Source organism: Crotalus tigris, unplaced genomic scaffold (assembly GCF_016545835.1).
Source record: "Crotalus tigris isolate CLP2741 ecotype Arizona unplaced genomic scaffold, ASM1654583v1 scf7180000019007.31208882:3723066, whole genome shotgun sequence".
Taxonomy (NCBI): Eukaryota; Metazoa; Chordata; class Lepidosauria; order Squamata; family Viperidae; genus Crotalus; species Crotalus tigris.
The window spans coordinates 2,288,338-2,432,516 of record NW_024097321.1 but is presented as its reverse complement, the minus strand read 5'-3'; the positions used below and the strand labels follow the sequence as shown (position 1 = coordinate 2,432,516).

At 37.4% G+C, this 144,179-nt stretch overlaps 3 protein-coding genes across 10 annotated transcripts in view; all 3 read right to left on the bottom strand.

Moving 5' to 3' along the window:
• Nucleotides 1-12,891, bottom strand: part of SYNJ2 (synaptojanin 2) — a 58,469-nt gene extending 45,578 nt beyond the window's left edge. For 3 of the 4 annotated variants that reach the window (XR_005558539.1, XM_039358339.1, XM_039358340.1), the window contains exons 1-4: nt 12,054-12,891; nt 6,029-6,115; nt 3,594-3,864; nt 1,990-2,215 (exon numbers count right to left, since the gene is read on the bottom strand). Coding sequence is in view for 3 of the 4 variants with exons in the window: in XM_039358339.1 (XP_039214273.1) it covers nt 1,990-2,215; nt 3,594-3,864; nt 6,029-6,115; nt 12,054-12,174 (705 nt within the window). In the remaining variant the exon portion in view is untranslated. The remainder of the gene's footprint in view (nt 1-1,989; nt 2,216-3,593; nt 3,865-6,028; nt 6,116-12,053) is intronic. The other variant, XM_039358341.1, reaches the window with a different exon arrangement.
• A 25,568-nt stretch (nt 12,892-38,459) lies between these two features.
• On the bottom strand, nt 38,460-72,133 carry SNX9 (sorting nexin 9). Its single transcript, XM_039358266.1, has 18 exons — nt 71,747-72,133; nt 61,626-61,712; nt 60,715-60,789; nt 59,174-59,287; nt 52,865-53,018; nt 50,838-50,991; nt 49,500-49,584; nt 48,804-48,929; nt 48,536-48,653; nt 47,066-47,196; nt 46,512-46,615; nt 45,200-45,303; nt 44,617-44,694; nt 43,252-43,328; nt 42,402-42,491; nt 41,597-41,711; nt 41,286-41,377; nt 38,460-40,293 (listed from the first exon to the last, which is right to left on the bottom strand). The coding sequence occupies exons 1-18, from the start codon at nt 71,756-71,758 to the stop codon at nt 40,246-40,248; spliced, it is 1,764 nt and encodes a 587-aa protein (XP_039214200.1). The 5' UTR covers nt 71,759-72,133; the 3' UTR covers nt 38,460-40,245.
• Nucleotides 72,134-91,432: 19,299 nt separating this feature from the next.
• On the bottom strand, nt 91,433-143,618 carry ZDHHC14 (zinc finger DHHC-type palmitoyltransferase 14). Of its 5 annotated transcripts, none has more exons than XM_039358239.1 (10): nt 141,652-143,615; nt 125,405-125,577; nt 114,055-114,213; nt 111,135-111,272; nt 109,487-109,535; nt 106,540-106,642; nt 105,130-105,239; nt 103,880-103,982; nt 99,904-99,962; nt 94,811-94,946 (listed from the first exon to the last, which is right to left on the bottom strand). In XM_039358239.1, the coding sequence occupies exons 1-9, from the start codon at nt 141,900-141,902 to the stop codon at nt 99,933-99,935; spliced, it is 1,116 nt and encodes a 371-aa protein (XP_039214173.1). In that variant the 5' UTR covers nt 141,903-143,615; the 3' UTR covers nt 94,811-94,946; nt 99,904-99,932. The 5 variants fall into 5 exon arrangements, with proteins under 5 accessions (XP_039214172.1, XP_039214171.1, XP_039214170.1 ...); XM_039358240.1 differs by lacking the exon at nt 94,811-94,946 and adding an exon at nt 97,826-99,756; XM_039358238.1 differs by lacking the exons at nt 94,811-94,946; nt 99,904-99,962 and adding an exon at nt 91,433-91,623 and having other exon boundaries at nt 141,652-143,618.
• Nucleotides 143,619-144,179: the final 561 nt, after the last annotated feature.

Genomic DNA, 144,179 nt, shown 5'->3' with positions numbered 1-144,179 from the left:
GGGGTAGGCAACCTTGGCTCTTTTATGACTCGTGGCATGGTTGGCTCAGGAATTCTGGGAGTTGAAGTCCACGAGTCATAAAAGAGCCAAGGTTGCCTACCCCTGCCCTAGCCTGTATCAGCTGATCTCTAAAAGCTAAGTAGGATCAGAAATGGTTAGCAGTTGGATGGGAACCATCAAGAATCTCAGGACTGTAGCTTAGCTAGGGAAACTAGGCAAACATCCCAGAAGAAAGCAATATCGTTATTTCCATATGATTGCCAAACAAATTACACCGATTTGAAGAACATTAATTTATTATGGGTATTTTTATACAACTAACTCTGATGATTCCTGTTGGTTCTAATACTGCTGTATCAAGGCCAGTTTGAATGAGGAATTAAGCTGTGTGGGATGCAACTTTTAATTTAATTCCTTCTCTGCACTTTTCAGTCGGCATGCTGCTTTGTTCAGATCCCCAGCACCACCACTTCTTTGGATTGTTTTTGTAGCAAATGAGCTAAAAGATCAACAGCTGACTTCAGTTTAGAAAGCAAAGAGACTTCAAATTGTTTTGTTTTTCTTTGCGTATGCAGTGAGTCATCACGAGAGAGAAAGAGAGAGAGAGAAAGGGAGGGAGAGAGAAATGAGTCACAGAAAAACTGAAGTATCAAAAATGTACCTCAGTGGGAAGAGCTTCCAGGAGATAAAGCTAATTGTTTACTTTCTTCCTTAAGCTAGGGGAAACCATGCAGGTAAAGGGGTCATGACATCTACAATCCTGGGGTATATAGTTAATTTATGAATGAGCAGAACCAATATGATATGATGAACTATTTTTTCCACTGTATTAGAAGCAGTCATTACTTCATTCCTAATTATCTGCTAGTCAGCTAACAAAGCAAAATCATTTTCTGTACCGCCCTAATATTTTATATTCCAAACATAATTGGACTCAAGCCCATTCTTAAGTTGAATCCTATTTTTATATATGTATTATTGTAAAAGAAGGAAAAGGCGCTAATGTTAAATTGGTGATTCTCAATGGCTTGTATCACCTCAAATCTATTACTAAGGATACAAGTAGTCCTCAAGTTATGAGAGCAACTGGGACTGGAATTTTCATTTCTAAGCAATGTGGTTGTAAAATATAATGCCACATGACAACATCACTTAGCAAGAGTAGTTCTGACAGTCATAAGTCAAGGACCACCCAGGTCAGGATCTCACATCCTGACAGCTTCTCCATTGATTTTACTTGTGTGAAGCTGGCAGGGGATATTGGAATTCGCAAAAAATATGACCACAGGGATGCCACAATGGCTAGAACTCCCAGAACAAGTCATAAGTACCGTATATTCCGGCGTATAGGGCGACCCGGCGTATAAGACAACCTCTGAGTTCGACGCCAGGCCGCAAGACGATCAATGCCGAGTCGCAAGACGATCGACGCCAAGTCACATGCCTAGAAAGTCGTCTTATACGCTGAAACTACCGGTATTTCCGGTGTATAAGACGATCAACGCCGAATCGCATGCCTAGAAAGTCGTCTTATACGCCGGAAACTATGTTATTTCCGGCATATAAGACGATCGATGCCGAGTTGCATGCCTAGAAAGTCCTCTTATACACCAGAAACTACCTTATTTCCGGTGTATAAGACGACCCCCCAGTTCGGAGGCTGTTTCAACGCTCTCAAAAGTCGTCTTATACGCCGGAATATACGGTACCATTTTTCCAATGCCCAACATATTTTATGGAAGTCTTAACTATTCCCACCATCTGTGACTACTTAGGTAACCAAGTAAAATATAATTGAAGAAGTTTCACTCAATGCCTACAAATGAGATTCTCAAAGGGAAATGGAGGAATACCCATAGTTTTAGCCAGGCTTTTCTATTAGAAGGGCCAAGAAGTCAGAAAAGCTTCTCTCCTCTCCTTTGCTGCTTTAAAAGATACTTCATTTCACACTTAATTATTTAGTGACATGGATCTTCTCCTGCCACTTACCTGCTCCGTCTCAACAAAGTTAGAAACATGACCATCATCATTGACTCCTCGTATGTGAAACCGGGCACCAGCTCGCTCACAACTAATCCGGGAGATGAGACAGGCTTTTGCCTTCTTGTGAGAGGCATAAAGAGTACGAATGTCCACCACACCACAAATCACTTTTAGAAGCCAGTCTGAACAGTTCACCTGATAGTGTTTAAAAGGGACATGCAATAGCTGGTTCCTGTAAGAGTCAGCAGGACAGAAAGAAAGATCATGTATGTACAACACACGTTTATACATTTTATATCTATAACTGTATCTGTATATCCAAATCTAGACCTCTCTCTTTAGCAAAGATTACTTTTAATATGTTTTTCCCTGTGCAGTTTACAAATTTTAAAGCCTAGTACATAAGGTAACAAATGATATCCTAACCAGACTAAAAAAAAAACCAACACTGCAGATAAACAGAGATAGTTAGAAAGTCACAAAAGGAAGGAAGTTTAACTGCGTGATTTTAAAGTGTTGGTTATGACCTGAACTTTTACAAATGTTTGTTGTTCACTATTTTTCTGCAATAAAAACTGAGAATATTTTATTTACTTTATTAGTTACAGTTTACTTCCCCCACCCCCCAAGGAGCTATTGCTATTCTCTTTAAAATCTTTCCCACAATAACTCTTTCAGGTAAGCTGAGCTATGAAAGAGAGTTTCCAAGGCTGAGAGGACACTGGAATCTGGTTCTTACCAGTGTTAAGTTAGAACCATTAAACTACATCACATTATCTCATGAATGCCACAAAAGTACCTCTAATTACCTATACGGTGCAGTAAATCTGTGAAACATGACCCATAAACTAAATTTAGGACCTACTTAGTGTTTCTGCATCACAAATAATAGAACAGCTAACACAGGTTTTTGGGGCCTTCTGATCAATATTTAACTGCTGCTGGTATGTGTTCAGTTTGGCACAATTACTACATTAATGTATTTATTCTACAACTGTTCACACCACCATTTAAAGCAAAAAGTATTACGAAATAATGCCTTGCATATATACTTAAACTTGTATATTGCTTCATTATGATTATATATTTATAAGTTTTTATTGAAAACTATTAATCATTCAGCAGAATTTATTCATTAGCTTTACATACTGTAGGAAGAAGGGCACAGCATCCACAGAAATGGTGGAGATTCCACCAACATCAGTCCTAATGAGTCCTATTGTTTTCTTCTAATTCAGTCAGTAGAGACAATATAACCACACATTTCAACCTCTCTTGTTTAAATTAATGGGACGTAGCTTGGAGTATAATATACTTGTGGTAAACAAGTCAAGGAAAATTGTCTCTATTAGACATATTCAAAATACATTTAAACCTGCTACTCAATATGTGAAATCATAAGTATATAAGAAAATCCTGGATGGATTGGAGTAAAGATTCATCTTACCTAGAAATTCTGGACAGCTTCACCAGTTACAAAGGAACATTATATACAAACAACAATTATCTGAGGGACAACATAACATCCTACTATATCAACTCAACTCAAAAAGACCCACCCAAACATCTTAAACCAAGGCTTGAGCAAAACTCCTAAGTTTGGTACCAACCAGAAAAATGAATTTCCAGTCTGATAGCTATCATCATCTTTCTCCTGGGCTCGGATAGTGAGATCAAAGTTTGATCCTGAATTTGGCCAGGAAAAATAGAAAACCCCAGAATTCAGAAGTTTCTTCAAGGCAGAGACACGATCTTCTTCTTTAGTTTCTTCTTGTAGAGCACAAAATTCAGTAGCTGTGATCTTGTAAACTTCAGTATCAAGGATTTTTCCCACTGATATACAGCCTGTCACAAGAACCAGGAAATGCAAAGTGGAGTTGCCTGCAAAATGACATTTATAATACAGTTATATTTATACACACACACTTATCTGCTTATGCTGCTCTAGTTTTTAGCTACAAAGGCAGCCTATATTACATGCTTTCATTACATTTATCAGAAGACAACAATGGGTCCTCGTTTGGCTAGTAATCAGAGGCTAAATTTAAAATATTTATCTGTCTGGAAGTTTCTGTAGTTATGAGAGAATTATACATAGGCATAATTAAGTTTATACATCTTTAGAAGTAGAACATTTATCTGTAAGTATAGACATAGTAGATTCTGTCTATTCTAATAGCTAGACATTTCTAGGAACACTGAAAATAAAGCTTAACCAGAATCTTCATGATGTAGTATCATAATAAAATGTAACAAAAAATCTTTTCAAGACAACCACTGAAGCCAAAATAAAATCAGGATTTTGGAGAACTAAAAAAATCTAGAAAACAGTTTTGTGCAAGCCTCTCTAATGGAATCATTTTCCAACCAAGTAACTCTCACTGAAAATGTCATTGTTTAGTAGCCATATTTCTCCTTTTATTTGATACTCTGAAAATAATTCTGAAGCTCCAAGATAGGGATACTATTGTAAATCAAGTCCTCCCTTCACACATTCTTCCTTCTGAGATTCAAAAGCAGATTAAAATAGGCTGCAAAGATCAAAGTGCAATAGGAAATGAAAAGATATAATCAGGTAAACATTCCTCTTTGTCTGAAACGTAACTAGAAATCTCTTTTATCAAATGGGAGGGATGGAAATGACTACCATTTCCAATCAGCAACCAGCAGAGACACTGAAAAAGGGTGCTTTCACACACTTTCCTATACAAGAGTTTATAGGTAGTCCTCAACTTATCACCATAATGGAAGCCAGTTGTTAAGCAGGTCACCATGTAACCACTCCCAATTTTACAACCTTTTTTGCTGCAGTAGTTAAGTCTGTTAGCCAGTAAGAGGACAAAATCTCACAATAAAGAACGTGCTATGCAAGGTTGCCAGATACATGCTTGTGTTGCTTATGCCAGTGACAAATAAAGCAGACATTGTGTCATTATTCTTGAGGCTGCCATTAGCGTATTTGCCCACATTCTGAAATGAGAGTTGAAAGTCTTCATTAACTATGACCTATAATTAATAAAACCTGCCACATAAAAAGAATGCTTCTGGCAGCTGGCTCTTGGCTAAGAAGGGAGGTTCTTGAGCTTTGCCATATTTTATGTGCAGAGGTCTTATGTTTTTAAAAAACATGGTGGACTAACATGGAAAAATACAGATTTCTTCCACGTTGCATTAAAATGCTGAGAAAAAGGGTTGCCAGACATGGAACCTCTGACTATAAAGCTGTGAATTTCATAATTCCTGGTCAAAGAGTGTTCCTTTACCGCCTGCTGAGTTTTCATCTATTTTCTATCACATCACTAACAGAAACAAAAGATGCACATTTGAGAGCTTATAAAAACAAAGTATAAATGAAGAAGTCTAGAAGCTAGGAGCTATATTACAGCAGCGAGACCATCAATGTGTGATCTCCTTTTAATTTATTCCGGCTAAAGCAGTAGGTTACAAAAATAAAAGCTAGAGTAACTTTAGTGAAACACATCTTATTTTCAAATTTATATTAGAATACATGGTAAGATGAATGTTTAAAAAACTGAAATAATCATTCCATACTGTACTCTGGTAGTCCCTGACTAATAACCACAATTGAGCCTAAAATTTCCATTGCTAAGCATAGCAGTCGTTAAGTGAGTTTTGCCCCATTTTACTACCATTTTTGCCACAGTTGTTAAGGGATTCATGCGATCATTTAGCAAATTTGGGTTGTTGGAAGCCTGCTGGGAAGATCACAGAAAGTGATCGCATGACCCCGGAACAGTGCAACTGTTTTAAATACATGCCTGTTGCCAAGTGCCCAAATTTTAATCACATGACTATGGTCGTAAATGTGAAAAATAGTCATACATCACTTTTTTCCCCAGTACTGCTATAAGTGAACGATCACTAAATGAACGGTTATAAGTTGAGGACTACCTATAATCATTTCTCTTTTAACCTACCGAAGGACAACATTGACATTTTCATTAGTAATAATGTATCAATGAGTACTACTGATGGTTCTTTTTGATCTGATTGTTGCACAATATTAAATTAAATGATTACGTACCAGATTTTAACTGGAGCTCGCCTAAGCATCCATAAGCATCCATAAGCTTCTCATATTGCCCTTTAATTGCTTCTTTTTCTTCAAATGCTGGGGAAATCACAAAGTCATCAATGCTTGCTCCACTCTATGGCAATGTAATAAACCAATTAAAATCAGCATATTTTTTTAGGGCTATGCAAATCAATAGAAGAGATGCTTGGACTGTGACAATATGCAAATGAAACACTCTTTGCTTTGCTTGACAGTTCTAGATTTGCACATACCAGTTCAGACCGACTAGGGAAAACCTCAAAGTGGCCCTGCTCAACTTTTAGCACTTCAAGGAATTGCATTTAGCTTGTGATGTTAAAGCAACAAAAATTCTTCCAAATGATTCCCAGAGACCAAATGAAGCCTATGGTTGGTTGATTATTTATTTATTTGCTGGCTGGCTGGCCTGCCTGCACATCTGTGAGTCAATTTTGACTCCTTGGGATTGCCTGGAAAAGTCTCTGCATTTTTCTTGGCAACATTTTCAAAAGTGGTTTGCCATTGTCTTCTTCCTAACACTGAGAGAGAGAATGACTGTCCCAAATTCATCCAACTGGCTCCAGGCCTTAAGGTTGGACTACAAAGTCTCTTGATTTCTAGCCTGGTTGCTTAACTATTACATTAAAATGTCTCTTACTTACCGTATTTATTACAGATACTTATACGCCACCCAATTCCCCAAAGGCTCTAAGCAACTTATAAATTATATAGAAATAAAATATAAAGAACAAGAAAAACATGCAAAACACACAGCAATCAACTTTCTTTAACATGTTATATCAGCCAAAACATATTAACCATGACTAAGCCATTTGCTGACTAAGCTGCATCAAATGTATCCCTAGGACATAATCAAATAAATCATATAAGTCTTAGTACAATGTGTAAGTTCAGTCTTAAAGTGTCCATCACTTGAAGTTATTTTTGTAGTATAGCTAAATTTTAGGAATTCAAAGAATGCAGAGAAACTGTGGACACAGATAAGAGGATGGAATTTAATTGGAGAATGAAAAGAGTGTACAGAAATATTGAGAACGGTAACCTTAACAGAGAAGAGAGCCATAAATAGAATGATTAATTTTGTTGAACATTAACTATTCAAAATTTCCAGGTGTGAAATTTCACTAGTTGAAAAGCTGAAGGTTAATGGTAAATAAAAAAATCAGGGAGTCATGCTAGAGAGGCAATAATTACATTAAAGGATATAAAAAGTTAAACGTTAACTCCCTTGACTTAAACCCAATTCCAGGAGACTACTTGGACAATAAAATGGATTAGTTTTATCAAAGGCTTTTTTGGGGATATTTTTCTAATTGCCTAGAATATTTTTATGGCACTTAGATTTCCTAAGTCTCCCATCCAAGTACCAAGCAGATGAATTCTTTTATTTGTTAAGAGACAATTAAGATTATCCTAACAGTGAGAACAATTAATCAGTGGAATGGCTTGCATTCAGAAGTTGTGGGTGCTGCATCATTGGAGGCCTTTAAGAAGAGACTAAACAGCCTCTTGAGCAGGGGATTGGACTGGAAGACCTCCAAGGTCCCTTCTGCTATTCTATTATAGTATTTTGTTAATTTCTGCCAATTGCTTACTTATTTTAAGTGTTAACCAGGGTCACTAGGAAGATAGATTAGCTATAGACTTAATAAAGAGCTAATGCTAGTGGGCCCCTATTTTGAAGTGGGGGGGAGAAAGAGAGTCTGTTATTCATAAAAGTTCACTATATATAAAAGTAGAAGATTATGACTTATGTCATTTTTGGAATGACACAAATGATATCATTAGCATGATGACCTCATTGTAGATAACATCACACCGTTTCTGCATTACATCTTTACATAAATGATGTTAAATTGTGGGGGGAAATTGTTCTGTTGTATCCAAAGTTCATTACACCATGGTCCAATAAATTGAGCTTTCATTGTGATAAATGTATCCTAGTTTTTAAAAATTCTGCAAAACATAATGAATAGCAAGGAATTTTCTGTAAAATAGGACTTTCTAGATAATACAAAGTTCATAGAATAAATTGTTTAATTCTGTGCAAGGTTTCAATATTTGTGAAAGTGCACTCAACAGACATACATTGATATCACACAATCAAGTTATTTAATTCTTCATTAGACAAAGAAATTATTGTTGCCACAGGCCACAGTGGAACTATACAAATAAGATGACTTAGAGAAATGTAAACAAAGTTTAAGAATGTAAGTAATTTTCGAAGGTTGCCATTTCACAACTAATGAAGAAAAGGGATTAAGAGTCCAAAGTTCATTCTCCTAGTCTGCATTAGCAAACAGAAATATATTTAACACAACGTGACAGTGGTTGCAGAAAGAAAAGTATATGCCAGTGGTGGCGGACCTATGGCACGGGTGCCAGAGGTGGCACTCAGAGCCCTCTCTGTGGGCACGCGCGCCATCGCCCCAATCCTAGGCCTTCAGCTGGGTTTTATAAAACCTTTTCACTTTAGGCCTCTGCCGCCATGTGCAAAAAAAAAAAAAAAAAGGTTCAATCAGTCAATTTCAACTTCTCGTGGAAAAAAAGAGATCTTGCAAAGTTGCAATTGATTGATTGAACTTTTTAGTCCCATCCAGTCTGCCGTTATCACTGCAGCCACGCCCACCCAATTGGCCATGCCCACCCAATTGGCCACACCCAACCAATCGACCACACCCACCCAGCACTTGACGATGCATAAGTGGGTTTTGGGTTGCAGTTTGGGCACTCAGTCTCTAAATGTTCGCCATAACTGGTATATGCTACCAACAAGACAAACACCAAGATTTAAATAATGAAAGAGTAAATGCAAATACATTTTAAACAAAGCAAAATTCATATGATTACAGTTAATAGACAAAAGCTTGATGCTCATTAATGCGCTGGTTATAACAGTTTCAGGGGTAGTAAAGAAATTTCTGACATGAGGCTATCTGGCATTCTCAAGAACAACTCCAGATCTGAACCAGGCTTTCCTGATGAGAGATGTTTCCTTTAGCATGTGGCTAAATGACACATCTTGCACAAGGTGGAAGAATTTTTAATCTTTTGAGAACTTCAGTTAGTTCTCCAGAGAAGGGAGAAGCAATCAGCTAAGTGCTGGATCTAATCAAGCCAGAAGCAGACCTTGGCTTCAGGCATCAGATCATACTAGGAAGTAAATAACAAGTATAGGTAGAAATATGGTATAAGTATTTTTTTTAAAAAAATATGTATTCATCATAATTTTTTCATACCTTGCAGCATAGCACCACTGAAGGTGGATGTTCCTGTTTATCCAGTAAGTCAAAAAGTTATTTTTGTGCTCTAAATTAATTCTATAATAACCTTTTCACATAGGTTTTGCTTGATGGGAAAACACATGCTATAGTTACAAGTCCTGCCCAAGGAGATTTGGAATTTCCTTATCTGACTGTTAGTTGCAGATGACAAATTACACCTCATTATAGGACTGTAATTGTAAAATTACTTCATGTTAGCAAAGGAAGGTTAGGACAGATTAGAATTCAACTTTCCTGATAGGCTCATTTCTAAATAGATATGCATAGAACTATATTATTGAAGTTTAAATCATCTTAAAACTTCCAAGATGTAGCAAAGCAAGAATGTCTAAATATTCAGATACTTTTTAAAGCTTAATGTCTCTAAATAAACATAGTACACTAAACTTCAGTAGATCAGGAAGGCAATAATAATGAAGCAGATCAGTGGTGTCCGCAGGAAGTGGGACAGAGTCAAGATAGCGATCATAGCAACAAGATTGAAGTCCTACCTCATCATATGAGGGAGCGATGCCTGCCCTACCCTTTTGTGTGTACAAAGGGAGCGGTGTTTTGAACTTGCTACCAACATTACTTTTTTGATAACTGCCCCTTCCTCTCCACACCCCTCCCCCCATGATGCTGCAAGTCAAGATTGGAGTCTAATTCTTGAGGGACTCCAGAGTGAAGCATGATAGATTCAAGAAAGGGAAGAGAAGGACAAAGAAAAAAAAAGTATTTTAAGAAGTATCTTGAGCCCCAGTTTGCTGGGGAACACATGCAAGAGACATTAAAGCATGCAGTGAGGGGCATCTAGATGGTTATTGTGGGTGCTGGAGGCTGGAATAAATAGGCTTTCAATCTAACATAACTTTTCTTATGTTCTCAATCTCTTATCAATTTTTAAAATATAAATAATATATGCTTTGTGGATAAAATAAATAGATCATCGATATCTTATTTATTCATTATTAGAGTAAAAGTTATGCATGCCAAGATGTTTATGACATTTTGATTATAGCAATTTTTGCAATTCGTGTATCATGTAATATTCTGATATTTTAATTGCTTACCATACATATGAAAATCTGGAGGTGTTGCTTTGCATTGTTTTGCCTTAGGCCAAAACTGTAGAGTGAGTGAGGAGAGAATTATCTAGCACCTGGCTGTAAGTGGGCTTCATAGAGTTTTAATTGCTTGTTTTATTGACCTCATTTTCAACAATCAGTTGAATCAAAGAGGACCCTGTGAAGGGGAGACAGGCATGAAGGGGTGACACTGAGGTATTATTGAGCAAAAGCATCTACAGTATCTCTCATATTGTTGTAGGGAGGATAGTGCAAATGAATTTCTGAAGACAAGCTGCCGCTTGTTATATTAAATTCACACCTATCTAACCTTATTGTTTTATGGATTGTGAAACAATTTTGGTAATTAATAAAATGTATGATGGCAAGGATGTTATTCATTAAGAAATGTGGATGCCTCAAGCTACTGATACTGTTTGTCCTGAAACACTGGTTATTTAATTTTCTAATGTTGACTACTCCATGAAAGAGTACATATGAGATTTCCTGAACTTGCAAACTTATCTGTGTACCATTGCTGAAACTGGAGGAAGAAATATGTTCTTGTTCGTTCTTGAAAGGTATTGAGCCTTTCCTCCTGTTATAAGATATGATTGTAATCATTGGCTTACATGGTTTGAAAAGGAAATGGCCACCAACTACTGGCCACAACTACTAGCCACCAACTATTACCCAAAAATACAACTGACAGAACCTCCCAAATCAGTGACGATTGAATCAAGAATCAATTAAGTTTCTGATAATAATGGAAATTATACTTTCATATCCTACTGTAATGAAAGCAATGAAAAAATGGGACTATGATTAAATATAAAGAAGATCAAACTAATGACAACAGGGGGGCACTGAAAGGGGTAGATAAATTTTGCCTTTTAGAATTGACTATCAAAAGTTCAGGAACTAGCAGCCAAGAAATATCCGACAATTAATTTATAAAAAGAAAGAAATGAGCAACAGACCAGCACTTGGTAGAGAAACAAAAGCCTTGCATAAATAAGTCAAATGCACATCTATACCTACAAACATTAAATCGCACAGGCAGTGCAACATTGGGTGGATGTGAAAACTGGACTGAAGCAAGACAGAAAGAAAACTGCTATTTTGAAAGTTGGTATTGGAGAGGATTTTTAGCTGACCATGGACAACCAAGAAAGACAAAAATAAAAATAAAAAATAAAAAAATCACAAGAGTAAATCAAACCAGAGTTCTGATACAAGACACAACTGACCAAGCTCAAACTCTTGTTTGCTCACATTGTGCAAAGGCCCATCTCCCTTGAGAAGTCCATAATGTTGGCAAAAATGGAAGGAAAAAGAAGAAGAGGACCAGCAGCAAAGCAAGCGCCACTCAAGAGATGGAAAAGGCCAGGTTGAACGGAGCATGCTGGAAGAAGCCCACCCATATGGTCGCTAAGAGCAGACACTGATTTGATTTATCAATCAATCAACCAAACCCTTCTGTCACGGTTGGCCCTCTTGGAAACCGGAAGGCAGACAGGGTGGACCACTGGTCTGTAAGACCTCGCCTTCTTCCTTCGAAGTTGCCGTGCCAGGCAAAGCAACTGTAGGGGTGGTTGGGTCCAGAAAACCACGCGGGCACACCTACACACACACACATATGGACCCTTGGTGCGAGGTACTTACTGAGGGTGGCTATCGTGCCGGCTTCCAGCAGCAGGCAGTCCTGGCGGCCGCGGGCCTCCAGTAGGGCGCTCGGAGTGGGTTCCTGCTTCCACAGCAGCCTCAGCCCTTTGCTCAGAGCCATGGGAGGCTTTTGCCCATCAGGTGGGGAGGAGGAAACCAAACCAGCGGAGGCGAAGTGCTCCAGAGCAGCTGCCCCACTTCGAGGTTCTGTCTCCCACTCCAAAAATAAATTAAAAATAAATAAATCACGCACCCTTGACAAAAACTAAGTTTGCCCAAAGAGCCGGCTCCTGAGGCGCACCGCGACCTCCCCACCACCGCCGCCTCGGCTGCGAAGGGGGGGGGAGGGCCAGACGCCTTTCAACTTGCTCCAAAACCAAAAAAAAAAAAAGTTAGGAAGAAGAGACGGGGAATAACCCCGAAAGAAAAGGAAGGCTCGCCGACGGTCTCCTCTCCTGCCCCGCTTTTCGTGGGAGGGGACTGGCGCGCCCTTCGTTGCCACCGGCGCCCTTTCCGAGGCCAAATTCCAGCTGCTCGGCCCCTTCGCAGACGCCTGTCTGGCTCCTCGTCCCCAGCTCGCCCGGGAGGGCCGGAGGAGGAAAGGAATGGATGTTCCTCCGGCGGGAGGGGGGGATTGCAAAGGCTCCCCCCTTCTCGCAAGTACTTGCACAATTTCCGGATTTTCTGGTTCCTTCTAGGAAAACTGCTCGTTCTCCGCCGCGACTGGCCAGGGCGGGGACCTCGTTTTGCTTTTGCTTTTTTTGTTTTGTTTTCCTGTACAGTAGAAACTTTCTGGAGGACTTCGAGATGTGGTCGCCGCCTCTTTCGCCTCCTCGGGGGACAGGTGAGCGCCCTCCCTCAGGGGGTGGCGAGGTTAAGTTCCCCGCCTCCTCCGGGGGGGGGGGTCGAGGCAGAAAGGCCGGCCAGAAGAGATGTGGGGAAGAGCTGGATCGGCCTTGGCCGGAGGCGTTGTTCACATTTCCAAAAGCCTTTTGTAAGCAGTTGTTGGATTTGGCCTAGATATGGCTGTTTTTATATGTAGGGTGATCCTGGTGGAAAAGTTCCTTCTATGAAGTCGACCAGAAAGATTGTAGATTTGGATGGAAAAGGCTGCACAGAAACGGCAGTCTTTCCCCGGAAACACGTGGCATGTTTCAAATGCTGACACGATTGAACGGGAGGAAAAATTTTTAACACGCCGTGCAAAAAAGTCCGTTTGGAATATTATTAGAAAGGAGGATAATTAGTTACTAGAAATAACTATAGTTATTAGAAACGAGGAGTCTTCTCCTGTACATACTTGTGCATGGAAGAGACATCATTTCCAAATCATACTAGGTGTAGTGTTATTTTGTTCAAATTTACAATCAAATTGGATTTTTTACTTCTTTGCACAGTTCTGATGTTTGTATCTTACTCAAAAGAACACAACGGAGTGCACGAGCTAATGTTGCCTCTGATGCAGAATAAAAAGTGCCATCAGTTAAGGTCATTTCACATGCTTTTGCAGTTGTTAGACAGTAGTCAGGTTTGGGTCCTAATGGTTGAAATGGATTGGTTGATGTTCCTTAGGCGAGAAATAATGTTGAGATTTTTATTCCTTAGGTCCCCAACCTTTTGGGCACCAGGGACCGGTTCTGTGGAGAGAGGTTTTTCCGCAGACCAGAGGGGGTGTGGTTTTGTGGGCTGCCTGCATCCCATGGATGGGGCTTTGCTTGTTTGTGCAGACCGGTTGCTGGCATGCCACGGCCCACTACTGGTCCATGGACTGGGGGTTGGGGACCCCTGCCTTAGTGGGTGTTTTAATTGAAGGAATGAAGTAGAGATCAGAGAATTCTGTGGCAAGAGAATGGAAGGAGAAAATAAAGAAGTTGGTCATTTAAATTTGGAGACAGTTTGGTATAATGGTTAAGGCACCGGACAAGAAGTCAGAAGATGGTGAGTTCTAGGCACAAAGCCAACTGGGTGATCTTGGGCAGGTCACTCTCTCAGCCTTAGGACTAGGGTAAATTACATCTGAAAAACCTTGCCAGGAAAATTGCTGGGACAAGTTCAGGCAGTTGCCAAGGACCAACATTGACTTCAAAGCACACCCGTGCGCACACATACACATCCAAGATAGCATCCAATTAGAGGGTACCACTTAGCCATCATTCTGTGATCTTGAAAAACAAACAGAATTAGGTCTGGTCAATACTTGGATGAAAAACCACCAGGAAATACTGGGGCAGACAAAAATAGGGTGGAAAATGAAAAAAAAAATCATAGAAGAAGATAATATTGTTACTGAGAAAACTGCATAGATATGCCCATGATGTCACCTGCCATTGAGTTTGACTCCAAGGAGTCTTTTTACCTTCTCAGTCAAGACAGCTGTGAGTTTATTTATTTCACAATTCCCATAACTTAATAAGCCGCCCCCCCTAGCTTCCCTTGTTTAACTGGAACACCAGTATTATATTTTGGAAAGTCTGACTTCAGAAAACTTCAGGTCTGCTGTCTTGACCTCAAGTCCAGCAGGCTCATGGGCATTTCTTAAACAGCCCCAGATTTGAATTTCTGTTGCTTTTCAATAGTATCATTTGGTCTGTATTTTGAGTGGCTTTTAAACACTACTCATAGTCATAAAAAATACAGTACCACTATTTTTTTTGCTGCATATTTACTGAATGTAAAAAACACAAACTAGTCTTGAGTTTAGTTATATAAACCGTTCAGTGTGCATGTATCACTGTCTCACACATGATATGCATTAGTAAGCCTACACAATACACTGAAGTTTCAGCAGGATAAAACAAAGCAGAATTGAAGCTATTGTAATTGAGGTTAAAATAGATGAAATATTTAGTTACAACTACAAGGCAAGATCAGTTGTATGTAGCATTCCTTTTTTTTATGCATGCCTAGGGGCCCACTGACTGTAACAGGATTAACTGTAAATCTTGGAAACTGGCAGCACAGATTTTGAGAGCAATAATCTTGGTGTTATGCTTTAATTGTACCAAGAGTCCCGCTGATAGAGTAACCCACAAGTGTGTACTAACTAACACATCAAAATGAAGAATATCTCACTGTCATTCACATGAATTAGTTATTCCATTCTACTCTGTCCTGCCACTTGGAGCTCTGTGTCTGGTTTGGACATCACTGTTCAAAAAGGAAAGTGACAAATTGAAACAAGATAGTAGGATGACGGACAGAGAGAAATATGTTGGGAGATAAGGGGCAGCTCACACTTGGGGGAGGTAGTTTTGGTGCCATGTTGATGCTGCGTATCTGCTCCCTGGTTGGACATGGGGGTTGGGGTTCTCTCTTAGAAATGTGTTTCAAGTGTGGCACTGTTGTCACCCAGGGGTGGTGCAATGGCTGTAGTCATGTGGGAGATTCTGGTGGTTTTCAGAGATTCTGCTCTGCAGATAACTGGATGTGAGACCTTATTTGTGAAATTGGACTCTAGGGATGAGAAAGGAATGCCAGTGCTGCACCAGCATCCATGCTGCATGGCAGCTTTCTTGCCTGTACTCCTTGATTCTGTCACCAAGCTAGCAGTAGTTTCCAAGAGACTCCCAGTGACTTCTACCTGCCTTCTTTGGGTGCAAAATTACCAGTGGCAAGTTAATTTAGGACTATCATGGCCTGACCCAGATACATCTATTTTTTGTCTTAGGCACTGGTGGTGTGATCTGCATGTGAGGGAAATAAATGTTAATCTCTTGTCATAGTCAGTTCCCTTTTTGATTGTCTTGGAGTTCTCTATAAAGTCTTTGCTCATGGGCTATTTTTGAAACTCCAGCACAATTCAGTTGATCTCTTATTTGCCACTAGGATAAAAAAAACTGTCAACAGGTTTGGCTCTGAATGCCCATATGCACACTCTCACTGCATATGGATCCAAGGGTGTTTTGGGTTCTTTGTTAATGTTTTATTGCTGTTTTTAACTTGTTTACTGTACAGAGTAAATATCATATATTGAGTGAGTGGCTGTACAGAATGAATGAGTGGATGGAAGGATGGATGGATGGATGGATGGATGGATGGATGGATAGATGAATGGAGCATTTCAGAACAAAGCTACCAAGACAGTAAAGCTCTGTAAACTAAGCCTTAGGGTTAAGGTTTAGCCTTCAGAAGAGACCACGGAGCAGAGATATGTGGTTTTCAAATATTGCAAAATACTTGCTGTTTGGAATACCATATTCCCTAATTTGCCTGGTCCTGATCTTGTTGGCATTTAATAAATCCTTGAAGACCTAGATGTTCTCCAGCATGATGACTGAAGAATGCACCAATGGGTTATTTCAGTCCTCCTGCCCAATCAGACCAAGTTGTCAAGTTGTCACGCCCCTCTTTGTCTGGGACCTCCCAGTTTCATCTTGGTCTTTCGCCCATGAGGACGTGATAACTTGACTCTCAGTTCGTTTGGATAGCAGATCAGACTAGATATTATCAATCCATTGGTGGATTCTTCTTGAGGTTGGGAGAATTAGTGGAGATTATTCCCTTCTCTGGGAGATCTGAATCCTTTTTCCCCTTCCCTTCAGTAGCATTCCTCTCCAGGATTGGGGGTGGTGGTTTCCTTCCCCTGGATTCAGCAGTTTGCTGAGCTGTTCCAAAATCTTTACTAGATAGAAGTGGGGGGAGTTTTCCCTTCATTATAGTCAGAGGGGATTGAGTACTCACACTTCACTAGCGAGCGCACGTGTTCTCTGGCTGGTGGCTGCCATTTTGAAGCCACGTGGCTTCTTCTCTGACCGGGCCTGGTCAGGGATTCCTTTAACGGCCACCATTTTGAATCCACGGAACTCAGTTTTCTCTGAAGTTTTTTTCCAGCTGAAGCACAGCTGAAGCACAGCTGAGTGGATTGTTTGAGGTGAGCGACGGGGGGAATTTTGCCTGGCCTTTTTTGTTTGCTCTCCGGCTGCCGCTAAAGAGAAGGAAGCTTCGTTTTGCAGCGGTGAGCTGTTTCACACCTAACAGCTGTTAGGCGCGATTTGCCAAACCGATCTCTACATTGCAAAAAAGCCTCAAATATTGCTTTCTTACCTTCTGGGTACTTTTTGACTGTTTTAAGAGTCTCAATCTCCTTCTCCTCCTTCCTCACCGGGGCTCAGGGTGTCTGCCATTTGAAGCACAGTTACGCAGGGAAACGCCCATGTAACACCCAGGCTAGGACGCCATTTTTGGGAGCTTGTTCAAATAATTTCTGAATCTGTCTTTTGTTCTGCATAAGGTTCAACTGGTATAGTAACATATTTAAAAAAAAGAAAAAGAATTTTTTTTTCTCCATATGCTCTTGAATCACCTATATTCACCTTATCATTGAGTTTAAGTGTTTCAGAACATTATCCCTATTGAAGACATCTAATATCATCAGGAGTGTGGAACCATTGTTGAAGCGACGGTCCTTCAGGCCCTGCTCACCACATTGCCTATATCTGCCACTCTGCATCTAGTGGTTGCTTCAAGATCCTGACCATTGCCACTATTGTGAGACACATGTGATTTCGTCACCAACTTCGCCTCTGGCCACCACATTGACCGGGTGACGAGCGCTTCAGCGCCAGGCGTGAGCCAGGTTAATTAGTGGGCCAGCTCACGCTAATCCATGTGAAGTCAGTCCCTCTTCAGGGGGGCCTCCTGACGTCCCTTGCAGAATGAGTCAGTTCCAGAGTCGCCTCTGGGGTGCATCTTGATTGATATGGCAGAAACCACTGAGCCACAGCCTTTGGACACAGACCACTCCTCTGTCCAAGTTGAGCCGACATCCAAGGCACCTACAGGTAAGGCCAAAGCCAAATCAAAGTACGGCAGGAAGGCTGGCAAGGCAAGCGATAGGCAGGCTGACCGAACACACAGAGCCCTAGAGAAGCAATTCTCCTGGGCCCAATGCTTGTCTGCTGAAAGAGGTCATACGCAGTCAATCTCCACACCACAGGACACGGGGGCACATCTACTGTCCACTTCGAGAGGCTGGTCACCTGAGAATGTGCATCAGCAGGTCTTGACTCAGGCCTTTGGTCAGGGAGGTCCACCTCTGTTCGGGGAGGACCTCGATCTGCCCGGCCCGTCAACGGCACCCACTGCTGCCATCACACCAGCTCCTGGGGGGTTACGGCTTCCGCTAGAGCAGTCCTTCTCTGACCAGCTCGAAGTGTGGATATTGCAGGCTGTGTTCCAAGCCATGGCATCATCGGGTCACCATCAGGCGTCTCCCAGTCCAGGGCCTTCTTCTGCACCGACCACCTCTGCACGACCTCCACTGGATTGTTCAGGTATGGTTTCCCCATCCCATTCTCCTGAAGCCGATTTTTCTAATGTTTCCAATTATGAGGAAGGCATGGACCATTGGTCTGATTGTGAGGAACCTACCCATGAATCTCAGCCCATGGCAGAGCTATTTAACGCTTTGTTATTTCCGGCCTTGCTGCTCAGAGCCTGTGAAGTGGGTAAGCTTTCCTCCCACCCGGATCCAACCCCACAACCTTCCTCTGATCAGGACACCAATCCTCTGTTTGCTGAGCCTGTAGACAAACACCTTCAAATTCCCTGTCCCCCAATATTCCTCAAAAATGTTCAGGGGCAGTGGGAGTCACTGGCAGCTCAGCCGACTCAGGGAGCGACTGAGCGCAAGGTAGTGGACATGGCAAAGAATTTGACAGATTTATTGGAGGTGCCAAAAGTAGATGAAGCACTGGCTCCACTATTCTCGACTGCCAGTCTCCCGGCAGATGTCTCGGACGCCCTTAAGGCGGAAGATAAAAAATCTGAAATGGCCTTACACAAGATCCATTTGGCATCTGCATGGGCAGCAAAGGCAGCAACTTCCACTTCTTTCGTTGCCAGGATTTCAATTACCTGGCTTCGACAGTTGCAGGACAGAATCCCGTTGGAAGAGGTCAGGATCCATCAGGATTTAACCAAACTAATAGCCACATCCGAGTATATGGTGGATGTCTCCTTGTACTCGGCCAAGCACTCAGCCCGAGCAATGGCTTCCAGCGTAGTCGCTAGGAGCTTCTATGGCTCAAACACTGGAGAGCTGAGAGCAAATATAAGTGGCATGCGGCCACTGCCCCCTTCACGGGTGGCAGATTATTTGGGAAGGCCCTAACGCCATATCTCATCGAAAACAAACAAAAACAAAAAATTATTTCTCATTTGGCAAGGAGAACTGCAACGCACTCTACATGGGGCTACCATTGAAAAGTATTCGGAGACTACAGTTGGTCCAGAATGCAGCCGCGCGAGTGATAGTGGGTGCTCCTCGATACACCCACGTTACACCTATCCTCCGTGAGCTGCACTGGTTGCCTATTGGTCTCCGAGTCCAATTCAAGGTGTTGGTCATTACCTTTAAAGCCCTATATGGCTCAGGGCCAGGTTATTTGCGAGACCGCCTACTACCTCATAGTTCCCTACGTCTGGTTAGATCCCACATGCTGGGCCTCCTTCAGGCCCCGTCGGCCAAGCAGTGCCATTTGGCGGGGCCGCGGAAGAGGGCCTTCTCTGTGATGGCACCCACGCTTTGGAATCAGCTCCCTCCGGAGATTAGGACCGCTCCCACCCTGTTGGTCTTCCGTAAGCTACTTAAGACCTGGCTTTTATAAAACCTTACCCCTGGATGATTGTTTTTGTATTGTTGTTTTGTTATGTTTTATGTGTTTTTTATTGTTAGCCACCCAGAGTCCTTCGGGAGTGGGGCGGCTTATAAATTTTAAAAATAAAATAAAATAAATAAATAAACCAACAGACGTTTCCTACCTTACAGTCGCCAACAGTCCTTTCGGACTGGGGCTGCGATGGAGCCTGCACAACAATACCGACCCCCAGCCCCTAAGATTGAGCGCTCCTTTGACAGGGCAAGCTATAGGGACAGAACCCGGTATCAGCCCCAAAATAAACAGTCCTTTCGTGGCAGAGGGGGTCGCCCCTTCCGTCGCGCCAAGTGACTCAGAGGGGACCCCCCCATTGGTGGCAGACTTACTCTCTTTATCCGCCAATGGGAAAACACGACCACGGATTCCTGGGTTCTGCGCACCATAAGAGAAGATCTGTCTCTGGAGTTCAAATCCATGCCATTAGATCACTTCGTGTCTTGCCCAGCCATGAGAAACTCTGTAAAAAGAGGGCTCATGGAAGATGCCATCCAACACCTACTCACCATCAAAGCCATAGAGGAGGTCCCCCTGAACCAGGCGGGACTGGAGTATTACTCCATTCTATTTATAGTTCCAAAAGCTTCAGGGGGATGGAGAGCAATCCTCGATCTCAAGGGGCTGAACCTCCACCTTCAATACCGGAGGTTCAAAATGCAGACGTTACATTCCATCTTAACCAGTATCAGGCGGGGGGATCTATTGACTTCAATAGATCTAAAGGAGGCATACCTGCACATCCCTATCCTCCCGGACCATCGCAGGTATCTGCAATTCTGCTACCTCAACTGCCACTTTCAATACAGGGCTTTACCATTTGGCCTTTCCTCAGCCCCCATGGTCTTTACCATGGTCTTTAAATGAGCTGGCAGCTCATTTAAGGTTGGTCCCTGTAAGGGACCAGTGTTATCTGGATGACATTCTGATCCAGTCCCTGTCAGTCTCAACCGCCCAGTCGGATTTGGCCCTCACAATAAGGACCCTACAGAACCACGAGTTCTTGATAAATTTCAAAAAGAGTCAGATGACTCCCTCCACCCGCCTGCTACATCTGGGCGCGGTGATAGACACGGACTCTTGTCACATGTACTTATCAGAGGAGCGGCGCAGGAGCATCAGAGACCTGGCACTCAGGGTGTGCAGAAGCAGGGCTGTGTCATTGGCCACACTTTCTCAAGTTCTGGGGAAGTTAATACCATGCATAGCAATAGTGCCATGGGCCCGGTTCTATGCGCGGGACCTTCAGTGGTTCCTGCTCCCGTATCAGAAACAGCACACCAGTACATCCAACCGGTTGGTGTGCATTCCTCATCAGGTATGTCTATCTCTCGGCTGGTGGGCTTCATTGGCCATTCACAAGGGGACTCTATTCAAAGAGCCCAGTCGCATCAGCATGACCACGGATGCAAGTCTCTTTGGTTGGGGTGCACACCTCCAAACCCAGATGGCTCAGGGTCAGTGGTCACAGACAGACTGGAGGCACAGCATAAATTGGTTGGAGCTCAGAGCGATCCACCTGGCTCTCAAACATTTTCACTCAGTAGTCAAGGGGCAACATGTGTTGATCTTGATGGACAACGTGGCTGCAAAAGCTCATGTGAATCAGCAAAGGGACACCCAGTCCAAGTCTCTCATGACAGAGGCTTTGACCTCCTGGGCAGAGAAACACTTGCTCTCCATCAGGGCCGAGCATATCTCTGGAGAGGCAAATCAGCAGGCAGACTTCCTCAGCAGGTCGATAGTGAATCATTCAGATGTTACATCCAGATATCTTCAGGGAGATCTCGGACAGATTTGGTCATCTGATCATGGACCTGTTTGCCTCACCAGGGAACGCCCAGCTGCCCAGATTTTTTTCTCGGTTCCCCTCCCGGGGAACAGAGGGGGCAGATGCCCTGTGCAGCTGGTGGCCGCAAGGCCTGTTGTATGCTTTCCCCCCACTACCTCTACTTCCAACAGTTATCAGGAAGATCCTGGAGGAGCAGGCGGAAGAGGAGCATGGCCCAGAAGACCATGGTTCGCAGACCTGGTGAGTCTCTCATCTTCAGCCCTGTGGAGGATTCCAGACAACCGAATACGGTTGACGCAGGGGGATCTTCAGCATCCAGACCCCCAATGGCTTCAATTGACAGCCTGGCACTTGAACGCCGTACCCTGACCAGGGAATCATATTCAGCGGAGGTGATCAATATGATCCAGGCAGTCAGGAGACCGGCGACTAACCGTATTTACGACCATACGTGGAGGAACTTCTGTCGCTGGTGCGACAGGAATCACATGAATCTGTCACAGGTAACCATTCCCAGGGTGCTTGAATATTTAATGGAGGGCGTCAAAAAGGGGTTGGCGTCCAATACTATCCGCAGACAGTTAGCGGCTCTCTCCTCTGTGCTCTCATGGGACTCCTCAGAATCCTTATCACGGCACCCCACCATCAGGTCCTTCCTCAAGGGAGTCACTAATAGTAGACCCCCTGTGTTCATAGGTATCCTTCTTGGAACTTATCTCACATTCTTCAGGCACTAACCTCATCTCCCTTTGAACCACTTAGAACATGTTCCTTACGGCACTTGTCACTCAAGGTCTCCTTCCTGATTGCAATTACTTCAGCAAGACGCATATCGGAATTGGCTGCCTTATCGATCAGAAAGGACCTGTGCACGTTTCATGAGGACAGAGTGATTCTTAGGCTAGATCCTTCCTTTATCCCAAAAATAAATACAGTATTCCATAGGGCATAGGAGGTCATTCTTCCAGACTTCTGTCCTCACCCGTCGCATGATTTGGAACGGCAATGTCACTCACTTGACGTAAGGAGGACTTTACGCTGTTATATCAAGCGCACGGCGCCTTTCCGTAAGTCAGAAGCCCTGTTTGTTTCCTTTCAGCCTTCCTCAATGGGCCAAAAGGTGTCTGCTTCCACCATAGGTAGGTGGATCAGGGCCTGTATTGCAAGTGCGTACGGCTCACTTGCCTTGCCCGTTCCTACTCATGTGACGGCTCATTCAACCCGCAGCGCTGCCACAACAGCGGCGTGGGCAACACAAGCGTCCATTGAAGAAATTTGCAGGGCAGCGACATGGTCTTCGCCTTCACCCTTCATTAGACATTACCATCCGGACAAATTTGCGTCGGCTGAGGCCGCTTTTGGTAGACAAATTTTACAACAAGTAGTCACACCATCAGGGGGACCGGCCTCAACTGAAACCCACCCATAGGGACTCGGGAAGCTTTGGTACGTCCCATTGGTGGATTCTTCAGTCATCATGTTGGAGAAGGAGTGTTGGCTTACCTGAACGCCTTTTCTCAGCATAATGATGAAGAATCCACGCTCTCCCATCTAGTGGTTAGTTAGGTCCGAGTTGGGGGCCTGTTCTTCCTCTTGTTTTTTTCTGGATACCTGCTTGAGAGTCATCACGTCGAACTGTTGTCATTGGCTACACCGTCGATGAAACTGGGAGGTCCCAGACAAAGAGGGGCGTGACAACTTGACAACTTGGTCTGATTGGGCAGGAGGACTGAAATAACCCATTGGTGGATTCTTCATAATCATGCTGAGAAAAGGCGTTCAGATAAGCCAACGCTCCTTCCCTTGGGCCTGGAAGCTATATGAGGTCATTAATGTGATTTTTTTTTGTCCTACTATGATTGCTGCTATATGAGTTGAATTGGATTATCCTCAGGAGCCAATGTGTTGTTATTGTATTACCATTGTTATCTTAGTTTTTTTAAAAAATGTGTTTGCTGCTCAGCCTCATAATTAGTGAGTTATATAAATCAATATAATAAATAGATAAATAACAGAAGGACTGTCGCACAGAAAAGGAAATTGATTTATTATCTATTACCCCTGAGGATTCAAATCACAAAGAAGTTGGTTTAAGCTACCTGCCAGGAGGAACTTGCCAACTGTATGAGTTATAGCCAGTGGAGAAGGCTCTTACATGAAGCAGTGAGTTTTCTTTTGCTAGAAGTTTTCAAACAAAAGCTGTATGGGTCAGAGATGGTCTGATGGGTCCTGCATTGATGATCTCTCTGGTTTCTTCCACTTCTATGATTTTGTATCCTCCAAACCTATCTACTGTAACCTTCAAGTTTTGTGCCACCCACTTCAAGTGTGAAACTGACATGCTAGAAGGAAATCCTGCTAAATACTGTGCTGCAAAAGCCAACATGGTTGCAACTTTTGGCAGTAAAACTATGGAGAAAAGGACTTCCTGAAATTTGAAGGAGTGATCATAAAATGGAGAAAACAGAGCTTGGCTTAATAGATTTGGAAAATCTGAGCCATTAGCTTTCCCGCAATATATTTTTTTAATGAAAAACAGCATTGAAAGCCTATAATTTTAAGCACAGGCACAATAAGTTAAGAATGGTCCAGTTATGTGATTGTTAACTTTAAGTATGTCTTTTTATGTATGTCTTCTACCTAGCCTCTAAAGTACTGTGAAAAGTGCCGCCCATTCCTTCACATACCATACATGAAGAATTCTTTAGCAAAAACAGATTCACCAGGGCAGATGTGAATTTTTGTCTTATAAAATATTATTTTTAGCACCAGCTGTTTTAGAGCTTAGGTGCTTTCACTGCAAAACTATGCATAGATGAATGAGTTATATTATATTTATTTAGGCAGCAAAAATGACCAGTCAACCAAACTTTGTTTTTTTTAATGTTCCTCCAGATTGCAAGTTTTGTAATAAATGGCAAGGCATGTCCTCTCTATATACTGTTCTGATGGAACGTTTTGAAGAATGTTATCAATATCTGTAACTCCTTGTATGAAGTTTTCTATTTAAAAAAAGCACAATTCCATGTTAGAATATACATTTCTATTTGTATTATATCTTTTTCAGGACCGTGTTTGTATATTGCACAGAATTAAATATAATAGGCAATTGTATAAACAGTTGTAGTAAACAATGTAAAAATTGTATAAATAATTAAGAACAGACCTGAATAGGACTTCTCAACAAACATCAGATGTTGATTTATAATGCAAACTTAACTGGCTTTCCTTCCTGACTATTCTGTCCCTGCTAGCAGAGACTACTAAGGCTACTCCCTCTTTTTCAAATGTGTACTTATGTAAAATAATTCAGAGAAGGGTCCATAGATTAATATATTTAGAAACTATTTGTCTGCAGATTTTTGCTGTCTTTTCTTGATGGAATATCTTTCTGTCCTGTCTTTGTCTGAGATAGGATCTCGATGGGCTTTTAGTGAGCTTATCTGTTATCCTTCCATTAAATAAATGTCCAGTAAAGTAAATAGCCTTAAGCTATTCAGGATTTCTTTTTCTTTGTTCCCCTAAATGCTCTTTTCTAATCTGAATGCTCAGAGTTGAGAAGAAAAAGATAGGCAGCCGGTTTGCTTAATAATACAGCATGGTAACAAAAGGAATGTACTATAACATCATGATAAGCAAAAGCTGATGCAAGTGGCACTATTATACCATGGGATTAGGGAGGAGGTGATGAGAGAAGGAAATATTCTTCCACAGAGAATACCTGAGGGCTTTGCATCAACCTTACACTGATTCTCAGCCTTTATGTTTTTGTAAAACCAATAAGAGAAGCAGCTGGACCATTCCAAAGCTAAATCTTTTGCAGTAATAAAGGGTACATATTGGTACAAGTGTGAGAAAAGATTAAATCCAGAATGGCAAAGCTTCAAATTAGAATAAAGTTTTCTTGTTTAGTTAATAGATTGCTCTATTGTTATTATTCAATTTTCATTGAATTGTAACTTAAATATTGCCGCTTAATGGAATCTCCAGGCATGCTTTTTTGGAAACCAGGCGCTGGAACAGCCTCTTCCCTTGAGATCAGAGGAATCTCTACTCTTTTAGGCTTCTGAAGGGCTGTGAGGACCTGGCTCTTACCCTAAACCAGGGGTAGGCAACCCAAAACACTCAAAGAGCCACTTGGACCGGTTTCCCACCAAAAACAAAACACCAGGAGCCGCAAAACCCTTTTGATATCTAAAATGGAGATAACACTGCATATATCCTTTTTTACCTTTATTATAGGTGTGTGTGTGTGTGTGTGTGTGTGTGTGTGTGTGTGTGTGTGTGTGTGTATGTATGTATGTATGTATATGTATATATACACATTAAAAATAAAAGTAAAAATATGACTCTTGGGAATATCCATACTATTAAAACAATGATCACCAAGAGAATGCTTTAAGAGAATAAAATTACATACACACAAAGGTAAAAAAAGGATATATGCAGTGTTATCTTCATTTTAGATGTCAAAAGGGTCTCTCTCTCTCTCTGTCTCTCTCTCTCCCTCCCTCTCTATCTGCCCTTGGTCTGCCACTCCTCTTCCCCCATTCTCTTTCTTTCTCTCTCTCTTTCCTCTCTCTCCCTCCCTCCCTCCCTCCATCTCTCTCTCTCTCTCTCTCTCTCTCTCTCTCTCTCTCTCTCTCTCTCTCTCTCTTTCTCCCCCCCCCTCCTATCTGCTGCTCACCTGGCAAGCTTCAAGCTGTTGTCCAACAAGCTCGGGGTAGGCAACCTCGTCTCTTTTATAACTCATGGACTTCAACTCCCAGAATTCCTGAGTCAGCCTAGCTGGGCTAGCTAGCTCTCTCCTGCCCTTCCTGCTTCCTGCAGAGACGCAGCAAAGGGAGGAGCTCCGCCCAGTAAGCTTTTCAGCTCCTCGGAGAACACTGTGAGTGCACTCTCTTTTACACACACACACACACACACACACACACACACCAGACACACACAGAGAGAGAGAGAGAGAGAGAGAAGCAGGGAAGTGCAATTGCCTCTCTCTGTCTCTGTCTCTCTCTGCAAAGGCAGAGGAGGCTGGGAGCCACAGGGGAAGGCTCAAAGAGCCGCATACGGCTCTGGAGCCGCAGGTTGCCGACCTGTGCCCTAAACATTGGGGTAGAATGAGGGTTGAGCTGTGAGGATGTTTGGTCTGGTGCCTGGAGAGAAGGACTCCTTTGTTTTTAACTATGCTTTATGGATTATTGTGAGCTGTCTAGTCATTGTATAGGTCCTGTGAATAAATAAAGGTCCAAAATATTAATTAAACCAAATAGCATCTAATTAAAATTGTTATCTTGGCCTTAAATTTGCTTGCTGGATTACAAAGTTATTACTGCACAGCTCACAAGACTTACATTTTTTCTACTGTTTTTCATCAGTGTATTTATCCTCTTTATGGAATTGTACACTAGGTGTTTCATGAACCTCAGATTTATGAACATGGGCTGTTATTGTTAGCTTTGGTTGATCAGTACCTTAGTATAGAGATGGAGCACATTCCTCAAGAAGAAATCTTGGCAAGTAGAACATGACATGCCTATCACTAAGTTAGTTCTGATGTCTAGGTGATTGGGAGCTGATATGATACTAAAGTGTTAAATATATGAGAGGATGTCTCGTAGAATGTCAAGACTCTGATAAAGCACAGAACCTGGATTAATGGATTTTGGTTGTATCTGTAAGAGCAGTTCAATAGTAAAACTTTTCATTAAAAAAAAAAAGAGCAGTTCAATAGTGGAACCAAGTATCCAGAGAAGTGATAGGCTTTCTTTAATTAATATATTCCAGGAAAGGCTAAGCAGCCATCTGTCTGGAATGTTTGATTTTTATTTTAATGCTGAGCAGGAGGTTGAGCCCTTTCAATGTTACAGGTCTACTGAAACAGAGTAAAATTCTGTTTGTACACTAGAATGTATGTAACTGTTATTGTGAGAGAAGAATGAATATGTATTCATTGACACTCTGCAGACCACTGCTGTCTCTCTTTCCTCCTGCAATGGTCAAAATGAGCTATTGTATTACATTATTGTGTATCATATAATATCGCTGGTACTCAGAACAAATTATTTTATTGAAACCAAAGTGTGTAGGTTTTCATGCTAGTACTCTACACTTGCATGAAAAATTAGTAAACATTTTTATGTTGTGGATGTTCTTTTGTGGTGTCTGGAGGCTGTGGGAGTCTGGCTGGGGAGAAACAGGCTTCAACTGAACCCAGGTAAGACAGAGTGGCTATGGGTGGAGGCGTCTCTCTATCTGGGGATGTACCATCTTTGGTCTTAGATGGAATTGCACTGCCCCAGATGGACCCAGTGCTCAATCTGGAAGTTCTGCTAGACTCATCACTCCTGCTCAAGGAGTGGGTGGCAGTCATGGCTAGGAAGGCCTTTCCTCAACTTTGTGCTGTGTGCCAGTTACATTCCTTTCTAGATCAGGAGGGCCTTCTCTCAGTCACTCGTGCCCTGGTCATCTCCCCACATGGACAATTGCAATGCACTCTAGATGGAGCTAGCCTAAGAGTAACCAAAAGCTGCAGCTGATGCAGAATGTGGGTACATGAGCAGTTTGGGAAACTTCAAGAATTGCACATGTAACACGTCTGCTCTGTGAGTTGCATTGAGTACTGATATGCTTCTGGGTCCAATTCAAGGTGTTGGCTATCACCTTTAAAACCCTTCATGGCATGAAGCTTGATTACCTGAGGAACTACCTTGTTTCATTACATCAATCTGTCCCACACGGTAACGCATGGCAGGAAGGGTATGTTACAGACCTGTTGGTTAAAGACTTTTAACTGGCAGGATCTAGGAAGAGAGCCTTTTCTGCTGCTGCTTCCATCTGATGGAATATCTTGTCTCCAGAGGTCAGGTTGGTCCCCACATTTTGGTCTTCTGGAAGAGCAGGAAGACCAGGCTCTGCCCGTTGGCATGGGAATTGAAGAGTGGCACACAACCCTGGAAATGGTTGGTGACTGAGGGCACTGCCTCCAACTTTTAACTCACTTTTTAAACTGTTTTTACTCTGTCCCTCTATTTTAATTGTTTTTATGCCTCTTTCATATGGTTTTTATGGAGATATTTGTAAATTGCCCAGAGTAACTTGGATAATAAATTGGGTGGTGTCTAAATTTGATGGTAAATAATAAATAAAATATCCCTGGAAGATTTCATTAGTACCTTATTATTTGTGCTGAGTTATCATATGATGGAGAGGGTTTTTTTTTTTTTTTTTGAAGGACAGAGGGTGCTGTTTCTTTTCAGAAATCAAGCATAGAGTAAGACAAAAAAAAAGTTCATATTATAGTTGATTTATAAAGTTGGTTAATTTTAAATTCAGTATGACTATGTGTCCGTGTATCTCCCTTTTTATGACTGTGTAATCTTTTAATTTGGGGTAGAGTCAGGGCAACTGGACAGAACTACACAAACACACAATGTGACAGTATAAAGAGCACTTTCAGTATTCCATCTGAATTAAAAGAAGAAATATTTCTGTTTTGAATACAGTAAAACTGTTCTAACCTTAAGACACAAGCTTTATCAAACAGGCAGTATCTATCATATAGTAGGAACTACTTTTAACTTTTTCAGAAGAAAGCTTGTAAAATGTGACTCATTCTCGTGGTAGGGAAACACTTCCTTTGCTGGAATTCTTCAACAACATAGATCCTCATGTTTACAAGCTAAAGAGTGAGCATTAGCAAAATGATTCAGACATATTCATACAGCCAGTTTAAATTAATATCTCATTACCAGAACATAAGACAGTGTTTTCTGTCTAGAGGCAAAATACACATACAGCATTTGTTTGTGTTTCTCAACCGCTACTATATATATCATGGTGATATTCAGAACAATCTGGGGAAGGAGAGAACAGACATGAAACAGACTTTTCCACACCTACTGTACAGTGAGGGAAAAAATTATTTGATCCCTTGATTTTGTACGTTTGCCCACTGACAAAGAAACGATCAGTCTATAATTATAATAGTAGGTTTCTTTTAACAGTGAGAGACAGAATAACAACAAAAAAATCCAGAAAAACGCATTTCAAAAAAGTTATAAATTGATTTGCATTTTAATGAGTGAAATAAGTATTTGATCCCCTATCAATCAGCAAGATTTCTGGCTCCCAGGTGTCTTTTATTCAGGTAACGTGCTGAGATTAGGAGTACTCTCTTAAAGGGAGTGCTCCTAATCTCAGCTTCTGTCCATAGAAGAAAGCAATCAATCAGATTCCAAGCTCTCCACCATGGCCAAGATCAAAAAGCTGTCCAAGGATGTCAGGGACAAGATTGTAGACCTACACAAGGCTCAAATGGGCTACAAGACTATTGCCAAGTAGCTTGATGAGAAAGTGACAACTGTTGGTGCAATTATTCGCAAATGGAAGAAACACAAAATAACTGTCAATCTCCCTCGGTCTGGGATTCCATGCAAGATCTCATCTCGTGGAATTTCAATGATCATGAGAACGATGAAGAATCAGCCCAGAACAACACGGGAGGATCTTGTCAATGATCTCAAGGCAGCTGGGATCATAGTCATCACACTACGCCATGAAGGACTGAAATCCTGCAGCGCCCGCAAGGTCCCCCTGCTCAAGAAAGCACATGTACAGGCCCGTCTGGTTTGCCAATGAATATCTGAATGATTCAGAGAACTGGGTGAAAGCGTTGTGGTCAAATGAGACCAAAATCGAGCTCTTTGGCATCAACTCAACTCGCTGTGTTAGGAGGAGGAAGAATGCTGCCTGTGACCCCAAGAACACATCCCTGTCAAACATGGAGATGAAAACATTATGCTTTGGGGGTGTTTTTCTGCTAAGGGGACAGGACAACTTCACCGCATCAAAGGGATGATGGACGGGGCCATGTACCATCAAATCTTGGGTGAGAACCTTCTTCTCTCAGCCAGGACATTGAAAAGGGGTGTTGTCTTACCTGAACACCTTTTCTCAGCACGGAGATGGAGAATCCACCAATGGGTTTAGACTGTATTCCTGCCCAATCAGATCAAGTCAGCCAAAGTTGCCACGCCCGTCCTGGACTATAGAGATCCCAATCTTGATGTGAGCATAGCCATTGACTGACAGCAAGACGTTGTGGCTCACAAAATTAACTAACCCTAGGCCTAAATGACCTACAAGGGCGGGAGTGGATTCTCCATCTCCATGCTGAGAAAAGGCGTTCAGGTAAGACAACGCCCCTTCTCCAGCACTGGAGATGGAGAATCCACCAATGGGACATACCAAAGCCTACTGTCCCTGAGGGTGGGTAGTAGACTGGTCTGGTGTGGCACTTTGATGTAAAACCTGTTGGAGAACTCTCCTACCAAAGGAAGCCTCAGCCGAGGCAAACCTATCAATTTTGTAGTGTTGTATGAAAGGAGATGGTGAAGTCCATGTAGCCACCCTGAAGATGTCCTCAATGGATGCCTGGTTGGCCCATGCCACAGAAGTAGCTGCACTCCTTGTAGAGTGGGCTATAACGCGTCGTGGAACCGGCAATGACTCAGCTTGATATGCCCCGGCAATGCATGCCTTGATCCACCTGCCAATTGTGGAAGAGGAAACCTTCCAGCCCCTGGAGGAAGAATGGAAGGATACAAAGAGGGCTTCAGATTTACGGAATGCCGCTGTCCGTGAAATATAGTGCCGAAGTGCCCTGCGGACATCCAGGCTATGCCAGTGCCGTTCCAAAGCATGCGATGGGTTGGGGCAAAAATCCGGCAGCACTATTTCCTGAGATCTATGGAACAGAGAATTGACCTTAGGGATGAAAGTAGGGTCGAGTCAAAGGACCACTCGATCCTGGTGGAAAATGCACAGGTCATCCCATGTTGAAAGTGCTGCCAATTCTGAAATATGTCGTGCCGACGTGATTGCCACCAGGAATGCCACCTTGTGAGACAGGTAGTGAACATTGCACATCCTCAGGGACTCAAAGGGGAACTTGGTAAGAGCCCGAAGGACCCGTGGTAATTCCCATGAAGGGTACTTGTGTGCTGTAGGGGGCCTGGTGTTAGAAGCCCCCTTAAGGAATGAGCAAATTAAGGGATGATGTCCCAAAGACCCCACGTAGTCACAGGTGAGGACCGTGGAAAGAGCAGCTATCTGTCTGCGCAACATGTTTGTGGCCAAGCCCCTCTCCAGGTCCTGTAACAGATAGTCCAGGATATGGGGAATCGTGAGTTCCGAAAGTGACAAGTGATGACCAGAGCACCATAATTGGAAATTTTTCCACGTGGCCTCGTATATACGGTTTGTGGAAGGATGGGAGGCCTGGATGACAGTAATGACTCCTGGCGAGCAGAGCTCCTGCGTCAAGAGCGAGCGTTCAAGTGCCAGACGGCTAACTGGAGCCTTGGGGATCCAGATGAAGGATGGCCTCTTGGCTGAGGGAGATCTGTTTCAGAGGAATACGCCAAGGGTCTGCTAGGGAGAGATTCATCAGATCGACGAACCAATGCCTCCTTGGCCAATAAGGGGCCACTAGGAGTATCTCCGCTCGCTCCCGAAGAAGCTTGCGGAGTACCGCTGGGATAAGAGGTAGAGGAGGAAGGCATAAAGCAGACCTTGTGGCCATGGGCTCCAAAGAGCTCTGCCCCTGGAGACGGGAACTGGGAGAAGAACTGAGACAGCTGAGCATTGCTCGGGGACGCAAAGAGGTCCACGGGTGGGAGGCCGAAACGGTGACAGATCTCTCTGAAGACCCTCGGGTGAAGGTGCCACTCCGAGTGATCCACCGTGGCTCTGCTCAGAAGGTCGGCTTGAGTGTTCACCTCCCCTGAAATATGATCGGCCCTGATGGAGGCCAGATTGTGTTCTGCCCAAGAACCCAGTAAGAGCGACTCGGTCAGTAAGGCCCGAAATTTGGTGCCCCCTTGGTGGTTGACATGAGCCTTGGCAGCCACATTGTCCGTAAGGACTAGTACGTGACGCCTCTTCACCAGACTGTGGAAGTGGTGCAGGGCTAGATGTATGGCCTGTAGTTCTAGCCAATTTATGTTGTGGCGAAGGTCTGAGCGAGACCAGCGGCCCTGAGCCCACTGCGAATGCAGGTGTGCTCCCCAGCCGAACAGGCTGGCATCGGTAGTTATTACTATCCGATCTGGTTCTCTGAAACATAACCCTCTGAGTATGGCGGATGATCACCACCACCTGAGAGAACGCACCACCTGTGGTGGGAGTCTTATCTGTCGTTGGGAGGCACTGAGGTTCTGTCTCTGAAAGGGGAGCATGAACCAGTGTAGTTCCCTGGAATGAAGCCTGGACCAGGGGACGATTGCTATGCCCGAGATCATCTTGCCTAACAGTTGGGAGAGACTGACCAATGTTACTATCCATCCCCTGTGTAATTTTAAGATTGACTCTCTTATGCTGTTCCGGCGTTCTTGGGATAAGTACACCCGGCACTCCACCGTGTCTATGATGGCCCCGAGGTGCAACAGTCTGGTTGCGGGAACCGTGTGACTTTTGGGGAAATTTATGGAGAACCCATGGTCCTGGAGCAGCTTTACCACCAGTTTGAGATCCGTCATGGTGGATTGGATTGACAATGACTGGATTAATATGTCATCCAGGTAACACTGGACTCTGGCTGGCATCATTTGTAAGTGAGCTGCCAGGACTGCCAGGATCTTGGTAAAAACCCTGGGAGCCGATCAGAGGCCAAATGGGAGCGCCCTGTATTGGAAATGGCGCCCCTTGTATGCAAACCTTAGAAACTGGCGGTGGGCGAGAGAGATGGGAATATGAAGATACGCTTCTGTAAGGTCGATAGATGTCAGGAAGTCCCCTTTTCTCAGGCTTCCCAAGATGGAGTGGAGTGTTTGTATTCTGAATTTGTGGTATGCCAGATGAAAATTCAGACCTTTGAGATCTAGAATGGCTCTCCATCCCCGACGCCTTTGGAACGACAAAGAGGATAGAATAAAATCCCTGACCTCTCTGGTCCGCCGGTACCGGTTTTATGGCCCGTATGTTTAAGAGATGTTGAACGGACTCATTCATTAGTCTCTTTTTTGTTCGGTTTCGCAGGTAGGGACAAGAAAGAAAACGAGCTGGAGGGTTGGAAATGAACTCTAGGAAGAGACCGTGACGTATGGTGTTTAGTACCCACGCTTCTGTGGTGATGGCCTCCCACTGGTGGGCAAAGAGGGAGAGTGTGCCCCCTATGGGAGGAATCACCAGAGAGTCACCTGGATCAGCGGAATGTTCGGCTGTTCCTGCAAAAGGGCCGCTTGCCCTAAAATTGCTGCCTAGGCCTGTCTGTCTGTCTGTCAGGCTGTCTCTCCTGTCTGGCCGGAAAGGAATGCATAGGTTGGGAGTAACTATACCTAGCTCCTGCACGAAATGACTGTCGTCTTTGGTAATAATTTGACCATTTGTCCACTTTCTTAATGAGGTGATTACGGACCTTGCGCTTATCCTTGTTCTCAGTTAAATAAGGATTCAACGCACCCCCAAACAATTTACCTCCCTGATATGGAGCAGACGAAAGACGTCACTTAGACTTAGCATCTGCCTGCCAGTGCTTCAACCACAGCATCCGGCGACCAGTTACGTTAGACGCCATAGCCCTGGAGAAAAACCTGGCAGCCTGGAGGGTGGCATCTGACGCGTACTCTGTGGCTGCCACCATTTTGCTAAGATCCTGATGTGTATGGATATCCTCCGCTGGGATACGGGCCTGGAGTTGCCTGAGCCAGCGGAGAGCGGATCTGTTGAAGAAGGATGCTGAGGTGGCCGCCCTAATAGCCCATGCAGCAGCCTGATGCGTTCTGCGATAGGTGAGTTCGCATTTACGGTCCTCTGATTTGAGGGCCTCAGAGACATCCCCGGGGATGGCAGTGGGAGATACTAGGGGCCCGAATGGCTCGTCCATCGCAGGCACTTCCAGTGCCTCCTCCAAATCCTTAGCCATATTGTATAACTTTTTATCAGTGTTACCTGGAAGAGGAAAGGAGGCGGGAGATGTCCATTGTTTCCTTATCGCATTCAAGAACATGGAGGGACAAGGGATGCGGTGCTGAGCAGCTACCAGTTCGGTGAAATTTGGATCCATCTCCGATTCTGGGGAAACGGTTGTTGATGCGGAAGGATCAGGGCCTAGATGGGCTGTCGATGTGGCCTTGCAGAGCAAGGTGACAAAGAAGGAAGGATTGAAGAGACCACTAAATGAGGGGGCTTCTGGGGGAGGTTCCTCCTCCTCAGACATTGGAATCCCCTGTTCAGTGTTGTGTGCCTGAAGGGATGAACCCTCAGAGCAGGTAGACCCTGACCGGGAAGATGGGGCATAATAGGTCTGAGGGACCCATTGGTGTGTAGCGGAAGGAGGAACAGCCCCTGAACCAGAAGCTTGCGCCTGGCATCAAGATCGCGGTCTACAGCTTATGCTATCAACAAGGCGAGATGGTCCTCTGTAGGGAGGAGAATGGGCTCATTCAGTCGGGGACCAGCCACAGTGGGGGTGAATGTCGCCTCTGGGATCCTGTGATGAGCCCGTGAAACCGTGGATTGGGAAACCGGAAGAATTCCGCCACTCCCACTCTGCGCAGGGGAATGAAATGACTCCCCTGTCGACCAAATGCCCAGGGGGGAGGTTGGAGGTCCTAATGGTAGGTCCAAAGCCAATCCCTCCGCTTGGGAGGTCTCTATCCTGGCCCTCTTTTGTGCCTTGGAAAACTCTTTTTCCAGAGCTTGGTGTCTCCGGCTGGCCTGCTTTTCTGACCTCTTTGAAGCCTTGGTGGTAGTTTTATCCTTGCTTTTGGCCGCAGGCTTATGTGTACTCACCAGACCAGGGGAATTAGGATTCATTGGAGCCAATGAAGATGGTAAGTTGCCCTTTGTGGTAGACATGGACTCCTCCATCCTCTGATACTTCAGGAACATGATAGGGAGCCCCTGAGATGCAGAGGGTATTATACACTGGATAAGGACAGGCGCACTAGTGGGGACGCCTGGAATCCAGGTAATGCTACAGCGTGGATAAGAACAGACGCACGATAGGGTATGCCTGGAACCCAGATAAAATAGTTTGTGGTCAATTAAGCACAAATCACAGTGAGTCTGGTATGAGCAAGGTACGGCTGAAGACATTAATTCTGGAAAAACAATTACATAGAATAACCAAAAAGGGTGACCTGTATTGTTATGTGAAACTAAACAAACGGTCCACTAGTTCTCAATTGAATGGACACAGGGAACTCCAGTAATATCTCAAACCATGTCCTGAAATAGTTAGTGATGCACCTGGAGGTCCCAGGCCTCAAGGTGATAAGGACATATTTGTCAAAATAATATGGCAGCCGCGCGCAAAATGGCGGCCTGCCTGATAAGGTGGAACCGGGAATACACTATTCCCAGACTGCCTGCCTAAGTCCACCAGCCCCAATACAAATTCGCTTTCCCAGCAACGGGGAAAATGTCCTTAAAGAGGAAGGAGGACTCCCTTCCTCCAATTTAAGTTATAGAACGCTGCGGAGCTTTCCAGAGTCTAGTCCACGTGGCCAAAATGGCGGCCGATCGTAAAGAACCGACCCGAAAACTCCGGAAAAAGGACTGGCACGGTGCAAGTGATCTCCCTATCTGGGAGAACTCCGTGCCCCCAACTAATGCCTTTTTTTAGAAAACCGAAATTTTTTCGTCCCTCTGTTCACCGTCGAACAGCTGATCGTCAGTTGCCGTTTGGCGCACAATGCGCCTGCGGCCTAAGAGGGACTGTCGCAACTTCCGAAGTGAGTTATACTTAAAGATATGAGGGGCTTAAATGGCAGCGGAGCTGCAGCTGCAGCTCCGAGATCGATTGGAATGAAAGTCTGAAGAAAACCAGGCTTGGTTAAAATAAGGAGGACCTCCCCCCCCATCTGAGCTTGCCACAAGGCAGCGGAGCTGCAACCGCACACTCTGGCAACAATTGGGCCTATCTAGAAGCAGTTTGGGGACTAACAGCCGTTAGTCCACAGATGATAGAAAAACCAATTTAGGGGCTTTGGGGAGGTCTATGTCTCAGAGGGGAGAAAAGGAAGGTAAAGAGAGGAAGAAAAGGAAGGAACCCTGTCCTTGGACCCTCAGTTATTCCCCCCCCCAAACTGGAATCTTTTGAACGGAAAAATTTAGAATATACCTGAATGGAAATCCAATTATTAAAATAAGGCCAATTTTTGTGCTGAATACAGCACTGCTCAACTACTGGATCTGGAAAATCCACCAATGGAGACTGTACCTGCCTAAGAGCCAAACTTGCATGTCTGTCCTGGGCGAGATCAAGTCAAGACTGGGATCTCTATGATCCAGGATGGGCGTGGCAACTTTGGCTGACTTGATCTGATTGGGCAGGAATACAGTCTAAACCCATTGGTGGATTCTCCATCTCCAGTGCTGGAGAATGGATCTTGGATGGGTATTCCAGCATGACAATGACCCACAACACAGCCAAGGCAACAAAGGAGTGGCTCAAGAAGAAGCACATTAAGGTCCTGGAGTGGCCTAGCCAGTCTCCAGACCTTAATCCCATAGAAAATCTGTGGAGAGAGCTGAAGGTTCAAATTGCCAAACGTCAGCCTCAAAACCTTAATGACTTGGAAAGGATATGCAAAGAGGACTGGGACAAAATCCCTCCTGAAATATGTGCAAACCTGGTGGCCAACTAGAAGAAATGTCTGACCCCTGGAATTGCCAACAAGGGTTTTGCTACCAAGTACTAAGTCTTGTTTTGCGAAGGGGCAAATACTTATTTCACTCATTAAAATGTATCACTTTTTTGAAATGTGTTTTTCTGGACTTTTTGTTGTTATTCTGTCTCTCCCTGTTAAAATAAACCTACCATTACAATTACAGACTGGTTGTTTCTTTGTCAGTGGGCAAACGTACAAAATCAGCAGGGGATCAAAAATTTCCCCCCCCCCCTCTATGTATGGGGAATAGGGGACGGAACAGGTCAAGTAATGTTTCCCAAAGTACATGGAGGCAGACTAGCTTGAGAGTCACGGATACCACTTGGGCTTCCGTTGTGTAGCTTTTGGGGAAGATGCTCTGCCCTACAACCTTGTTTTGGTCCACACTGGAGAGAGCTGAATATTGGATAGTGGTAAAGACATGTAAGTGGCTGGCAGGACGTAAGTAGAGGATCCACTCAGCATTTTGGTAATGGTTAGGTTAGGAGTGCATAGAGATTTTTTTCAAAAAATGTAACTACCAGGCTACTCAGTAATAAATATTAATTATTATTACCATGTACTTTATGACGTTGATTTTTTGTATTTCTATTTATGTATTTGTCAAATTTATATCTCACCTAAAGTGACTCTGCATGGTATACAATAAAACCAAGAATTAAACATTTTGCAAACCCATTAAAACCATAAACAAGGATAAAACAAAAAAGATGTTTATATACAATATAATCAATGGATAGGCTCCTTATTACCAGGAATCCTCAGGCTTAATGAAAAAACATGTTATGAGGGCTTTTTTTCCATACGGATTGGGGCTAACCTCACTTCAGAAAGGATGGTGTTCCAGAGGGCAGGTGCCATGGCAGAAAAAGCCCACCTCTTAGGTCCTGTCAGATGGAAATATTTTATAGGCAGGACCCGCAGCATGCCTTTCCTGCCAGACCTATGGAGGGCAAGTAGATATACTACCAGTGAAAACTATCAATGGCATTATTATAAGTTTAATATATAACAAGATATACACCTAATTTTTTGTTGGGGGAAAAGTATATTTGGTATTTGGTGGACCCGAGGTTCTTTGATGAAGTAATTTAGAGGGAATTCAGAAATGAAAAAAATCTGTTCTAAGTCAAATATAGCATATAACACACTGTTATGCTGTATTTTTCTGGAAAGAACATTCCTTAATATGAAAAATGAATAAATTCTGAATATAGACAAAACACTTTTTGCAGATAATAGATTTTATATTGAGTTGTAAATTACTCCACGGGAAAAAAAGCAAAGCATCTCATCTGTATAAATATTTATTATCAATTTCAAGACTTCATTTGCTAGAAAGTTTACAGACCTGCCAATTCCAAATAGTGTTCACAATGAAACAATGGTTTGTGCTCTTTTGTGCCCAGTTTGCCTATTTAAAAACTGTTAAATCTGCAACTTCTGTCATCAGGATTAACCCAGATTCATGAAAAATAATCACCAGAAAACCAGTTACAAAGATAGATACAAATGCTGAAAAAAATGGTGCAGTGAAGAAAGTGCCCTAAGTTCACTATATGCTTTGCAGTTAACTTATAAATTGTTTCTATGTGCAAGATGAAATCTTTATTACATTTGGTGTAAAACATTTATACATATTCTTTACAATTTGTACATTTATTTCAGTGGCTATATAACATTTTATAGAATTTTAGAAGGCAACTAAATTAAAAATAAAACAAGTTTGTGGAAAAAATATCACTGAAAACAACAAAGAACAGCATTTGTGTCAAGATTACATTCTAATTTGATGTGGTTTGGTTTGGATAGGCCTATTCATTTGACAGATTCAAATAATTTATTGATCTCATAATTACTGGAACAGAATGACAATGCCATATTAAGACAAACTTTCAGAATGCATATAGCACTTGCTTGATAATAAAAAAGCAAAGTTCTTCTCAATCAAAATTAAATAGAAAGCTGCATTTAGCTCAATGGCTTGTTTATGAATATATCTTTTCATTCAGTTTTTCACAGTTCAGGTCTGTGTGACCTATAATCCACATATAAATTGATATTTATGAATTGAACCTAACATTGCAAGCAGAGTCCATTGTTAAGTAACTAATGTTCTGTTAATCCTAACCTATATTTTAAATCTGAATGATTTAATTTTCCTGATGAAACAGTACAAGATACCATGTTATGACAGAAGGACTCAACATACAGCAATGAGCTTAGAAAATTTCCTATCATGTTGGTTATGATTAGGTATGTGCTACTAAATGTAAGGATGTAAAAGGGGGGAAACCCTAATACATAAATTGATAATTTGTTAAGTGTGTATGGCTTGGACCACTGGATGGAACAGTTTTTTCCAGATGTTCAGAGTATCTGTATCTACTGTATATAAACGCAGGAAGAAAATATCACAGCCTTAGAAGGCATCTGAGGTACAAGAACAGCCCTTAAGAAGAAGTAATCCATATAAATATATATTTATATATATTACAGAAAATTAATGTTATGGCTATAGTAGAAATGGGATGAATCTCTCCATAGAACTTACCTGAAAGCTAGAAGGCAGTTTAACAATTATATATCTATAGATCCTAATGTTGGCTTTCTTATCCTTTTAAGATCTGATCATGTTATGCTTTTGAAGAGATTAGGATGCTTAACTCTTACCTAACATGGGCAAAGTAGTTAAACTTAAAAAAAAAATAAAAATCCAAATATCCATATGTTTGTCCACTCCGGTTTAGAACAATATATCTTTTTTTTTTTTTTTTTTTTTAGTATCTGGCAAACCAACTTTGGCAATTTAGTCTCATCAAATACAGTACTTTCCAGCTTCATTTCAATAACAGCTAGGGAAGGAAAACATGTAGGGTAAAAAATAATGATAAATATCCAGGGCTATAAGGCTAACGATGTAAAGATTTTCTTCTTTTCTAAGGTTCATTTTTAGAAATTATCTTTTTAAAAAAGGCTTTTTGGATGGCAAAGTCTTCTACTTCTTTATTTGCACTTCCCCCATCAATAATCAAAAAAGCACTTTGGAGTTGTTGTTCTTCATCTGCCTTCACCTACATCATAGGAAAGCGACTGAGAGCCTGCCTCAGTTTCTGTGCAATCTGAAACACACAGGGAATGTAAAACTTAGGACCCTGGAATGCTCTCAGAATTCCCCCACCATCAATCTGCTTTTAAAGATCATGGAAGAAAGAATGTTACACAATTTGTCCCTGTGGCATGAAATAGACATAAGAAACAAATAAATCCAAACAATAATTCAAAAAAATATAATTATTCAGAAGCATACTTTAGCACACTTAATGACTGCGATACTAAAATCCATGACATGATATATTTTACAACAACAACAAAAATAAAACTTGGGTAAATTTCACTATGTTCTTCAAAACCAGTGTGCAAACAAAGTTGGCTAATTTATTTCAAAGATGAAAAAAGGCATAATAGATCTAGCTAAAATGGCAATTCATTGCAAACAGGTGATTAAAAAGCTGATTGATAATAATAATGCATACGTGAAAATATTAATCTCCAGCTACCAATATTATTCAGGTCTGTTTATATATTATATATTAATATATTCATTTAAATGGGCAGTAGCTTCTGGATAGGAGTTAAATGCAATTTAAACTACATTTCCTCTGCCTCTTTGGTATGGGATTCAGGGGGTAAAATTACAGAGAATTAAGTAGAATAACTGCATGTATCTTAGCCATTCCCCTTTCTCTGAAACGAATGAAAGAATTACTAATGAGTTGCCAAGTTTAATTCAATGTACATCCTAGCCAAAAAGAAAGTGCCAGCTGCAAAAGTCTCATGCAAAATGTGCAATGCAGGAAGGATTAGCAGTGCCAAGCAGCATTTTCTAAGGGAACAAAGGGAAATAATTACACATCTACATTTTTAAAGTGAAGATTTTCACAAGTGATTTATGAAACAATAGATAAAACTATAAATATTCACTAAACTTTCTATTTAAATATTTAAATGTATAAAATAAAATTTGAGCACAAAGAGTTCCACTCTATTTAGAAGAACAAGTAACTATATAACTGACGGACATAAAAAGAGCACTATATTCAGTACAGCTTACCGTTTCATAGAATTGTGCCTGCTGTTCCAGGTACAGACGCATCACAGTATTATAATCATAAATTCGATTACTGTGGAAGTGATTCATCTCCGCTGTTAATGAAAGCCAGGTGACATTATTATATCCCGATTTTAAAAACCTTCAGTTTTATTCATTATTTAGACATTTAAACAAAAGATACTTTAGTGCAAGGCTGAGTATTCCTTTGGGGGGGGGGGCATGGTCTATATTGTGCTTTATTTTTAATTGTTCAGACTCCAAGAATCACAGAAGATTTTGCTGTGATGCTGCCATCTGGTCTAAAACATTACCTTGTAATGCATAAGACATGATGCTTGCACGTGTCAGCATGTTTTGTTTATCTTGGGGGGTAATTTTGCTGGTAGCAATCAGTTTATCACTTTCCTTCACTTTTTCTATTGCTCCCTGTTAAGAAAAATATACCATGAGCCATCATTGGAAAAATTATTTCAAATGCTACAATAATATCATTCAGTCCCTGAGTAGTTTCAAAAATGTTTTAACCTGCAAAACCTGGTATTAAGCGTGACCAGTAATGATACTGAATATTGTCAAATGCCTTTGTCCAGGCAACCATAAATAAAATCAAACATATTAAGTACAATACTTATGCATGTGTGACATGTGTAGCATCTATTATCCATCCAACCCATCTCAACATTTCCAGCTAGGTTTTATATTAACTGCTTTGGTTCTTTCTTAGCAAATAACTAAAATGAGATCAATTTGGTCAACAGACAAAGTTTCTTTCTAAAAAAAACAGGCTTTTCAGATATTGGTAAATGACCAAATAGGTATTTATTTCATTACAAAGTTATACATAATACAAAGCCATAATATGATTTTGTAACTTTTTTATCATTCTGAAATGTATGCATCCATCCTAAGAAAGAAAACTACAATCATCCTAGGGCATTCCAGTGCAGTTAAAAATATAGTGATGACATTAAAAATACCAGTAGAAATAAATTGTAATAAAATACTTCTGATAAACTCATTTTGAACTGAATAGGTTCATACTGACTTTAAAATTTCTACTGATACTAAAATAACTAGCATTTACTCTTAGAAAACCCATACTACATAGTCTCTCACCTTATGAGCACCTATTATATCTGGAAAGCAACCAAGAAATCCTTTGTATTCGTGATTGGTCTCCATCAGAAAATGAAGATCCATCTTTGGCTAATAAAGAAATAGTAAGTAATTCTATAATACCGTGCCATAATAAATCCATAATTAAAGTAAAATGACAGAATATAGAGAAAAATACTTTTAAAATAGTGATAGCTCAAAAGGACAACCCAGATGCAAAATATACATAATTGTGTAATGTATTGGACAGTTCCATATTTTAATATTCCTTTAAAAATCATTTACAATCTTTACCAAATGTATTTTCTTCAGATATTTAAGAAAATCTACCCCTCTTAATTCTAAGAATTTGTCTACTTTATCTGGAAGGTACCACATAAATGACTATTAAAAAAAACCCCATGAAGCTTGTTTTTCTTTTAAAGTTAAAATATTTATATGTTATATTTTAAAACTGTTTTGCTAACCTGATAGTCACTGTGCGTTATATCACTTGAAAAAAAGTAAGGTAATCAACAGAGTAAAGAAAAAACAAACAGAAAATACAGCAATAAACAATTTACATAATGCTAAATTATGCAGGAGCTAGTTTGGTGTACTGGTTATGGCATCAGACTAGAAACTAAAGACTATGAGTTCTAGTCCTGCCTTAGGCACAAAGCCACCTGGGTAACACTCTCTTTCAGCCTAGGATGGAGCAATGGCAAACAGAAAACTGCAGGAACTAGTCCAGGCAGTTGACAAGAGCCCAAAAGGGGGGGGGGGAGAGAATTAAAGACATGCGCGTGCACACAAACCACCCTTTGTGTACACACAGATAGTTTTCTCATTATAATAAGACAGAATATACCTGCTCTGCCACAAGACTGGCTATTTCTTCATACGTTTTTCCTGCTTCAGTTATTGCTTCATTGAGGTCAGACTCTCCTAAAAACAGCAATGACATATTTCAGCAAGGTTTTTTTATATATAGTCTACAACTGTTAGCAATATTTAATTTTAAAAACACAGTTTAAGATATATTTGCTCGTGGATAATTTTCTATTACCATGTTCAATAAGATTTTGAATAAATACTCATTAATTTACGTCAATATTTAATAAAAACTTCTACTTATAAGTTGATTGAAATGTCAAGATGTAGAACATGCAGACAGCGAGGAAAATATTGATTTTGGTAATTGTCAACATAGCAAAATTAATCAGAAATTAGGTGACACTAGAATGTAATTTTCACTTTTTTTCTTATTGGACCCATTAAATATAAGAGATAAAATAGCTACATTTCTTATAGCACATGTAATTTAGGAATAAGCAATAAGTAGCCTCTTAAATGTATTAGATTAAAATACCACAATCCTTTATTATTGGGCAAGTTTATTAGCCCCCAAATCCAAAAATACGGAAATTACTGAATTGCCTATTTTGTTGTGATCTAATTCATTTTTTATACATTGATTATAGCATTTATTGTGATAAGTAGAAATCACAAATGTAAACTGAAATATCTAGATTATTGAAATAGAATTTACTGGTAGCAATTATTGAGTTAAAACAAATTTCTGAACCTGATATCTGATTCCTACAAATAGAATCTAGATGGTAAATCTAGACAGCATACTAAAAAGCAGAGATATCACCCTGCCAACAAAAGTACGTATAGTCAAGGTCATGGTTTTCCCAGTTGTAATCTATGGCTGTGAAAGTTGGACCATAAGAAAGGCTGAGTGCAGAAGAATTGAAGCCTTTGAACTATGGTGCTGGAGAAGACTCCTGCGAGTCCCCTGGAGGAGTTAGTCCTAGAGGAGATCAACCCTGACTGCTCTTTAGAAGGCCAGATCCTGAAGTTGAAACTCAAGTACTTTGGCCACCTAATGAGAAGGAAGGACTCACTGGAGAAGAGCCTAATGCTGGGAAAGATTGAGGGCAATAGAAGAAGGGGACGACAGAGAATGAGGTGGCTGGATGGAGTCACTGAAGCAGTAGGCATGAACTTAAATGGACTCCAGAAGATGGTAGAGGACAGGAAGGACTGGAAGAACGTTTGTCCGTGGGATCGCGATGTGTCGGACACGACTTCGCAACTAACAACAACAACAAATAGAATCATGCTAAAGTAATTACAAAAAGATGACACAAACTTTTTTGTGAAGTTCAAAATGGAAACAGGTCAATGCTGTTTTGAAAATATACATATATATAAAACTGAAAAATACCTTGATAACCGCTAGTACTGAAAACCAGCGCCAAACCCTGTAAAGCTTTTCCTATTTTCTGATATTCCTTGGGTAATGCTGGAAGAAAAACACATCTACAATGTATCTGAATAAAGGCAAACATCTTCAGTAAATAACTAGATACAAGATACTTTCTAGACATCCTCTTGTGGTAAAGACAAAAGTTCTTAAATCTTCCACATTTTCCCCCTATTTCATTTCCCCTATATTGTTTTACTTCCTTAGTATCTCTTGGTACCAGGTTTATAATGCTTAATTTTGGCTAGCAGTATCACCCAAGACAGAAAAATATAATGCAGATCAAAATGTATTCTAACTATATTTTTTGAATTCCTGATAACAAACAAAAGCATCAGCTTTTCCCAAGAGCTTGCTAAAATTAGAATTTTTAAGTGTTACTATGACAAATATTTATGTGAATATGTTTTGCAAAGCCGTTATATTTGATGTATGATTATTGCACTGATAGTTCTAAGGTTTACATGTGAAACATACATGTGAAACATACATTTTCATTTAATGAAAATTAAATCATTAAAGGAAATACATATTAAACACTTACGTCCTGTACAACGTTTCCAATGTTCATGGCCTACTGTTAACAACTCCTTAACTCCATCATCCATGGCTTTAGTGAACCTGCCAACTGCATCACACTTCTGTTCACTATGTAGTAATAAAAAAAAAAATCCTGAATCAGACAGTGGAGAACTTTAATTTGTCTGTTGCCTAGCAAGCTATATATTTACACTCTCTTCCTTCTTTTCCCAAGTAATTGTCCACTGAAAATAGTTTTAAATTTTGGATGAATTTTAATTATATACTATCAAGCTATTATATATATATATATAAATAAATTAGTTTGCTGGCATTAAGAATCCATTTGAAATCATTAAAAATTTCTCCATTCTGCTTGGAGAAAAAGCAAGCTCAGAAAGAACATTTTAAAGTCTTTTTGGCCCAGTGCAGTCACAATGCTGCCATTATCCAGCATGGAGAAAAGTTTAGAAATGGGTGAGAAGAATGCATGCTCTCTTCACTATTCCATTTTTTTTTCATGGAAAATTCTCCTTGCGTGCTTTATAGTTGTGCACAACATCCACATGACAGGCTGGTTCAAGCTGAACATTCTACATAATCCAGTTAGCATTATCCACTTTTAAAATTAATGCTATAAAATATTTAATGATGGATGAAAGCAGAGAGAGTTCACCATAAAGGAGACTAGGAATAGGAGTATGTAAAGCAAAAGCATTATGAATCTCTTAAGTATGACTGGCTCTTACAATCCTTAATTACGTTTAAGGCCAAATATGTTTTCCCACAGACTAGGTATATTAGACATAAGAAAAAAAAGGCTTTCAGGCGGCCAAAGATGAAGAGAGGGAGGTCTCATTGTCTGAGTTGGTCAAGCAGGAAGGGAGTTGATAGTCTGGGTGACTGAGAAAGTTGGAGAACACTCACTCAGGTCTCTTCTCTAATTGCTGTAAGGAAAAAGCAATTGCAATTCTCCCTTTTCCCTTTCTCACCTCTGTGCTTCATTGCTGCCAACTGGGCCTGAGCTCTTTCATTGCTGGGGACTCCAACTGACGGAAGGGCCTTGGGGCCCATAGAAATCTATTGATGCCTTTGGCAATAGTCCAACGTTTGCTCTCAATATGGAAAATAACAAGGGTTAATTTGGTTAACCCTTGAAAGAATTAGCTTGCTAGTATACACACCTGTTTAAATGAGCCTCACAAGGAATAGCAAAAGAGTTTGGCTACAGTGAAAACACTTATTCTAGCAAGATTAAAGATACACTTGCATTACTTTGGTACTTTTTTCATCACTTTTGTTTTATTGTAACAAAGATGGGGAATCCAGTAACTTACATTTCTATCATATCCAAATCAGGAGCTTCCGGTTCCATAGTAGAAAATACCATGACACCAACAATCTCATCTTTTTCTGCCTTCCTTTTACCAGTTTTCCATTCCTAAATATAAGAATGATTGTATGAGGGATGCACATTCTAGTATTGAACACTTCCCCGTGGTCCTGATGAGGCAGGAACTTAGAAAGCTCTTCTGGTTCTTTCACAGCTGATATGCAGACCAAGTATACCTATCACCATGATCATAAGAGCCATACAATCTACCATATATGAAAGAGCTACAGAAAATGATTTAATGAAACTTAAGAGGCAGCTATTTGAAAGAGAAGAGCTCTGAAATCTCTGCAGACACACTTGAGAGTTTGTGAATTATGACTTGCTATCAAGTTTCACTATTTTACTACTTCCCTAAACTACAATCTAAATAAAGCACAGCTTAGAAGTAATCAGTGTTCGCAGCAAACATTTTGTACAAGAAATATTCCCTATTACATTTTTTTCCATTAAGATTTATCCACCAATTCATTCCAAAAAACTTAAGTAAAATGTTACCTTTTCATCACGGAAACTAAGGAATTGCTGAAAAACGTCACTTTCTGAAATAACTGGGTGACGACACATCCTGGTCATCCAAGCTTGTAATCTCTCCATCCGCATTTTGATGAATTCTTCTTCAAAACGTCCTGCAGCCAAAACAGGACTGCTCCTATCATCCATGTTTTGATGCTATTTTTTGAGATCAAACACTAAATATTTTGACTAGCCTGAGAAAATATGCGTATTTCATGAATTCACCTAATGTCTATCTCTTTTTTCCTCAAGCTGAAAATACTCAATTTATATATTTTGTATAATGTTTAATTTTTATGACAAGTATTTTCAGCTTAAGGCAAAAGATTGCTGACATAGAATATTTAGTTTTCCCTTAAGAATGTTGAAGTGGTAAAGATTTATGTGAGCCATAGGCAAATATGGGTCATACAATAAGCCCATCCATCTTCTAAGCTGTCTCACCATCTCAGCTCCCTTTTGATTTCCTTTCAAAAATATGCCTTTCTCTAATACTCTCTAGTCAGCAGATTTTTGAAATTAAATCTCCTCCTTTAGGAATATAACTGTATCCCTTTTAAATGGCAGAGCAGGTAGCCAAGAGTACCTTTAGACAATGCTAAGGGAAACAAATACATTTTCTGTTTTCAGTTTCCTTAGCATTATGGAAATGTATTTGTGTCCATGCTCAGTTTTCTTTTCACAATTTGAACAGTACAAAGAGCTACAGCATTGGTCTGCTATTTATTTAAAATATTATTACATAAAGCAAGGAAAGACAACTGGAGAAAAGTGCCAGTTAATTAGAGCAAAAGTTGTAGCCCTCCTCCAACCATCATAGAAAGGTTTATAATTCCAATAAATGACTGAAATGGTTTTATAAGAGCCGTGGTAGCGCAGTGGTTAGAGTGCAAGTACGTACTGCCCGCTACTTCTGCTAGCAGTCTGGCAGTTTGATTCTCACCGGCTTAAGGTTGAAGTCAGCTTTCCATCCTTCCAAATCAGTAAAATGAGGGGGCAATATGCTGACTCTGTAAACCACTTAGAGAGGGCTGTAAAGCATTGTGAAGCAGAATATAAGTCTAAGTGCTTTTGCTATTGCTATAATTGCTGACTTAATTTCTTTTTCCTGTATTTTTATAACAGCAGACCTGGGAACAAAATTATTTGACTATGGCATTCGTAGTCTAATCTAGCATATTAAAAATTCCATGAAAAGTCATTGTCAGAATGCTGTAAAAAACAAAATAACTACATATTTTCACAAAATATAAAACTAAGCAGAATAATTATAATTAAGAGTTTTATCAGTTATCCACACAATTATATGAATTTTATTTCTCTATTTTTCTGGATTTTTAATGTGATGTAACTTGAAAACTCTCTCAATAAGTGTAGTCACTCTTTCTCTATTTCTGAAAAATAAATTATAAACAATTAGCCAAACATGTGATTTTGATAAAAATTTTTTACCTGTAACCTGTTTATCTGGAAGAGATGGAATTGGAATGGCTGTTCCAAACTTAATTAAGAGGCGCTCATATAACCAGTCAAAATGTTTATATCTGTGGTTGACTGATCGGTTGGTGTTCTGTAAAACAGACAAAAAAAATTAGTATATATATGAATTCCATAAAGTTGTAATGATTACAAGGGTTATATCATTAACATTATTAAATTTAGGATTGAATAAACTGGAACACTGAGATATCCTATGATAAGAGTCCTGGTACGCACTTACTGTACATGTAAGCTGATATTCGATGTAGCTCTTCAAACCATACATTTTAGAACCTTTTTTTGGATCAGCCACAACACAGTCAAATGTAGAAGTAGGATAAACCCACATTGGACCATAATCTCCAATCTACAGAATAACAAAATTATATATTAATTCTAAGAATGCTATACATATCTTTTATATATATCTACCCAGATCTGTTATGATTTACTAGTTTTATCTAAAAGCAATTAGCTCTTGTAAATATAAAACTCCAATAACTTTTCTGTTACTTAGTAGGGTGTAGTATTATATATAAAACAATGGATATTCATTTGGAGTAGGTAGATAATGCAACATGAATAAATATTTCCCAAAGATTCCTTATTCATTACTTAGAAAAAGTAATCAAAGTACTGTATGCAATATGCTTTCAACTGGACAGCATGAAAGTTGATTTCAAAAAAAAAAATCCCCTAAAACTTAAAAAAAAGCTTCAATTATGCTATAGGATGTTAATGAAGAATTTAAGTCCACGTTCAATACTGAATTAATGAATTATAGGCTTCCATATTTTCAGAAAGAAAGAATTGAGGTTTCACTGTCCCATATGCTATCCTAACTATTTACTACTTTGCTTAAACGTGGTTCATATTTTTAAAGTATTTAATGATTCATGCAGTGGTTAAAATTTTAGATAGATTGGTATTAACTTACAATTATAGGAATTTTCTCTTTGGGTTTCACTAGCTGCTTTGCCAGCAGATACTGTTCCACTCCAGGTTTTGCAAATCCTGGAAATCTAATCAGAGAAATAAAATGACTCAAATCTCCTTTCACAGGATTTTTGCTGTATTCAGAAATGCCAGCCATGATTTATAGGTGCTTGACTTTCGAATTTGATTAAATGGCCTTGTTAATAAAATATTTGAGCCAAAAATGATCTAGTCTCAACATAATTAACAACTGCCTCTGAAGTGTCTATCTCTACATACACTTTTAAGCCAGCTGTGATTGGCTGAATTCTTCCAATTAGAACAAACAGTGGATAGCAGCAGTTAGTACCAACTGCCGCCAAAACACCATCTATTGGGCTCTTAAATCCTCTTCTGTCACTTGGGAAACCAGCTCTCACATAAACCAGACTCTGTTCCAATCCCAAACAGATTCCCATGAAAAAAGATTTGTCTATAGCAGGATTTTCATCTTACTTTCTAATCAGACCACATTTACATCTAGCCACACGTCTCCATTGAATATTGATTTCAAGTGATGAAAAAGCAGTTCTTAGCACAGTGTTTGGTAACTACATAGAGAAAGCTATTGACAATCAGGATATAAAGCCTCCTAGGGTTATTTCAGCAATTCAAGCAGAATGTAAATTGATAAATATTAAAACCTTAGAGCAGCTAGATTCAACTAGTGATATAATTTATTATGTGGAGATTAAATTTATCCTGTTAAAACTAATTGCATTGCTATCAACCGAAAATAAGAACAAATGATATGACCAGTGAGCCAGAATTCCATCTGAATATTTGTTCAGTTTCCAATATTCAAATATTTCAACTGAGAGGCACAGTAAGCTTAATATTAAAAAAGGAATCTCTCTACATTTTTATTTCGGAATAAAATATGACTAAAAGTTTAGAAAATACCATTCTCATTTTTCTATCTCCTTCGGCTAAAATAAATAAAATCTCCTTTGAGTTGAATTTGATTCCTGTTGGGCCAGTTAGTTAATAGATTAGAGTCATAGACTGCCAGTACCTTCTAGATTTTTAAAAAACTTTCTAGTCTAGCCTAGAGCCCAGGAATGTCATGATGCTTTCCTATCCAAATACCAATTAAGCCTATTCCTCCTTGGCTTTTTGCAGTCAGCTAGATGCTGTTACAGTACTTAGCTAGGCCTTTCAACTGAAAAATACATATATATTTTTTAATTTATAGGATGCATCAGTTATTGTGACTACAGCATTCAAACTATTAAGAGAGGAATTCATACATATCTCTTTAATTTCTATTCTGATTATAGTGCCATGCTACAAGTCCTACTTGTTCAGTGGCAATTTCATAGCAGTTCCACGGCTGTTCCCACGTTGAAGCCCTGCTGGATCAGAGGGTTCTGCCTCTTTATAACCAGGATAGGGGGTAGCTGCTGATTTTGGCTCATCCCATTCTTCATCCCACTCATCATCATCAGCCGCTGCTAAAGAACAAAGGACACCAACTGTGTGAGCAGCTAATTATTAAAAAGAGTGTACACAACTAATTAGGATTTTCCAGCTTAGCTTCTCCTAACAGTCATAGAGTATAGTGGCATGTTGTGGAAAACTGAAAGGACTGCTCAAATGTCAAACAAATAAGCTACTATCATCTCAGTATTTTGTAATTTAATGAAATGGGAATTAAAAATCTGTAGTTTTAAAAGAGTTTAGATGTATTCCAAATATTATTTTTTATTTATTTGTCAAATTTATTTGCTGCTGCCCATCTTATCGTGGGGCTACTCTGGACAGCTTACAACAATAAAACGGGGAAAAATGATAGAAAATGTAAAAATAACAATAGTAAAGGGATGAAACAATAAACAATAAACAAGTACAATAATATGAAATTTAAAAAAATGAATGGAGGGGGAGCAGGAAGTGCAGGGGAGAGGTGAGGTCAGCAAGTTAGTCTAGCACCTACCTCCACTGATGATATTATTATTATTATTATTATTATTATTATTAAAGTTGGAAGGGATCTTGGAGGTCATCTAGTCCAACCCCCTGCTCAGATAGGAAACCCTATACCATTTTGGACAAATGGCTGTCCAGTCTCTTAAAATGTTGGAGCATTCACCGCTTCTGGAGGCAGATTATTCCACTGGTTAATTGCTCTAACTGTCAGGAAGTTTCTCCTTAGTTCTAGGTTGCTTCTCTCCTTGATTAGTTTCCACCCATTGCTTCTTGTCCTGCCTTCGGGCGCTTTGCAATAGCTTGATTCCCTCTTCTTTGTGACAGCCCCTGAGATATTGGAACACTGCTATCATGTCCCCCTCGTCCTTTTCTTCATTAAACTAGACATACCCAATTCCAGCAGCCGTTCCTTAAATGTTTTAGCCTCCAGTCCCCTAATCATCTTTGTTGCTCTTCTCTGTACTCTTTCTAGAGTCTCAACATCTTTTTTACATCGTGATGACCAAAACTGGATGCAGCATTCCAAGTGTGGCCTTACCAAGGCATTGTAAAGTGGTATTAATACTTCATGTGATCTTGATTCTATCCCTCTGTTAATGCAGCCTAGCATTGTGTTGGCCTTTTTGGCAGCTGCAGCACACTGCTGGCTCATATTTAAGTGATTGTCCACTAGGACTCCGAGATTCCTCTATTGAGCAAGGTACCCCCTATTACTATACCTGTACATTTGGTTTTTCTTGCCTAAATGTAGAACCTTATTTTTTTCACCATTGAATTTCATTTTGTTAAATAGCGCCCAGTGTTCAAGTCTGTCCAGATCCTCCTGTATCTTAAGCCTGTCTTCTGGAGTGTTGCCTATTCCTGCCAGCTTGCTGTCATCTGCAAATTTGATGAATTCCCCATCTATCCCCTTGTCCAAATCGTTGATGAAGATGTTGAAGAGCCCCAGGGGCACCCCACTACACACTTCCCTCCATGAAGATGCGGTTCCCTTTTTGGTCCCCAGGCCAATCGGAAGAGCTAGGTCTTCAGACCCTACTATTTATACTAAATAGTTTTGAAGATGAGGGGAACTAGGTGGCCTATCTCAAATATGATTCTGTATTTAATCAGATGGAACAATACTTTTTAGTAAAATAAATATATTAAAACATAAACTTAATATTGTTTTTGTTTTCCCATATAGTTCAATCTTCCCTGACATGCCCATCTACTAGATCACTGACTTTAAGTAATAGATCTACACAGTATATAATGTGAAGGATTACCATTTATACATTCTGCCTCCAGTTTTCTAGTAGTCTTAGAAAACCCTGAATTATGCATTTCATCAAAAGTCAAACTTAAGAGTCCAATCACCATTCCTACAAATTATTATCAATGACAATCTCTACTGACCTGGACCTTGATAAGCTTGAGGATGACCAAATGCTGCTGCCTCCCAATTGTTTGATGCACTATTTTTCTGCCTAGCTTCAGGTTTTGTTGACCAAGCATCACCTGCCGTTGTATTGTCCCAACTTGACCACGGATCATTTGCATTACTGGTAACCTATGACAAAGGAGATAAAGGAGCCATTAGTCTAAGGAAATAGCATTAATAAAAATAAAGTGAAAGTATTTGGAACTAATTTTAAAACTACACCATTTTTTTAAAGTACATTTTTTTCAAAGAACAATCAAAATTGTATTCTAGAAGAAAACAACACATAAGGATGATTAACAGATTTGGAAATTTTGTCTCCTCTTAGCATTTAAATGAAGTATGTTTGGAAAAAAGCAAATTTTTAGTAATAACAGAAATGTATATAATTGATTATATCATGCAAGTTTTACTTGCTAGTATAAAATTTTTAAAAACTCTGAAAATACGATTGTCCAATTAAGTTTTTTATAATATTTCTCTCAAAATACAGCCAAATTCAAGCAATGCCAGTGTTCAGTTCAATATTTTTTAAAACATCATAAATTCAACATTAGAAATTAGAATTTTCCTGGTTATTAAAAAGAAGATAGCAGGTATGGAAAATTGTATCTTACTTACTGAGCTAAAACATACACAAGTATTTTGATTGTATACAGAATATCTTTATTCTCCTCTACAACACAGATATACTGTAGTTAAATCAGAAAGTGCTTAGTTAAACAGTTTCCTAACCAAACTTCAAATCATGGTGTAAGATCCTGTTTTATTCCAAACTTGAAAATGAGAACTTCTCAGTTCAGAAAAAAATTGATGATTAGATGCTTCCTGATTCAATTACAGCAGAGAAAGGCAAGAAGGTTGCAAAGCATTGGAAAATTATGACACATATTTGACTTAATAAATTCAGATTTGCAATTACAAACAGTTGCCACAATTGCAAGGTAAGATACAGACACCCCCCCCCCGACTCTGCTATTCTTTTTTAGAAGAATTGTGAAAATCTGTCTCTTCACCCAGGCCTTTCGTAAAGGAGAGTTAAAGCCTTGCTTCATTCCATCTGGTTTGTCATAGTTGCCAACTTTTATTGAAATTTTATTGAAATTTCTTTGTTGGATTGTTTTGATCTGCCTCCAAATTCCTTTATTCCTAGTGATTCTTCTAGGTTGTATTTAGACACATTGCCAGTTTTCTCTCATCCAGAATCTAAGAGCCTCCAGGAATTGAGATCTTCTGCCCAATCTGTGGTGGAGATAATTGAGTATCACCCATTGATTGATAATATATCACCTCATGCCAACAGATAACTTCTCCCAGTGGCTTCCTCTAAGTGATAACTGTGGGGGAGGGGAAGAAGAATGGCCCAGCCCTATGACACTCTAGACCAGATGCTCAAGAATGCCAACTCTTCCCCAAATCAACTGAAACTTGCCTGTAAGAAAGGAGGAAAATCATTGCTCCTAGGGCTGGCTTTAGGCTAAGACTGAGTAGGCACTGGCACAGAGTACCAAAAATTAGGGAATGCTAACATCATCCCTTATTCTGAATCATTCTAAAAGTGCTTCACAACACTTAACCTTATTCTTAACATCATTGAAAGATGGTGTCAATGTGACTTAGGGGCAGCATATTCTCTGCCGCTAGCACAGCATAATCCTTGGTTTACCCAGAAAGATACCTTAGTATTAAAGGCAATTGAGATATTCGACAAAAAGAGATGCTCATTCCCCATAACCCCGTCAGAGGAGGAATATAACAAATGTCAGCTGGGAGGCAGCAGAGGATGGCAGGCACAGGCAGTGGTGGTGGAGTGCAGGGCAACCGAAAAGGCAGTGATGGGGGTTAGGGAAGTAAAGCAAGACAGGGGAAGTGTGAGGACCTTGCCTCCAACTGCAATGTCGACCATCTGCAACTAAGACTACTGGAACTGCCATTTGTAAGTCGTGCAGCCGTGTGATGTTTTGCCTAGTAACTACTTCGCTTAGTGATGGAAATTCTCGTCCCAACTAAGACTGTTAAGCAGATATTATCTATATATAAAATAAAAGTTACATAGTTGTACTGGAGCTTTATTACATTTTTGAGTTTCTCCAGTTTGCTAAAAGCTTAAACTAAGACAGTAGAAGCAATCAAAAAAGTACAGAGATTTTGTTAAATATATTCTTGCTTATAGATGTGCAACAGTACCTCTTACCATTAAAACAAGTACAGTAGAATAAAAATTGAATGAACAACTTCTACACGGGGGAAAAATAGTCAGAAAACTATATCTTCATATTAACATAACTAACTAACTAGTAAATTCCTGCATGTCTATAATTTCCAGTTTCCAAAGCTACAGTGAAACATTTCCAGTTCTGCTCCTATATTTTAGAATGCAACAGTGTAATAGACACAAGTTTTAACTAACTAGCAGAATTTATCAAGAAATCAAATAATGGTTTATTTTTCACTGAAAATAACCTTTCCTGTAGAAAAGATTGAAGGTCAAGATTGTACGAGAGGTTCCAAAATGGTTGAATTAGTGAGAAATGCTAGAAAATCCAGTCTGACAAATAACTATTCAGTAAAGGAGGAAAAGAAATGAAGAAAGGAACACTAGGAAAAACTGGTATAGGCAAATTCTGGCAAACAAGGTGGATGGCTAAAAAGTATACATACCATATGACTCATATAATCAGAAGCAACACACATCCAAGCAAAAGTTATTGCCCTTAGCACAAATTCTACTATACTACAATGTTCAGATCCTTAAGGTTAAAATGTATAAAAGCAAAACTTATATAAACTTAACTGAAATAAATCCATGCAGGCAAAGACACAGCTTTCAAAAGCCAAGAGCATTCTTCCGTTATAACAAAGTCACATAGGAAATGCTTCCCAAACTGACTAGAAACATTGATGCTTGCTTCAATATTGTTGGGGCAGATAAACCAAAATCTGGTTGTTAGCATCTATCAGAGGCAACTTTACTACAAACGTAATTTGCACATAGCTTGTTTTCTTCAATTGGGAGAAGCCATACATACATTTTCTCTTTGATCTCAGATTTCCAAGTGGATATAAAATTGTCAAGTATTAAGAGCAGAGGTATTCATAAAGGGACTGGGGATGGGTGTCAAATGACAAAATCAGCACATCCAAACATAGCAGAACTTGTACAGTGATAATACAACACTGCTTTCATCATTTTGATGTCAACGCTGCAAATATTGTATATTCTTGCTTTTGACAATATGCAGAATTGTCTGGTAAATATGGGGTTAATAAAGAGCAGAAGGGGCGTGGGGGGTAAAGCCCAGGAAAGAAAGAGGAAGAAAACATTTGACCTTCACACTAATTGGATAGTGTGAGATATGACAGCTAATTTAGGGAGGGAACATGCTGATAATTTAACTGCTCAGAGGAAGAGAACTTAGATCCTAGCATCCCTCCGTTGTGCCTGTGCTGACATTTTGTAACAATAAAAGACTTTTAGGAAAATAAATGCCTGGAAGTTCTTTGGAATGTTTCATTAGCCGGAACTACAACATTTGACTACATAACTGGATTCTCAGCCATAAATTGAAATTATTAATCCAGTCCTGACCCTGATATTTTAAAATATGCACTTCTATAAGGGCTTGAAGGGCTAACCGGAGGACACTGTAAGCCAACTGAAGAAAAATTGACTGGCACAGTCCAAGTTCTATACTATAATCAATCTGAGCTAGTAAAAGAGAAAGCTTAACTGTAGATGGAATATAATGAAACAAAATTAGCGATATAATATTTATACAAAGATCTCAAATGGAAATACTGCTGAACCATAGTTTTGCATTATGAGAATGAACTACTGCAGTGAGCCGTAAAGAATTTGCAAGTTTTCACTTCTATTTTTAGATTATTATGTAATGATCTGTTAAAACAAATCATCTTTACATCATAATTTTGAAAATAGCTTTATTGTTAACCTGACACATTTGGAAACTCTAATGCAGGAGTGTCAAACTGCCGGCCCGTGGGCCAATTGCATCATGTGGAGGCCATGCCCACCCCAGCTCCGGAAATTCAAAAAAGTCACAATACATCGCAACACATCACGTGACGCGGTGAGTTTGACACCGATGCTCTAATAAATTTCCACTAGGGAAAATTATGAAACATGCACACATAGAAACCCACATGGTCAAGAAATAAATATAAATTTTAAAAGGTGGCTTTGTATATACTTTATGAGGTAATTAGTGACAGATATAAAGGTGATGAGAATTTCTGAATGGGGGACAGACTATATTTTTTGATAATGTCAAGAGTGCCTCTTGGAAAAACCTACTTAATATTACCTATTTAATATTTAATGCAATGGGTCTCAATATTTTGTAATCCCCTTAGGTTTGCAGAAACAATTGACAGGATGCAAAGAAGAAATAGATGCTCTGTAAGTATCTTGATCTAATTCTCTCTTTCAGCGTCGCACAAATTATCTGAGTAATAAGTGAGAGGAAGGAGAGAAATTAGAATTCAGCTGACCCTTACCAAATTTCTGTGCTTGCGGGAACTACTTACAAATGCCATGGACTTCAACAGTTTTCAGCAACAGTTTTAAATTCTCATTTAAAACATTTTAAAAACTATTTATTGAACAGCAAGGAGGCAAATTCTGTATTCCCAAACAAACCAAGAACTTCAACATTTATATATTATTTTATTAGCTAAACTATAGCCTATTTCAGCTTAAGCAACTTGAAGCAAACAATGATATGTGTGTATACAAAAATAAATCAATCAGAAAGAACTAGAACTATATATAATGTAACATTAGACACTGCTATCAAAAACTTACCTAGAATCAGAACTGTAAATCAGGCTTTCTATACGTAAAGCAAGCACCAAGCAAGAATGCTCTCTTTCAGCTTTATTTGTAATCAGCTTAATTTTAAATTAAAATAATATCAAAAAATAATTAAAAACAATGTATTTCTGAAGTTTTTTTTAAACTCCCAAATAATTCATAATTAATAAATCCAGGAGCATCTGTTAAATTAAGCATTCCAATGCATATTAAGTATGACTTTTCCATCTGCCCTGGATTTTCCTGACTATCATGCTTTTTGGGGAGGCAGGGAGGGTGCCTCTGAGTCACTCTTGACTTCTGCTGACCACCTGGACTAGTTCCTGCAGTTTCCCTGGCAGGATTTTCAGATGTGGTTTGCTATTGCTTCCTTTCTAGAACTGAGAGAGAGGGACTGGTCAAAGGCTATCCAGCTATGTTTGCATCTCAGGCATTAGCTTCCTTAGTTGAACTGACAAAAGAATCAGAATATATTGTGAAATGAAAATGCGTTAGACAACGTGGAAGAAAAAATATTCAAGGAACACCTGAGAAATACTATAATTACATATACGTATAATTAAAGAGGATCACACATCTATAATAATAAATTTTACTGCTGAGTTACAGTCAGACTTTCCTGGGATTAGTAACAGGGATATGATTTTTTTAAAAATTCACCCAGCAATGAAAATCACTATGAATTACTTCTACAAACACAAAGAGATTTTTCATTCACTTGTTATTTTTCATAAATTCATAATAGTCCTATGACAATATAAAAAATAATTTGCATAATAACATAAAAATTCATACCATCCATCTCATTAGGTGCATTTTAAGTACCTCTTAATTTTAAATATAAGAGGAAACTTCACTTCATTTATAAAATTTCTAAGAATACAAGGTATAGTATTTCATTCTTTTTTTACTAATCTTCAAATAAACCTAAAATATTTCCTATGTGATAGGAAATTGCTAAGAAAATTTCATGACTGCAGTGATCTGAACAAATCTTATTCTCCACTTTTACTAATAAAATGGTTGCTAATTAAGTTTTTGCTTACTATAAAATTAAAACCCAAAGCAATTTGAGCTATCAAATTATTTTGTATTATTGTACTGTCGTATTTAATCAATAACTTTTTTTACATTTTTTTTACATTTGCTATTTGCAAGAGCAAATAGATTTGTATTTACAAATGCAAAAAAAACAAAAAAGCAAATGGGGCTCTTTACTGATCTATGGACTACAAAGATTTAAATATTGTGAAATAAAACCAGTACAGATACAAATCTACATTACAATATGCAGTAAAGGGAAACGGGAAGCTGATAAAATCATTTTTATAATGACTAGATAATTCCATAGTTGTTTCGATAACCCACTTCAAGAGGCTTCATCGAGTTTCCTTCATTCTATACAATTCACCATGCTTCTAGCACTCAAGAATACTATTAAAATACATACTTGGCTATTGTTTTTCACTGCTTGCGAACTCGTCTGTGAAGCATTTGAGGAGAAGCAGTCAAAAAAGGCTTGATCAGCTACCAAAATTCCATCTCTGGTGCTTTCATGTATAATCTGAAAAACAGAAAGTTGCTGAAAAAACATTTCTAAAATCAAAGATAACTATTTCTATTGAGGATCTAATTTTGAACTTCATGGAGCACATAAATTCAGGACTATTTCTTCCCCATTTAAAGCAAGTGCCTAATATAATAACTTAATCAAACTTTTTTTAAAAGTTACCATTTTATTTTATGCATTCTGAGTACAAACTGAATGCCTACAAGTATTCAGCAAGAAAAAACAGACCAGCACAAAGTCGGAAAACATGCAAAGCATGGCTTCTGGTTTTGTTTTGTTTTGAATCCAGCAGAACCCATATAGAAGGCATCTGTGTTTGCTTCTGTGTAACCAATTAACGTGCTGCATCTGTCTATATGAGTGTCTGTTTCTGCTTTCCTTTTCTATTGCATCTCTGTGTATATATGTTCACTGAAAAAGTCCAGGATGAATTATATATATTCCACTATGGGTCATGTAACTTATAATGGAAGATTCATCTGAATTACCGAACAACTCTTTCTCATAATATAATGAGAATTTTTTTTCCTATAACTTTTGTCTCTACAGCCTCTGACCTGATCTGGCCCATTTTTGACACTCCATCTTTCTTTTGCTAGTTTTTCCCTATGCCAAATTTGGCCTGTTAAATTCCATTTTGGAGAGTTATATGCTCATAAACAGATTTCTGATCCCTTTTAGCTAATCTATTTCCAACATTCTGTTGGTCTGAGAAAAAATAATAAAGCAGGAAAAGCATGCAGAACATAGTTCTGAATTTTTCTATGTCTTTAATAATAGCTTCTATCTGGGTCATGTGACCAGGCCAGAGAAGTTGAAATGGAGGAGCTGGCAACATTCCCAATCACTTCTTCCACATCGTTGCAATGGGGAAAATTTTATGGATTTTCTTTTTCTCTAACTCAGTCCAGCCTAACTTCAAATGTTTCTACTATTCATACCAAATTTGGTTGTTTTTTTCTGCTCAATTTTTGGAGCTTAATCAGGCCAATGGATAGACAGTCTCAACATAGTTTATTTTCGTAATTCCATTTAGCTGGAAAGAATAAAAAATTACATGTCTATATGAAACTCATATAACCAATTTAGCATTTTTAAAATCTTCCTAGTCAATAAATCTAAAGCAGATTTTTTAACCAAAAGTCTAGCTCGAGACTCAAATGCAAAAAACAATTTTACTAAACACATATGACTCACCCAATTTGTGTGTGTTCCATAAATTATACAGTATTACTTTCTGTTTCAGAAATCATGTAATTTTACATTTAAGGATCAACAGTTTGTGATTTGGTTTTGTCTAAATAACTGAATTGTGTACCATATAAAATATTGTATATAACACTGCCAATAAGTCTACTTATACATTATATGACAGCTTCATTTTATATATTGACAAATATTGTTTTATTATAATATCTTACTTCAACATAATCTGTGGGAACCAGTCCTTTTTCTCCTTGGCTGTTTTTGCCTTCCAGCCAGCCTCCACCTACATCCTAAAATAAATTTTAAAATATGGGGTTAGCAATTAAATTATAAAAGTAAGAAATTATATATTTAATTTTCAGAAATAGTTATACTCTGTGTTTTACATATTATTATACCTTCAACAGCCAATTTTAGTTTCTTCCTTCTTAAAAAGCATAATGGTATTTTTCTTATTTTTTTTCTTAGAATCATTCGAGAAGTAAATTCAGATTATATTTATGGGCTAATTTCATAGATAGCAAACAATATGTTCACAGTTAATTCTGACCAAAATATTTGTAATACAGGAAAAAAGTATAATCAATAAAACCTCTAATGGTTCTTGCAGGTTATTTATTATGCAATTGCCTGTAGAAGTTTTTAGGAAATCCACAAAGTATCTTCTTTCAAACTCCTTATTTTCCTACCATTTCCTCTATTTTTTGTAACACAAATAATCAAATGACAGAGAAAACTATAGAATACTTCAGATTTTTATAATAATCTTATTACTTGTTGGTAATAATTCCCACCAATTCCAATGACTCACTCTTAAGCCCAGGTATTCAGGTACAACCCAATTCTTTTTATTTCTTAACTCTATTTATCAATAAATATTTGCAACTTTGAGAAATAGTTGAACAAATTGCTCTGGGGAACTCAAGTCAGTTTGTGTTTATATATGTAAAACTATATCAAGTAAAGCCCATATTGTTATTAATCTGCATGAGAAAATAAGGATGTGCTTTAGGTTTTTTTGCAATAAAATTAATGAACATTTTCATCTTTAAATTTTCAAAATGATTAATACACATTATTTAGGACATACTTATAGTACATATTTTTGCCTACTAAAGTGCCTTACCGGATTAGTAATTGTAATGATTTCTCCTTCATTAACTGTTAGCTCATTATTTCCTGGTTCAGCAGCAAAGTCATACATCACTCGAGCCTATAAGGTATGCAAAAAATTCTACATGAATGACATATGTAACTCAGGTTCAGGGGGGAAAAAACTTAATATGAAATTCATCAATTAGCATTTTGAAAACCTGAATCCTAAAATCCAAATAAAATTCAAATTTCAAAAATATTTTAAATGGAATCAAGTCAGGCAAGCCTGAAGAACCAATTCTCAATATCTCCAACCTTTTGGTTGCACCTAATCAAATCAAATTAAATTTATTTTTTCCTTTGCATAATTAAACATGGCACAAACTAGTAGAATCAAACATAGAAGTCTATCAAGCCTCTACGTTTGAACAATAAATGCTGCATGACATAATGCAGCTATTACTTTCCAAGACTCACAAGCAGGGCATAAAGTCATTCTTTTTCATGGGAACTTGGTGGTCAGAGACATCCTGCTTTTATATATGGATATTTCATTAAATCACTGGGTTCAGTAGTAGGAAATACAGCTCTGCCCTTTTTCTTTTCCAGGAGTTTGACCCACACAATGACTCATGCTAACACCACTCTTGCTTTAGGGCAAGGGTACCCAACCCCCGATCCATGGACCGGAACTGCCGTGGCATGCCAGAAACTGGGCCACACAAACAAGTGAAGCCCCATCTGTGGGATGCAGGTAGCATGCAAAACCACGCCCCCTCCGGTCCATGGAAAAACTTTTCTCGACAGAAACAGTCCTTGGTGCCCAAAAGATTGGGAACCTCTGCTTTAGGGCTTTAATAGCTGCCTAATACACATACATTTTCTGAATGAAGCTTTTCTGCTGCTCTATACATACATTTAGCAGATTTTAGCAAAGGGGAGAGAGAGAAGAAAGTCATCTCAACCTTTCCCTTTGAACTGAGAAGTACTAAAGAGAACCAACAGGCAAAAATATGAGAGATTAGCTTTTCTTTAGTTATCAAAACGGATCTTCATAATACATACCAGATTTGATATGCTTATCCAAATTAAATCCATTAAGAGGATGATTGAACAGGATCTGCCCAAATGACACTTTGATACTTTATGAATGAAAGTCATAATACTCAAGGAACAAATTTATGTTGGAGGAATAATTGAAACATACATTAATGGTCCAATGTATCCCAATTAAATAGCAATTAAGAAACCAAAGGAGCAATGATACAAAGTATTTATCTCCCATTCCAATTTCTTAAAATATATTTCAAAGCTAATATTTTAAGAAACACACTGAATTGTATTCCACATCCATGTACATGCAAGTACAGTGGACTCTACTGTCACATTATTCACCAAAGCACCAGAGGGCAGGACAAGAAACAATGACTGGAAACTGAACAGAGAGAAGCAACCTAGAATTAAGGAGAAACTTCCTGACAGTGAGGACAATTAACCAGTGGAACAGCTTGCCTCCAGAAATCGTGGGCGCTCCATCATTGGAGGCTTTTAAGAAGAGGCTAGACAGTCACTTGTCTGAGATAGTATAGGTTCCCCTGCTTGAGCAGAGGGCTGGATTAGAAGACCTCCAAGGTCCCTTCCAGCTCTATTCTATTCTATTCTATTCTATTCTATTCTATTCCTATTCTTCTATTCTTCCCCTCTCCAAACATGGTCAAGCCCATTTGAACACTGTCATTTTTTTTTTCATTATATTATATTGATTTTCAGATTACTTCTGTGGAGTTTATTGAGCCATCAATAGTCAGACTATTTCTTCTAAAAGATACTATAAGTGCATATTGTTTTCAAATCTTTATAGGCTTAATTAAAAATCCTGGAATCCTGAACAAGAGACAAAGCTTAATGATTGAAAAAAAATGGCCCTGTTTATGTTGATTTTTTATTCTTAGTGTCTTATTATTATTATTATATCCTACTGTTTTATATATAACTCAAGGCAGTGAACAGATGGAATCCCATCAAGTTCTTGACATTCTGCAAAACATAGTTTGAAAAGAATTGTGTTCTGGATCATTGATTTACACGCTATTTACATCCTGCTGTCACTGTACATGGTGCCTTACAACTCACTGCCCCAGAAGCTTTTGATGCAAAATTTAACGCAAAAGGAAAAACTAAAATAAAAACAAATGAAAATAAATATGCCTCTTGGTTGAAGCAAAGGAGTCAAATTCCTTTACCACCATCTAACTCTTATCTAGATTTGTACAGCTCCTGTATATGTTATTCTTTCAATGTGCTTAAGCTTAATTGCTGGTACAATTATAATTGGAAAAATGGGAACCAATATTTGATATTCAATGGCTAATTAAAATATAACATTCAACATTATTTCTGCTGTATCTTTATTAGCTAGGTGCATAAGAATATTTTTATTAAAGCTGAATTTCATTATGATAAGCAACATTTCAATCACTTCATAGATGAACTATTTTCCCCACCGCACAATAAATTTCACCAAACACAGCAATACCCATTTTAGCAGTAATCTAAACTTAATCTGATATAAATTAACTCTGAGTCGACCCATGTATATCCTTCCTCTAGATGTTGTGAGTGACCAAATATTAAGTTAAACATCTGGTCTAATTATAGCTTCTTTCCCCGGACATTAAAATTATGCCACACTCTACAAGTTATGCAGTGGTCATTAGTTATATTTCATGCTTTAAGTGCACATTAAAAGGCGGCAGGATAGAAAATATCTTCTTTTGAAATGCTGATGCTACAAACCAAGCACAGTAAAGTTTGTTTCAGTCATAATAAAAACAAAAGCAAACAGGATCCTCAACCATGGACTAATACCGGGCAGCGGCATGCCAGCAAGCAGTCCGCACAAACAAGGAGAGCCTCATCCACGGGATGCAGGCAGCTCACAAAACCATGCCCCCTCCGGTCCATGGAAAAATCTCTCTCCACAGAACTGGTCCCTGGTGCCCAAAAGGTTGCTATACATAAGACAATACAGAATTAAAGTAAATATCTTTTATTGGAACTTATGAAAGATAATTGAATGCTGATACTAACCAGCCAGGTTTTGACTAAGGAAATGGACATTTGGAAATTATTTTCAAATATACAATGATACCGGTAGAAAGTGCCACTTAAAGCCATTACAATCAACTTTGTGTTATATTTAAGAACACAAATTAAAACATCAGTGACAGATGGTTGCTTATTCTTTACCTGAACACATCCTACTAATTACCACTTCTCTAAATACTGGTTCTACAACCAAACATTGTTAGAAAATGTTTTCTTCAATTCATTCAAAATCTGACTTTCTGTAGCTTAAATGTATTTATTGGGCATCTTGAAATATAGAACAATGCAGAACAAGGAGTGACACTTCTGTGCAGTATATCTTCAGATATTTAAGGATTCCTATCATATCCCTTGGTGATCTTCTCAAGATTAGACATCTCCAGTTATTTCACTCTTTCTATACCAGTGGTTCTCAACCTTTCTAATGCCACGACCCCATAATACAGTTCCCCATGTTGTGGTGACCCCCAACCACTTATACATCACCAGGTGCCAGGGGCGTGGCCAAAGAAAAGGGGAAAAAATGGCGGACAGCCTTGTTTGGCGACCCCCGTGAAATGGTCGTTCGACCCCAAATGGGGTCCCGACCCACAGGTTGAGAACCACTGTTCTATACACTCTTGATCATCCTCATCACCCCTCCCTGAAGCTGTGCATTTGTCTGAATCCTTCTCAGAGTATCCAATCCTCAAAAAATAGCCTAAATAATGCAGTATAAAGCAAAATATTTTCCAAGATTTGGAAACTAAGTTTGTGCTGATGTAGCTTAAATTACATTTGCTTTTTTTCTCAGCCACATCGCAACTCAAAAGGAATAGCAATTAACAACTTACTCTAATAACTTTTTCATAAACATGGTTAGCAAGCCAAGTACATAAATCCTATAACTGTGCATTTTCTTATCCTAAGCTTTTGTCTCTGTTGAATTAATAATTATTTGCAGCCCATTTCTCTAACTTATCAATGCCATATTGAAGTTTCTCTTGTAGTTATCACATACATTTTGCATCATCTACAAATCTGATTTGCAGCACATCATGAAGGAAAATGCTAGAAGGTAATAGAAATGTTTTCTCTTTTACTGAAATATTTGATCCAGCATTAATATAAATTAAGCTTTTTTCTTTTGGTTCTATCTCAGTTTTAAATCTATTATATCTGTATTTAAAGGATTTTAGGTTTTCACTTTTTGAAATTGGCATCTTGCTAAATAAATTAGGATTCTTTATATATTATTTATATTCAGTGCAGGATAGTATCAGACATTGTAATTAGGCCTACATTTTTCATAATTGATACAGTCAACTTTTCTTGCTTGAATGCTACACAAACCTCATTAAAGCCTTAAGTATTCTATGGACAGTACATATTTATTAATATACAAGCATACAGTGATAAGGAATTATTAGCATATAAAACTGGTCTGATTACTGTCTAGAGATTTGCTTGAGAGTTTCAGGGATAAACACAAGAGCCAATCCAGTAAATAATTACTGATACTGCTAAGCAAATATAACTCTTTAATAAATTCTTAACTGCAAAGCATTTTGAAAATGCAATTTTCTCTATATTATTTATAATACATCTCTAAGAATTGCTAATGTTATATTATTATGGATGGCCACACGGTCAGCCAGATGTTTGAACCGATCTAAACATCATTTTTATCGACCTTTTGAGTTCCTCCCAAAGACCTGGAATAGGCAGTTGTTTTATTTTATTAAAGGTATCATTGCAGGATGTAAACTGCCTTTTACAACTGACCAATTGTGATTTTTGTCAATGCTAATAGTGTTCAAGTAGTGTTCCAAACGTTTTGGATTGCATCTAAGATGCTTATTACTATTGGTACTATTTTTTACTTCTTTTGTCACAGTTGTTCTACTTACAGGTCTTTGTTTTTTGTGTTTTTCTCCAGTTCTTTCTCTTCTATTGTCGCCAGATACTTATTACATTGTTTGTAAACTAAGCATTTAGTTTACAAAGGATAGGCGGATTTGGGGTATGTGGCCACTTTTTGGATTTGAAAATATGTCACAAGATCTGTTTAAGTTTTTCATAAGCTGAATTTGAGCATTGACAATATATCTAGTCATAGTGGGTATGGCTAGTCATAAAGAAGCAAACTGATAAACTCTGCCATCTTTGCTTTACTTTACCCTCTTTTGGGGGGGGATGAATGTGGGTACACTTCTAAACAAAACAGTGGGGCCCTTATTTTTATTATTGAAAAATGTTTATGAGACCATAAGATCCCAGAGGCATTCTTGCAAATAAAAATATTAGAGGTTGTGCTTTACTATGGAACGTGTCAGCTTCCGATTTAATTAACATTGATATATCTCTCTAAACATGTGTGTATGGGGAGGGAGTTCCCTGCTGACAAGAAGACTAGCAGATATCAAGGAAGATATCTGTGGGCACCATGTTGACTTTTTGTGCTAGCTATAAACTGTGCAGGAACTGTTGCTGAAAGGATTAATGTAGTAATAAATCATTTGGGAGAAATAGCTTGTTACTATAAAAAACTGGTAAAAATAGGCCTGAATATACAATGAGAATTGTTTTCCTTACATACGTTTCATATGATTATTTTCAAAATTCCATTGCACCATTTCTTCAGTCACCCAGGGCACTTAAAAGGTAGGCAAATGCATACCGAGTGTACCTAATGAAACAAAAAATAGGTGCCCAAACTTTCATTGTTTTCTTCCCTTTTTTTCTCCCATAAAGTGGAAATTATTATTTTAAGTGCTAAATGGAGATACTTTATCTGAAGAACTGAATTAAAAAAAACTCAAATTGCCAAAATGAAAATCAAATTTGGGAAAACTGGATTCAGCCCCTCATATTTCATGGTGTGCTTTAAGTTCAGAAATGAAACACTGAGGATCCGAGCTTAGACAAATCCCTGCACTTAGTGTAAACTGTTTTATTATTCAGTTTTTTTGGGGGGAGGGAAGTGCTGTTGAATCAGTGTTGATTCCCAGTGATTGCCTGGACAAAATCACTGCCATTTTACTGGAAAGGTTTTCAGAAGTGGTTTGTCATTGTCTCTTTCTTAGGGCTGAGAGAGTGACTGGCTGACTTTTTGTCTAGGGCAGATCTAGAATCCGTGGCCTATTTCTACCCTGGAACTTTAACCACTATACTATGTCTTTACTTGCACAATGCATTCACCATCATCCTATCTTTTGCTTTTGAACAGCAGGACAAATAGTGCAGAAAGTCAATCTACAAGCACTGCCAAAGCAATAGCAGAACTGGCTTTTGTCATCTTTACTTATGTTGATCTTCCATTTTGGAAGGTTTAGCAATAAAATAGATATTACAACACCTGTGTACTCAGTGTTGCAGCATATCCTCAGGTGAATATGAATATATAAATATATAGTTTTCATATAAAATCCTAAAATGGTTATTCAGTGGCAACATCTATTCATATTCAAAATTTTATACCACTCATCTACTATATTACCTTCACAACTTAGAACACCCAAGTTCTCAAACCTAGCAGTGGATTTTTATGAATAAGTTTATGAACTTCTGAGCCATCATTTTCTCATTTCACGGATCAACAAGGATTCAAACCTAGTATTTGGAAAATAAAAACAAAACTCCCTAGTTTTTAAAACTCTTCATTCTCAAAATTTCAGAATAATTTTAGTCAATCATTTACAGTTAAATGTTATATGAATAAAGAATAAATCAGCCTATCATTTCCCTCCAGAAAACTAGCTATATAAAAGATGCCACAAGCCTCTGTTTACAGAATGAAATTGCATTTCACTGGCACAGAGACAATGACCCTTCACTTGCTTTGAACACTGTGTAGTTGCCTATTCCAGATACGGAAATCAGCACTAATTGGACTATTGTTTCAGTGGAAAAATCTTCAGTAGCTTTAGCTTCCAACAGCTGGCAAAGGAAATTCACATTGCACCACAGTAGAAATATAGTTCAAAGTGATACCAGAGCTGAATCTTGTAAAGCATCAAAAATTAGCAATATACTTCAAATTTTTATATAAAAAGTCATGTCTTTTGGAAATAAAAATATTTCTTTAAGTATTGCACAATTTAACTATTGCACTTTTATAATCACAATAATTTGTTAAATTTAATATTTTTTAAAAGAAATCAGAGTATTTTTAAAAGCTTGGTTTAAAAAGCTAAGTAAGTCATTGCTTATAAAAAAATCATTTTCAGCTCAATAGGGCTGAGTCCAGAATGTACTGTATAAGGCATACTGTAAAATGCACCTCAAACTTTGGCTTCTGTTCCAAGTCTACCCTAATTGCATTCCCACCAATTGCTAAATGAGTGCACAGAAATCTCTCTGTGTGTATGTGTGTATGTATTCAGGGGCTGAGCCCCAAAGATTTCAGCACTAGTTTCTTCCACCTTCACTCTCATGCCCAGTTTGAACTGCTTATCTAACGAATTGCTGCATGTAGTAATAGCCAGAAAAAGTCTAACTCAATAGAAATGATAAATGCAAAACAGTAAAGTATTACTAGGGATTTTCAGTAAACGCTGGTAAAGACAAAAAAATAATTTCCTCCTTAAAGGCATTTTCCCCTTCCACATTAGGATATTTCATATTAAGCCACACACAACCACTGAACAATAAAATATTACAATAAATACTTTTAATTTTTGTAATTGGTTTCTTTTCTCTTTAATATTACATATTTGGATATTTGGCTGAAGGTAGAAAAAAACACCTCCAATCAATAGGGCAATCAAAAAAAGTTTAGCTGCAACACAGAAGTCAAATTATTCACAACTGAAATAGAATAACTGAGTATTCCAAACTGTTCCTTCTGTAAATAATCATAACTACGGTAGTCTCAAAATGAAAGGGAAAGAAAACAAAAGGAAATTCAATCTCACCACAACTCTGAAAATTCTCACTGAATTTCAAATTTTCTAATTTATATATAAAACTACTTCAGAAAGGGGGAAGAGCTATACAGCGACAGATGAAGTTACAGCACTAGTCAACATCAATGCCTTGTGATTATTTTTTTTGAAGAAACTTAGACTTAAGTCATTTTTTCCTTTCCTGCTAGAATGCTGAGCACTGAAAAATGACATACTTTCAAAGAACTTGATCCAGTTCTAAAGAAACTGGTTAAATTAACCAATTATCGGAAAAGATCACATGAACTCAGAGCCTCCATTTTTTGGGGGGGGGGGATTAACTGTTTTCAAATGTAGTAGAAAGAATAGGAATTTTGTCCACATTCAACAGAAAATATGCCACCAAATCTTGTGCTCTTGTCTTTCCTTCAGCATAGCTGAGAGACCTTAGAAACATTTGTTTCCATTTTACATAGATTTTAGTTTGTTCATGTATAATAAACAGTGAATATTAACAGTAGTCAGTGGCAATACTTTTAAAATCTAGTATGCTTTCACTAGACCAAATTGAGGCTGATGTATGTATAAGTGTATGTGTATATTTGCTGTAATACTTCAGTTTTGCTAATATCAGTATGATATGATCATTGCTGAAGTTTCACTTTAACCACTTTCTCAATCTCAGTGGAGAATAGTAACCAACATGGAAAGTATAAAGTCTGTAAAAGCATTACTAACTACAATTCTAAACAATAGATCCATGTGATTACACATATTTTATTTCAAACATTGTTTGGAAATCTTAATTATTGTAAATAATTGCACTGATAATTCTATCAGTTTTAAGCCTATAGATCAGTGGTTCCCAACCTTTTCTATACCCCGCACCCCTAGAACGCTTCTGATATATTCTCACACCCCTTACAAAAGTTCGAAATAACTGCAACGAATTTTGCAGATACACTATAATTTTGAAAACCCAAGTTTTCGCATCCCCTGGAATATCATCTTGACCCCTGGTTGGGAACCCCTGCTATAGATCAAGAGAACAAGGATCTCTTCCACTAATATTTACCAGTTTTTACACTTGTATTCAAGAATTAAATATAGCAAACAATAATTTTAACTGCCAAATTTAAATATATCTTGCTTTTATTTCCCAGTCCCCACATATCAAAATTGGAGTTGTTGAGATCTGTTAATGCTTTTTATCTCCAGCAATATTATTAAAATGTTTTCCTGCAATTAATATTCACAGCCCTAAAAACATTAGCCAAGCAAGGCCCAATGATACTCTCACATAAACATCTACAATTTTAGATTTTTTTTTTTTAAAAAAAGCACCCTGTAATATTTGTACTGCATCCTGGACACAATTGCAGGATGGAACAGACACTTTTATTTTTACATCTGGAAAGAAGTACAGTATGGAGGGTGTGTGCTGAATGTGAACACGCCTACAAAGGGCAAGAGCCAACCTAAACTCTTCTAATATTGTCATAGGTCTGCATTAAAACACTGAACTTGGAGGGGGGGGGGGAAATGCCCAGGTAAGAAAATAACTAAGTTTATAAAGACAAGGGCATAGAAGCCTTTGAACTGGAAAACGAAATCTCTCCCCGTCCAAAAGAACTCACATCGCTATTTACCAGCTTGATGAACTTATTATTAGTTGGAGAGAACTCTTTTTCTAGAGAGCTATTTCAAAGTTTGCGTTCTGCCTTCGGTTGGCTGGCCCCAACCGGAAAACAGGTCTAAGGCCCACGCGGAGGAGGTCTGCGTGTGCAATAGCCAAAGGGGCAAAGTACACGAAAGGCGCCAAGATAAAATGCACAGCTCGGGCTAGGCACCCTTCCGCCCCCGCCCCCCCCTCACAGTTCAGCCGAGGGAAGCGGAGGGTCTATTCCTCAAACACGCCCTTGTGACAAGTATCCCTCATGCTACCGTCCTGGACGGCGCCCACCCCAAGAGCGGGAGATGCAACCCCGCCAAACCGCCGCTTTCCCAGCGCGAGAGGCACGAACCCCATCCCTACCAGCCGTCCCCCTTTGCCCGTGTAACGCCCGAGTTGTTTCAAAGCGCAAACAAAACACGAGTGGGCGGGGGCGGCCAAGCCAGCGTTCCCCAAACCTGAGGCGGCGAGGCAAGGGGCGAGCGGGGCCAGCCGGGGTCTCCTCACCTTGGTGGCCATGGTGGGCTTTGGCGGCTTGTCTCCCCGCCTCCGGAGGGAGCCTGACTGGCGAGTCTGCTTTTAGGCTCCCTCCTACTGGGCCGCGGCGGCGCTGGGGGAGGAGGGAGGAGGAAGGCGGCGGCGGCGCGGCTCCTGCTCCGTTTTTCAGGCCAGCCGCCGCTTCCCCTTCCCTTCCTGCTGGACTTCCAGCCACGAGAAGGCAAGGAGCTCCTAAACTGGCGGCCGGGCAGAATCCGGGCTGCGAGCACCGCCTGCGTTTCCTCTCGCCTCCCGCCTCTTCCTGATCGGTTCGCCCATAGCCAGGGGCGGGGTTTCCACGAAGGCGTCCCGAAACCTAAGCAGGAAAAAGGAGAAAAGGAGCCCGAGCCATCTCGCCGAGAGCCCACCGCTTGGGCGCACGTGTGCTGGTTCGGCGGAGGGGAGCGAGAGCCGTGGGGAAGTTGCCTCCCAATTCCTCGCCCCCTCGGCATCCCAGGAGCGCCGACTCCGCCGTTCATCCGCTAAAACTCCAGCCTGCCTTAGAAATAATAGTATTCTGTCAGTGTGGAAAACATTAGGCCAGTGCAAAGGCTGATTTCCGTCCTTGCCCACGGGCGCAGCGGACAGGCGCGAGGAAAGTGGTTGTCCCAAGCTCTTTTGGATGGCGCCAGGACTGCCAGAAGGAAGTAGCCCTGTTCATTTTGAATTAATAGTTTGCTCCTAATACTATTAAGACAGTGACTAACCGCAGTAGGAATCAGGTAGGTGGCCCTCGTTCCATTCCAGCCTAACAACTGCAGTTAAAATGCAGAAAACAAGGCATTGAGGAGAAGTGGTAACTGGCCAAGAAAAGCTCCATCTTGCGTGCCTATTTCTTTTCTAAATCAGGAGAAACTCCAGAACTGCGTTCCTCTCATTACAGGTGTGGACTATTGTAGTGTGCTCTAGGTGAGGCTGCCCTAGAACAGGGCTTTTCAACTTTTTCGCCCATTGTACCACTTTTAGGATATGGCAATATCTGAGTACCACCAGTCACCTAGCAAGGTGTCAAAAACTTGATGACCCCCCCCCAAAAGGAAAAAAGTGATAAGAGTACAGGTAGTCCTCGACTTACAACAATTTGCTTAGTAACTGTTTGAAGTTACAAAGCAATGAAAAAAGTGACTTATGACCATTTTTCACACTTACTACTGTTGCAGCATCCCCAGGGTCATGTGATTTACACTCGGATGCTTGGCAACTGATTCATACTTATGACAGTCAGTGTCCCAGGGTCACGTGATCACCTTTTGCAACTTTTTGACAAGCGAAGTCAATGGCCTGGGGGGCATGACCAACTCAACATCACTCAGGTTGCGGGCCACCTGTGGGGGCTGCGGGGAGGGCTGTGGGGGGATCTGTGGGTCTCTGGTGAGGGGGGTTGGACTGGGGTGGGCGCTTTCTCTCCCTCCCATTGCTCCTTCCCTCCCTCTTTGTCCCTTCCCTCCCTCCCTCCTCATTGTCCCCTCCCTCCCATTGTCCCTTCCTTCCCTCCCACTCTTCCTTCCCTCCCTCTCTCTTTTTCCCTTCCTTCCTTCCCTCCCTCCCATTGTCCCTTCCTCCCTCCCTCCCTGTGCCCAGGAAGGGACAAGGGGAGGGGGACAGGTTGCCAGATGGGGCTGTGCTGGTGGTGGCCATGGCTTGAAAGGCCACTGTAAATTGCTGGACAAGAGCCACACAGCATTAAGAGCAGAGTGGTGGGAAGATACTTGTAATGAGGGAGGGAGAAAAACAGGCATCCACTGAAGGAAATCAGCAAATGGCCCTCATCCATTTCACACACCCGTGGACTCCGGGGGAAGGGACACCCTGAGCAGCATGAGAGTCCACATTACCTGCACTACACTGCCCAGCCCCCAGCCTGGTTTTGGCAGGCAGCGGCGCACTCTCCTCACCGCATGGAGTGGCTGGGCTGGGCAAGGCGAACCGGTGACATGCCAAACCTGCAAGGGCGGTGAGCTCATGTGCCTGGTGCCTGGTGTCCAGGGCGACTGTTTTGCCACGCAGGCTGACCGCGTTCTGAGTGCTTCCCTTTTACCCAGGCAGGTTCAGCTTGTTGCTGGTTGACTTTGCCTGGCCAGCCCAGTCTCTCTACACAGTGAGGAGAACGCACTGCTGCCTGCCAAAATTGGGCAGGCTGGGGGGGGGGTCTGGGTGGCGTAGTGCAGGTAAAATGGACTCTCATGCCACAATCCTTCCCCAGCCGTGTTTCTTACCTGTTTGTCGCTGCCACCTATGTGTGGGTGCCCAGCCTGTTTTTTGTCCTCTCTCGCCCCTCCTCTTTTTACCTTTGGTGCAGCTCCAGCTGACTCTTCCTCCTCCTCCCAAGGCTGTGTCTTTTTTTTTCTCTCCCTGTCCTGCCCAACCTGCCTCCTTTTATATCCCTTCCTGTCTCCACCTCCTCTTCTTCCTTTCTCTTCTGGGTGGTGCCGGAAGTGCTGATCCTGGGGTCTTTGCCTCGCCCCAAGCAGCCCTGCAGCTCCTGAAGACTCTCTCAGAGCAAGTCCTACACTGCGCCGCTTTGGCTCATTCTTTCCCCCGCTACCCTGGGCTGGGCTGGGCAGGGCCGCGTAAAACCGGGTGTGGTTTTGCATACTGCCTGCATCCTGCAGATGGGGTTTTGTTTGTGCGGACCAATTGTTAGCATGCTGCAAGTCTTATTTTCAGGGGATGTCTTTTATACTCACCTCCAGCACCAACACCCAGCTGGTCTCTGCAGCTGCATTCCAGCCTGCATTTCACAGTCAGGCCTTTCCAGAAGGCCTATGCAGCTGAGCACCATGCTATGGATTTAATCCATAGCTCAGTTCCTGGCTGCAGAGATCTTGCAGAATGAGGTATGAGGTGCATATTATTTTTTTAGATTTAAACCAATAAGATTTATTGATATATATTGATTAAAACTAGAATTTATTGCTTTAGAATTGCACTGCAAATCCTGTTTCACTGTAGGAATGTGTGAACATGCTAATTTTTGAAAATATTTTCCTAATTGTTCTGGAGTGCAAAGTTCATTAAACTTCAGTAAGGGCCTTATAATAGTGTCTAGCAAAAATTGTCTTTGCTTTTCTTGTTTTTTGGTAGTACCAGTCTGACTTTGAGCAATGTCTCAAACAATTTTTGCTATATTATCCCAAAGACTCTAATGTAAACTGAATACCTGAAATAGTACTGGGGAAGGAAAAAGCAGCATACTATTGCTTCATAGATGTGAAATTGAGACAAGGCAACATTATAATATTACTTCTCTAGCGAGTAAGTAAAGTGAATGTTAAAACTTAAAAGATTTAAAACTATCAAATGATCTGAAACCTGGGTAACTTTATACTGATATGTACCTTTTTGTTCCCAGCTATCTCAGAAATGGAAATAATAATCTGGTTTTGTCAGCCCTTCGAGGCAGGCCAGGTCAGGAAATAGACAATATCAAAAAATGTTAGAAATCAACTTTATTGACATAAGGCTATAACAATTTAAGAAGGCTGACAGCATTTCCCTTTTTTTAAGTCTCAGACTAAAAAAATCAAGAAACAGTAACACTGAGTTTCTTTCTCATGCTTTCCTATTTTCCTGGGCTTAGTCATCATGCTTTATTAATGACTGTTGCATATTTTCTCCAAGATCATCTCTGCATTCCTCCATAGATTTAAGGAAGTATTGTAAGAATGACATTTCACATAAGGACATAAAGCATTTTAGAATGATGACTATTTTCCATTCCAAGCAGGTCCCATTCAGTACTAAAAAGGGGTGGAAGAGGTTTTGCTCCTTGGTCACTGAAGCATTTGTCAAGAAGAAGCAAAGGCAACTGTTTTGTGATCTTTAATACTCAAATTTTGTTTGAAATTGGCTGATGAATTGTGTCTTTCTATTCAATACACTGTACTCTTTGGGATTTTCCTGGCGGCATAAAAGAATTAAGGATGCAAAGTTTCATTGTGCTCAGGTAATATGGAGTAATGGTATCTCCCCTTTGCGGGGCCATATTCAAAACAAGTGGAAGTTCTTATCAGATATATTTTTCAAATTGTGAATACTCAGAAAAGATTTTACAATTATATTTACAAATACATTTAGAAAGGTTCTACAACAAAACCTCTGGGTTTTATCTGATAAAAAAGGTTTTTCTCCAACTTCCTTTTCCTATTTAGCCTCATGTGAAAGGAAGCCCAAAAGGTATTCTTGGTCTTTGTAGGAAAACAGGGAAATAGCTAATTATAGACAAGTTTCAGTTTTAAAAAAACTGAAGCTAGACCTAATGATGATTAAGTATGAAGTTGTAGATTTTTTAATTTATTTTGCAACTAAGAATATTGTTTGACAGCAAGAAGAACTTAAGAAAATTATTGGGTTACAAATCTGTAAAAACAACAACAAAGAATATTGTGGGATTTTATTGCAAAATTTATAGTTGATAATTATATTAAATATCATCTATTTCTCTAGAAATGGCATCTCTACAGAGAATCAATTTCTGCTTCCGGTGTACTTATAGAATTACTATTTTTATAGTATTTTTAATGAATATTATCAATGCATTAATTACTTTGGTGATAAGACCAAGAAATTTGTACTAACATTTTTATTTATTAAATACAAGTTTTGTTTGGTTTTGTTTTTTAGTGTCAATAATCCTTTATATCAATTGCTATATTTTAGCCACATGGGTTTTAATCAGTTTCAAATACATACCATGTTCAATTTCACCTTTTTAAAGATGGTAGTAGTTGTTTTATCCTAGTGAAGAAATTATTTCTTTTTTTCCATCCATTCAGGGTAAATTTTAGTCATGGATTTTTTTTTAAGCAACTACTGTTCTTTTCAATTACAAGATTATAAACTTAGGCAAGTTTATAAGTTTCTTTAAGTGTATAAGTTGACAAAAGCAGGCATTTGTTCATTCTATATCAGTGCAATGTATAGAATTTAATTACATGATGAAGCTACAAACAGAAATTATTTCCTCTATGAAACAATTATTCTGTTCTTTGCAGCATATCCTTTTAAATAGTTTATGACTGCTGTAGCTCTGGTAAGCCACACTAATGAGAATGACACGAATCTCTGTTTCAAAAGTAAATTAAATCTTCCTTTGGAAGATATAAATAAAGAAGTGACTATATATTATGGTGACTCATGGCATGGAATTATCTATTTTGTGTTGACTGATAAAACAGAAAATTAAATGGTTTAGAAGTGTTAAACAGTAATGTTCTATATTAGATATGTAGTTACAAGTTTCAACACTTTTAAGCAAAGTTGTTTCGAGATTCTAAAACATTTTATATAAATTAAATACTTTTCAATGTAACTTCATGCTAAAACATTTCTATTTAAATAGAATAGAATAGAATAACACAGTTGGAAGGGACCTTGTAGGTCATCTAGTCCAACCCCCTGCCCAAGCAGGAGTCCCTTCATCAATTCTGACAGATGGCAGTTCAGTCTCTTCTTGAAAGCCTCCAGTGATGAAGCACCAACAACACTGGAAGGCAGTATGTTCCATTGGTTGATTGTTCTCACTGTCAGAAAATTTATCCTTATTTCCAGGTTGAATCTCTCCTTGATCCATTTCCATCTGTTATTCCTTGTCTGGCCTTCAGGTGCTTTGGAAAATAGGTTGACCCCCTCCTCTCTGTGACAGCCCCTCAAATATTGGAACACTGCTATCATGTCTCCCCTGGTCCTTCTGTTCACTAGACTAGCCATGCCCAGTTCCTGTAAACATTCTTCATATATTTTAGCCTAATCATCTTTGTTGCTCTTCTCTGCACTTTTTCTAGAGTCTCAACACCTTTTTTTATAGTATGGAGACCAAATAGTTGCAGTATTCTAGGTGTGATCTTATTAAGGCTTTATAGTATAGTATGAGTACTTCATATGATCTTGACTGAATCCCTCTGTTAATGCAATTTAGGATTGCATTGGCTTTTTTGGCTACCGCAGCACATTGTTAACTCATATTTAATTGATTGTCTCCAAGATCTCTCTCACAGTTACTGCTATTAAGCCTGGTTTCACCCAATCTATATGTGTACTTTTGGTTTTTCTTGCCTAAGTGTAAGACTTTACTTTTCTCTACACTGAATTTCATTTTATTAGATAGGGCCCAGTGTTCAAGTCTGTCAAGATACCTCTGGAGCCTATCATCTAGGGCACAGGTCGGCAACCTGCGGCTCTGGAGCCGCATGCGGCTCTTTGAGCCTTCCCCTGTGGCTCCCAGCCTCCTCTGCCTTTGCAGAGAGAGACAGAGACAGAGAGAGGCAATTGCACTTCCCTGCTTCTCTCTCTCTCTCTCTCTCTCTCTCTCTCTCTCTCTCTCTCTCTCTCTCTGTATGTGTGTGTGTATAAAAGAGAATGCACTCACAGTATTCTCCGAGGAGCTGAAAAGCTTACTGGGCGGAGCTCCTCCCTTTGCTGTGTCTCTGCAGGAAGCAGGAAGCAGGAAGGGCAGGAGAGACCTAGCTAGCGCAGCTAGGCTGACTCAGGAATTCTGGGAGTTGAAGTCCATGAGTCATAAAAGAGACGAGATTGCCTACCCCTGAGCTTGTTGGACAACAGCTTGAAGCTTGCCAGGTGAGCAGCAGATAGGAGAGGGGGGGAGAGAAAGAGAGAGAGAGGGAGGGAGGGAGGGAGGGAGAGAGAGAGCGAAGAAAGGAGGGGAGGGAGGGAGGGAGAGAGAGAGAGAGGGAGGGAGGGAGAGAAAGAGAGAGAGAGAAAGAAAGAGTGGGGGGAGAGGAGTGGCAGACCAAGGGCAGATAGAGAGGAAGGGAGAGAGAGAGACAGAGAGAGAGAGACCCTTTTGACATCTAAAATTAAGATAACACTGCATATATCCTTTTTTTACCTGTGTGTGTCTGTGTGTGTGTGTGTATATAATGTATACACACACACACACACACACATATATATATATACACATATATACGTATACACACACACACACACACACACACACACCTATACTAAAGGTAAAAAAGGATATATGCAGTGTTATCTTCATTTTAGATATCAAAAGGGTTTTGTGGCTCCCGGTGTTTTGTTTTTGGTGGGAAATGGGTCCAAGTGGCTCTTTGAGTGTTTTGGGTTGCCTACCCCTGATCTAGGGTGTTGGCTATTCCTGCCAGGTTAGTATCATCTGCAAATTTGATAAACTCCCCTTCTATTCCTTCATCTAAGTCATTTATGAAGATGTTGAAGAGTACTGGGCCTAGGACAGAACCTTGTGGTACCCCACTGCTTACTTCCCTCCATGTAGATGTAGTACCATTAAGGACTACTCATTGAGTACAGTATGTCAGCCACTTAAAAATCCATCTGATGGCAATGCTGTCTATCCCACATTTTTTAAGCTTTCCAAGAAGTAGGTTGTGATCTACTTTGTCAAATGCCTTGCTGAACTCGAAGTTTACTATGTCCACAGCATTTTGCTAGTCTACTAATTTAGTTACTTGATCAAAGAATGATTGGTTTGGCATGATCTGTTTTTAACAAACCCATGCTGGCTTCTAGTTATAACTTTGTTTGTTTCTAGATGTTCACAAATCTATTTTTTGATTATCTTTTCCACTATCTCCCCAGGTATTGATGTTAAGCTGATTGGTCTGTAGTTTCCTGGCTCTGTTTTTTCCCCCTTTTTTGAAGATGGGAACTACATCAGCTCTTTTCCAATCCTCTGGTAGTTTCCTGGTGCTCCAGGATTTTTGAAAGATATAGCACAGTGGTTCTGAGATGATATGAGGACCCAGATTGTTGGGGGCAGTATGCTGACTTTGTAAACTGCTTAGTGAGGGCTGTAAAAACACTGTGAAGTGATATATAAGTCTAAGTGCTATTGCTATTGCTATATCTGCCAGCTCCTTCAGAATTCTGGGATGTAATCAATCAGCTCCCAGTGATTTATGTTCATCAAGATCAGATAGGTGTTCTCTTACCATTTTTTTTATTTTAACTTTTATTTCTAGTCTATCTTTTTCAGTTATGTTTTTGGTAGGTTCAGCTATAATTTGTTTTTGCATGAAGACCGATGCAAAGAATGAGTTAAGTAGCTCCGCTTTCTTTCTGCTGCCTGTTACTTCCTTGCCATCCTCTTTTTAGTGGATTGACTGTTTCCTAGATTTTTTTCTTCCTAGTTTTTATATGTTGAAAAAAACGTTATTTTTGATTTTTTTTGTTGCAAGTCTTTCTTTATTGAGCCTTTGCTTTCCTGACTTCTTTGCAGATTCTGGTTATCTGCTGATATTCTGCCTTAGTTATGTGTCCTCTTTCCATTTTTTGTACTTTTTGTCTTTATCAGAGAGATCTTTGTGCATGTTGGTTTCTTGTTAGATTTCTTGTTTTTCTTTTTCAGTGGTATTGTGCTGAATTGGGCTTTTATGATCATATTTTTCAGAGTTTCCCAAGCTTCTTGAGTTATTTTCCCCTTTAGGATTTTCATCCAAGGAATCTTTCCCAAGTTCTCTCGGAGTTTGTTAAAATCAGCTCTTTTAAAATCTAAAACTCTGATATCATTATGTTCTATTGCTTGTGTTTGCATTATATTGAATTCCACTATGACATGGTAACTCTCACCCAAGGTTCCTGCAGTTTCAAATCCCTCTATCACTTCTTCTCTGTGAGAATTAAGTGCAGTATGGCTGTAGTTCCCTCCTCTACTTTTGGGACAATAAAGTTGTCAGCTAGGTTGGTCAGGAATCGATTTGATTTTTCACTTGGTGCAGAATTAGTCTTCCAGTTGATATCGGGGTAATTGAAGTCTCCTATTACTATTGTAGTGTGTTTTCTACATATATTTGTTAATTGGTTAGCAAAAAGTACATCTATTTTTTTCTGCTTAGTTGGGTAGCCTGTAGTGTACTCCTATGGCAATGTCATTTTTTTTCTTTTATATTGATCCATATACATTCTAGGAGGTTTTCTTCTTTGGTCTCGTGCATTTCTGTAACAGTATAGTGGTTTTTTACATATAGTGCAACTCCTCCTCTTTTATGGGGTCTGGGTTTTTTGAACAGTTTATATCCTTCTATCAGCGTGTTCCATTCATGGACCTCATCCCACCAAGTTTCAGTAATTCCAATTATATCTACCTTCATGTATTAATAATTCTAGTTCACCCTGTTTGTTCTCCAAACTTTGTGCATTTGTATATAGGCATTTGAGATCTTTATGTCTGACTCTGGGTATGGTTCCCATGTCTCCTATTTGGTATTTGAGTTTGTCTTCCTTCCCATTCCTCCTTACCTCATTATTTTATTTGTTTTCTATGGGGTTTTGCTTGTAATTAGGTCCTAGAGATCCTAAAGATTGGTCACCCTCCCTCCTTAGTTTTAGTTTAAAGCCCTCCTGATGAGTTGAATCAGGCATTTTCCGAAAACATTCTTCCCAGTTCTTGTGAAGTGCAGCCCATCCCTTGCCAAAACTCCAGATTGAAATTAACCTTGGAAAATACATAATCTTGTAAAAGTTATATGGAAATAGCAAATTACAAAAACTAGTGTATTTTAGCAGAAAGTTTTCTTAATATTCTAAATTTTGGTCTGCCATAGAAGATGACAGTACCAAGCACACCATATGGGAAGTTTGCAAATGATAAACACATGACCACAAGATGCTCAACCAATGTATGTATATACTGGTTGATCACATGATTGTGGGATTGTTGCAATGGCCAAACCATAGTATCACTAATTTAGCAACATTGTAATTAAATGCTGAACAAATAGTCCTAACCTCAGTACTGTCATCTTGTATCTTTTTATTTTGAATGTGTTTAAATCTTTGGAATCAGATAATGAAGGAGCTGAGAATCTGGCTGAACCTTTACAATGTGATTTCTCTTTTTCTGAGAAATTTAGAGAATTGGTAAAATGCCAAATGAGTGGAACAAATGTCTGCATCTTGAAAAAGATAGAAAGATTCTAATCAGTTCATAATTATATTGCTCTATAAGCAACCTGAGAATAAATAGTAAATTACAAGGTTAGGATGGATTTGTCATCAGCAAATCTTTTTATTTTATTTTATTAATTTTATTCACGTATAACATAAAATGTGAAAATACAAAAGCAAATAGTAGGGGACAACAGTAGAAAAAGGGAAAACAAAAAAGGTGTGGAGAAAGGGAGGGAAAGAAACAAAAGGCATTGACTTCCAACTCTCTCTGTTGCAGTAAAATCAGACATTAAAATCAAATCTCAACTTTTTACATTTCTATAGTACTATGCACTATCCATTTCTGTATCGGCAAATCAGTCTAATTGGTAAAACCCAAAATCATAATATCATTTTTTCCCCACAAAGTCCAGAAGCGGTTTCCAAGTAGAAACAAAAGTACTTACGTTCTTTTCTTTTATCAGCACAGTCAATTTGGCTATCTCTGCTGATTCCATCAGTTTTTGTAACCATTTGTCCATGTAAGAATCGAGGCATTCTTCCACTTTTGTGCATTTTTGCTGCCGTCACCATACATAAAATCAGAGTTCCATTTTTTTTCCCAGTTCTCTTTCCGTTAGACACAGAAGGGAAGTTTCTGGTTTAATCTTTATGTTCACTAAGAATTTTCTGCATTAATATATATACTCCAATACTTCTTTGCCTTATCACATGTCCACCAAAATGATAAAAAGTCCCTTCTTTATATTTACATTTCCAACATTCATTTGAAATACCATTGTACATTCTAGATAACTTATCTGGTGTTAAATACCAGCGATACATCATTTTGTAAAAATTTTCTTTTAGGTTATAATGTGAATTTTAAGCCTTTTATCCGTATATTCTCCCATTATTCAAACATCACATTATACCCAAAATTCCTTGCCCACTGGATCATACAGTGTTTTTTTACATGTTCATTTTCCAAATTCAATTTTAATGTTTTATAGACCTTGGCAATTATATGGTCATCACTACCACATAGTAGGATTTCCAATTCATTTTTACCAAACTCAAAACCATGGCCTTTTTTGTCTAGTTTAAATCTTACCTTCATTTGTTGATATGTAAACTAGTGACAAGTCTGACCTTCTAATTCTAATTTTTCCCTAGACTTGAGGATGGAGGTCTCCAGAATTGAAAGATACTATTTTACCAATCCGGCTTCACCACCGATTCTTTTCTTGGGGGGACACCCATAGGGGCAGTTTCATAAAAAACATGTTTTATATTTATTCCAAACTCTTAATATGGCGCATCTAATAAAATGAATATTAAAATCAAGATTTACTTTAACTTTATTGTACCATAAATACCCATGCCATCCAAATCTTAATTCATGGCCTTCCAAATCGAGCAGCCTCTTATTCTGGAGGTTCACCCACTCTTTTAACCAAACCAAACAGCATGCATCAAAATACAATTTAAAATCTGGTAAACCCAGACCCGCTCTTTCCTTGGCATCTTGCAATAACTTGTATTTGATTCTTGGTTTCTTTCCTTGCCATAGAGATATTCCTCTGCCACTGTTTAAATGGAATATCCGTTGCAAATATTGGTATTGTCTGGAACAGGAAGAGCATCCTTGGTAAAACATTCATTTTAATTACTGAAATTCTGTCCAGTAATGACAAATGTAGTTTGTCCCATCTTTGTAGATCCATTTTTATAGGTACATAATTATTTTTAAACAGTTTTGTGTTTCTGTTTGTAAACATAACCCTCAAATATTTCACCTTTTTCTCAACCTTGAAACCAGACCTTTTACTCAATATATCACCATCCTGGGTGGACATATTCTTGACTAACATCGTTGTTTTCTGTTTATTTAAAAACCTCTAGAACCCCAAATTCATTTAATTTCCTCAATATATATTCTATCTTATTTTTTGGGTCCTGCAGGAATATAACCAAGTTGTCAGCAAATGCCTTCAATTTGTAAACTTTCTTGATATTTATGCCCATTATTCTCTCATCTTGCCTAATGTCTCTATTTAAAACTCCCAACACCAAAATAAACAACAAAGGAGACAAGAGGCGCCCTTGTCTTGTACCCTTTTGAATGTCACATGGGTCAGTTAAATCGCCATTAATAACAATTTTTGCTTGCTGTGACGTGTAAATAGCTTTAACTCCTTGAATAAAGCTTTCTCCAAAGTCCATTTCTTAAATTGTCAAAGGTCTTCTCTGCATTTAGGAATATTAAAGCTGCCTGTTTCTCATTGTGGTATTGTAAGTATTCAATGATATTCAGAACAATCCTCACATTATCCCTTAACTGCCTTTTTGGCAGAAAGCCAGTTTGGTCTGTAAAATCTTCTTTAGTCTTTCTGCCAGAATTGCGGCAAAGAGTTTATAGTCATTGTTCAGAAGTGAAATTGGTCTATAATTCTTTCTTTGTATGATCTTGACCTTCCTTCGGTAAAAACACAATATTTCTTCCATGTTTGGGGTACTCTTCCCTCCTGAAATATATCATTCATTATGTCCTTTAGTGGCTGTAGAAGTTCCTCCTTGCAGCACTTATAGTATTGACTTGTAAGGCCATCTGGTCCTGGAGCTTTACCTGGTTTCATTTTTTTAAATACAGTAGTGGCCAAAATTATGGAAACCTTTTGGGAAAAGTGTACAGTAGAAATGCCACCTTTGGTTACGTTTCCACCAATTTTTCTTCTAATTTCTTTATAACTGTAGCCTTGTTCACTTAATAATACTATTTTACATCTCTTTCTGGGCAACCAGTCAAGTCTTTGCACCATTACTTTAATTTTATTGTTTTACAAGCTCACTAAATGGAAGGAAAAAAGCTCCAACCAACTTGATAGCGATCACATAACACACTGATAAATGTCCTCCTCTCAGCTTCAATACATGACATCAATAACTGAATTCTACTGTGATCTGATTGGCTCATTGCCAAAACATGATGACACCTGATTGGCTCTCTAAACACTCATGCTCATTGGCTACAATCAGATGAAGGAAAGCTACCTGATATCAACCTAAGTAAGTTGTGCTTCCTTTTTCTGGTTATTTGGCTATAACTTTTCATAGAATACAGTACAGATAATTGAACAAACTTTGTTGCATTACATTCTTGATTAAATTATCTTTTCATTGATATATAGGTTTATGGTACTACTCCCCCCAAAAAGTGTTGTTATTAGCCATCAAACCTCAAAAATACACTTTTCCCAAAAGGTTTCCACAATTTTGGCCACTACTGTAGCTTCTGATATTTCTAAGACTGTTATTGGGTCATTCATAAATTGCCTCTGGGATTGTGATAACTTAGGTATACTAAGTGGACTGGTGGCGGTCCACGACCAGGGGTTAGGGACCCCTGCTCTAGCAGAACCATTTTTATATCTCCATGAGTCTATTAATACTAAGTTATCCATCACATCCGAGAAAATCTTCGGTAATTTACCCTGGGAAAGTTTAATCCCCTTAGATGATGATCTATCTAAAGCTGGTAAAGTAACTCCATTCCAATCTCCCAACATGAACCAATTTGCATATGAAAATGCTATTAACTAGTTCATAAGATATTTGAAAAATTTACATTTATCATCATTTGGCTTATATAGGCCTACTACTATTGATTTTATTCCATTGAGCTCAGTTTCCACTACTACAAATCTACCATAGTCATCTACTAAAAGTAGCTTAGGTTTAAATTGGGGTTTTATATATAGAACTCTATTAGTCTTCTTTAAGCCAGCAGATATAAATTCCTCCTAGTCGTTTATTTATTAAATATTTCTTATCCTGTTTCTTAATATGTATTTCTTGAAGGCAAATTATATCAACATTAAGTTTCCTCAAATAATGAAATATTTTTTTATGTTTGGATGGGGCATTCGCCCCTTAATATTCCAGGTGATAGCCTTAATCTCCATCTTTGCACAAAGTAGCCGATTCCTGTACCACTATCTCAATACTACCCCCTTGACATTGTTCTGCCGCAGATTTCTTGTCTCCATCCAGTTCCTCAGCTGACTCTAAAATTAGTTTATGTCTAATCAGAAAATCCTTGGTTTTTTCTATAGAGTTCAATCTAAATCTTTGCTCCTGATAAGTAAATATCACTTCAAGTTTATCCCAACAAAAGGGGATCTTTCCAGTGGTGGGATTCAAATATATGAACAACCGGTTCTCTGTGTGGATGCCACTTCCAGAAGTCCATTCTGATGGAATGTCAAAAACACCACCAACAACAAAAAACAACCCAAAACCCAGACCCTAATAGTAAGAACAGTTGAACAGTGGAATGAGGCTAGGCAACCATTGCTCTGAGATGCTTTAATCTGGATTCCTGCACTAAGTTATGGGTTAGATTCAAAGTCATAGATGACTTCTTCCAACTCTGATTCATCTCTGTTGAATATAATTAATATAGGTAAGAGTTACATTCTTTATTTGGTAGCTTATACTGTATATCCCGAGCAAATCTTGCCAAACTTAAGTAGTGACTTGTGGCAGTACCTGAATTTTGTTCACCTTCTCTAATAATTCATTATCAATTATACTGTCCATTGACTAATGCAAATTAATTGAGAGCAGATGTTTAGACCAGAGACTATTTCAAATTTAAACATAATTAGAATCTGGCTTGAAGGCTGGACAGCAGCCTTCATACAACTCAGAGAAGGCTTGTCTATGCTCTACACTTCCCTGTGAAAATATGAGGAAACAACTCACTTTCTGTTCCATTTCATAGCAAGCATTTTCATATGCTATTTCATGTCAGCCCAGACTTCTGCAATTAGGTTCACAATTATAAAACAAGCTTTTGCAACTCTAATCACCCAGCTGTAGCTTTCTATATCTTGTACCTTACAGTATTGATTTAGAATTAATATTTCTCAAACTTCCTTTTACTTGTCTGATTTTCTTAGTTTTGCAGCTGTCATAATAACAATGTATCTCTATTTTGACTTGGCATTTGTATCATTATACAGGTTCAATTCTTTGGTTTCAATAATACTGTACACTTGGGCTTTTTGTGCCTAGCAAACAAAAATTAAGCTCAAATATCTCCTTGACTTTTGTTTGCTGGAAGGCATCATGCCATTTTTAAAACAGAAACATCAAATTTCATTTCTTTAAGTAGATGAAAGGTTCTTCATGTTTCATTAAATGCAGTGTTTCTCAACCTTGGCCATTTTAAGATATGTGGACTTCAACTCCCAGAATTCCCTAGCCAGCCATGCTGGCTGGGGAATTTTGGGAGTTGAAGTCCACACATCTTAAAATGGCCAAGGTTGAGAAACACTGTTTAGAGCAGTGTTTCTCAACCTTGACAATTTTAAGGCATGTGGACTTCAACTCCCAGAATTCCACAGCCAGCAATGCTGGCTGTGGAATTCTGGGAGTTGAAGTCCACATGCCTTAAAATTGTCAAGGTTGAGAAACACTGGCTTAGAGGCTACTAGTTCAATGCTTTCTTTAGTCAGGGGTAATGTATATAGGATACTAGACAAATAATCATGTCTCTGAAAATAGCACTCAGCTACAGTGTCATACCATTATATAACTACTATATTAGATATGTAGTAGCCTTTTGAAGACTTTAGTGTTTGTCTTTGGCTAGCTGTGTGGACATGTGTAGCACAGATAATCTTTTCAACACAACCACTAGCAAAGCAAAAGTGGCTATGAAAATTAACACATGAACTGAAAATTCATAACATCTGTCACAGAGTTATGTGAATCTTCTAGAGGACATGTGCTCTAAAATCTTGTTGAATATATATATTTTGTGTGAATGCTCTTTGCAAAGTCCTTCCTTCAAATATGTTATCATTATTAAAATATACAAAATGAATACTGCTTTTTAAAATAATAAATTTGACTCTAAATATGTGACTAGGTGTGGACCAACTGGTTTTTTCACAGAGCAATTTTGGGAGTCCTGTAAGATGGATATCTAGAACTTGACATGGTAGAGACAAAATTACGAGAATGTACAGTAGATGTATCATTTCTATGTTGCAAAAATCTGGATAACCACTGGATGACAGAGAAAGATTTTTCTTAATCTGTTGCCATCTAGTGTTCATCTAGTGATCCAAATACGCTAACTCTATTATATACGTAGCTGATAAGTCATGTTGGGAAAAGCAACAGAAAATTACTGTTTCTGCTGGGTTCTTGGTGCACTTGAGTTTGATTGCTTCTTGTAGGATTTCATTATTGGGTTAGGTTACAGTGTGTGTGTGGGGGGATTTTTTTGAGTGTTTATATATAGTGGCTTACCATGATATTGCTTTTTTATTTTTGTCTAATGGTTTTGGTTTGAGTGGCCTTCTTTTATAGTCAATCAATTTTAAGGACAAAGAATCCTTTAAGAAAAATCAGCCACTGGCTTGAAACATTAAAATACATAATGAACACACTCATTAGTTGTTTTTTTAACAGATAGACACTATATGGATAATTTTCTCAATCAATACATGGGTATTTTTCAAATTTACAGTCTAAATTATAGCTCTAATTTCTTTATGATTTCTCAACCGAGCACAAAGTCAGCAGGTGCCTAAAGAGTGCTAATTTGAGTACAATAATTGACACACTGAAGGTTAGCAATCTCTGCCTTCATTGGTGTTATCCTTTGTGTACTGTTTTGAAATTTTACTTTATAAAAGCCCCAGCAATAAATTAAGTTTGAAATTCTTTGCCTATCTATCTGAATGTATATGGCTGACTATCTTAATAAATTAATTCTGGGTGACTTACAAAGCATTAACAATCCAGAAACAGATATTAAAACAACAGAAACGACAATAAAAATGTGAGATAATTATAAATTATTTTGTACAATATTCATATGTGAGATCTGAAACTGACTATTGCTTCCTGTTCTTTATAGAAACAAGTAGTAATTATGTTTAAGCTGTGATACTGATAAATTCAGTTTAGATAAATTCAAATAAAATGGCAAGATTTATTTCCGCTAACATCAGGCAGGCCAATATCATCTAAATAGAAGCCATAATAGAACCAGAATCAAGCCCCGATTGCTTCAAAATATCTGAACAAGAGACATTAGATATTTCAGAAGGGATCTTATTACATCTCTTCAGGCAAGTATGAATGAATGTCATTCTTCAACCAGCATGCCACTCTCTATGGTTCCAATAGATATTTTTTTATCAGACATTTTCTCTATTCTGTGGAAGAAAGCAGAAGCCTTGCCAATTGTTCCTACTGCCTTGTTCCTACTGCCTCCTTCATAACTCTCTTTGGCAGGTTACCAGCTGTAGTAATAATTATTATTTATTAAACTTGCAACTCAATGACTCTGGGAGGGACACAATAGACAAATTACAATAACAGCAATAAAACATTAAAAATAAAGATAAAAGACAGCAAGTGCAATAGACCAGATGGAATAAAACAAGCGGTTTCATTCTCCCTCACTAAAGGTCTAGGTAAAGAATCAAGTCTTCACGGCTTCTCTAATAATAACAGAATGGAGGCCATCCGGATCTTGGGGGAACCTCATATGAATTGAGCAAAGCTCTTGTCAAAATAAGACTGTCAAAAGACTCTACAGATGCTTTAAGTAAAGCTTTAATCTGGTCACATTAATTTAAATCTACCTTGACTCAATCTGAAAGGATCTGCTTCCTTTGGAAGGAAACAGTAGAGCTGGAAAAGGTGCAGGAAAAGACAATTTACAGCTAATTGAGGTAAGTTAGAAGAGTTCCTATTCAAGGGAAATTGTAACAAGGATCAGCAATCTTATCAAGTGGCACATATTGTTATTTGATTTCATGGATGCTAAACAAATAATACATAAATATACAAACACCATACTGTTCTCTTTCGGGATAAACAATATTATACAAGGCACATACATGGACTAAGATGTGATAACCAAAAGAAACTTGACACAAAAATAAAACTAGTTTATAGCACTGTAACTTGCTGTACCCTCTCCTTACCTTTTGTTCCTTGCAAACTATATTATTTCCAGTAAATTAATCAGTGCTTCATTGTGCCTTTGTTAATTTAAATTTTTCACCTCTCATTAGTGCTGTCCAACTTCATTTTTTCCCATCTTCCTCTCAACCTATTCATGTGTATACAGATTATTCACTTTTGTATCCAATCTACATTTAGCAGCTAAATTACACATGCATTTATGTCCCATCACACCTCTAACAGCACAATATAATTAATTATTCATTTATCCATATGTACACTCAAATAACAAGCATGCTTGTTTTATATTTGCTCAACTGACCTTTTAGCTAAGCATTCAATTCTTATGCATGCTGAACTTCCATCATACTCTTACTGCATTCTGCAACCTTCAACTCCTTATTGTGTAAAATATCCCATAATTCAAGTCTATTAACGTTATTACTTTCTTTAAAATATAATACTTTATTTCATTTTATTAAACATTTTAAAAGGAAAAACTCTCAACATCCAAAAAGAAGAAAAAGCACAACATACCTAGACAGATCCCCAAATATCATAACATTGAGTAAATTGAACACTAGATGATTTTGGACCACTTCCATGTTGGTCATTTACACTAAGTGAGGTGCTTCAGCACCCCATTTTGATGTTCAGATTTGCTAGGATTTGAATGTTTTACTCTTTGTTTTGATGGTGATTAAGAGAAAAAGTTTTTCAGAGATTAATGCAGGCATGTCAAACTCGTGATGTCACATGATGTTGCGTGATGTATCGGGACTTTTTCCACGTTGCTGGCAATGGGGTGGGCACGGTTTCGGCATGATGCATCTAGCCCGCTCGCCAGCAGTTTGACATGCCTGGCTTAATGCATCCATTTCATTCCTTTAAATTATCACAAAAGCCATAATGTTGTTAAGTCTATTGCAGAACAGAAGAAAGAAATGACGCTCCACCATCTTAGCCCAATCTACTTAATCAGGTTTATTTATATTTCACTTTTCTAAACCTTCTCCCTCCAAGAATGGACTTCAGGTGGTGTTGCTTTTTGAGGGGTGAAACCTTGAGTTCCTGTAGGAAAGATGGGGTAAAAATCTAACAAATAAATAATGAAGAACTTGCTTTTGAGAATTTTTACAAGAATCATTTGTTTTGCTAATTAGTAAACAGTAATTGTAAAACATTACCTTGAAGAGAAATTCAATTTTTGTCTAAAATCTAGACTTTTCCAATAGACACAGGGCCTACCATAAGTATCACCATCAGCCAGGGTTTTAGCTTCAACATTTTAAAGAACTGGTGAAGAGCTCCGTGATCAATTATCTTTCAAAGATAGAATTAACAGATGGAATTAGCTAAATTATTGGCAGATTAATTGAATTCTATTTACAACTGATGAAATGAGAAAGTCGTGCTTGTGGAAAAGTTGACTATTGGTCTCCTATAATCTTGAAAAAAATAGTATTAGGATTAAATCTTAGAGAATGATCATATACATCAGGGGTCTTCAAACTTGGCCCTTTTATGACTTGTGGACTTCAACTCCCAGAATTCCTCAGCCAGGCACATTGGCTGAGGAATTCTGGGAGTTGAAGTCCACAAGTCATAAAAAGGCCAAGTTTGAAGACCCCTGATATACATCAACAGAACAGCTTTAATTAAAAGACAGACTCCTTCTAGCATTCTCCAGCAGATGTCATCATGAGGCAGCAGTAAAATGTCATGGTAAAATAAAACAGGTACTGCAGGTTTTTTTAGGCACCTCAAAACAAATCATAAAACAGAAGGCAATGCTTAAAAAGGCTGTATTTTTATTCTTCAACATAAAGTCATAAACAGTATAAACAGCAAAAAATACTAAACATCAATGCAAACAAAAGTAATTTGTTCTAAAATAGGTATTCACAGTACTTTTCCATACATAAGCTTCCCTCAAACATCAGGTAAGCCAAGGAAGATATCCCAGTGTTGCAGTGCAGCACCTGAAAGCATTAAATGAGAGGTGCACTTAGAACAATGACAGGATAACCTTCTACTCCTGCCAGAAACAAATAAACCCAAATGGGTCTGTACCAAGTGTGACACCGCAATTTCCTAATGGCAAGGATATTCAAAAAATGCTAGTAAAATAAAATGAGCATTTCTATGGAAATGTGAGCCAATGAATTTTTAAATACTTCTATTCATTTGTGTGAGCTTCACAGCTGGGAAGCAATAATGGCAGGGTAAAATATTTAACGTTGATTTTTTACACTGCAGGGAATGGATGCTCCATCTTCTGTGTATCAGTTGAATTAGTAAAATACTAAGCTTGTTAAACTGATACACTGCTCTAACCAACGTCTATGTTTCTTAAAAATAAATTACATCAAGTTGTTACCTAGGCAATAACTAGGTAATTTTATTTTTTAAAAAATGGATTTTAAAGAATGGCTAAATTCTGTTTTAATATAATGAGGCAAAAGTCATGCCTTTTTTTTCCTTCTATCTTGATTATCCTTACTAAAGATATAGCCAAATCATATTGCTTGGGATAAAAATAACAATAACCCAAGCTGTATTTAGAAATTCTCATGATGTATCATCCCATACTTTTTATCATGAACTCACCAAGCCAATTTGGGGATTGTGAACTTTGAGGTGTTTGTTGTATGAAAATGTAATCAATTACATGGGCTTTCTAAGAAAGTTGGCTTCCTTTGTGTTAACTCACTAAATCTTCCCAAATCAGCCACTCCCTGTTATTATATGGAATTAACAGCTATTTGCTGCTGGTAATGCCTGTCTGTGCAATAATCAACTTTACTATGCGAAGAGAATACAACTCACCTAGTTTTTTGTTTTTTCTTTGGAACGTGCATGCACTAAAGTAACACATGCAGGATTTTAAATAAATCCTGTGAGGTCAGGCAGAAAAACAGACAGTATCTCTTTACATGAAAGCTGTAAACATTTATGGTTCAGTCAGATAACTGCACACCATGAATAGCTTTCTGTAAAATGGGAAAAAGACATCTCTGGTTATTAAGATTATTTTCTATACATGCAAACAAAAGGGAAAACTTATCGCTACTCAGAAAAAAATTACAAAATTGTACACAGTGTAAAAGCTTTTTCTTCCCCATTAAGTCATCTGGCATTTCTGTAATAATAAAGATGGCCTTATTCCAATTAAAACATTGTGCTTTTTTTCTTCTTCTAAAGGTATATTCTCAGTGTCTTTGAGATGCAATGTATTCGTTCCTTCACAATCTGTTTTTTTCAGTGTACTTGCCTGCAGTTATGCTTAAGGATGTATGTGTATACACAAACACACACACAGCCACAAAAACAACTGCATTAAACTTTTTTCCTGAGAAAAGGGTATTGCAGGTCCTAGCATCTTAAAACTAAGACAAAATGCAATGGCTTGCAACATTTAAGTTCTTATTATGTTTCTTATCCCTGAGGGAATGTCTTTTCTTTAAGCCATAAGAAATTTCTTAGAATTAGCATCAATCACAAATTTAAAATGAAACATACCGTCGTTAATAATGATGGCTGAATGAAAGTTAATGATAGCAAACTGTTGAGGGAATTCCCAGTGACCCTTGTTGTCTATCAACAAAGTTAAGAACATGAATATCTTTACCTTTCAAGCTTCCTAGTGAAAGACTTCTCCAATAATCTTAACTATGAGTCCCAAACAAACTTAAAGAAATCCCTCAAGGAGCAGTGATGGGTCCCCAAATCATTAAGAAGGAAAAAGTCCCCCCCTTCACCAGTTATTTTTCTTGCCCTGTACCTTCTCCTCACCTCCATGCTGCTCTAGATGGTCCCTTTGTGAACATGTTTTAAATAATTTAAGAAGCAATCTTTGTATGAAAGTCTCTGCTGAATCAAAATCCTTTTGAAAATGGAAGATTTTGCAATCCAACATCAAGTAATTTTTAACAAGCAGATCAATTATAGGCATATAGCATCATTAAGTAGGTTATATATAAAACTGTATACAAAACAAAACTCAAAACTATCCATAATTAGGTCTTGGAATTTCCTTTGGCTGGTTAATGATATAATCTTAGAAAAAAAGTAATTTGTTGTATTGTAATATGCTGGTTTGCATTAGCTTTTTATGAAGAGATATGTAAATACATATTCAAAGATATAGAGAATGCCATCTTACTGAATATCTGAATCTTGTGTGATCACAGGTGGGGATGGGTGGAGAGAAATCTATATTATGGCACAACACAATATATTATTTCACACTAAAAAATAAATGATATACAAAAATAAGGTAATCCTCCATAACTGAGCACCGTCAGTTCATTTATTTATTGATTGAAAAAAGTTAATATTGTTTGTTGTATTGTCTTTTACAATGAACAGCACTTTGGTACTCACAAATAGTAAAGCAGCAGCACTGTCTTTCAAATACCAACACTACTGTTAACACCCACTGTAATGTGTGGCATGCAAATCCACAATTGTAACCCTTATTGATTTTGCATTCATCCAATGTTAATCTTGTTTCAATTATGAGTAGCACTGTAATGTCTGGCTACAAAGAAGATATTACAACAAGGAACTTCATAAAACATGGAATATGACACTTATATCATTCGTATTTTAAGAACTATAATAACCAACTTTGTAGTACCAGGATTCCAAAATGCTGGACATTATAAATCACCAAACAAATTTCAACTAAATTGGTTATTTGACAATGTAACCATCAAACCTAAGCCACCAATAAATTTGCTGTAAAACAAATGAAATTGTTACTTCACGGCACAAAAATAATTTGTCCTTTCAATAGGCTTCTTTACATAATAATTTTCAGTGACATGTATATGTCAGAGTCCAAAGGCTAATTGCTCTTGGAGTTAAATAAGATCTCTTTAATTGCAGTCATGTTCTATATCGTTTAGACTGAACTGAGTTTAACAAGGCCACGCACTGAGTCTTCATGCAGTGAATCCTGGCTAACCAGGCTGAGGCTGTGCATGGTACGGCTGTGTGTTAGGGCATATCCAAGAGGCAACATCCCAGGTGGAGCTTCTTCAGGAGTAAGAAATGGATGACTTTCAGGGTCCTCTTTTAATGGTATCATTTCTGACAAGCTTGTTTCTGATGTGAGATTTGGGATGGAAGAAGGTGGCGTTGCTTGTCCTAATGTCATCATAGCACAGGGAGCACCAAGAGTATTTTTTCCCGGTAAAGGCAGCTCTTCACTACTTAGGCTGGGCTCACTCTGGAGGAGTGGGGTGGCAGCAGCCTGCAAAACGAATTTAGTGCTCTGAATGCACTGATCTTGATCACACTGAAGAATGGAAGGGTACCAAAATAATATATAAGGTATGAGAGATACAGAGATGGAAGGGTATGGACAAAAGAGGAATGGGACATAAAGAGAAAGAAAAGAGTGATTAATTACACTTCCTTGTTAAATTGACCAAGACAGCATGCACAAGATATTGATGAATTCCAGCGAAGTGAAAGTATATAGTATGAAAAGCATTTGCTAGATAAAATAATTTGTAAAACATGCTAACTTTCCCCCTATGGTACATTGTTTACATATCTCTGTGTAGATCTTGTAGTTTGGCTCTGCATCCTTGTTTAAGGCTACAGACTCTGCAACTCTATAACTTCATTGGGATAAAAAGCACATTATAGAATCAGAGGTGAAAAAAATCATTTAAGCCACAAAGATATGTACAATCTCCTGCACAGGGCAGGAACTCAAATGAATAAATCCCATATAGATGCCTGTCTAGAATTTGTTTAACTGACGGGGAGACCACCACCTTCCTGGATAACTGGTTCTTTCGCTGAACTGCTCTTATGTTTTTTTCTAATGTTCACTTGGTATCTGCCTTCCTGTCACTTAATCCACTTTTTCATGTCCTGTCCTATGGAAGAAGAAAAAACAGATCTTGATCGTTTTCTATGTAACAACATCTCAGGTGTTTTAAAAATGCTATCATACACCCCAGACTCATCTTTTTTTTCCAGCTAAATATATCTAGTCCTTTCAATCTCTTTTTCATAAGGCTGTTCTTATTCTCCTGATCATTGTCTTTCTTCAAACTTTGAATATTGAATCCTCCTTAAAGTATATTGTCCAGTATTAGACATAGACCTTAAGATAGGAACTGACCAAAATATAATAAAATGGAACAATTATTTTCCATAACTTGTCAATCAGACTTGTATTGATACAATCTAAACACTTCATTTATCTGTTTACAGTTAACATCATTATTGCAGACACTATTTAGATAAAATTTATTAAAATTATATGCCACCTAACTTAATGACTCTTGAGTGATGCACAACAATCAAACAAAGAAATTACTATAAAATCAATAAATATAAAAGGTTAAGATTAAAGATGGCGAGTATGACAAAGAGCCAGATCTTCACAGCTCTTCTAACCAACTACTGTTCCAAAATCATTTTCACAAGTATTGTTAATAAACATTAATTAGAATTAATCTTCTAGCACCTTTTCAGAACTAATAATTTTATTAAAAGGCATACATTTTCATGAGCTGCAGATAATTTTATCAAATGTAGCTTACAAAAGCTTTTTTTTGTTTTAATAAAATCTGTTTAAAAATGCTATTCCTTCTGATTTTTGGCTACCCTTCTATAGTACAATGTCTAGGTATCCCTCATTGTATACCCAGATTGTTGGGGGCAATATGCTGATTCTGTAAAGCACTATGAAGTAGGTGGTATATAAGTCTAAGTGCTATTGCTATAACTGCATTTGATTTTTGTTTTGTAAGTGAAGAAAACTGAACTTGTCTCTCTTGAATGTAAGATTGATTTCAGCTGAACAGGCATACATTTTAAATACACATAGTATGAACAACAGCCATAACATAATTTATATGATTTCTGCGTAACACAATATGAGAATGCAGACTATTATGCTTATTGAATAAGCCATGGTTAAGCAATCTTAACATATTTCATGAGCCAGGGCACTGGGCTGTATCTAACATTTATACAAGAAGTCAGAAATTGTAAAAGCTTTCTTCTCCTCCCTATAAAACATTTCAGAGAACTGCAATTTCCTGAAATATACAGCACATTCTATTTAGGTGCAGAACATTCTTGCATAAGTGAAACCATTCTTCTGTTTGAATTTATAAATTTACAATAACCATACTGAATGCCCCCTTCTAATGTAGATAGAAATTACATTGATATTCAGTGTATGCATGAGTTGGTTACTCAGAACATAACCTATGAATGCTGTATTATATTGTTCAAATACCGTATATGCCGCCGTATTAGGCGACCCGGCGTATAAGACGACCCCCGTCTTTATAGCCGGGCCACATTCCTAGAACGTCGTCTTATACGCCGGAAACTACCAGTATTTCCGGCGTATAAGACGACTCGGCGTATAAGACGACCCCCGTCTTTGGCGCCGATTTCAGCGCTCGCGGAAGTCGTCTTATACGCCAGCATTTACGGTATATGCGATTATTGGAAGCATTTTATAATGCATGTCAATATGAAACAAATTCATCACAATATGATATAATAACAGCCATATAGACTGATGTCAGTTCCACTGTTTAATGTCTTTAAAATTATTTTAAAAAGTATACGTTGTATATTATTGATACAGGATCTATGTTATAAAAATCATTCTATTATTGTCATTTCGCTAAGTTTTTGGCATTAAAAATATTTACTTTCATACGGTGTTTAATTTTGCATGCAGTTTACTGGACTTAAGCCTCAAACCAGGAAAGCACTTCAACTTTATGTAATTCATAAATCATTCTGAAAATATTTAGGCTCCTATAGCTACTTTAATAAAATGCTAGAAATAAAATCCAATTAGACTGAGAATCATCCTGTCCCTTAGTGATGGTTCATATACTTTTTAAAATACATTTAAATTCTGTCAAAATCTTTCCAAAGTGTTCAATATTAGAACTAATGCTCTATTAGTAGATTAATAGACAAATAGTCCATACAATGCAAATGAAATGCCAACTACTTTCGAACAAATTTATCCTATATGAATTTTTTTTATTTAAAACATGGATAATTTATTAGCTACTTCATTTGTAATTTAACCATTTTAAAATTAAAGTTAAGTATTAAATATATGTTAGCTGCTTCAGATCCATTGCTTTTTTATAATACTGATACAAATCAGAAACATAGAAATATTTTTAAAGTTATGGTTTTATTTCTTTTTAACATAACAGCAATAAAATAGACTTTTTGAATTCTTACAACACAAAAACATATCTACTAATTGGAATAAAAATCCAAGGAACATCTCTGCAACATCAAAGATAATTCCTTCCATTATACTTTCTGGCTAGGCCTGAGATAAAAAGATAATTTTATTCTACCATATCTAATAGTTTTAAAAAATAAATTTCAACTAAGCATTAAAAATCAATACATTTATTTTTCCATGTTGTCTATCTTGCTCAATGATTTATACCATTGGGATTGTACATCAATGAATATAATTTAATTGAAAGGGACTTGGAAGAAATATGAAAAGTATTATGAAAGAGATTACTTTGAAAAAGGGAAATAAGTAAAATGGAACAAGTATACAAAAAAGAACAGCATTTTGGAGCAAATATTTCACGGATTCCTATAATGTTGCATGAAAGCTACCCCCGTCTCATGCTGTTACAGAAGCCCTTTTTGTAATACAGAAAAAATGCATAGAAAAATATGCAAAGGATTATAAAAAACTGAGGCAAATGGGCCTCATAAAAATATGTATTCTCTATGATAATTAGGTTCACTGAGATAGTAGCAGTTAAGATGGCATTGTGGACTATTCTTGTTGATGCAAATATAATACATGTTTTCTATTAAACAGGTTTAAAAGATTAGGAGTCTGTCAAATTCAATAAACCTGTTTTGATAGCTATTACTTTAAACCTGTAAATTCTGCCCGTACAGTAACAAGAGATGTAATCGATGGACAACTGCAATAGATACTTTCTGGTGTATAACAGCATTTAGGTACGTGCATGTGTAATGTTTTGTCAGTTGAAAGGGAAGCTTCTTGCAGTAGCAGGTCCCCCCCCACTAGCATTTTACATTTTTTTTAGTCTTCAAGTATTTTGCCATTTACTGTGTTTCCTGAAAATAAGACCCAATCTTTTTTTTTTTTTTTTTGCCTCCAAAAGAGGTACTAGATCTTATTTTTGGAGAATGTCTTTTCCACTGTCTCACCTTGTGGCGGTGGCACCGACTGCCTTGCCCAGCCAGCCCACTTCTTCTGCAGCTGCTTGCCGCTGCTCGTGTGTGTCGCCCCCGGTCTCTGTTTTGCTGTCAGAGGCCTTCAGGAAAGGAGGAGCCATGCGTGTCAATCCAGAGCTCCATTCTGGGCTGCAGAGGCATTTCCTGAAGGCCTCTGATGGCAAAATGAAGGCTGTGGGTGACATGTGCGAGCGGTGGTGAGCGGCCACAGAAGTGGACTGGCAAGGTGAGGCACTTGTCGGGGCATGGGAGGCCTGGCTGCAATGGTAAGTGGGTGCCGGGCACGTGGGGCAGCTCCACTTAGCTTGATTTTTAGGTGTGTGCCGCGCTTCAAAACTAGGGCTTATTTTGGGGGTAGAGTTTATATTAAGCCCACCTCCCAAAATCAAGCTAGGGCTTATTTTTGGGGTAGCTCTTATTTTTGGGAAAACAGAGTATATTTTAATGTTTTTAAATATTTTCTTTTTTTGGAGTATCTACAGAATGATGTCACAGAAATCATAGTATAAGGATTTGGACTGAATCTGTATTCAGCTTTAATTGAAGAACTATCCCAAATTTGAAACAGAAAACGATGAAAGAGCTCTGTAAGATTAAAGTACTTAAGAAGATTATAAGCATCACAGTACAGATAAATGAGATACTGACATTTCTAGGACTACATAGTGTTAAAATAATCCCAGTTCCAGGAATTTTTAAAGAAAATACATATAAATGCAGCAGTAACAAATATTTCTAAAATATTTGAAATGTTTTCTTGAACATAATAAAAAAGAGGTGAAGAGATGGCACAATTCACAATGCTGAATGAAGAATAATCTTCATATTACTGTAGAACAACCGACTCTGGATTGCAGCCTCAAATACTAATGAAAAAATGTTTAGGAAACATGAGTTTTGGTGAGGGAGTGGATTCTCATGGCATATTTTATGGCACAAAAGAACTAGTTAAAGAAATGATGGAGTACTAGCAGTGTACTAGGATGGGGATAAAAGCAAAATATACTACCAACCTTCAAAAAGGAAAAGGTGATCCTGTCAATTACCACCTGGTTAATCTAACTTCAGTCCCCTATTAAAATAATGGAAATATTGAGAGAAAAAAACCATAAAAACCCAAATATTTTTAAACATTTAGGCAGTGAAGCAATGGGTATTTAAAGTAATATTAATGCAGGTTTGATATTCTAATTTTTCAAATTATACTATAAAGATTTTACATAAAAATTATATAAATGTTTCAAATTATAATAAAAAGATTTCATATTTCTAGTTTACAAATATATATGTGGTACAAAAATGATTACAGATAGTCTTTGCTTACTGACCTTAATTGGGACCTCCAAATCTGTTGCTAAGTGAAAAACCACATGATTGCAATGGACTCACAACTTCACTTCCATTTTAAGTAAATCTCTGCAGTCACTGAGTGAGACATCACACAACAGTGACTTACGATTTCACATCTGCGTTTTCTATTCTGCCAGTTATGAAGCATACAAATGGCAATCATGTGATTGTGGGATGGCTGTGACAGTCATAAATGAAAGGATGGATTATAAAACTGTTTTTTTTTCAACCATTGTAATTTCAAATGGCTGCTAAATGAGGCAGTCGGTAAGCAAAGTCTACCTTCATACTGAATTAAAAACTATGCTATATCAATTAGTTGCCTAGTTAATTGCAACAAAGTTAGTATTTCAGGTGGAAAGGGACGCTTTAAAGGGCTATTATGGAGATCATTTATTTTTATCATTCATCCATTAGAAAAATAAAGCAATAAGGGCTTATTAAATTTGCAGTGTTTCAACAGATTTAGATACTGAGAACTACGAGAATGAAGTAGCATTAATAACTAATTTAGAGGAACTAAATTGGAGAGCAGACTAGTTTTAAAGGAGCAAAACTCTGAAGTAATAATCTAAACATATATACACTTTGAAATGATCATCATCACCAAACCTTCACATACCACTAGAACATGTTAGACTATTGAATTTTTCTGGAATTTTGTTCCCAGATTTACAAATTTTAAGATTAAAAATTAACAGTACAATGTTACAATACATATTGACGAACATCATGATGTTAAGGACAGATATAAAATAACTGTTATTTTAAACCCATTTCCCTATTTTGACTGTTTAACTGAACAAACATACATAGCATTTCTGACACACTGGCTTACAATTACAGACTCATTTTTAATATCTCCTGATCTTTACTGGCGCTTAGAAATTGTCCCCAAAGAGCCAGTTAGGTTATAATCCATGCCTTAAACTAAATGGGGAAACTATCAGTAAGCAGAACTTTGCTGAAAGGCATAAAAGAAAGGAAGCAATTACTTACAAAGAATTCTTCCAGAATGGGCTTTTATTGTATAATTTCCTAGCTATTTCGTATTTTAATAGGACTATGTATATTATTTTCCTATATCTACGGAAGAAGGAAAAATGTCCTGTTATCTGATGATACCAGAAACCCTCTGCTGTGATCAGACAGTAAGGCATCCCTTGAATATTAGTTCTCATTGGGAAGCCTTACAATGACAAATCATCATTTTAGTATCATACAAACCACATCTTATTCAAACTTAATTAAATATCCACGTGTGACCATTTAAAGATAAGTTTTAATAAGTTTGTGTTTTTGGGTTAATTTTCAGTTAATATAGATTTGAATTTATTTTTTAAAAAAATCTTTGGAAGTCTTTAAAATGTTTAGTTAGTATTGACTTTATGAGAAATATCTAGAAAGCTCAGAAACTACTGCCCAAATGTAATCAAAAGACTATTAATCTTAGCTTCGTCATATGCAGTGTTATCAGAACACATGCTGATTTCACTGTAAGCCTTTATCTGAATTTACAACTATCAACACAAAAATATACAATTCTATTATTTATCCCAGCAATAAATATATTTTACTGGCTAAAACCAGTAATTGATCAATATTATGAGACTTCATTCAAAAGAAAGATTTAATGCTGATTTCATCTCTATTTTGGGGAGAGGAAAAAGAAAAACAATTACATCACAGATTATCTATTTCTTTTAGAAAATTTTAGTTTAACACAGATTAAGTTGCAAGTTAAGGAAATTATTCAGTGATAATATAGCCATATTAAATTGATCTGGTACTGTATTCTTGAGATAGTTGGTACTGAAAGGAGATTTGAGAAGCATACAAAGGAAGAATAGCAAAGAAGAATAGTTTATTGATTAGTCAACTAAAACCAGGTTAGAGTACAGAAAACGTAGATCAGAAAAAATAGTGGTAACAATTGAGGGAAGAGAGCCCCAAATGACCACATCAAAAGACTAAACTAAGAAGTTGATTTCTGAGTGACTTCAAATTCTTTCTTCAGTTTTCATGTGGGAACCAGTTATAAATGTGAAATTTCTTTACAACATCCAATAAAGGCAAAAAAGTAAAATTATAGCAAGAAAAAAATGTCCAACAGAAATTAAAATAAGATGACACCTGAACTCAATTTTAAATAACAAATTTATTAACATTTTCTTAGTTGTGTTTGACCTACACACTTCTGCCTAAAAATGCTAATATGCACTACTATGACAGAAAAATAGAGAAAAAATATTGTTATCAGCATAAGGTGCTTAAAATAAATCCATTCATTTATAGCAAGCAAATATTTTATTTCTCTTATATACCCTTACTTATAATCAATGACTTTTTGTGTTAAATAAAACTATATATATTAAACTATATATATATTAAACCTCAGAAAACATATATATATATAACTATATATAAAACACACACACACACACACACTATATACATATATATATTTGTTTTCTGAGGTTTTCGTGGGTGTTTGTGTGTAGGTCTTTGGTTATTCGGGTTTTCTCCCGCGTCAAATTGGATATATATAGAAAGAGCCTGTGGCCTAGAGGTTAATACAGCTGCCTAATATGCACACAGTCCAGGCTCGAATCTCAGAAGGATAAGTTTGGCTGAAGAGAGTTAAGAAACTCGAAATAGCTATCCCATTCTCCCTTAATTCTTTGTTAGCATTCCAAATTTTATAGTATGTATGTATGTATGTATGTATGTATGTATGTATGTATGTATGTATGTATGTATATAAACTATGTTATGTACTTAGTAATACTATAAAAGATATTATTGGTACTGGAATTAATAAAATGTTTGATATTTAAAATATAACAAATTAATATTGTTGGCAGATATGAAAAATGATCAATGAACTCACCTGAGGAATCATTGATCAAGGGAAAATCCTTATATTAATGTTATAAAACATAAAAAGAATTCACATAGCTATAAAAAGCTGTACTATTACTGTACTTCACTTAAATGAAACAAATGTAAAGGTTTGGGATTCACATTTTTCCTTCTTTTGAAATCTAGAAATAGGAGGAGTAAAAATATACAAGGAGTTTGACAAAATTTTAATATACCAGAAGAATACAACTCTAATCAGGATTCTTTTTTTTATAAAAACATGAGTTAAAAATTTGCAGTAATTAAATATAGTGGCTTTCAGAATGTTCATAAGAAATTTAAACTATTCTCTTGAAATATTCATAGTGGCATGCTGAGCTGTACAGTATAGGAAATCTCAGGTAGCAAGAATTTATGCAGTACAGCCAGTGGCATTTAAGGAAAACAATTAAAAAAGCAATAAATGCCTTATTGAACATTCAGCCATCGAAAAGTAGCATTAAGGTACAGAGGTTCCAATATGACAATTCTCTATTCATCTTGTCAATCTCAATTTAGATTACTAATTTTTACTTAGTGTTCTTATAGTATTTTTTAAATTTTGCATTAATGCTTATTAAAATGTTGATGTCACAGAAACCCTATTGCAATATATTCATGGAAGATTTTTATTGTAAAGTACTAGAAGGACTCAGCTTAGTGACCTGACTTATTCTCAGAAAAGCAGAAAAGAGAAACATTCAGAGTTCTTGATCAACATTATGGGATGGTTCCTACCATATTACTCTGAGACTGTGTGGCCCCATACATTGTAATGCCATTTGACGGAGCTGCTGGCTGAGGGGTATCTGGTTGGATAAATCCTCTTCGGTCAATTAAACTATAGAATAAATACAAAGTTGCATTACAAATAATTCTTATCAGATAATAATGAAGCTAACTTTAGGACAAATAATTCCATACAACAACATGAAGAATTTATGGAAGTAACTTGAGTTCAAAAAAATAAATTAGCTTCTTAGAATGCAGTTGCATGCACAAGTTTAGGCACTTCTGGCAGAATTGTATATTTCAATGAATTTTTAAGTTGGCAAAACCTATACATGGTACAAAATTAATCACATATTCTTTTTGCAGATTTGCTCTTTATTATTGCCTTATAGCACCTTATGAGAGGTAGATAAAAACAATGTAAGGAAAAAACTATTTTAATTTCCAAAATGTTTGCCCTCATAATTTATATAAAGTGATCATTCTAAGTCAATAGGAAACATATTTTATTCATCTGCTGCATGTCCCTGCAAGGTTATTAATACTAATACTAACTAGTTTGCTGTTGCTGTACAGTATGTACTGAATATAAATACATTTGAAAATAAATGTCCAAATCAAATTAACACTTCTGCTTAGAATATTATGTTTTCAAAAATATTGCTAGACACTTTTAAATTGTAATCATTCACAGCTGGACAGTGAACCAAAAAATTATTGAAGACAACAAAACCCTAGCTGATTAATTTTTCCATAAAGCTTTAGTTAGTTTTTGCTGTAGCAAATTCATTAGTTGTGCTTAGATTGGTATACTATAATTTTCCCAGTGTCTTATTAGTTGCACACCATAAAATTACATACCAAAGAATTCAAAGGTCATATGACACCTATACAGTGGTGGGATTCAGCCGGTTCGCATAGTTCGGCAGAACCAATACCTAATTTTTTGTTGAGTTCGGCGGACCAGTTATGACAAATCTGCAAGGTGTGTTGTGCTGGTGATGCTGCCGTGAGGCATGTCACATTAGTGACACTGATGTCACACTGGTGATGACGACGATGTGAGGCGTGTCGTGCCGGTCATGACGACGAACAGATTTTACATTAGGGTAAAGAACTGGTTGTTAAATTATTTGAATCCCACCATTATACCTATAGCAATGTATGTGCTCTTGTAAGTTACATATTATTTGACTCAACAAACAGACAAAGGTACAATAAAATAGAATACTGAACAATTATATTAAATCTCTTACCTAGGAGAAAGGGGCCCGCAAAGTGCTGAGCAACAATTAACACAAATGTTGCCATAACTATAAGGATTGAAGTTTTCTTTGCTTCTTTTATTTGACCAAGATCCCTTGATCTATAAAGAAATAAATACTGGTGCATTATTCTTCGTTTTTAATAGCACTCTTCAGTTTATAAGTGTTATTTATTCTAAGAAAAAAATACCTACAGCAAAAATAAACTACATATCAAATTATGATGCTCTATGAGTTCTGACTTGAACCTGAATTTATTTTGCCCATTTTAATATATCATTTGATCCATAAAATCTCAATACATGTTTTCTGTTTCATGCTGTGAATCAGAAATGTCAAAGGAAAAAAAAAAGTATCATCTCTTCTCCAAAGAGACATTCCAGAAACATCTGGTGCTCATCTACAATAGAATAGATGGTAATGGATTCACTTCAATTTTTCTTCCTTATAAATGTGCTCTATTTCATATATCCAGTGCAGTGTAGGGTATGAGTCAAGACCTATGAATGGGCTCTCCTCTTTCCCCATTTTTTAATCTTCACAATTAAATATAGTTGAGAGACAGCGACTGACCCAAAATAATCTGCTGAAATCCATCCAAACCCAGTCCAAACTATGGAAAATGGGTATCTTTTGCAAATTTTCTTACATAAATATGGGGATCATAATTATCATTTACCAGGCATACAGATCCTAACCTATATTTTAAATATTAGAGTTTTCTGACAACTGTGTTTTTTTTAGTTATTAGTATACTGCCAAGTTTTCTGACATCTTCTTAATCTTGGGGAAAGCAAACATTATCTAGCCAAGCCAGCATCTTACTCACATTCTCTAAATTAGACAGCTTTTTTCAATTAGAATTCTGTGAGAGATTATGCCTGGGGGGAAAAAATGCAGCTTGCAGTGAGAATTTTTATATGCTACAATTCAGCTACCAGCCTACCATTTTGTTTTGCTGTTGTAAATGTTCTAAAATGTGGATTGTGTAGGTTAGAAGTTAACTGTATAATGAAGTTTTCAGTTTTTATAATTTTTTTTTTGCAGGAATTCCATGAGATCTGAAAATTATTTTGAGGGTACTTCCATGTGGAAAAAAAAGATTGAGAAAGGCTGCTCTAAATATTAGTGCTGACATTGTGGTCTTCTAGCCTAAATTCCATTTAATTAAAACAAAGTCATATTCAGTGATTTTGCTATAGAACTGTGTCTCAGCTATGTTTTGTTTCTTGCCAAGAAGCTATCAAAAAAGTACAGTCATATGCATTATACAGACAAAAATAGACAGCACACTTGAGTAAACCTTGCAACCTTTTGAAAAATAGATAAAAGCATACAGTGAAAGTGAAATACATGAAATCATTAGATGAAGAAAATTAGAGCAAGAGAGGAGAAACTTACATCCTCATTGGTTGTTTGATTGGAGCTGATCAAATAAGTATGAAAACCTGAGAGCCCGACAATGGACCAAACGGAAAAGAAACACACCACAGCTTCTAGGACAGTGATTAAATGTCAAGGCAGTATTAACTGAAAAGTCAGTGAAGATAAAGGCTATTGGCAACTAAATGAACATTCCTTCTTACAAATCAAGATTATCACTCAGGATCACTATTGTACTTGGAAACAACAGACATGCTATGTTTGCTAGCATACTGTGTTTGAGAAGTTCCTCAACATTTTCCAGAAATATTTGATTAAATTAGTAACTACACATGTAACACATACAAAAAAAACCTATAAAATGTCCAACTTCCCATCCTGTAAACTTTAAGAGTTGTGGATTTTAATTAAAACTAGTTCCGGAGACATACTGCACAACTTGCCAAAATGACAGGATTAGGATAAAATTTAGTATTCTTTAAAATTAATTGGTTGTAAAATAAGATAATCCCTTACATACGATCATATATACATACATACATACAGTTTCAAATACAGAGATCCACAAGAGGAGGCATATGAAAAAAACAGTGTCAGGCCATCGGGATTCCAGCTCTATGCCTTTGATTGGTGTATCATATACCGTATATGCCGGCGTATAAGGTGACTTCCGCAAGCGCTAAAATCGGCGCCAAAGACGGGGGTCGTCTTATATGCCGAGTCGTCTTATATGCCGGAAATACTGGTAGTTTCCGGTGTATAAGACGACGTTCTAGGAATGCGGCTCGGCGACAAAGATGGGGGTCGTCTTATACGCCGGGTCGCCTTGTACGCCGGCATATACGGTAATATGCATGCACCAAAGAGGGTAAACTACCACACAATGATACAATGCTGCATTTGTCATTATATGATGAAAGCATTAGATCCTGAGGGTACCTCTGTCTCTTGCCTTTTAATAGGAAGGAAGGAAGGAAGGAAGGAAGGAAGGAAGGAAGGAAGGAAGGAAGGAAGTGAAAGCCAAAGCTCAGTAGAGATCAAGCAAAGAGAAGAGTTAACTAAAAGAGAGAAGAGGGAAAAATCCTGTTTAGGCCTTACCAAAGGGTTAAACTCATCAGGCAAAGGGTAGTTTCAGGATAGCTTCAAAGACATCTACACTTTCTGGCAGTGATGTTTGCAGCCATTTACATCTGTACTCATTCAGTGACATCTGCTCTTCTTGGCATTCAAGCCAGGAAGACCCTCCAGTTCATACATAATTATTTGTGGGGGTGGGGGATTAATGTAGTACTTTATTGGATTAATGCAGTACTTTACCATTCAGTCAGTTTTGGTCTTCTATGAAAGGTAAACAGATGGTATGTGGGAGAAAATAAATATAGTTTATTTTAATATGACTTGACTTCCAATATATCTTCTCGGCCACACAAAACTATCATGATATATCGATCAAAGGGAACAAATAAATGAGAAGCAGAAATAATATCATAAAGGCTTTAATTTCAATGTGTTTTTCCCTTGGCTCAGCTTTTGATATGCTTCTTTATTACTGAATTGTTTTCCTTTCTAGTATTTCATTTTCTAAATAATAATAGTACAACTACAAATCTAATCTCTGAAATGTGGAATCAAAAAGATGGCAAAACAGAGGCTAAGTCTTTTTCTTGCAAATCACTGAAGGCAGTCATTCATGGAAAAATAGTACATCTTCTTGTACTGAAACTACAACTTTAAAATGCCTTTCTACAGCAGACGAGATGTTATTTGGTATTATTTCTACCTTATTTTAGATGTAATTTTTGAAATCTTGTTTGCCCAGAATTTTAAATAAATTTTGCTGAAGGAATGCACAATTAAACATTTCTCAGAGATAAGCAAAAGGAATGGAAAAGCGTAATTAGAAAGAACTGTGATTCTTTTAATTGGAGGCCACTACATTATTTACAAACAGTCTTTGAACAGAAGCTATTAGGTGTTTATACTTCAGTATTTGTGCTTAATTTAGTAATGTTTAGCCATTTTTTGACTGAAAACCTTTTATTTGCTACTTCATAATTTTCATTAATATCAGTAGCACTCAACGCTTGCTATTTTGTGGAGATGTTATCTTAGCATTTCTAAATGTATACATTGCTTAAAAATGTATTGTGCACATTATAAGAAAGCAGTGTGTATGCCTATGGGCCTTCTTCTGAATTTACAGGGTTCAAGGGATCAAATTGAAAACTCATGAATGCTAAGCATTTTTTATTCTTTACTCCAACACAGTAGCAGAATCAACTGTATCAGAACTAACTGGGGTGGATGGAAAATAGCAAGTGTCATGCAAACCTGTAATAAAGTATTACATGATCATGTTCCTAGTTTTCTGCGCATTCTAAGGGAATGCCTATTAAGTATTATAGCAGGTTTTCTTTTGAATACTTTAGCACCTAATGCAAATTATGGGGGAATTTTTATTTTACAAAGAACCGTTCTTTTGTGTGATCTATCATATTCCTATATAAATAAGCCAAGGGATAAGTCTGAAATTACAAACTGAAAACCCATTTCACTATCTCATCAAACATGTTTAAAACTGTGCTACAATAATATTTTGGCCATTAAAATTCATAGGCCAGCTTTTCCCAACCTGGGGCCTTCCTGATATGCTTGGACTTCTGCTCCCATAATTCTGAACTAACAGAGATTGGTCATGATGTTTGGGGATGTGGGGAATTAAGATGCCATTGTTTTAAAGAGCAGCTTGATGGGAAAAACAGTTATATATTACATGTGAAGCTGTTATATATTTTTACATATAAACTCACAGAAGTGAGGTACTTAAGTTTTAATTTAAAGATTTCATATCCATTAATTTAAAAAATCCATTAACTGCCAGCAGAAACCAAACCAAAGTATATCTAAATATTAATTCTTTAAAAATTATTCCAATAGAGGTAAAAGTATTTCAGTGAAAGGATATCTTGCAGGACTGTCTTTAAGTGCAGTTAAAAATCCTGTTTTCTGAGTTCCTGTAAAGATAATACATGTCAAATAGAGTGAAACTACAAGTATAAGTGAAAGTATCTGAAAATCCAACATGCAATTGTATTTTCAAAAAATCACAACACATAATTTGTTTAATCCCGCCTTAAAATGTTAATGAAACTATTCAATAAATAATAGAGAAAATAAAATCAGAATTGCATGTGCAGGATAGTTTCTCAGTAACACCAGATTAATGTCTGCAGGCATTAGTTACATATAAATAAGATACATGATTTCACTCTTTTTACTATCCTAATATGGAAACAAAATATTTCAAGCCCAGTTTTCTCCATAAAAAATGTGCTTATTTATTTTCTCTCTCACGCACACAAAAATGTTTTGGCTGGATCAGGAGAGCTTTAACTATAGTTTGACCCAAATTCCAAGCTTTTTACAAATTCCTTTGGAGATATTACTAGGAGATATGAGCAGCCAGCAGTAAATTTCAGTTTAATGCATTCAAAGCCCCAAGTCCATTACTTATTTAGTAGATTCATATTTAGCTGAAATAAAAAAGACTCTTAGCCATTCTATGAAATTCTTGAGTGGAGGGCTCTTTGAAGAACTGACCACAACAGCATTTTGGAAAACGAGAGGCTGGATTCCGCCTTTCATCTCTTTTTCCATCCATGGTAGCATCTCCCAAAATAGAATATCAAATCAGTTCATGCTACTAAATAAACAAACCACATCTACTAACATGAAACAAAACTCTAGTTCAGTGATTCTCAACCTTTCTAATGCCGTGACCCCATAATACAGGTCCCCATGTTGTGGTGACCCCCAAGTGGTGTGGCCACCAATAAGGGGAAGTAGGACAGCTAGGGAAAAGGGAAAAAAATGGTGGACAGCATGGTTTGGCGACCCCCGTGAAATGGTCATTCGACCCCAAATGGGGTCCCGACCCACAGGTTTAGTAAGCAACCACTTGCTTACTAAAGGCGGAAGCTAGTTGCTTCCGCCTTTAGTAAGCAAGTATATCATATGATTTTTGTATAGGTATGTTATTTAACTTTATAACCACCATTTGGTCTTCACAACAGGTTTGTGACATAGACTGGGCTGAATGAATTTGGTAAAAGATTACCCAATAGTTTCCATCCTCAAGTGGTAACTTGAAGATGGTCTTTTTTCTTTCAGTCCAGGTACTCAAAGCACTACACCATACTGACTGTTTATTTGATTAACTATGAACCTGAACTAGAATTTGTTAAGATCTTTAAGACAGCTCCTCTAAAGTGTCAGGGACCTTAATTTCTACTGAAAGTTTACCACTCATGAAAAGAGCCTGAAGAAAACTGACAATAGCCAATTATTATTTTATATAACCTAATTTAAAAAGAAACTGTTCTATATAAAGGCTACACATGATTAAGAAATAACAAAAAAAAAAAAACAGTTGGCAAGGATCTGAATTAACAAGACTCTTTGAGAGCTGGAATTATGTTGAATGTCAAACAAGGAATACGATGGGGGGGGCGTTCTATAAGGATACAGATATCCTAATAGATCAAGATTAAAGTTAAAATTTAATTCTCAAGAAAATGGCTACATACATAATCTGATTTTACTAGCATACTTACGATGGATGATGTGGGTAATAACGAATGCAAATATAAAAACTGTCAGAAATGACAGAGATAAAATAAACATATAAAAAAATCTGTAGTTTCTTTTCCCCACACAGTTGCCTACCCAGGGACAATGATGATCAAACCGTTCTGAAAGAGAATGTAGAAGAAAAAAGGGAATTCAATTAGGAAGAAATTAGCTTAACTTATTCTTTATTACAAAGTTCTCATTAACATGTGATTTGTTACATATATTATATGTCACAATTGTAGTTTTATAAAGTAGTCTTAAACAATATTTCACTCCTGTGCAAGCCTTCTCAAACCAACCTATATATTTCATTTTTTGTTTTATTTGCTTTATGTAATATTAAGCAGGTCTTTCGCTTACCTAGTCCCTGGGTATATATACCAACACTGTTCATTTTTTTGAATTTACAAATTCCCTTTTGCTTAGATGAATTAAATGTGCTCGCTGTATAAGTTCTGAAACAATCTTCTGATGATCTTTGATGGGTAGCAGAATTTTTACTTCACTTTCAGATTTTGGCAAGCATTTGTTTGGTTAACTAAATCATCTCTTTTCAATAACTATTTTTGTTATTTATTTTATTATTTTCCTCCTAAAAAATACACTGAATATTTAGGGTAACTGTCTATAAATATTTTAAGCAAGCAAATTAAACTTTATTGAAATGATCAATTTTTATTAAGATGTTAGCTAACTACTTAAATTCAACAGCTTTGCTCCAGATTTCCTATAGTATTGCTAAGAAACTTGGGAACATGTATCTTAGGTCTTGCGATGTAGACATTATTAATAATGAAACATCTTGAGCTGATTCTGCAGCTGTCATATTAGTTAAAGCAGAATACTCTTAGGTAGGTAGATAAAGATTGGGAAAGGTGAAGGTATTCTTTTGGCGAGGCCCAGGTGGACAGTTTTTGCTGTGGCATTTACTCTTTGGAAGATCATTACCATCCCATCCTCCCAAGATGAGATTAGCCCCCAACCCAAGGTGGAAAGGCCCTTTATTAGGCCTGGGGATTCCATGGCTATATAAATTAAATAAACAGACAGCCCTTTTCTGAAAATTCTGTTTTCAGAAGGTAGAGTTAGGCTATCTCCTAACTGACTGATTAGATGAACAGATCTGGCTTTTGTTTACAAATATTCTAACAGCATTCTTTAAAACCATTGTTAGAAAATATTCTGCCACAGAAAACACAAGGACTTTTGTGTGAAATACCAAAAACCTGGCTAATTCAATGAGCTTCATTCACATTTGTGCCCATTGGCAGTATGCCTTCTTGTTGTTTTCTCTGAAGCCCTATGATTTTAATGTATGACTGCATCCATTGGTCATTCTTCATTTACATGTTTCTCTACATAGCTAATCTGTATAATGTCAGTTGTGTTTACATTTTTTCATTATATTACTAAAACTCAGAAAATCTAGAAGTATAAATTAAACTCCTACTTCAGTAACTTGATCAGAACCAGACAATTTGGTGCCTTCCAAGTTGCAATAATTCCTCATCACTAACCTTTGTGGCTAGCACTAGGGACAAGCATGTGGATGCCCACCTTGCGTTACTTCTCACCTTGATTATTCTGGATTTAGATTTTTGCCACCCAAATAAACTTCTACATACATACAAATTAAAGTTCATTCAGGGTCTGAATGAGGTAGGATCACCTGGCCAAATTTGATTAGGTTTGGAAGTTAATCAGAATCAGGACTGCTTAATACATGAATGGACAAGGACTCAGGGTTGTCAGCTAGACTGGGGAATTTAAACGAACAGTCCCAGAAGAAGGCACTGATAAACTACTTCAGTATAGTTACTGAAGAAAATGACATGGGTATGTCCATGAAGGGATCTTTTTTTGCATTTTTTTTTACCCAAAAGTGTGTATACCCTTTTTAATCATAGGCGCCCCAAACCATTATAATGTAAAAAAAAATTCATGTTTTGGGTTATAAAATTAAGTATTATGCCTTTTCGGTTACCTTTTGTACTAAAGCAAATATTGCTTTATTGGAATGTATATTATCTTTAGCTCCTGGGGAGGAAAGCTATGGCAAATCTAGACAGCATACTAAAAAGCAGAGATATCACCCTGCTCACAAAAGTACGTATAGTCAAGGCCATGGTTTCCCCAGTTGCAATGTATGGCTGTGAAAGTTGAACCATAAGAAAGGCTGAGTGCAAAAGAATTGAAGCCTTTGAACTATGGTGCTGGAGAAGACTCCTGCGAGTCCCCTGGACTGCAAGGCGATCAAACCGGTCAGTCCTAGAGGAGATCAACCCTGACTGTTCCTTAGAAGGCCAGATCCTGAAGTTGAAACTCAAGTACTTTGGTCACCTAATGAGAAGGAAGGACTCACTGGAGAAGAGCCTAATGCTGGGAAAGATTGAGGGCAATAGAAGGAGGGGACGACAGAGAATGAGATGGCTGGATGGAGTCACTGAAGCAATAGGCGTGAGCTTAAATGGACTCCAGAAGATGGTAGAGGACAGGAAGGCCTAGAGGAACGTTGTCCATGGGGTCGCAATGGGTTGGACATGACTTCGCAACTAACAACAACAATGCCTCAGCTTGTTAACACATTTCTTAAAACGTTAAGTTTGGACATTTCACTTTGAACCAACGTTAAGAGCAGCAATTGCATTTCAAGCTGAAAGGAAGCTTGAGGTGATCAAATAGCAAACCTGAAATTACATATTCGAATCTGGGATGTATAAACAGAGAAGTGTAAACACTGACAGTTTACCTTCGGTTGTACCAGTTTGACAAGACAGCAAAGCTGTACTTTAATAATGAGAAATACCAAATGAATATAATGACCAGCAATATATCAATTCTCTGCCACAGCTATCTAGACTAGTATGGATTTGTTTTTTTTTTGTTGTTTTTTTTACTCACCTACACAGTTATCACAAAGGCTGCAATGTGAGGCACGGGGTGGACGGAAAATCTTGCAGGTGAAACAGTATTTTAATTTCACTGCCTGACCATTAATGATTATTTCTTTTGTTCTGGGAGGGGGACGATATCCTCCTGCATTAGAGCCATTTGCAATGTCTAAACAAGGAAATAACATAAACATAAAAACACTGAATGCTTTTTACTGTGGGTAAAATATTATTGTAATATAAATTAGAAACACCTAAATAAAATTAGTTGTGTCTTGTAAATCATTTATTATTAAGAAGTCAATAAGTAACAAACCAAATGCTACTATCTTATATCACATTGAATATGCAACTTTCTCTTCCAATTATATGCTCATATTTTCAAAGCTACAAATAATAACTCTTCCATCTGCACAGTAACAAGGAAGATGACAAACACAAAAATATGGTTTTAAAAAAAATAAGGAGAGAAAGGGGAAAACAAATCAACCAGGCTTTTAGTGAGAATATTAATGTATATAACTATTGTTAATAATATACTTTAGTATAATAAGACTGCTTGGATGTGATTTTCCATATGGCTTTTCCCATATGAAAAAGTATATTAATTGTCAATGATTCTGGAGAATCTGCAATGAGATTGAACTTTAAGTGTTATGTATTTTGTTTCATACATACTACTTCCCTTCAGATTTGCTGCTTTTTCTCTGTTCTTTGCCTTTACCGATTCATAGCTTCTTCCCTCTAACTGCGCCTCTCTGTTTAGCATCCCTTATTCTCCCATTCAACAGCCTGTTAAATGTCTGACTTCTTTCCAAATTCTGCCAGTTCCCAATTTTGCCTATTTCCCACCCTTTTTATTTTGCTTGCTTGATGTTTTCATAGGTAAACAAAGTAGCTTTATGATTCATTCATTCATCTTCTACTCCCTTTTATGGCTAATATTTTTCCTACTTTATTTCCCTGATGTCTTATGTGAATCTGGCTTAACTAACTCTTTTTCAAGTTGTTTTTTAAATTACTATGCCTCTTTGCTGTCCTATATTAATCACTTGTCCTTTCCTTTCTCTCTCTCTTTCTCATTTAAATATATTCAAAGTTCAATTTCTTATCTTTCATTCTTTTTTTAAAATTATATTTTTTATTGATTTTTTACACAAGCATAAGTCATTCAGTAGTTGGTAAACAGTGTGATGTCTGGGTTACATTTGTAAAAACAGTCCTTAACAATTGATTTCTATAGTCTGTATTCCATATATTAATTTTGTTTACTTTCCTCTTTCCCTGAAATATCCTTTTTTTTGCAAACATTATGTTAATATAATTCTTGTTGTTTTAATAAATGACAATTTAGTATATATTTTTCCAATATTCCTAAAAAATAATCATCATATTAATACATTTCTCTTCTTTCCATTTATTTGGTTTGCCTTATCATCAATCCTGTTACAGCCCTTATTTTAGTTTATTTCTCCCACCAAATTCTAAATATTTTTAGTGGGTAAAGGTTTTCTCAGCGATTAGTTACATTTACATTGACAGACTTGATTCTATTTTTTCCGTATAAGCCATCTCACATTTTTACGTTTCTTAAGTATTAAATATAAGAGTAAAAAGAAAGGGGAAAAGAAAAGGAATGAAAAAGAAATAAAAAATAAAAAGAATAGATGAAAGCAGTACCGTAATAATGGAACATAGAAAATAACATAATACTTAAAATATATACCCCTCCTAGATTAATAGTATTTATTTTCTCGAATTTCTTATTCTTTTTAATCATAGTTAAGAATATGTTTAATCTTTAAACATCCTATTCAATAAATCTAGTCATCTAATCCCTTAACTCTAATTCAAAACATTTTATATGTATATATATATATATATATATATATATATATATATATATATATATATATACTTTTCTTGAGTTCAGTCACCTATAAATATCTAAAGCATTTCATCCTTCTTAAAGTGTTCCAATATTCCTAAACAATAATCATCATATTAATACATTTCTTTTCTTTTCAGTCATTTGTGCCTTATCATCGATCCTGTTACAATCCTTATTTTAGTTTATTTCTCCTGCCAACTTCTGAATATTCTTACTGGTAAAGGTTTTCGCAACGATTAGTTACATTTATATTGACAGACTTAATTCTATTTTTCCATATAAGCCATCTCATATTTTTATGTATCTTAAATAATGGATATAAGAATAAAAAAAGAATAAAAAAAAAGAATGAAAAAGAAACAATAAAAAATAAGAGAAAAAAGCGGAACATAGGAAATAATGTAGTACTTAGAATATATATCACTCCTAGATTAATAGTATTTATTTTCTCAAATTCTGATCTTTTATTCTAATGTATCATCTCTTTGCTCACTATCCCAATGTATTAATATATAGGTTGCAAATTCCCACCCCGAAGAAGAAAAACTGCAGATCAAATCCAGGCAGAACTCTTAGGGTCTAATTTACAAAAAGAGCCATGGAGAGAATTGCCTGCAACGTTAAATTTGGTATAATCTGAGGATATGCAACCAGACCAACAGCCTGTTTCAAATTACCAAATTTTGCTCTGTTTTTTTTAAAATATTTCAAATATTTGCATTAGCCTGTTATTTCAAGCAACTGAGTTTTTCCACTATTTTTCTAAAAATTTAAAATTATTCCAGTCTTCAGTGTTTTTTTCCAGATTTGTAAGTTTCACTAGCAGATGAAAAAACATTGCTTGATTTTTAGGTGCTCTGGTGTAAGATGTCATTGAACTGCTTTTTAAGTATGACATTTAGGAGATTTAAGTATGACATTTAGGAGACTTATATCTTATTTGGTATGCTCTAAATCAGGGGTGTCAAACTGCCGGCTCGCAGGCCGGATGTATCATGGTGAAACCACGCCCACCCCATTGCCGACAATGGCAAAAAAGTCATGATACGTCGTGACACGTCACATGATGTTGTGAGTTTGACACCCCTGCTCTAAACAGATAAAGGCAAGGGTCTCTTTAAAAGCAAAAAGCTGTCAAGGTGGCTGTAGCAGAGTGAACTGTGCACTAATCTCAACAAAGTTGCATCTGCTTTAAGAAGTTTACTCACACTATAGTGTGCTGTGTCTTCTTAATGTAACTACAGGTAGTCCTTGACTTACAACCAAAAATTGAGCCCAAACTTTCCACTGCTAAGTAAAACAGTAGATAAATGAATTTTGCCCCATTTTACTATCTTTCTTACCATAAATGTTCAGTGAATCACTTCAGTTACATTAGTAACACGGTTGTTAAATATATCTGGCTTCTTGATTGACTTTGCATGTCAGAAAGACACACAAGGTGATCACATGACCCTGGGACATTACAACCAGGATAATTACAGGCCAGTTGGCAAACATCCAAAGTTGATCAGTTGACCATAGGGATGCTGCAATGGTTATAAGCATAAAACGTACTTTTCCAGTGCCACTGTAACTTTAACAGTCACTAAATGAATGACTGTAAGTCAAGACTGCCTGTATATCTTTTTTTCAGGCTGGCAAAAAAAAAGCAGCTATTTAACAAACAGCAGAGACATATTACGTTCCTAGAAAATTTGAAGTGCTTTTTTATAATTTTGAAATGAAATGTCCATATAGAAAAGATGCAATTACTTTTATATTCATTATGTAATAATATAAATATGTCAATCCACAGATGTAATGTGCTTTGCTAATATGGTCTATTTTGTAATGCCAAACAATTATTAAAGAAAAAAATAGTAACCTTTCTAATAAAGATTTTTAAAACAAAAGTTGCATTCTGCATCATTAGCTAATTTACAAAGACGTTTAAAAATATTTATGTTATTCTGGGATGAGAAGGAAATCTTCATCAATTGTGTAATAATTCACTTAAAATCAACTGTAACACAGTCGAATCACTACCCTGCACAATTAAGTTACTACATCCCAGTCATGAACCAATGCAAGTATTAAATGAAGACTAAAGATCAAGATAATATATGGGTGGAACAATTATTTCATCATTGAGCAAAGAATCATGGAAAAAAGCCTACAGGAACTATTTTCTCTGTCAATGCTGTCCACTGGAAATTCTGACTAATTTTTGTTTTTTCCCCCTTAAAACTTTGGCAATCTTCTCGTGGAATATCTCAGGAAAGAATACCAGGCCAAAGACTCTGCTTTTATGAATTATGTTACCAGGTTTGATATAGTTTTATTCCAGAAAAACAGGTGAATTGCTCTTAGATGGAGACAAGTCCTTTTCAATGGAACAGGACAGAGCAAACTGTGGGGTGGGCGGGGGAGGGGGATCTAAGTTTATATATTTCAACTAAATTGTAGAACTAGATCCATTGGAGCATTATGCAAAACCTGTATTATTAAAATTTAGCACTGTAGACAAGAATTCATTTTGGCTCCTTTCCTCTTCAATTTAAACATCAACCCTGTTGTAGCCAAAATAATTTAAAGCATTATTTTCCAAAACTAGCCAACAAATATATTGCAATCTTATTTTGGCAATTGTATTTTATGATGTAGTGGTTATATTTGCACATGTCATTTGGATGAAAATGAGCTCTAAGTGCCTTAGCCATTTATTGATCTGTACTTCACATTAACTATAATAAAATAAGTAGCTTAACTTTTGCAAAGCAACAATGAAGGCTAATTCACCAAAGCAAGCCAAAATATTTAAATATTTGGAATTGGTTTTTCATAGTTTTATTAAATGCAATGCATATCAAAATTATGTAACCCAAAATGCACAAAAACCAATGATATCTGTTTAATTATAATCAAAACAGGTATGTGGATTTTTATTATTCCTTGCTAGTTATTTTTTCTCTGCTGATTATGTTTTTTTAAATAGACAGGCTACTCACTGCAGATAATTCTAAATCAATATGGGAAAACACCCCTGTAAAAATTGCAAGAATGGATTCTTATCCATCTAAAAAAGGGCTATGATCAAACACTTCTGCATTCAAGCAACATGCTAGAGATTTTGAAGCACTACCCAGGAACAAATCTTGAGTAGTCTCTTTTTTTAGGCTGCCAAGATATTTAAAATTAAACCAAATAACTGTCTTTAAACGTCTGAAAAACACTAGCATTATGACATTTCAACTTCTTCTCAGCACTATTTTTGAAAGCAGATACAAACTATCCTTGTGGAGAAGAATCCAAGCAATCTCGTTATTATTATACTGCACTGTATATCAGAATGCAAGGGCCCAATTTCTAATTCCTTATCTGGTGAATAATTCAGTTCTGTTTTATGCTTAGTTATTTTTTATCAGACCAGTGAAAATCTATTTCCTTCAATATGACTAAATTATATTATAAAATCTGTAAAACTAGGCACACATAACTTCCTCAATGACCCAGATATAATTTGTTATTGTCTTGATTTTATTTATAAAGGAAACTGCCTAATTTTTAAAAATTATTTGTTAAGTCACAGAATTTTGATTAGTTACCATATCAATGATTAAATCCTTATGTGTCAAAACCTGTCAATTAAACTTGAAATCCTTAAATAAACTTAAATGGTCAATTCCAAATTGCAGCACATAACATCAAAGAAGATGCCACCATTTATTACCATGAATTTATTCAGACAATATCAGTCTCCCAAGTAGACCAGACGGGGAAACACTATACAAAGAGCTAATTCTACTTTATTACAAGGCTACATTAACCTAATATTGCAAGTCTGAAAGTATCCATGGAGATTCTCAGTCATCCAGGTCATGGTTATCCCAAAAGTGCTTTTTCAGGAGGCAACTGGACTTTCTTGTTTTTTCTTTGAAGACATTTCACTTCTCATCCAAGAAGCTTCTTCAGCTCTGACTAGATGGTGGGGAATGGAAGGATTTATATTCCTTGGAGACAGCTGGTAATTTGCATTCTTTTAGAGAGTCGTTGAAGACATTTGGAGGACACAGGTGAACTTCCAAATGGCTTCAATGACCCTCCAAAAGAATCTAAATCAGTGGTTCTCAACCTTTTTAATGCCGCGACCCCAACCGGTCGTAAGTCAAGGACTACTCAATCGGTCGTAAGTCAAGGACTACTCAACTGGTTCAGCACCGTTTGCAGAATGGGACTTTTGGCGGGCTCAGCAGGGTAGAGACAGCCTGGACAATTCCTATTGGCTTTTGAAAGCCAATAGAATTAGACTCTATTCAAGAGAGTCTATTCTATTGGCTTTCAAAAGCCAATAGAATAAAAGGGAGTAGCACAGCTAAGGAAAAGGGGGAAAAAATGGTGGACTGCATTGTTTGGCGACCCCTGTGAAATGGTCGTTCGACCCCAAATGGGGTCCCGACCCACAGGTTGAGAACCACTGATCTAAATGATCAGTGTCTGCAAGGAATATAAATCCTTCCATTCCCTGCCATCTAGTCAGAGCTGAAGAAGCTTCTTGCATGAGAAGTGAAACGTCTTTAAAGAAACAACAACAAAGTTCAGATGCCTCCTGAAAAAGTACCTTTGGGATAAGTCTGAAAGTACAAATTTCCTGCTGTTTGTTTTTACCAATAGATCCTTTCTAAGTTTCTTTTTCTTAATCAGTTGTGGGCTCCCTCCCCCTTCATCTTCCAAAATCATTCTCTCATTCCATTGCAGACCATTGGTAAAATATCAGATTGTTATTATTTGCACAGTAAGACAGCTACTTTATTTTGGTTAGGTATATAATGAGATTTTTTTTAAAAAGGAAAAAAAATTCAATCAATAGATACGTAAACAAGCAACTTCAGCTATTTACCATTAGAATAAGCTTGAAATATTCCTGAATATTCCTAACGATATCAAATGTTTGATAATCAATGAAATCGATTTATAGTTCAGTGCAAATATTCCTAATACATATAATTAAAAATAAACGAATAAAAAAGACCCCTCAACCAATCACGACAATCAATAACATTTCCTATATGGTCAAAAAGGGGGGCTAGTCTGATTTCTGAGAGAAGGCTATTCTGAAGAACAGGCACTTCCCGTAAAAACTACTAATACTTTCTAGCTCCACCTCTTCTCCCCCCAATTAACTTCACAGAAATGGGGAACAAATACTTGTTTTTCCTGAGATCAATTTATCAGTAAGGTCAATTTTAGCTGATATATGCAGTCCTGGAGTCAATTAGCACTAAGCCACAAATGGCTTTATGCATAAAAACAAGCACATTAAATTGCACCCAGAAGCTTATCAGGAACCAATATGAGCTCTATCATATCACACATCTATAGCAAAGTATTGGCTAATTTGTCCAAACTTTGTTCTTAACACTGCCCTTTGATAAATCCTACCAGTATGTGGTTGGAAATAATATTCAGACCTCTCTGTGCCTCTTCCTGGCCTCAAAATTGTATAATGGAGAAAAACTAAATCCACTTTAGCTTTAACCTTTGCTGTTAGCCAAGAAAACAATATGTTTCTTTCATTCTCCTCTAATGCAGTCTAATAACAGTTCATTTTAAAATTTAAAAGAACAGATGTAAGATAGACACTTTCACCATAAAGCATTTCTTCCTAATAACCTCAATTTCCAAGTCTCAATCTGTACTTTTATTATTTACAGCATGAATGAGGGAATGTATACTATATTATGTACATGTTCAGATCATTCAAATAAAGCACAGCAGTCACTTTGTTTGAATTCCTAAGGAAATCGTTTCCAGTAAGTGTGGGTGGAGTGTGCAAAGGCAAAAATGATACAAGCTGTATCAGGTCATGATACTTGGTGTATCAGTTTTAATTAGGCAAGTCTGCAGAGTTGTAAGACTCAAGACTGAAGAAGCAAATTAAAGTAGAAATGTAATGTTATTTCAATATTCCAAAAAAGCATGGAGTGATTTTTGCTTATTCTGCTTCTGTAAAAAGTGGTAGATGCTAGTTCAATTGTAAGATAAAATGTGTGTCATTCATAAAACAGAAAAGGAAATGAAAACTATTCAACCATTTTTCTTTAGTTATCTGAAGTAGCTTGCTTTAAATCAAATTTATATATTTGCTAAATTAAAGTATTGTCTTCCCAAATGATACTTCAAAGAGGAGGGAAAAAAAGGGAAAGGTGATTTTTATAGCAATAGGACTTAGACTTATATACTGCTTTACAGCACTCTATAAGCAGTTTGCAGAGTCAGCATACAGTCTTGCCCCCGACCTCAGAAGAATGGAAGGCTGAGTCAACCTTGAGTCTGTCAAAATCAAACTCCTGGCAGTGGGCAGAGTTAACCTGCAATACTGCATTTTAACCACTGCGCCACCACGGCCTATCACCTCTCTTTTCCACTTGTGCGCTCTAGAAAGCTATTGAGAAACCAGGAGTTTAAGAAATAAGCAAAAGTGGAAGATGGAGACTGGATGTTGAAATGTTTAAACTCTTGAATTTTTATATATTTTTATATATTTTTTAATTCTGAGTCTTTACTATTTGTTTTCATGTGCTTGTAGAAATGAAATGGTATGTTCCTTTGCTGCATTTAAAATTATTTTTACTGCATTATTGCAAAACATGTTTTTGCAATATGTACTGCAATGCATATACCACAAAGGAATAAAAATGTAGCAAGGGAACTTCTGAAACAAAATTAGAGGAGACTGAGACATTTAAGGATTAAATAAAATTCCCTTCTTTCAGCAGCTAAAACCTCCAGATGTCACATTCTTCATGGAAAGGAAACTCAGAATCATACTTCAGGAATATTATAGTTTTTAACATCATTTAGTCCACCCTATCTGTAACTATTTCTTTACATCTTAGCTAGGAAAACAAATCCAGGAAAGTTCTCCAGTATGACAAATAAGTGTATGATAAAGTGAACAAAATTGAATTATGGAATGGTTTGCGACAATATACCAAGGTCAATATTAAAAGTGATATAGGGTGATAGAAAAGCATTCATGAGAAAAATTAGAATGCTTATCAAATGGTTCAACAGTGAACAGGGAGTAAAAGAAGGCTGTGTGATGTTTCTTGCTGTTTACTGTAGTTATGGATGAATGTATAAATAATGCTTTTTGCAATATTAGAAGTGTATTGGTGGGGAACATGAACACATATGTACTTTTGTATATAGATGATTCCATGTTGTTGCCTGACAACATGAACGATTTGTAGCAAGTGTTAGGTCATACAATGCAACAAGCAGAAAGAATGTAAAAATTAAAGATCAAGGTAATCATGTTTTATAAAAAAATTAAGTAAATGAATGCAAGTTAAACAAATTAACTTGAAATTAATGAAATTAATATTGTACCTTACTGGAATGTTTACTAAAATGGGGAAATGGATGAAAAAAAATTAAGATATACAAATGTTAGGAAAGAAATAGTGGATAACATGCAATCTATTTAAAGAATGAATATTTGTTAAAAGAAGTGAAAATGGCTGTATGTAAGAAAGTCTTATCAACCTTACTTAATAGAAATAAGAATTGAGTAGGTAAGCAGAAACAAAAAGAGAATGCAAACTGTATGTAGTAGAACAACAATAGATAGATCAAATTAAATGGGCACTCCATCACTGGAGGTTTTTAAGAAGAGACTAGACAGTCACTTGTCTGAGCAGGGGGCTGGACTAGAAGACCTCCAAGGTCCCTTGGATTGAAAAAAGGGGAAGTTTGAGCAAGGTATGGTTGTAAGGGGGAAAAGATTCTCTAAAAAGATAAAGTTTTTTTTAAAGAACAAAAGATAATATATTAATTTGGTTTTGGATGTACTGGAAACAAAGATTAAAAACAAAAATGCATGCAGAAGTATAGTGAATGTAAACTTAATTTAATTAGAATTTTTTCCCTTTTACTTCCTGTCTTTAACCTCTTTTCTACATTTTAATCTTTCTTTACATTTAGCATAAGACTGTTTACCCTGAAACAGAATAGCAAGATGAGTATGTATGATCCTGTTATTTATTAGATCACAGCTGAGTATATACTCTGCCATTTCATTCTTTATACAATTTCATGCCCTAAATAGTGTTTCATGCAATTATCAGAGATCTCGGAAACATACAGTTTGGTCAGCATGGCAATGATATCTCAAACAGATATTTAAGTAGGTAATAAGTGAGCATTTAGAAAAGAATACACTGCTAAGTACAGATTTATATAGGAGTCATGGTTCCAACAACTATGAAATCTGATATTACTGTTACTTATTAATCATAAAATTTCAGGCAGCCCATATACTCTTTGGCAAGCAGATTTATTATATGTGTAAAAATTGCCACTTATTAATAAGAAACTGATCAAATTAATGTATATGACTATATGGTTGTAGCAGATGCTTAGATAGGGACTTTTTGGGGAGGGGGGCTACATATGTTGATGTCACATTTTGTTGCTACTATACCTTTGACTCCTGGCAACTGCAGTTTTCTTGGCAAGATTTTGGAAATAGTTTGCCACTGCCTACTTTCTAAGATTGAGTCAGAGTGACTGGTCCAAAGGTCAGCCCTTCCAGGTAAAGCAGACAGGAAACGTGACAAGATGAGCTAATTCTACTTTATTGTAAGGCTACTTTAACAGAACCTTGCAAGTCTGAAAGTACAAGCCTCTTGCCACCATTTTTAACCATCTGAACAATTAGGGCAAATCCTTCTTAAATTTCTTCTTCTGACCATTAATCCAGTGGGAGCATCTCCCTCACTTGTTTGGTTATTTCTTAGGCAGCATCATTTCCCTGCGTCCCCCAGGGTCATCCACACAGTCCCCCCAAGGTCATCCAATTAGCTTTGTGCTAAGGCAGGACTAGTCACTTAATGGCAAACAGGCTCTCTTGATGCCACATTATAAAAAATCTTATCATATTTTAGATACCTATATTATTTTAATCCCTGACTTATCTTACATTCCAATATTTTGATTTGCTGTCTGGAATCAAAAAATACTTTTCAGCCTGCTCCAACATCTACACACAAGCAGCGCATATATAATCATATGTAAAGCTTCGTTTTCAGAATTATCTTTACTACATTTTTTTAAACTAAACTATAAATTAAGCCTTTAGATTGTTGTAAAGAAGACATTGAATTCATTTCCTTATCAATTTATATCGCCATTTAAATCAAATGTATCATCTGTGATCAGGGTCTACCACATAATAAAACAATAGTATAAAACAAAAATGCACAAATTGTAAAATTAACTTAGTTGATCATTCAGTTAGCTGCCCATTTTGCATAAAGTAACAGGAAATTGAGACAGATTTAGAGTAACAGAGTTAGGAATATCTGAAAGTAAAAATAGTAAGTAACATTGATTAGAACGACTAGAAAATCTGCTAAAATGTGGGCTTAACAACTGGCATTTAAGAGAGAGCAATAAAATGAGAAACAGAGAGACTGCAACAGACCTTCTGTGTTACCTATTTGCCTTTCTAGATCTGCTGCTTCATCTGGTGTTGCACGAGGCAGGACTCCAGGATCACTGAAACTAGTACGTAGCAAGGTCCCCATAACAAAAAAGAACAGAATTGCTCCCACTGCGGGAATTGCAGGTGTAATCTTCTCAGATAAATATGGACAACTGTAAAATAAGGAAAATAAAATATTAAGAATAAGGTTACATAAAAAATAGTAAGTACCCACAACTGATCTTGCAGGTGATGGAGTAAAGTATTACTTCAAGGCCATCTATATTAATAATCATTTCAGCAAAAACTCTGAAAATCTAAGTCTGATCTCACTTTGTTCTCACTTGTATTGTACCTAAAAAAAATTAAAAAAATTCTTATGCCATTCTTCCATCTCATATTGATTGAGAACTGCATTCAGGTTAACATGTAATCTTCTGATTCAGCTATTTGCATTAATATAGAGCGGTGATGGCGAACCTTTTAGAGACCGAGTGCCCAAACTGCAACCCAAAACCTATTTATGCATCGCCGGGTGCCGGGTGGATGTGGCCCATTGGCTGGGTGTGCCCAGTGGGTGGGCGTGGCTGCAGTGGTAATAGCAGACTGGGTGGGACTAAAAAGTTCAATCGAACAATTCCAACTTTGCAAGATCTTTTTTTTTCCCCGCATGAAGTTGAAATTGACTGATTGATTGAACCTTTTTTTTTTGTACACGGCGGCAGAGGCCTAAAGCGAAAAGGTTTTATAAAACCCAGATGAAGGCCTAGGACTGGGGCAATGGCGCACGTGCCCACAGAGAGGGATCTGAGTGCCGCCTCTGGCACCCGTGCCATAGGTTCGCCACCACTGATATAGAGTAAGAGAAATGCAGAAAAGATCAGTTGATGATTATACCCCACAATAAGGAATACAAATTGCACCTACGTCTCTGCACTTACGTCACTTTTATTTTAATACTGTAAGTAGATTATAAAAGTATGACTAAAATATAACATAGAAGATGTTTATTATCCAGCCTTTTGGCTTTAAAGATTACATTGGGCACAAAAAGTGTTCAGAGCATAAGAAACATTTTTCTATTTAAGAATTAATCTATATGTTACAAAAATATTATTAAAACTGATAGTCTAAATTATTTCATTAATATCTTAACTGATATTTTAAAAAATATTTTAAAAACTAACATCATAGTCAGCATTTTACACAGCATCAAAAGAATTGCAGTAAAGGGTGCAACTACTATTATATTTACATTACATATATTTATACATTAGAACAGGGGTAGGCAAGCTCGGCTCTTTTATGACTCCTGGACTTCAACTCCCAGAATTCCTGAGTCAGCTATGCTGACTCAGGAATTCTGGGAGTTGAAGTCCAGGAGTCATAAAAGAGCCGAGCTTGCCTACCCCTGCATTAGAAGGAGATTGAGTTTGGTTCAGCGAGCGGTTAAGACATCAGGCTAGACAATAAATCACAAAGCAAAATGCTCCCAAATGGAAGACTATACTACACTTGGGGGGGGGGGAGAAGAGACAAGAAAAGGACAACAGAATATTTTTGCTAAATCTGGTCATCCTCTAAAGGGTTTATATAGAATAGAGCTTGAAGGGACCTTGGAGGTCTTCTAGTCCAGGCCCCTGCTCAAGCAGGAGAACCTATATCATCTCAGACAACTGACTGTCTAGCCTCTTCTTAAAAATCTCCAGTGATGCAGCACCCACGATTTTTCAAGGCAAGCTGTTCCACTGGTTAATTGTCCTTACTGTCAGGAAGTTTCTCTTTAATTCCAGATTGTTTCTCTCTTTGACCAATTTCCAACCATTGTTTCTTGTCCTGCCCTCTGGTGCTTTGGTAAATAATGTGACCCCTCTTCTTTGTGGCAGCCCCTCAAATACTAGACTACTGCTATGTCTCCCCTATTTCTTCTTTTCTTTAGACTAGCAGCCAAACCCAAGTCCTGCAGCCGTTCTTCGTACGTTTTAGTCTCCAGGCCTTTGATCATCTTAGTTGCTCTTCTCTGAATTTTTTCCAGACTCTCAACATCTTTTTTGTGATATGGTGACCAAAATTGGCTGCAATATTCCAGGTGTGGTCTTACTAGGGTTTTATAAAGCAGTACTAATACTTCGCGTGTTCTTGATTCTATGCCTCTGTTTATACAACCCAGAATTGTATTAGCTTTTTTGGCGGCGGCTGCTGTTTATGGCAAAATGCAGGGTTTTTTTCCTGGATATCAAGTATTTGAAATCTCAGCACATTGCTTAATGTGCAAGTCAGTGATTTTATATAACAGGAAATGGATAACATGTGCAGAAGATTTATAAATATTTCTGTTTAGATAAACAAGGTCAAGTCCAAAATGAATGAATCACAACAACCATACGTGCCAGATGTTTCTAAATGTTAATTGTGGCTATGGTATCCACGTTAGTTATGCCTAATTCAGGAAAAAGCAAACAAACTGCATCTGTTCAATCCATGATAGGGAAAGGACGTGAAATAAGAAGTATAGAATGGGAATTCCCTCCTTCATTTCCTTTCCTTATTTATCCTTTCTTGTATACAGTGTGTCTGTGTAAGCATAATACTATACAGGAACAATTTTGAACAAAAATACATAATGTGTTACAAATGCATTTAATATTGAGTCACTTGCTGGCACTAAGATTGTTTCAAAAGTCTTTTACTTCAATGTTTTCTTATTTCTCTAATTAGTTTTGCCAATTTCTGGGATATATATTAAGATCTGAAGGCAAGCATTAATGTTGAGATACTGGCAAGTCTAACTTTCACAACCTATATTCTTATCAACAGAAAAAGACTATTTTCCAGGAAGGCTGTATATACTGATTTTAAAAAAAATCAAATTTAGGCAAATCATATAGCTTTAATAAATGATAATGTCTTTAAACAGACCATGCTTCAAGTTTAAATCAGCATGATAATGCCATATGTACTTATGCATTATTTTAAAGTAAGTAACTTTAAGGTTCACAATTAATATATCCAACTGATTCAGTTTTCAGATAATTAGCAACTGGATATGGTTCTTTTGGTTAAACTTTTCTACAAGCCACATAGAAAATGATACAGAATATTTTAAGATGCAACAGTGATACTTAAAGGAGAGTTGCATCATATTCATAATTTTTTGTCAAATTTTACATATTACATATGTTATAGCCCTCTTAAAAAGAAAAGCCTTTCTCTGGGACTGAGCCCCATTTCACCTCAAAACAAATTTAAAATTTCAGAATAATTAAGATATTTTGAGTAGTTAACCTATCATATTAATATATGATACTATCTTCCTTGCATAATGATGTTTAAAGAAAACAGGAATTTTGCATTTTTCATAAACTTATGGACAAAACACCATTTATGTAACAAAATATTTTAATGAAATGTGGTGATGAAGATACCTTCAAAGAGGTAAGATTATTCAGGAAGGGAGATCTAATTAAAAAGGACTAACTGTTTAACAGCTAGCTGCTAAAGCAATAACTATAGGAATTTTGCGATACAGGGGGACAGATCCACAATTGCAGTTCTTAAGGGAATGAATGATTGTATGGAAATAAAATATTAAGAGCTTACTTATCTAATATTCTTCAAGGTATTCTTAACATTTACCAACTGCAAATAACAGTGAAATCCACATTATGTGAGAGCATTTCTGGTCTTGCACAATACTTTGTTCTGCGTTTTTGGAGCCTCAATACATTCTAAGTAAATGCCCAATTTTATAAAACAAACTTTGAAAGCAGGCTTCCAGAGAAGGTATGATGAATTAAAGACTGCTCTAAAAAAACAGAGCCAACGACCACAGCAAACGCCAAAGAACTGGTGAGTAGACTAGTTCCTTGTAACCTCTGGATAAGGAAAGGATGGAGATTACCCACATGTGCTCCATACAACTGCTCTTCGTGAGGAGACTGCGGGACAGTGGTTTTCCACTGGTTTGAGCACCAGGAGAAGATGAGATCAGCCATCCTGCTCACACAACCACAACACTTTTAAAGGGTACTAAGTTCACAAATCTCATGTTCTAATTTGCACATTCGGAAATTGCACCTTAACTACTTCTAAGCTATTAGAGACCTTTGGAATGACTAGTTTGAAAATGTCAGATAAGTCTGCCTTTAATCCTAAATGAAACAGAACTTCACTTAAAAGCTTTAAAATCTGAAATAAACAACAAAAAGCTTTAGAAAGTTATAAATGAACTAAGGATTCAGATAAAATTCTAACACTGGAATTTTTATAGTAAGATTTTTAAATTAATTATAAAATAGAAACACCTTGTGGAAAATAGAACCTGTTTTGCTTATTACAAGACATAGCACAGATAAATAATTTCACAATTTAAAAAAATTGAACACTAGAAAGGATTTTAGGTAGATTTTAGGTAGAGGAAAGATATACAGGCCTTCAAAATAGTTATGACAATGCAATTATTGAAGGAGACCTTTGAAGAATGGAATCAGAAAATACAGTAGTAGCCACAATATCAACATCAATAATGATGTCTGCTTCTATATACAGACTATGCCCAAATGACATTATTGAAGAAATGTCAGATATAGAACACGTTTTATCCAACAAGACAGATATAGTATTGAAAGTGGATTTACAGCTGTCAAACCAAGAGAATGTTTTAGAAAAGATGCTTTACTGATATACTAAAAGAGTGCTGAGGTTTTAAAATTTAAAAACAAAATACAAATGACAAATACAATTGTGACCCAGACAATTCTTTCTTAATGGATTTACCTGTGTTGTTAAAGTTTTGAAGGATAGGACAAAAAAGAAATGAAGAAAAATAAAATCCTAGGACCTATGACAATATTTGAATGAATTAAAGATTAAGACTATTAGAAGTAAAAGGAAGAATATAACATTGTTTATTTGAGCAAGGTTAAATGAAATATGTGGTTACTTTTGGCTACCCTTTTTGGACTTTTTGCTGACATCAAGACTGAAACATTTTATGGATTTATTTATATATAAGAGATGGGATACAGGTGGAAGAGATAAATGTTTTTAATATTAGAGAGTGTGAAGAGTTACTAAATTTATGTGGTTAGAAGTAATTTTTTATTATCTTTTTTATTATATTATTTTCTTTTTTTCTTGAACTTTTTACAGTTTTTTTATTTTTTCCTTAAGTTTAGTTTATATTAGAGTTTACTATTACAATCAAAATTCTTAATCAAAATTTTATACACAGATATAATAAATTTTGAAAGCAGGCACTCTTTTAACAAGAATGATTAACTGGACAGTACCTAAGCATATTTAGTAAAGCTAAGATTTATTTCCTTATGTAAGTAATTCCCTTCATAAATATCTTTAGTTCATTTTGTAAGCTTGCCTCTAGTGGTATCAATCCCTTATCTGAACAGTATTCTGTATAAATGGTAGTTTCTAAATGCCACAGAGGATTTATTGGGTGGAAGCAGTTTAATGTCTTACAGATAGTATAGGTAGTCATTGGTCAACGACCACTGATTTGGCAAGTATTTGAAGTTATAATAATGTAGGAAAAATGGTACCTAGAACTGGTCCTTGAAGTTCTGGTTGTCCCAGCTTCCCTATGGTCATGTGACTACAATCTGGGTACTAGGCAACTGGCTTCCTCTTATGACTGTAGCAGCGTACCACAGTCACATGATCATAACTTGGAATCTTTCCTGGTGGCTTCTTATAAGCAAAGTCAATGAGAAAGCCAATTGGGAAGATTGCAAGTTGCTTGGATAAGTCTCTCCTACCCACACAAACTTCCTGAGCATTGCTATGTTCATGCCATGGCTCCCTGGTCCCTCATCCTGTACCCCCACCCTGCAGCATCCACTCCAAGCACTGTTATGCTCTCTGGTCACCCATACACCCCTTGCTCTCTCTCCTACTCAGCAACAGCAAGGTACCTGGCACTTACAATTTCCTGCAGGTTTTCCCCATCGACTTTAGTTTCGAAGGCAACAGCAAGTTGTGAGATGCTCGCTTAACAGACCATATTCCTTGCTTAACTATAGCAACGAGAAGTACAGGGATTGCTATTGTTAAGCAATGTGGTCATGTAACGTTGTGGTTTACAATTGGGAAGGAGTCTGAAAAATTCCACTGACATAATATTTCATAAAGGTATTTAAAAGACTTTCTTATGGAGAAGAAATAAAAGTATAAAAAGTGATAGAATATTAGAGGCTACACAGGCATAACAGTGTCTCCCAAACATTTTTATATAAAAATATAATGGTTTTAGCATACAATTTCGGATGCTGTTTTATAATCATTTGCCTAAAGCAACCTCATCCAATAAACTGTAATTTGATGTTAAAGTCTAAATTATTTCATTCAAGAAAAATAAGTGTCCTTCTTCCTGCTTGCATATTATCAAAATCAAAAGCAATAGCAAAAGACTGATTCAATTTCCATGAGCAAATGGATACCCATCCTTTCTTCCTAAAAATTCTTATCTCTTTCCCCAAGAAAAGCATAATCAAAACGCCAACATCTGGACTCTAAATAATGTTACTATTCAGTTGAATGAATTCTCCATCATGTTTGGTACACCAGCTCACTAAACACTACAGTAAGAGAAAAAGCAGGAAAATATGGGCTCCGTTCTGCATCTTAGCACAGTACTCTTATGTTCATAAAGAATCTAAAACATATTCTGAATACTCAGACGGATGATAAATAGAGCTATGTAACATTAAAACTGTATGATTAATGAACATTTAGCTTCTAAAAGCATTTGTAATTTCATTGGACAGTTCAGTAGTTATTTCTAGAACAAAATTTCATAAATTTCTTCTCATGATCTCCACTGACATTACAATCACAATTACAATTTCTTTGGACAGTTCAGTAGCTATTTCTAGAAGAAAATTTTATAAATTTCTTCTCATGATCTCCACTGACATTACAGATTACTCTTTAAATGGCTGTACATTTGTATTAAGAAGTTAATATTCTTTCTTTCTCATAAATATGATCAGATTATAAAAATTATCCTCAGCCAATTGTGCTGGCATTTCTATCAACCCAAACATAACTACCAGAGAACAAAGTATATTATATAGCTGAATAAACCTATAAAACATTTTATTAGTAAATGTAAATCCACGCTGAAGGCATTCAGGCATTTTTTAAAAAATATAACAATTTGAATATATGCTGCTTGCATAATTATTTAGTTGTTAATACCCACTTAGGATTTGGATTGGCTGCAACAATATCTCAGAGTAAGAATGCTTTAAGACAAGTTATAGTTTACAGAATCAAATGGATAAGTTCAGTTTTGTAATATAATTAACTACTACAAAGCCACTAAGACATTCTAAATTTTTGTTTCCATCTAACCACATAATTGGAGAACCATGAAATGTAGCATGTAATTTTACCATTTGACTATCAATTCATACATGATTGCTGGGACATCCAATATAATGCCTAAGGTTCTCTTTTCTTGATGACCTCCAGATTCTCAGTCCCACCCATTTTTTTTAGTTGTTAAGAAAAAAATGGAAAGTGCAAAGCATCACCCTAAGGCGTCATTTTCCAGAACATTTATGGGCCCCATTATGGACAAAAAAACATTTATAAAAAATTGAAGTGGGAAAAACCCCTTTTTTTCACTACGAAAAAAAGACATATGTAGAAGGAGGGATACAGAAGTAATGCTAGAAAGTGATAAATAGAGAAATCCTCAATAATCAGACCTCTGATAAAGAGTATTCTGCCATTGGTCATATCCATACAGCAGCCATTTTGAAATTGCATTATACAAATATTTCAAAATTACAAATATGCTGAAGAATTCCAAAGGCCACATGAAAATATGCAGCTTTAGATCATTTTCCTCAATGAACATGTATAATTGTTTTCACTCATTTGTCTAATTGGATTCGCTTAATCTAGTTTTAGGATTTGTGGAGAACTGATCAAGTTTTGTTATATTTTTGCAGAAATATTAAAAATTTAATAGGATCACAAATATTTTAAGCACCACTGCATAATATTTAATTTTAATAATATTTAAGAAAATCATTTTGTTTGTTACTGAAAGTTGTTACTAAGCAACATTCCTCTGATACAATGACATGTCAGAAATCAATTACATTGTGTTCAGCATATTTATTATTTTCATAAAAGGAATGCAAATAAAAATGGACATAAATGATGTTAAAATGGACAACAAAATAAAAACACACAAGTATATGAAAATGATCAGGGAAGTTGGTCATTGGTTGAGAGGGAGACTATATAGAACAGTGATGGCGAACCTTTTAGAGACCCAATGCCCCAAAACCACCCGCCCGCCTGCCCCTGGTCCACCTGTTCCACCCCCTGCTCCACCCCTGCCCACTTGCAGTGCCACCCACCGCCTCCATGGCTCGCAGATCACCCAGGAGAGCCTGTAGTGCAGTGGTTCTCAACCTTTCTAATGCTGCGACCCCATAATACAGTTCCCCATGTTGTGGTGACCCCCAACCACTTATACATCACCGGGTGCCAGGGGCGTGGCCAAAGAAAAGGGGGAAAAATGGGGGACAGCCTTGTTTGGCGACCCCCGTGAAATGGTCGTTCGACCCCAAATGGGGTCCCGACCCACAGGTTGAGAACCACTGCTGTAGTGCCATGGCAGCCATGCCCTCCACCCACACCCAGCAGCAACATCTGCACGTGTCAGGACACGTCCCTGCTGCCTGGCTGCCATGTTCTTGGCTGTGCTGCTCTGCCTGGGCTGCACCTGGGGGCAATTCTCTGGGGGGAGCTGCTAGTGAGAAGGGGGCTGTGGGGGAGGCAGGGCTGGGGTAATGATATGCGTGCCCACAGAGAGGGCTGAGTGCCGCCTCTGGCACGTGTGCCATAGGTTTGCCACCACTGATATAGAATATAAATTGTAGTAATTTAAAGGCTATATTAAAAAGAAACCTAATAAACTCTTTCTTTCTGTTTTCTTTGCCGACACAATCTATCCATGAATGAATATCAACTTATTGCTGCACTATGATGTAATCGCATAAAAAAATTAACAAATATTTTTTTAAAATTCCATAATGATAAATCCTTTACTCATAAGCTGAAAGAAATATTTGATTTTGGTGTAGTGCTAACAAATAAACTTCATTTTTTCAGAGGAAACTGACTGAAAACCTATCATTACATTAACAGTTATAAAATGATTGTTTATTTGTGGTGCAGATTCAATTTTTTTCCTGAAATACCCAGTTTATTATTGTTATCCATTGCATTACAACAGAACCGTACAACCTTAGAATTGTGTAGCCAGATTCTATACCTCTATAAATATAGAACTGAGCATTCTGTATCTCAGAACAGATGATGTCCCCAGCTTTTTTTTAAATATGGGCTTTATTTTCATCCTGATAATACTGAAAATTTGGCTATGGAAGAATTATGTCTTTAATTATTGTGTAAATGTAGCTCACCTAAAAATAAACATTCATTGATTTAGTCATGTGCATACTTGACACAAAAAAAGTGAAACGTATATATCCACCATAAAGTTTTACTGTAAAAAAGTAAACATTTTTATCAGTCATATTTATTTGTGGTAAGCTGATTTCATCGGCAAATTATAATATTAGTATGTAGCTCATCTTTTTCGATACAGGCATGAAATCACATCACATTACCTCAACTAATTCAAGCCCATGATTAAGTAAACATTTAAAACAGTTTCTCCTATTTCTGTTCTCATTATATTATGCTACAATCATGACATTCTGAGACAAAGCAAATCTTTCAAAACTAATTTTAGATGAGCCTTTTTTTTTAATTTAAGCCAGAGATTAGTAACTAGCATGGTACATGTGACCTCCAAATCAGACTGTCTATCTGTCTGCCTATCCATCTAACCATCTCCCTTCCTCCCTTAAATTTTATTTACAAGGCTTATTGCTCCCATCAATCAACCAGCTCTGACTAGAGCACAGCTCCCAAAATCTATGAATTAAGACACAAGCTATGTTTGTGATCCAGAGTGTTAGTCAAAACAGTCTAGGTCCCAAGGCTTGATAAAACAATCAAGTATCCAGAGACTATAAAAACCAAGAAGGAAGAAGCCATCTGAGGTTATTTTATTCCTTTATAGGGACCAAACAGTCAAGAGATTAGCCTCACATTATGTTGGCATTTCCAATCAAAAGATTTCAGATAAGAAAATCAAAATGTTTTTGAGATCCTGTTATGAGATTTTGCAGTGGTTTTTCATGCCACACAGATTGGGGTATATGTATGGACAGGCTTTAGGGAGTTGACAGTGGGAGGTTGTAGTTTTACAGTGATTCTGTAAAATTTATCTGAAATGAAATATACCAATATATAAGAACCCAGTTAGTTAGCAGCATCTTGCAAAACATTATTGGTGTCAGACCAGATTAGGGACCTAACAGGAAACAGTGCTGACAGCTGGACTGTGAAGTTGAAAAACATCTCTGAAAAAAGCATGGTAAACCATTTCGTGTTGTTTAAAAAAAACCCCAACCCTATGAAGTTACAAGGAGTCAAGACTGACTTAGATTTTATCGCAAAACGTTAACAAATTCAATTTAAGATATGCAATTAAGATATGCAATTTCCAATACAATTTACTTCAATGTTAAGTCTATTCTCCCTCACACAAAATAAGAAAACAATTATACCATAATTCATGACATTAAGCTTGATATGCATTTAAAGACTTTATTAAAAATAAGCCAACTGCTTTGCTTAATCTTTCAGTCATTTGATATTTTAGGTTTATACTGAGTTTGAAGGACAATCATTTTTAAAAAGGCAGAATAGGTAACAATGTAGACTGCAGTTATTTTAAGTCTGAAATACTCCAAAGAACATTAGACCATCCATCTGAACAGAAGTCTCACTGTCAATTAAATCTAATTCTTTTAAATTACCTCAGATTTCCAAAAACGTCTTGTTATGAAGTTCAAAAGGTCTTTCTACATAAATTAAAACTATTAATTCCAAAGTAATATACTCAATGCTGGTGGCACCATATCCCTCCCCCAAACAGGATTAAATAAAATTTGCTGGCAATAGCTTAATGGTGTAAAAAAGTTGCACTTCATGAAGCCTCTGAAAAGAGAAAACTGTACACAGTACAGCAATTTGTCAGGAGAAGTAGGGATTTACCTGGAAGGGAGGAACTGAGACAAAAACTGTCTAGGTAATTCAATCTGACTATAAAATTGTAGAACTAATTTGATTATTTACTTTGTTACAGTGGAGCTCAACAATTATAAAAAAAAAGTATAGGATATGTAAAAAGCAGGCAACAACCCAAATAGCAATGTTGGCATCTTCTGCATTTGTACATGCCCAATGAGAATTTAAGCTGTCTTACAGCAATTATATCAATACTTTGAACAGAAACATTTCTCTGTTTTAAGAGCCACTTTCTAACTATTGTAGAAATATGGAGTTACTGATTATATATCAGCATGTTGTCCTAGATTTGCAAAACTATTTGCATTGTGACCTGGATTGCAGAACAACTAAAAAGAACTCATTATATACTCAACTAAATTATGGCAAAGAACAAATATTAATTGTGTAACAGAAAATAGATTTACTTGGATACGAAGGAGTGCTTTTTAAATGTTGATGTTAAAAAAGGTACTTATATCTACCAATTATTTTCAAATTAACCATATGAACATATTTTTACTGTCTCCATCGTTGTTTGTAAGACAGCCAGAGTTATGGGGTATGGATAGAAGTTTTTATCTACATGTGTATATATATAATAATTTTTTTAAATCAACAAAACATGTTAACATTTAGGACTGTTTTCTTACCAAGTACTTTGTATCAGTATTAGCCAAAAACAAGGTTTGAAAATGGGATTTCCTTTTGTGCTTTCAATTCTTAAAGTGTGATAAAATATACTACTATATACTAATAAAGTGCTCTATTATAATTGCAAGTTGTGTTGTACATAGTACTCTTTTAATAACTTTTAAACTGTATAAGGAACTGGGATTTTGCATAGCAGCCTTTTAATAATGGGTCATACTTTGTGATTCCAATCATGTATGTTTACATATGGGCAAGGTAACTTTTAAATAATATATCAATATTTAATAATTAACATCTCGATGTAGATATAAAATTATTTATTTTGGCAGGTCTCTGTTTTCTTACCAGTATAAGAAATACCAAAATATTTTGGTTTTGAACTAATTCTTCTGGGGCATATGCATGACTCTGAACTATGTAAAAGAAGTCACTTTAAAGCAGTGGTTCTCAACCTGTGGGTCGGGACCCCATTTGAGGTCGAACAACCATTTCACGGGGGTCGCCAAACAAGGCTGTCCGCCATTTTTCCCCCTTTTCTTTGGCCACGCCCCTGGCACCCGGTGATGTATAAGTGGTTGGGGGTCACCACAATATGGGGAACTGTATTATGGGGTCGCGGCATTAGAAAGGTTGAGAACCACTGCTTTAAAGTATTTGAATTCTTGCTTCCCACTTTAAAAAAACAGAAATATACAATATCTAGAGTACTTCTACTTTGTTAGATACTTGAGACTTTAAATAAATTTTAATAACTGTTGACAGGTTTCTTATGTACACAGTTTCAAAGTACTGTATATACCAACCCCAAGGGAAACTAGAAAAGTTTCCCCATGGTTATGTAACAAAAATACATCATAGAATTATCTCTATATTTCCATACTTATTTTTGAACCCGGTTCTTCATGCAATAGTTTTCCCATACTCATAAATTTTATAGGGATTCCCACAATATTCATAGAAACTACAATTGTAATTGTCCAGTCGTTGTACTAATAATATAATAAATTAGACAAAAAGTAATTTACAGACTATTTAATATTAGGACACTTCAACTGGTAACAGTTTATATCAGCACTTCCAATGAAAAAATAGTACCATATACAGGTAGTCATTGCCTAATGGTCACAATTGAAACCGGCAAACCTGTCACTAAGTGATACAGTCATTAAGTGAGATATCACATGACCACAGCTTATGACCTCACTTCTGCCATGATCGACAAATGAGACATCACATTATTTGTTGGAAGCCTACTGTGAATCACGCAAATGATGATCACAGAACTGCAGGATGTTGCAATGGTCATAAACACCTCCCAATTGCAAAGTGCTCAAATCTCAATCAGTTGTCAGTGCAAGATCAGTTGTAAAGTTATTTTTTCCAACTTTGTTGAAAAATTGCTCAGAGGGCAGTTGTTAAGAGAATACTATATATACTGCAGGATACTGTATTGTATAGTGTCACAGGGTCCTGTGATCCCCTTTTGTGACCTTTTTACAAGCAAAGTCAATGGGGAAGTCAAATTCATTCAACAATCATTACTAATTTAACAACTGCAGTGATTCACGTAGCAACTGTGGCAAGAAAGATCATAAAATGGGGCAAAACTCACTTAACAACTGTTTCACTGTTGTGGTTTGTCAGTCAAGGACTACCTGTATTTTGTTTTTCTCTTCTATTGTATAACTTTTCAAATGAATTCTAAAGTAGTTCACAAAAAAATTCTATGGTGCGCTCCTGAAAAAATAAGTTTCTTTTAAAAGAAAAGTATTTTTTTTCCTGCACTGTGCCTTGTTATCTGAAAAAGTAGCAACTGTTCTGAAAAATACTGAATTTTTCTCTTTGAAGGAAATAAATTAAAATGATGAATCTATGTTCAAAATAATAAACTAAAATTAATGAAACAAATACAGCTTCCAGCAGCTGAATACCGTTTGTCTTTCTTCTTTCTGTTGGATCAATATAGTTTTCCGTGGATAAGGATTTGTAGCTAAGATTGCTTACACCATCCTGCTTTAACATACAGGTGATGGGAAAGAAACATCTGGGTGAACAAATATGTAATTATCACAATTCTGTATAAATGCATCCCACCCCCAAAGAGAATGAGTATCAACATATACCAGTGATGGCAAACCTTTTAGAGACCGAGTGCCCAAACTGCAACCCAAAACCCACTTATGCATCGTTGAGTGCCGGATGGGTGTGGCCCATTGGCTGGGTGTGGCCCATTGGGTGGAGGTGGCTGCAGTGGTAATGGCAGACTGGGTGGGACTAAAAAGTTCAATCAATCAATTCCAACTTTGCAAGATCTTTTTTTTTCTGCGAGAAGTTGAAATTGACTGATTGATTGAACCTTTTTTTTTTTTTGCACATGGCGGTGGAGGCCTAAAGCAAAAAGGTTTTATAAAATCCAGCTGAAGGCCTAGGACTGGGGCGATGGCGCGCATGCCCACAGAGAGGGCTCTGAGTGCCACCTCCAGCACCCGTGCCATAAGTTTGCCACCACTGACATATACTGATCATAAAATAATCTGGAGTAACTTCCACTAACTACTATTCAGATGGAGATCATGATCTCTGAGAACTCTTTCAGTTCCTGCATACAGCACCAGACAGAAAATTTGCCTACCATTTATGCAGTAACTTGGTTAAGAACAAAAGGAAGGTTGATTTATCAAAACGTTCTTTCAATAGCTTTGCCTTCTTTTTAATCACATCACTTTATAAATGAATATAAAATTGAAGACACACTATTTTTATCTATCATTACAGGATTATGTAAAAAAACCCACTCACTTGTGTTTTCATTTTATAAAAAAAATGTTCCTGTAGAAAACCTCATCTGCAGGCAAGGCTATTTTTTTTTCAGAACAATCCAATAATATAACTGGTACAATCCAATTGTACCAATTAAGATGTTTTTCAGGATATAACTTCAGCTGCTACTCTTTTATGCCAAGTGTAAATAATTTATGATTTAAATGAGATGAGGAAACATCATAATGCATTAACAATTTGTTAAATGGATTATCCAAATGTAATTTCATTTAATTATCAAGATTCATAATAAATACAATTTCTGTATTTATTTAAAATTCCTCCTTGCGGTTAGAACATGTATTTATATATATTGGATAACCTATATATACAGATAGTCCTTGACTTATGATTGCAATTGAACCTCAAGTTTCTGTTGCTAAGCAAGACAGTTGTTAAGTGAGTTTTGCTTATTTTACGACCATTTTGCCACAGTTGTTGGGTGAATCACTGCTGTTGTTAAGTTAGTAACAACATGGTTGTTAAGTAAATCTGGCTTTCTCATTGACTTTGTCAAAAGGGCACAAAAGGTGATCACATGACCTGGGACACTGCAACTATCATTAATGTAAGTCAGTTGCCAAACATCTGAATTTTGATCATGCAACCATGGGGTGCTTCAATGGTCTTAAGTATGAAAAACGGTCATAAGTCATTTTTTTCAGTGCTGTTGTAACTTCAAAGTCACTAAACAAGTGGCTGTAAGTTGAGGACTACCTGTATTAGAAAATTTTATTTATTTTTATTGCAACATATATAATATATACTAAAATGTCTGCAAAGTAAATTTACAACATATTAACTTTTCTTTACTCTATTATCATGAATATAACTTTGAGATATCAAGGACGTAACATATTGACATGTGCAAGTGCATCTGGAGAAAATATTATTTCCCCTTTTAAAACGGAAACCTGTACTGATTAACAGCACAGAGGGAAGAACAGAAAAACAGTCAAGAAAAAGGGATATTATGAAATATCTTTAGCCTAAATAGTTTTATCTCTTTAATGAGTTAGCAACTTCATGCAAAAACCAAACCGACCATGTATTAGGTAGTCCATACAAATGATATCCAACCTACCATATAACTTCATGGATTATGCCTCTTGACAAACTATTAACCTGATATATATAACTTAATATAGAAAATTTTGATTAGAACGGGAGAAAAATATAGCTTCTACATTGATTGAGGAAGTATTCTCAAGCATAAATATCTAGTTGCCTTAATAGAACTTTATGAAATGTCAAATTAGTACATTCTTCGGTGAAAATTAGTACTTTAAAATTCTGTATCATTTTAAAGACTAACCCAACATTTTATGAATAGTGACGAAGACTTCTTTCCATTGTAAAAAACCAGCATGACTTTTAAACTGGAGTTGAAATCTCATCTGTCTCTAGACCATACCAAACTGATAATTATTAAACTTCAAAGTTTTCAAGAATTAAATTAAATATATAAATCATGAATGCAGTATAAATCATTTATACAACCTAGCATCAATGAGATACCTGAATTCTTGTAGAGTTCTATTAGTAAGAAACAGGTTAAAAAAGAAAAAATATATATTTTTAATGGCACTTACTCAAATGCAAAAAAGAGTCCACTGGTAACCAAAATAAGAGCAAGTGTCAAGTAGAAGACTCCAGTCTGCCGAGCCATCATGATCCTTCCATTGCAAAAAAATTTGTTTCTTCCAGGGAAAATCTCCCATTTTCTCTTGGAAACGCTTTTCTTTTTATGGGGGGACTCCATAGGAGAAGAGGAGCTGTGAGTGCTGATCTGACTGTATTCACAGTCTGTCATGGGTCCTCCGACACCACCACCAGGACTCATTAATGGAGAATAAGGAGGAATCCCTCCAGCAATTGTTGCCTAAAACTTCTGAAGAAGACACTATTGGGTATTTTATTAAAACAAGTTTATCATGGCATTTTAAAATTCCCAATTAACTGTTAAAAGATTTCAAAGCTATCATTTATGAAATATAAGTACAGTAATCTTTCCCTTTTTCACAATTAAATAAAAAACAAAGTTGAAAGTGCATAATTATAGAATAAAATATTAATGAAAAAGACTTAGATATAAAAACAATTGTCAATTAAACAGAGAACTTTATAACTTTAAAGCATTCTGTCTTCTGTTTAAGAAACTGCCCAGTTTTACTTCATGTTCCACTTTTAAAGTACTTGAGTCAGGTTTGGGGCAGGCAGTTTTTAATCAAAATCCTCCTCACAAAGATTTATAAAAAAATTTAAAAATAGAATTTGTATGAATTGTTCTGAACAATAACCAACTCTAAGTTCATCAACTGAAAAACAAACTATAATATCCAATTTTCTCTCACTGTGGTCTTTTTCTTCTTCCAATGGCAAGAGATTAGTTCCTATTCTTTGTCATTATAAAAGGCCATTTCAACCGCAACATAAAAATGTGGTCAGTGCCATCCCTGGAAAAAGATACAAGAAATGGCATGTTTCAAGCCAGTCTTTCATTTTTGTATATGCCACTATAAAAATATGCCAATTTCGAAGGAGAAAAATTGCAGAAACAAAAGAAAAATAAAGCTGTTCTCAGGCCACTTTATTATTGATTCAGGCTGTCAGGCAAAAATAATTTCCAGTCTTAAAAGGTACTGGCTCCACTTTTCTCCTTCAAGCCATGGGAGACCCCAAACTGCAATCCTAGTCCCGTTTTCCAGGGAAACAACAGCAGTAGCAACAGGAACCGTCCAGGAAAACGGCAAAGAGATTTTGGCTTTCTGCTTCTACTTTATCTGGGCTTATTCCCTGCAGCCAGCCCGAACAGAAGCAGTCCCCTTTCCCTTTTCAACGCCAAGGGGAGCGGAGTTGTGCAGAAGAAACCACCTGAATCACAGCGGCCGTCGCTCTCCCGTCGCCTTCTAGGATCCACGCGGCCCCACTCGAAAAGCAGCTGCAGGCGAGAGAAAGGAAGCGATCCAGCGTTCACAGGCAACCTGTTCGTGGGTCCCCGCGAGAAAACACGGCCAATGTTAAGAGGAGGCAGAAGCAAAGGCGGCAGCTTTCTTCGGGAACGCTCCTGGAGAGAAGCGCACCGGGAGGGTCGGAATCACTCAGCACGGCGGTGGCGGCGGTAGGCGCAACCTAGGCGGCAGCCGCCGCCTCCACCTCCCCTTCCGCGGCTCCTGCCTTTCACTTTCATTGTCAGCCGCTTGGAAGGCGGCAGCGGCGGCTCTGCCCGTGACCGTCCGTCTCACGGGCTCAGTCTTAGCCGGGGAAGGCAGGGCGGCTGCTTGCGCGCGTCTCCCACCACCTACCTCCACACGGCAGGGGCAGCCTCCGATCGGTTTATTTCATCGACCGGTCCCCCTTCCGCTCTCTCTCCGCGCCCTGTCCTTCCCTTCCCCGCGACAGCAGAGGCCGTGTCACTCGGCCCGGCGCGCACACTAGCCGAGCCGCTCTGCTCAGAAGCCGGCGACAGCGACTCCCCAGCGCCCCACGCGGCCGCCGGAGGAAGCGCCTCCTCCTGCCGCCCTTTTGGCACTCTGATCGTTCGCGCGCTCGCCCACCTGCGGATCACGGGACGCCAAAGGAAAAACCCCGCCTTTCCGCCCCCGCCAGCTACCCGCCCTGAAACTCAAAGTGCCGCGCCTTCTGTGGCCGGCTCTCTGTCTCCCTAACCCTAAACACCCCCCTCCCTCTCTTGTGCAGCATTCTGGGAAATGTATGCCTGGCCTTTTTTTCCGCGTGGGACGGCGAGATACAGAGGGAGAAAGAGGGAAAGGGACGAAACTACATATCCCAGAATCCTAAATTCATTTTCTTCGTTCCTCCCTCTCAAATCGCCTAGCGATGTAATCTGGGCGAGGAAAGCAGGGATGGGACGGAAAAAAGATGGGAGATTAAAGGGAAAACGAAAGGGAGGCGGGAGATAATTGATAATTAGTATTAGAACAATACTAATAGTTAGCTCTTTCTAAATATTGCCAGTTTACCCAGAAAATGCTCAGTTTTAATTTATTTGGAGGTTTCCGTTGGACTGAAAATAACCCAACTTGTCTGAATAGGGAAGTTATTCATCGTGCTTGTTGGAGGGTTCCGGAACCTGGGTCAAATCACCAGCTTAACTGAA

Excerpts from the sequence above, each read along its gene's own strand:
- SNX9 (XM_039358266.1), bottom strand. Across the intron at positions 44,695-45,199 it reads TTGGAAACGTTGTACAGGAC|CATTACCCAAGGAATATCAG; the intron begins GTAAGTGTTTAA and ends TTTTTCTTCCAG. Across the intron at positions 42,492-43,251 it reads CCAGTCTTGTGGCAGAGCAG|CCAAAGATGGATCTTCATTT; the intron begins GTATATTCTGTC and ends TTTCTTTATTAG.
- ZDHHC14 (XM_039358236.1), bottom strand. The coding sequence starts at position 141,902 with ATGAGTCCTGGTGGTGGTGTCGGAGGACCCATGACAGACTGTGAATAC. Across the intron at positions 111,273-114,054 it reads CCTTTGTGATAACTGTGTAG|AACGGTTTGATCATCATTGT; the intron begins GTGAGTAAAAAA and ends ATTCTCTTTCAG. Across the intron at positions 106,643-109,486 it reads CTTAAAGACAGTCCTGCAAG|TGTCCTAGAAGCTGTGGTGT; the intron begins ATATCCTTTCAC and ends ACATTTAATCAC.